At 48.0% G+C, this 132295-nt stretch overlaps 4 protein-coding genes, 1 long non-coding RNA gene and 1 other non-coding gene across 13 annotated transcripts; 2 read left to right on the top strand and 4 right to left on the bottom strand.

Moving 5' to 3' along the window:
* Positions 1-1373: 1373 nt before the first annotated feature.
* Positions 1374-21403, bottom strand: Dp (transcription factor Dp). Of its 4 annotated transcripts, none has more exons than XM_077700546.1 (7): positions 21256-21403; positions 17676-17753; positions 12089-12192; positions 6611-7183; positions 5312-5478; positions 3604-3646; positions 1374-1756 (listed from the first exon to the last, which is right to left on the bottom strand). In XM_077700546.1, exons 2-7 carry the CDS (start codon positions 17748-17750, stop codon positions 1657-1659), a joined length of 1062 nt encoding a protein of 353 aa, XP_077556672.1. In that variant the 5' UTR covers positions 17751-17753; positions 21256-21403; the 3' UTR covers positions 1374-1656. The 4 variants fall into 4 exon arrangements, with proteins under 4 accessions (XP_077556672.1, XP_077556669.1, XP_077556671.1 ...); XM_077700543.1 differs by lacking the exon at positions 21256-21403 and adding an exon at positions 21019-21160; XM_077700545.1 differs by lacking the exon at positions 21256-21403 and adding an exon at positions 20939-21069.
* Positions 21404-30290: 8887 nt separating this feature from the next.
* LOC144170631 (uncharacterized) lies at positions 30291-32788 on the top strand. The gene has a single exon (XM_077700548.1). It carries the CDS (start codon positions 30505-30507, stop codon positions 32170-32172), a length of 1668 nt encoding a protein of 555 aa, XP_077556674.1. The 5' UTR covers positions 30291-30504; the 3' UTR covers positions 32173-32788.
* A 4227-nt stretch (positions 32789-37015) lies between these two features.
* On the top strand, positions 37016-97010 carry LOC144170633 (single-pass membrane and coiled-coil domain-containing protein 4 homolog). 4 transcript variants are annotated; one of them, XM_077700551.1, is made up of 3 exons: positions 37016-37292; positions 37407-37592; positions 96784-97010. In XM_077700551.1, the coding sequence occupies exons 2-3, from the start codon at positions 37544-37546 to the stop codon at positions 96963-96965; spliced, it is 231 nt and encodes a 76-aa protein (XP_077556677.1). In that variant the 5' UTR covers positions 37016-37292; positions 37407-37543; the 3' UTR covers positions 96966-97010. The 4 variants fall into 4 exon arrangements, with proteins under 4 accessions (XP_077556677.1, XP_077556679.1, XP_077556678.1 ...); XM_077700553.1 differs by lacking the exons at positions 37016-37292; positions 37407-37592 and adding exons at positions 72310-72639; positions 96507-96669; XM_077700552.1 differs by lacking the exons at positions 37016-37292; positions 37407-37592 and adding an exon at positions 72321-72639.
* Positions 42478-54505, bottom strand: LOC144170632 (B-cell linker protein). 2 transcript variants are annotated; one of them, XM_077700549.1, is made up of 5 exons: positions 54483-54505; positions 49915-49963; positions 49011-49141; positions 48122-48165; positions 42478-44074 (listed from the first exon to the last, which is right to left on the bottom strand). In XM_077700549.1, the coding sequence occupies exons 2-5, from the start codon at positions 49935-49937 to the stop codon at positions 43688-43690; spliced, it is 585 nt and encodes a 194-aa protein (XP_077556675.1). In that variant the 5' UTR covers positions 49938-49963; positions 54483-54505; the 3' UTR covers positions 42478-43687. The 2 variants fall into 2 exon arrangements, with proteins under 2 accessions (XP_077556675.1, XP_077556676.1); XM_077700550.1 differs by lacking the exon at positions 54483-54505 and adding an exon at positions 52867-53087.
* On the bottom strand, positions 93404-93476 carry Trnak-uuu (transfer RNA lysine (anticodon UUU)). Its single transcript has one exon. It is a non-coding gene; the product is annotated as a tRNA-Lys (tRNA).
* A 10738-nt stretch (positions 97011-107748) lies between the features above and the next one.
* Positions 107749-121346, bottom strand: LOC144170634 (uncharacterized). The gene is made up of 4 exons (XR_013322647.1): positions 120625-121346; positions 113621-113693; positions 109269-109341; positions 107749-108797 (listed from the first exon to the last, which is right to left on the bottom strand). It is a non-coding gene; the product is annotated as an uncharacterized LOC144170634 (long non-coding RNA).
* Positions 121347-132295: the final 10949 nt, after the last annotated feature.

Raw genomic sequence — 132295 nt, forward strand, 5'->3', positions numbered from 1 at the left:
CGCAGCTGCTTTTTAAGTGACCTAAACGGACTCTTCGCCCATAGACGTCACCATAACAAGTTTTTTTAGGGCGCGGAAAGGCGAAAAGAAGCGAAACAGAACCAAAACACTGCACGAGCCCCTATCAGCCAGGCAGTGCAAATCCCGTCAACGCCGCGGAGAAGTGGCGTGATCGCGAAGCTCGAGGCGTATATCGGCCACTCAAACGACCTCGGTTTCACGGCTGCACTCACAACCTACGTAAACCAAGTAGTAACACAGAAGGCCACAGCACTTTCGACACAATCATTTTGGATCACTCAACTAACAAGCAGCGTGGGAAGTGAAAGAGGAAGGATGACGCTTAACCTTTTCCTAGGGGTTTGCTGCGCGTGAAAGGATATGTGCGTGCTACGGGGCCCAGGAGTTCCTCATTTTTCCACACGTCTATATGTGAAAAGCTTCATTGACATCACGTGCCCTTCCTAAAAGCAGGCCCTGCTAGTCTCTGGCGTGAACTACAGGCATACCACCATGCAGACACAGCAGTTGCTGCTGGCTAGCACTATACAACGTTATTGTGTTTAAAACCACGATTTTTCAAGCTTTATTCTTGAAAACTTGTGTTTTCCAAGTCACAAACTACGAATAGTGAAATGAGCAAGGGACATTTGTGAAGCCTGGAGGTTGCATCATCGTCACTTTATGAAACCATATTCAAATAATTCGTCCGCATAAAGTAATTGCAAGGCACTGCAAAATGCAAAAGAGAGGTCACTAGCTGTGCAAACTAATGCTAACAAGCCTTTGGTGAGAGATGGCACATCCTCTGCATGTTTCAAGCCCACAAGCCCGCAGCATGCTGCAAAAGCTTTACGAAAACAGTGCATCGCTGGAGACAGTGCAAAGGCAGAATAATATATCTGTTCATTACAAGGCGATTGTATACCTTTAAAAATGGTTGCTTCTTTGCCTCCAGTGCGTATTTAGCTAAAACTGGCCTGCAGCACCTCTCCTATTACACAAGCTATACCACCACAAATAGCTAGTAGTACAGAAAATAATGACTTAAGAATCACAATCATACGTGATAAGTAACGTGTCTAACAAGTACTTTAAATGTTGCTGCGTTTGCTTAGCAACATTCTAAGAAAGCACGAAGTGATTTTTAAGAGGAAAGAAAATTTACACAACTCAAAACTGCCTATCTGCATCAAAGGCACGTCATTACGACACTGTGTTCACAAGGAAAGCAGAACGGCAGGAAAAGCATACAGACATGTGAATGTCATTCTGTAGCACTACATTTGTACAAAGGTATGTGTTTTCAAAATATTCTCAAGCTTTTCCTAAATTCTCATGTTCAAAACAGTCTGCAAACACGAAACAATGCCTTCAGTATGCATCATTTCTCAGTCTTTATTCTCCCAGCAAGTCCACTGGCCACAGTGATCCCGTCTTGAGCGCTCCCACCGCGACAGTACAGGGACGCTTCAGTAAGGCAAGGATACAGCATACATCTAACCTTAAAAGATATCTCGGATCAGCCGTTATTAAAAAAATAAGAAGGTACGCAGGGCACAAAACGTCTGCCGTCGAGGGCAGCGGGACCAGGAGCGAGATGGTGGCCACAAGGCCACAGTGAGCCATCAATCCACCACACTGAATAAAAAGCGGTCAGTCAGAATCCGAAAAGTCCTCTTCATCCTCCGACGATCCTGGTTGGCCGTCGGAGAGCGATGCCACACTCGAATGCCGAGACGAATCACGCTGGGGCCTGCATGGAAGGGTAGTAGCGCTTCAACACTTTTGCGACCAACTTTGACAAATATCATTCTAGTTAGCAGTAGTGGGCCTCGCTGACAAAGAGCAAAAAAGGTGAAAAAGCAGAAACTGAAAGTAGCCAGGGATAGCCGTGAATATCTCGCTGCTTGGTGGACAACTGCAGCTTGTGTTGGGCTTTGTCAACTTTAGCTCGAGCCGAACATTTGCCTGCCACGGAAAACGCACACTGAAGCATGAAAGAAAAAAAAAAAAAACCCTCAGCAGGCACAGGAACAATGCAAACTATACTTGCGTTGCGTGGAACAGCAAGCAGTTATCTAAAGAAATGACAGGCATAATGTTTTGTGTAAAGCCCTCACGTGCATCTCCAGCCTATAACTCGTGAACAAAGCTACCCAGAGCAACGAATATATTACTGTATGGTAGAAAAAATTACCTAGTGCTGTCAACTCAATCACAAAACATTGTCGGGCAGAAATGGCAGCTTCGGGGGTTCTTAGAGAAATAAGGGGAAAAAAAAAAAAAAAACATGCAAGCACACCACAGGCACTACTCCCAAATGCAGTACTCTCCTCCTCAAGAATGCATATACTAGAGGCATAGGCGAGCAAATTAAATCGTGCATCAGCATAACTCTACAACAATTTTCAATGCCTTTTGCCCTTGGCTGCTACGACTTAGCATACTGAATGGGATAGGATTGTGGTGTTGGGACTTGTGATGCTTGTACATATGAATGGACTGAACAAGTGAACTGAGGCAGGCTAGTTGGCAGACTTAGAAAAGCAGCGCCAAAAACGATACAACAGGAAGAAACGACAAAAATGATACTACAGGAAGAAACGACAAACATCAGTGCAGTTTGCTTCAGGGCAGTGTCTGTCGTTTCTTCCTGTCATATCATTTTTAGCGCTGTTTTCTAGGTATGAATGGGCATTTTTTTTCTGAAGCATGGAAATGAAGGGAAAAAATTAGGTGCAGCCCTGGCAGCTCAAGCCGAGAAACAAGGCTGCAGTTGCTTTCAGGCAGAAGGAAATGGGACAACTGTATGAGAAAAACTGAATTTAAGGACTTCCAACGGAGTATGGTACTCATCAGTAGTCAGCATTTGGACTAGTTGGTTCATTTCACCAAATCAAAAACCACACAGGGACAGCCAGGAAGCAGTTGCTGGTACATCACAGGCAGTGCAGACTGGATTTGGTAACACGGTTAGGGTGCCATATGCACAGAACTGATGTGGATGCCCCCTGCACATCACCCTCCTCACTGAGACGTGTGTTCTTGCTATGAATATTGACATAAACTTAGTGTTCATTTACAGACCTATTGAAACAAGGATGACACGTGCGGTTAAAGGTATGGGAAGCGAGCATCATAGACTAGGGAACAAACTCGTGCAGAGGACACCTTGGCTAAAGAGGGCAAGCAGAGTTGGGCTCGATCTGCGAACAGGTGGATCACCCCAGAAGGAGAGCGGATTTAAATGGACAGGGCATGAGTTAGCGGTAGACCAAGAACTCTACGGCGAGTTGAGATGAGAATATTTGAGGGCAAAGAACAGATTCAGTTACCAGTCTATGGCAGAGGCTATCCTCCTGACGCACATATCAAGAGGTCGATGAAGATGATGAACTGCCACGACGGTTGTACAAATTTAGCAGCTTCTCATTGCTTGATAAAGCAGACACAAAGCTGTTATGCAAAATATCACCCGAGAAAAATTTTCTGTGACTGGCTCCCCAGTTGCACATTTCAAAGCATAGCTGGCAGCATAATTAGTACTGAAATTGAACTGAACAATTCCTGCTCAGTGAATTGCAGCATATAAAAACTTACTCGCTTGGTTTGGCAACCACCTCCGAGCCAGCCTGGGCCATCTCTGCATTTCGGAAAATAAAAGGCACCAGTTTTTGTTCAGCGAACACTCACACGGGCACGACATGAGCACCTGCTTGAGGCGCCACTCAAACAGTACTTACGTCACCGGGCAAGCCTGGTGGGCCCTGTGACAAACAGCACATGTAGCAAGTGGTGGGCTCCACTGGTCGATTAAGAGTGGCAACTAAACTTCAAAAAGTTTAGCACAATTCAACCAGAGTGAGGGACTTCAAATAGACTAGCGAAACTACCGGTCTCGGCTGAATCAAAGGCTTCGCACCAGAGCAAAGCGCACAGCTGGATAGCAAAGCACTTTTATCTGAGGCGACCAGTGAAACAGTGAGAACCCGCAGCAGATATAAAAATATTTGTACACGCTATAAAAGCTAAAGGCTGACCATACATTTTCGCTAATTAGTACAGACCATGCCAGGCTTGTCTAAACCGCTCAAGTACTCTTCATTGCGTAAAGCATCATTTGCCAGCAAACACTTAACTGTATACTAATTTGTAGGGCTGTGCAAATACGTGGCAACCTTTGCTTCTGAAGCAAATAGCTTGCGACAAATTCTTCAGTATGTTTTAGTGGGTAGCTCACAAAAAGGCTCATGATATATTTTATGCGGAAACAACTTTCACCTCGTGTGGGGATTTCAACCACTCGAGTTCCCTTATAAGCGTAATGAGGGTGTGACTATTCTGACAACCTATGATTATCCCAATTTCCTTGAGCAAATAAACCAAATGGCAGTTGTATGATTGTTCCTGCAACCTCTAAGAAGGCAACTTGGCATGCAGGGCAGCACAAAGCATGCAAAATTAAATTGACTTATAAAACTTCACAGGCATTCCCAAGGCATGGCCTTATGATCCTCGCTTTCGAACCGTCTTGTTGCGAGTACTTGTCTCAGTGCTAAGAACAATGCCTTAATTCTATTTTAAACACCTGCGCTGCAAATGCCGTGAAAGCACAAAAATCGTAACTATGAGCGCCGCTACGGACATTTCACACCTGATATAAATGTACAAAAAGCAATAAGACGTAAACAGGTGCAACTACCGGGTAAGAAATGTGCGTAGTTAACAAACTAGTTTTGAAAGTGCTGCGGTGTCAACACCTTTTTGTCGGGAGGACTTAACCTGGGTGTTAAAATATGAAGAAAGACAAGTTTGTTGTTATTCCCTATGTTGTAGATAAAAAAAGAATAAGAGAAAAAAAAAAAAGTATTGCACATCATTTGACCTGAAAACCAGGGCTTGTGGCAGTGCACAGCTAGGCCTTCTTATCCAAAGCATGTTGACTGGGGCTGCATGGGCACAACCACATCATTGTGATGCGAAATGAGGTGCAGGTGGGCAGAGTTCACCCAATGCCAAGGAGACAAGGAGACTCCAAAAGCACCTTCCTCTGGCGCTCCAGCCCCAACCAACCCATGCGCTGTGCGTTAGCCTGGCGCCGCCTTCAAAGTGGCACTCAAAGCGGGATACTTACGGAACCTGACTCATTTAAACGCGCTGCAAAGAATAGACTTTAAATCATTTCTCATTTCCAACAAAGCCCACATGCTTGTATCATTGTAACAAATGCATTGCATTTCCATGCTTCAAAACACTTCAAAAATATTAATTGCTCAGGCTGCAAAGTGTGAAAGGAGTGGACACTCACGGAGCACGTAGGGCTCGAGGCTGCGGGGCACCATGCGCCGTGCCCTCTCAAGGTCATCTTGGGAGCAGGAGCCCTTGTCAAGGCCCAGAGCCAACCCCATGCGCTTGAGGACCTCGATGTCGTCGTGGATCTCAAACGTGTTGTCGAAGTGGAATAGGTACTCCGACCTGCACCGCAACAGCGGGGAGGAAGGGGGAAACCCTTTTTTTTTTCAATCTCTGGAAGAAAATACCACGCAGCAAGCACACGCACGATCCTTGTGTTTTCTCTTCCCTTTGTAAGGGCTGGTCTTTTAAAATGTGAAATGCCCTAGGGCCACCAAATTACATAAACGGCCGCATGGCTACACTGATTGCTCCGTAAGTTCATAAACGACATGGTAACAGCCTGTAATTTGATAGCACGTGTTAAAACAGGAAAACTATGCTTGAGTGGAAAGGCAGACCCACCTACAGCCCCTGCCGCTGTTGAAGGGACCACGAGAGAAGACACAAGTTTGGTTCATGCAAAGGTCTGCCTTGTGCCAACAACAATGACACTGATTTTAATAAAAGATTCAAACAATTAACCTAGGCAAAACGAAAAACGGTGGAAATTGTGGCGATTCACCAGTGCCCTTCTCGCCAAGCCTTTATGACGTCACAGGAACTTCTTCATGTGACTCGCAGCAGCAGAATTGCAATGGTGCAGCCAGTTCTTGCTGAAGCCACTCATGCTTACAACTGGTGCAGCTGGCCCCTTCTTTGCTAGCCTCGTTTTATGTGCAAGTATTTTTTGGTCACTTCCCCAGACTGCTGTCTGCCCCTCCGTAACACACGACGCAAGATCTAATAAAGGGGCCTCTATCTAATAAGTAGTCTCAGGGCTAGGGCTACTCATGCAAAAGTACACAGAGGTATATGTGCAAAGATCCCCCCCCCCCCTAAAAAGAATACAATGCCGCACAGGGCTTTCTGTACATTTTTAAGTAAATCTTTCCTTTCTTTAGTAGGGTGGCCATTCCACTGCACAAAGGGCCCAGCACCTCAACTCAACCACACTGCCTTTAAGCAGACGTGGGAGTGGAGACCAGTGATAGTTATACAGTTAAACCTCGCTACAAGAGACTGTTACAAGAGACACTTGGTTATAAGAGACACTTGAATGAACGCGGTTTGGTTGGTTTTCCTATGTTCCCCATGTTAGTGACATTGCATACAAGAGACCTTGGTTACAAGAGACACGTAAGTGTCTCTTGTAACGAGGTGTTACTGTAGTTACAGTCCAGCTCCTCGGCCTCATCCAGAAGCCCGTACGTACTTGTCGCTGGAGATGCTGCAGTCGATGACGGTCTGCTTGTTGGTGTTGATGATGATGAAGGGCAGCGGGATGGTGGAGGCTGGGGCGGGGCCCTGGCGGTTGCGCTCCAGGGCCCGGTTGCGCTCCACCAGGTTCTTGTATGCGATCTGCTGCAGCAGCAGGTCGTAGAGCTGCTGCCGCTTGGCGGCAATCTGCTCCAGCCGCCGCTGCTTCTCCTTCTCCAGCCGCTGGCACTCCTGCGCCGAGTTCGTGGGCAGCCCCAGCCAGCGGATCTCCTTCTTCTCCTTCGAGATGATGTTCATGGCCATGAGCACGTTGAGCGCGTCGTACACCCGCCTCCGGATGTTCTTCTGGTCGTACGCCTGGTCGGCGGGTCCGCCACTGCCGCCCCCACCGCCTCCGCGAGGGGGCGGCACGCCGGCCGCCTCGGGCGTCGCAAACTCGGCCACCAGCTCGTCGGCCACCTCATTGTACGAGGTGGTGCCCTTCCGCTGCACCTTCTCGCATACCTTCATGGAGAAGTGGCGCAGCCCCTTGCTGCCCTTCTCCCCACCGCCCTTGCAGCGCCGCTTGCTGCACAGACAGGAAACGACAGTGCTGTCTCCACAGGCACTTTCAAACGAGTGGGGAAAAAAAAGCCAATAATAAAGCATGTCGTGAAGGTGTTTTAAAATGTTGTGTTCGTGACTACACTGCAAATAAGGATGAGATTCTTTTTTTTTTTTTGCCTAAACTTGCTTTTGTCAAACCGATTCAAACCAAGGGAATAACTGTGCAGAGAAATGCAATTCCACAACCACAGAAAAACTGAGCGGACACTAAAGGTTGAACTACTTTTGTTACTTTTGCCTTTCACTGAAACAGCCAACCTTCCTACGATGAAACAGGAAAAGATTTAAGGGGATAAGTGGATGAGCAGCTCAATGGCCTTTCAGATTTTGTGATGTAAAAAGATGTTTCGTTTGTTTGCAAATAAAAAGGCAGGCATTTCTGTCTCATTTCCCTCCCACTTGCCAATGATACAGGGAAGCTGGCCAGACATTGTGAAGAGGGGCCACTTATAAAGTCATTCAAGCAAGGGCGGTGCTGCTACCTTAGAGGAGTAGTTGTAAATGCCCGTGCGATTCCCCAGCATGGTGGCTGACGGCCGGACAGGTCGCATACCGGATAGCTCCAGTACTCCCACCCACTTGCCGCTAGTTGTATATTAACAGACAGCGACAGTAAAAAAAGGCGATAGGTCTCTGCTAACCCACATAAATCTTCTGACTGTACTTCTACGACGTTGAAGCAGACAATGTTTCTGCCACTTTGCTGTGCAATGTTTTTGCAATTTTGCTACAGTCACCTTGCTGCTATTGAGAACCGCACAGGCAGCTCATCTGCTTATCCCTTAATTAAGTCTTTCCCCAATTCATTGTGAGAAAATGGACGATGCTCTTTTTAAGTTTATGTCGTAAGTTTAACTTAAGCATGGCAATGTACAACGCCCATACTCTGTCTATACCGAGGGAAGCTTAGCTTTATTGTTGGAGCAGCTCTCGGACATTAAGTGGGACACCATAGAGTTAAGTGAAGATAGAAGAAAAGGGAAGGCTTCATGGAGGCATATTGTGTATTGTAGCAGGCATATTGTGTGCTATTAAGGACGTCAAGAATGGAAGGAGCACAAAGTGGGATTCTTGATTTACACAGAAAAAGCAGGGAACATGGAGTAGTTCTTCAGAATTAAAGGCCAACTGCACTCAAAATTTCGACCGCGCGAAATCACTGTTCCTGTATAGTATGACTAAAAAGACCGCGATGTACGAAGTATGAAAAATTTCGACCGCGCGAAATCACTGTTCCTGTATAGTATGACTAAAAAGACCGCGATGTACGAAGTATGACGCCTAAAATGTGCGTAATTACGCCGCCAGCGACCAGCAAAAATCGACGATTTTGAAAACGAAACTGGGCAAAACGCGGCCATTATGCGCAGGCGGAAGTGACGTATCAGCCGTCGGCGCGAGCGGCCAGACGGTTCTGTGGCCTGGCCTGACGGCGCGAGCTGTGCGGACCGGTCGATGCGGCCGGCTCGGCCAGCCAGGAGGAGAGTGTGAGCGCGCGCGTGCGCGGGTGTGGGAGGCGCGCGGACAAGCGAGCGCTTGTCCCGCAAGCACGTGCGCTCTGGCAGCAGCACACCGACACTCGAAAAGGAGAGAACCGTACGGTCAACGAAGCCTCTTCGGAGTCATGAAAGCCAGGCGTACCGGCACGAAATACGAGTTTCCTGGATTCTCCCGCTGCGAGGCAGGCCGATCGGCCAAGACGGCTGGCATGTCACTTTCGCTAAATGGCTGTTTGCGCGACACGCCGGCAGGTGCTTTGTCGTCTGCAAGGGCGCTATTTTGAGTGCCTGAAACTGAATAACCACGGATTGCACAGAGCTACCGGTCGCGTCGCAGTAGTTCTTATGGTACCTACTACACATTTCGAAGGCATTTAGCGAGGGTGAAATTTGAGTGCAGTTGGCCTTTAATGAAAGAGTCTCAGTCGTAGTGATCAAGCTAAAAAGAGATACAGGTTAAAGATAGTACAAGCTTATGTGGTAACAGCTAGCTACGATGATGAGGCCACAGACAGTTTCTATGAGAACATTGAATTGGCAATGAAGAAAGGAAAAACACAGTTCATGATTGCGATGGGAGACTTTAATGCAAAAGTAGGTGAGAAGCAAGCAGGAGAAAGGTCAGTGGGAAAATTTGGAATTGGCAGTACCAACTGTCGAGGAGATACACTGGTGGGATTTGCAGAGAAAAATAACTTGAGGTTAATGAACACATTCTTCTACAAACAAAACAATAGGAAATTGACATAGAAAAGTCCCAACAGTACGAAAAAAATTAATATGAAATTTACTGAATTTGAAGTGGCAACCCAGGTATTGTGCAAGATGTAGAGTTGCTAAACAAGATTTGGAACAGCGATCATAGGATGGTTAGGTGCGAAATCTCAAAAACGAAAGGAAACTCTTAGAAAGTAAGAATCATAAAGCTTGGCCATGGGACTACAAATAAATCTGAATGAGTCCAAAGTAATGATACGTAAGCATGCTGAAAGTTCCCTCTTCAGCTTAGGTAACTCAATGCTAGAACAAGCGGAAGAGTATAGGCTACGGAAAAGTCGCTGGAGGGCGCTGCAGTCTCCCTCTCCAGGTGTATGCGGGAGCTGCCGCCGCTTTAGTGCGTGCGTTTTTTTGCTGCGTGTGTGCTGCATTTCTCGCGCTAGGTGAGGTCTCGGTAAAATTTTTTTCGACTTATGAAACCATAATCATTAGCATGTGTCCAGCAAGTTTGGTTTAAACTTAGAGTAGCTACAGAGTTCATTTTGCCAGCGCTTGTCTTGCCACCTGCTAGAGACGCGTCATCTGCTACGCGCCGCTCGACCGGCCGAGTGCCAAGGAGATTTCATGAAATGAAACGTGTTGTTGGATGGTCATTGGCTGCCGTCTTTTCGCCAGCAAGGCGACAGCTGTTCAATTTGTCACAGCGTATTTTTCTCTCTTGTTTGTTACTTCCTTCACATGTTCGCGCTCCGGGCATCGGAATTTTATGGACTGCACAAGCACTGAGGTTTGCAAGAAATGCGAGATAAACATGAATGATTATGGGTTATATGTTATTTGTGACTCTTGAAACAATCAGCTGCCTCATATGAAAGACGCGTTAAAAAGGCACTTGCTATTAAAGGGGTGCGCTGACTATTTTGTTCGTCATTGAAGGAATTTTCGCTCGCAACGTTTGTCACACATTGGCCCGCTTGGAGTACAAACTATGGGTTAGGGTGACAATGCGGCGGGAACAACAGTACAGCTTGTCAGGAGTCAGGACTCCAATGACGTTCAATTCCTGTTTTCTACTATTTATGTGTTTTTTCATGACCCTGTAGACACTTCTGCGACAAAACGTGATTGCCTTGTTGTGCTATAAAGCGAGACTTCTAAGACTGAGGCGGCTTCAGATGTATTAAGGCAGGCTGAGAAACAGTGAAGAGAACGGAAGAAAGCAAGGCCGTCGAACTCGGAAGTTTTCAATGCTAAGGCGCAACAGGGAAAGTTTTCGCCTATTTTTTATCCTCACCGCCTACAAAAAAGAAAAAGAAAAAAAGAAAATAGAAGAAAGAGAGAAAAAAAAAGGCAGCGGGATTAGCCTCCACTTTTAGTTTTACCATCTTAGACATCGTAAAACGACTATACGGAACACCTGCCGAACCTGTTTACAGAGCTCCCAAACCAAAGAAGATGCCCGTGGCCCGACCAACCACACCTGATAACCGTGCGTGCTCGCGATTTGCACGTGCTAGCAGTTGCCAAGTCCCCTCCGTCGCCCTGCATCGCCCGCAGCACTGATCTCCCCAACTCGCGAATGCGAACAATGGGGCTGCCTGGCTGCATGTGCGCTTAACGTAGCATGCCCTAAGCACAGCAAGCACCCCTCGTACGCCCGGGAAAAGACAAGGCCGCCACTTCGCGAGAAAAACAGCGCTGCGCCCTCTGGACAAACTTGAGCTTTGCCTCCCTATAACTACCTTGGACAGTCGTGAGTGCTGATCCAAACCACGGGAAAGAAATCCGGCACAGAATAGATACGGGCTGGAGTGCACTAGGCAACCACTCCCTAATAACGAAAAGTAAGCTACCTCTGTCGCTGAAAAGAATAGCATACAACCAATGCACGCTGCCCGTGACGACATATGGGGCACAAACTTGCTAAACAACTGGAGAGAAAATTAAAAACAAAGGATGATAGCAGCAACACTCAGAGATAAGAAACACACTTTTTGGTTTAGGAAACGAACTCGAGTAGAAAATATCCTAGCCCAAATTAAGAAAAAGTAATGGCCTTGGGCTGGCCATGCAGTGAGAGGAAATGACTACCAGTGGGCCACCAGAATAACGGAGTGGCTGCCGAGAGAGGTCTAAAAGAAGGGGGAAGGCCGTAAACTCGATGAAGGAATGGAATAAGAAAATTTGGACGCAAAGATTGGACTCGGGCCGCGCAGGATAGGAGCGGTTGGAGGTCACGCATCTCTTTTATAGGCACTGCAACTGGCACAACAAGAAAGGGCCTGCCGTTTGTCCCTTAATGGCATGCCAGTTACAATGCTTCACATATTTCTTTGCAGTGCAAAAATGTTTTCATCCTTCCATTACAGTCGCAGGCAAATTTCGAGGATTCGTTTTCTGGACTGCTCCAGTATTCCCACCATTTTCCAGCCCACACCAAGTGTAAAAAAGACACTGGCAACCGTACCATTGCCAGTGACCAGTACCTTATTAAAAATAAAGTTGGGATTTGCTACACTTCGCCACTGCAGTCCTAGAGACATAAAAACTCGTTCCATATCAGGCACAATTTGATACATCCAAGTTTTACATGATGTACTGAAGTTTGGCTGCACAGACGTGTGTGGACATCTTACAAAAAGCCCACTCACAGGTCGGGAAAGTCTGCATCGTCTTGTGCTCGCTTAGCATTCCAGTGAGCTGCGTCAGGTGCTTGGGCTCCCGGTAGCCGGCAGAGCGAACGCTGGCTTAAAATCTGCATGAGGATTGAATTCAGCATCACACAAAACACCAGCAATAAACAGATTGTAATTGGCTGGGCCAACTAAAAATCTTGATCTCTGCCATTGATGGTTTAAAATTGGTGACTTAAGTCAAACAAATACCTGTTCATGACAGGCTTATCCAATTGTGAACCCAAAAGTACTTTGTTATGAGGTGAGCTTTTTGGAGAGAGGTTCCAGTTGTATCTAGTGAGAAGATGGGCCTATAAGAAAACTCCATGATTAACCATCATTTCTGTTTTTTTTATATTTCAAGGGTGTTTTGCTTGTTGAAAAGAAAAGATGCACATTTTGAGAAGTTGAGTGGTCTATGCAGAAGCTGTTAGCATTTCTGAAACACTGCAAAGTTACGCGAGAAACTGCGAGTTGCAGTTAGATGATGCAGATGTTATGAAAGGTGGCCCTTTGACATCATTGTTGTGCATGTCAGGCAGTGGCAAAACAACCATTACAATACAGCTACAGTGGATGCTTGTAACTCAAATTTGGATTGCAAGCCAGCAATGTAACAATGTTACCAAAACTTGCCAGCTGTCCAACTTCAGTTGAGCAGATTTTCATTTTTTTTTTGTTCATTAGTAGGACTGCACACCCAGCTTTTAATACAAAGTTCAGCACTCATAGCAATTTTCTTTATAGCAGACGTTACTTATTACTTTGTTGGGTCAACATCTGCAATTCTAAAGGAAAAGTATGGGCAAAATTTTGCTGAACACCATAATCTTAGTGAGCCTTTTGATGCCTTGCACAACATGACTGGGTCTCTGCCAATATTGTCGGCCTGTCCTATGTCAGCAACCTAACCTTTGCCCACAGCCTGAATTTTGTTGCACCTCTGCTTGCCCCTACTACACAGTTTGTGGACTGTGACTTCCATGATAGCCCTCTTGTTGGCCGCTTGCATCATAATTTGTCCCCTAGTCCGTGACACCCACACCAAAGGATTACACACCTATCCACAATTAGCCCGTTACTATTCCAAATTATCTTCCAAGGCACCCAGTAGTACAGAGTTTCTACTCCATAAGCTACTAGAAAATGCACTTGGTTGTACACCATCCTAATAAAAGTGATGCCGTTAATCTGCTCTTCCCTACTTTGCAGCATTTCCTATAGTTCATCTCATAAGCTACATGCAGCACTGTGGAGGCTACATTGTTATCAATAGTGCGCCCACTGAGGGCGCCTAATCCGCCGTGAAGGGGGTCCTGAAAGGACACTCCCTTCTCCCCTCTCGGCAAGTGGCACCGCACGGCCCCGCGCCTTTTGTCGCTTCCTTCGCGGTGAGTTAGGCGGCCTGAGGGGGACAACAATGTAGCCTCCACAGTGCTGCATGTAGCTTGTGAGATGAACTATAGATTCTGCATTCATTGGTCAAACATTGGCAACACACTTTAAAAGAATTATACTTCTTCCTCTCATTTACAATTTTAATCTCAACCCCCTGGCCTCTTCAGAATGCTTCCATGACTGCTGCTGTTCCCACTGATTTTTTAAAGTTATATTGCACAACCTATAACAGCCTATGGAGGGATTTGTTTCTTCTGTTTCTGTTACATTGCATTATTCTGCCAATTTCTTGACTACCCAGTTGGTAGCATGAACGTAACTCACAGTTCAGTAATCATTCCTATGCACTCACTGTTCTCTAGGCCAACGAAATATAGATTGCCACTTATACTGTTACTTTAGTATACAGCTTGAACATGTAGTATGATGGCTCTTATACTTCTATAGCCCATTCATGCGGATTAAAATATTAGAATTACTATGCAGAAAATTTTTCCAGACTTCCGGTACCTTTTGAGGCCAGGGCAACCAAATTTTATGAACAATGTCACCATTTAACAGGTAGACTGATTCCATAATCTCCTGCCGATTCCGTTCCCTGCTGCTTTCTTCTCCCCTTTTTCAGTTACATGTCAGCACTGCAAAAGGTTGCCAGATTTTGGCATTAATTGCACACAGGTGCACATAGAAGCTCCCCGTTACAGTCACTCTCCCACCCGTGTTGCTGGTTACACCCCAATTTTTGTCTCATCTGCCAATATGAAGTCTCTCTTTTGTCGCTGTTAAACGTTTCCTCCTCTTCAGTGTTTGCTAAATCTTTGCAGACACGGCTAGTGTTATTGGCCAAGCTTGCCACCATGTGACTCTCGATACAGTGATAGGACTGAGGAGGAGGAATAAACATTTAATTGAGCAGTCAATGTTGTTGGGTTGACCGCCAGGTGGGGGCCCTCCTTAGTCCAGGAAGCCCTGGGTCTTGGCGGCCTGTCTCGCCCGGTCTACCAGATGTTGTTGGTGATCCGGGTTGGAGCTGGTCAACCGACCCTCCCACTGCTCAAGTGAGGGATTTGGGTTTGGGGCAAGGGATGGTGTGTGGCGGCACTCCCATACCATGTGGTAGAGAGTGCATGGCTCCACGCAGAATTTACAAATGTATGTGTGCAGTGTCGGATGCATTGAGTGTAGTAATGTACCATGTGGAAATGTGTTAGTCTGTAGCTGTCTGTAGATGACCGTGTCTTCGCGAGACATGTTGAGATGTGGAGGCGGAAAGGTTCTTCGTCCCAAGCGGTAGTGGGCCAGGATGTCACTGTACCTTCTGGGGATTATTTCTCTCGTTGGGCTAATGGAAGGACTGGCTGACATCACAGAAGGAGACGCCCGGTGAGTGTGGGCTCGGGCTGCGGCATGAGCCGCCTCATTCCCTTCCAGTGATGAATGAGCCGGTGTCCATATGATGACAATTTCGGGTAAATCAGGGTGGGCCGATAAAATTTTTGCTGATGTTGATGAAATGTGTCCAATTTGAAAGTTTCGACACGCCGTCTGGGAGTCTGATAGGATGATGACATGTTCTTTGCCAGTGGTAGCTGCAAGGGCAATGGCTGCTTCTTCGGCGGTGTCGATGTCCTTGGTAGGTATAGAAGCTGAAGCTAGCTCCAGTCCCTGGTTATTGGCTATGCTGATGGCGTGGGCTGATCTACTGGGGTATAGTGATGCGTCCACGTACCTAACGTCAGGCCGTTTCCCGTATGCAGTTCGAAGAGCTTGAACTCTTGCCTTGCGTCGTGCTTTGTTGTGGATCGGATGCATATTTCTTGGTATTTGGGCGACAGTGATTTTCTCTCTAACATGTAGAGGAATGCGTTGTTTAGCGTTATTTTCTTTCGGGACTTCGTAACCCAGTTTTCGTAGGGTGTGTCTTCCCGTCTTGGTGAGTTTTAGGCGTTCCAATTGGCTAGTTTTGTGGGCTTCAGCCAATTCCTCCCAAGTGTTGTGCAGGCCTAATTGCAATAATTTGTCTGTAGAAGCAGTGAGGGGTAAACCAAGAGAAAATTTGTAGGCTTTTCGGATCAAGATATTGAGTTTTTCTTTTTCGTTATTTTTCAGGGCTAGATACGGCGTTCCATACGTAATTCTGCTCGTTATTAATGCTTGCACAATTTTAATTGTGTCCTGTTCTTTGAGGCCATGTCGGCGATTTGTGATACGGCGTATGAGATGTAGAACTTGATGAATTGTAGTTTGCAGTTTATGGAGCATTGCCATGCCAGCTCCGGAGCGTCTTGCTGTAGCGTAAGTCCTAGCAGGCGGAGAGTTTTGACCTGGGGGATTGGAGCGTTGTTGATTCGAAGTTCGATATCAGGAATTGGCGCCGGGGGTCGACCTCTGGTTCGCTTTTTAAGGAGCAGTAATTCGGATTTATCTGGAGTGCAGTACAGGCCACGTCGGCGAAGGTACTGTTCGGTGGTTTGAATTGCTTCTTGCAAGGCGTCTTGCTGTGTGCCGGCAGAGCCCGTGCATGTCCATATTGTAATATCATCGGCGTAGATACCGTGACTGATGCCTGGGATATTATCCAATTGTGCTGGAAGGTCTTTCATTGCCAAATTGAAAAGTAGAGGGGATATGACAGAGCCCTGGGGTGTCCCTTTCGGTGGTGTCGGTAGTTTGTCTGTTCTAAGGTTTCCGATGCCAATTGTCGCTGTGCGGTCTGTCAAGAAATTTTGTACAAAGTTGTATGCCCGCTCGCCGCAGTGGGTTGACTGTAGGCCTTCTAATATAGCATGGTGTGTGACATTGTCGAAGGCCCCTTTGACGTCAAGGGCCAAGATGGCGCTTTTGTGTTGGCTGCTTAGATTGTCCAGGATGTCTTCTTTGATTTGCAGGAGTATATCTTGTGTAGAAAGGTGCGAGCGGAAGCCGTACATGCTGTGAGGCCAGTGATCCTTGTCTTCGAGGTAAGGGGCAAGCCTATTATGCACCATATGTTCATATAACTTGCCTACGCACGATGTCAGGGAAATTGGACGTAGGTTTGCGAAGTTTATGGGTTTTCCAGGTTTGGGAATTAAGCTGATGTCAGCATGTTTCCAGAAAGCAGGTACTTGACCCTTTTCCCATTGCTCGTTGATGTAGTGCAGCAACCATTCTATGGCATGAGAGTCCAGGTTCCTAAGTGTCTTGTTGTTGACTTTGTTGTGACCTGGCGTTGTGTTTCTTGTCAGGGTCTGAAGAGCTGCGGTTATTTCCGCCTCCGTAAAGGGTCTGTCAAGGTCTGGGTTGGGATTACCAGCGTAAGCGGACAGCCGACGATGGGTGGCGGGGATGGGACCTATGTAACGGTCAGCCAGGTCTCTGAGTAATTGTTGGTTGTCCCCTTGGTATTGGTGAATGAGACGGCGTATATGGTGTGTTGTGGCTGCCCTCGTTTCTGTATTGCCGATAAGCTTTTTCAGAATGTGCCATGTTCGGCAGTTGCTCAGCGTGCCTTGTAGTTGGTCGCAAAACTGGTCCCAGTTTTGTCTACTGAGATGATGTGCATATTCCGTGGCCTCTGCAGTAATTTGAGCTATGCGTAGTTTGAGGGCACGGTTGGTTTTCCTTTTTTTCCACCGCTTGATCATGCTTCTGCGAGCCTCCCATAGGTGTAGGAGGTGTGGATCAGTGTCAGGGTTATCGGTGGTAAGCTGAATTGTTTTGGTGTGTTTGGAAACCGATTGGATAATTCCTTCTGACCATTGCTCGATGGAATCGAAGTTGGAGGACTGAGTATTACTTATTCAACAGAGATTTAAAGAGCTGGTGTAAAAAAGAGAAGACAGCAAGAAAATGCACTTCCCTTTTACTGCTTTCACGCTGCCGCACAGCAAGCCTGATAAACACCCGAGATCTTTGCCATGCAGACTGTTCAGCCAAAGTCCTCCGGTGCATATATCTGTGCGGCTATAACCGTAGCTAGCTTTGAATAACGTCTGAATGCAAGCTGTAGGACACAGTCCTTGGCAAGCACACTTGATAGCCAATCAATGTCGATGAGCAACACCCCTATCACGCTGCGTGAAACGTTGTAGTATGCTTCCATTCTGGGATGCTTGCGGGATTTGACTGCCCCTACTAATGATGCACCAGCCTCAATGAATAATGACAAGGGCAGCGTACGTACCACAGGCGATCCTTTGGGGAGCACGTCCATGCGCAAGCCGCCACCACCGACCACCATCAGTTGCTGGCCGCTCATGTCCTGTGCACACAGAAACACAGCGCCGGACTCAGTGGGGGCCCCCCGACATGCACTGCGTCTTCACAATAAATCACCGTTTGCTGGCACCCTCTCTGGCCCTTCGTTGCACCCAGTGCTGTTTGTAACCCTTACAACCATTGCAAGTTTGCCACCTCCATTGCAACGACAAGACTGGCTCATTCAGCAATGTCAACTAATTTCCTAATGATTTTAAAATGGGGTGGTTAATTTTTGTGCCAATTAATCAGCAAAATCAATGAAAGTGCCATGTTTGACTGGTCTAGGCCAAAAATGTCCCAATGCAAAAAAAAAAAAAAAAAAGAGAGAGAGAGGAAAGAATGAATAAATACATCAGCTTTCCATTAATTAAAGCACAGAGGTGGCAGCTGTCCCCATGCTCCCATTACAGACATGCATGTCAAAATGAGCGCTGTAGCACGCAGGCAAGACTTCCTCAAATCTCAAAGCTACTGACAGATGTAGTAGCAAGAAAGATCATCAGTAAAACCCCACCCCCGTTTCTTTGAGATAAACCCCTAGGCACTGAAATTGTGAACCTACACAAAGGATTTCGGCTCTAAAGAAGCTACAATAGGAGGACGAGAGACATACAAATATTGAAGCGGTCAACATGGGTGACCTTGTGGCCACCTGTGCCAACACAGCAATTTTCCTGGAATTTAAGCCTGCGCCCGCTGCAGCTCAACTTTTCATGGGAAGGAAGATTAGGCTAAAATGCATGCTGTACATTTGCTATTTTGGCTAACATCTGGAATTTTAGTAGGCTATAACAATGCAGTTCTAATGCCAAGAATAAGTAGATATATTTTTATACGTGTATAGAACCCAATCACAGGGCTTGGTTTCCTTTGAATTCAAACTTATCCCAGTGAAATACTCGCTCCCAATCCCCCCCCCCCCCCCATCCCCTCGAGATTTCTACGTAGGTTTGGAATGTGCAACTGTAAATGAGACTAAGTCCTTGCCTGTCATTTTATCTGCTGCATGTAAAAAGTAAGAAAAAAAAGCAATGCCAAACTGAGTACCATACAGTGAATTGTGACACAGCAAACGTGGCACACTATTCAGCAATGGCAGCGTTTCTTGGAAGGCAGCCAAGGAAAATGACCTTTCCTCATCTTGTAGATACGTTCTCCCAGGCCAGAAATGCAGCAGCATGCTATTCATGTAACAGAATTATGGCCTCGGCTATTTTGGTTGTGGCACGGTCATCTAATCACAGGCATTTTTTCTAGTGGACGGATACACGGCGCACAAGCTCTGCCAGAAGGGAAATTGCAAAACTGCAGAGTTACGGTACATTTTACAATCATTTACTCCATAAACACGAGTGAAACGTTACATACCAATCTAAATTAACTCCATCACATTCTTTGTCAAGAGCTCTCGTCATAATGCCATGAGGTTACATCTCTTTGCAGAACAAAGCATTCCCAGTTTGTACCTACACAGGTAATTAAGAAGCAACGACAGTAAGCTGTTGAAAAAAGCTAGCTAGTTACAGTAAACCTCACTAGAAGAGCATCAGACCACAAAATGTGAAGGGATTTTTCCTGCACTATTGGTGGGATACTGATCAAAAGGGTTTGTTAAATCAAATGTGTGTTGAAAAAAGTAGTCAGAGCAAGTTCATTTCTGAAGCACTACTGGTAGGCTACTGGTTTACCAATTAAGCAAAATTGGAAGGAAGCTTTGTTGGTGCCCCAAAGTTAGGCCTTTGCATGTCCTAAGCACCAACTGTTTCCAATGCCTCATTTGAACCATAAATGGCAGCTGCAAGAGGCGAAGAATAATACAATGTAAAGTCCCTGAATAATTTAGACTGAAACCATAATTTGGTGTAACCATTATCACTTCTGAGCTCTCGTAACCATTAAAGCTTTTTTTTTTTTTTTGGCGGAATACCAGTAATTTTATCGAACTGCCGTTTCATATAATACACAATACAGAGCCCAAAGTGTTCTGCTACTTAAATTTCAAGGGGTGAGTTAACACAACAAAGGCCAGACAAGTCAGCACACAGGGCAGAGAAACCTTTAGGTGTGTTCATTTGAATTTGGAGGGCCTGATCAAATTTGCACCGCAATAGATTTACCACAGCTAGAATGAGTGCTGGTAGAACAGGGCTTGCAGCGGTGCATAACAGTAAGATTTACACTAAGTTCTGAGTATTCTTAAGAATGCAAAGGGTATTTATTCTAGGACAAGATTTTAATGCGGTCAGGTCTTTTTCCCGCTTGAGACTTAATCAGAACACGTATCAAACGCTTGCAACGCATGAGTTTTCCACTGCACCACCTCAACTCTCGCAACTTAGTCCATTCACAGTTGCACATCACGCTCACAGTTTTGGCAAAATGCCGACCTCAACAGCAACACACGAGATACGAATTAGGAAATCGGAGGGCGTAAATCCAAGGCAAAATCGTCACTCATTGCACCCGAAACAACACAGATGAAGTACCACAATCATTTCACAGGGCGATGACATGCTTCGTCAGCTAGACCATAAAAAGAGTGCTTGCAAAACGACACGTCGCTGGCTACGGCGTCAGTTTACGTAAAACCGCACGGCACAGGTCAGCAAAATTGACTTCTAGGGATGCTTTAAGATATTCCCACACTCTAGGCGTGACTGGGCTTGCGCAGCAGAAATAAGAAGTTTATTTTAACTTCTCAGAAAACGCCTTCCACGTAAACCGTGCAACACTTCTGGCTTCAACGTAGCAGCGAGCTACGGCAGTCAAGGCCTCAAGTGAATGGGCAGTTCGACGTTTCTATCCCGTCCATTTGTCTGCCTGTGATCGCTCGGATCCACTGTAGGTCACTCGTCACGTTGCGTGTCTTGCGCGGACAGCCACCCTGCTGGCATCAGCCTAAGGGCATTCTTGCCACCCACGTAGCCTAGCACTTCGCGGCCAGGCTGCGCGCGGCCCGAGCACCGCGCTAAATCGCTAGTTCTTTTCCCTGCTTTTCCAGAGCAATCAGACGAGCACAGAGCCAGCAAAGGGCTCCAGTTCGCGCTTTGTGCCGCAGCCACCGTGACGGGTCCGGCAGGAAGGCGAAGAGTCGGGCAGCCCCAGCCGCGATTTGGCGCGAACTCGTGGCGACCCAAGACGCACTGGAACGGGCGTACGAGCAACAAAAGCGTCCCAGCACTCAACTATGAGATTTCTTGGCAAGTCGCACGGGCGATTGCTTCACGGTGATCGCATTTTTCACCGCAACAGCGAAGCGAGCTCACCTCAACGGCCGGCAAATGGCGCTTTTTTTGGCGCCAACAGGCGAAGCGCACTCGGCTCAGGTGTCGCCACCATCTCGCCAACTTCAAGCGGTGCTTCATCTGTTTTGACCCTTTCGCGCGGGAGATACAAATCTCTTAAAAATGATGCCCACGCCCACCCACATCTGCGCAATGTCCACCACAATTGAACAAAACAAGCTATAGAAAAAAAAAATTCGGGGGACGCTTATAACTTGCCTAGAATGTGAAGGGGAAAGCCTAGTTGGGCCTTCTCCAACTCTGCGGCCGCTCTTGTCACCACTTCACCAGCCCAGCAGCTCCTTCCTAAGTTCGTGCCGCCCGCTCGCCATCAGCAGGGGCCTCATGTTCGCCCCGCGTTCGCTCATGCTCACCTCCACCTTTCAAGTCGGCTCGTATTGCACGTTCAACAGCGTCCTACCCTTCTTCGGCGCTGCTGCTTCCCTCTCTCGGCGCGCGCTCCGCCTCCCTTTCTCAGAATTCGCCTCTCCTGCAATTTCCCTGCACCTCCCGGCTCACGATCCTATTTTCGCGGTTAACACATTGCTGTGCAAGGCGTACGAAATGTTCCGCACAAAAGTACAGGTTTTGGCAAAAAAAAAAATAGCGAACAATTGCAACAATCAAAATGAAACTACACACAGACTGTGCGCGTCATATTGCGGTCGTTCCGGCCCTCCTCCTGGCCCAAAAACGGTGGATGCGCTGCGTAACTTCCACAGTTTCTCGGCCAGCTGCAGGACTCCCAAACCGAGCGTTTGCTCGCCAATACCGCGTCATTTCGAAATGTCTGCCGTCGCTTTAGAGAATCTGGCCCCATCGTGCCTCATGGTCTCTTAAGCTTGCGATCATCCAAACGTTTTCTCATATGTAATTGCTCATTAATGAGCAACATCTGAGAAAACGTTTGGATGATGTGGTCTTTCACCGTCAAGGTCATCAAGTCATCGCTTCGGGGCCGTTAGGTACATATCCCTCGACTAGTGCGGCCAGCGAGCCTCACTGAAGCAGCTAGCCGCCGAAAACGTGTGCATCTATGTGGAGTTCAGGTCGGGCACGCGGTCAGGGCAAAGACAAGCAAGTACCGCCCATAATTACAACATAATGATGATTAGACTCCCCCTTTCAGGTAACAAGGGTGTGCATGCTGCCGCCAAGGCACACACTAGACCGAGGGGCTATCACCCTGAAAATGAGATGTTTGCCACTCCCAATTCAAAACGCGGCATCCAAAACTATATGCTGTGAGAGACAGCTCAAGAGGCACTAAAGCAAACCTGCTCTCTCTGGCACTCGCATCAACGAAGACAGAACGGCCGGGGGTCAGCGACTCGCGTATACAACAGTCTTCACAGATGCTGCGGACTACGTGCGTACAAATGCCGAAACAGCAGGGGTAACAACCACACTGCACTCATTACAAGTGTCACCCTTTGTAAGTCCACCATCCTCCAAGTGGACTTTTAAGTGGCGGGTCGAATGATAGAATAATTTCTAAAATAGTCACCTAACTCATAGACCAAAACCCCCTGAAAAGAACAATCAAGATCATCTGGATGACTGCCCACTGATCCCTTTGCGGCAATCCAGTGGCTCACGCTCACGCTTGCTCACCGGGCACTGCAAGAGGAAAACGAGAGGACAAGGCACTCGCTCGTCACATACGACATCACCCAACACTACATGCTCACATGACGCACCTTCCCGCCGCCAGCCGACCAGCGAACAACAGAAAAAGAAGTAGCCCTTCGACAGCTTCAAACTAACACATATACACACCCCACCCAGCTACACACCATCCATCCCACAATATATATGCTACCCCCTGTGCAGGTGCTCTGGCCACCCATGCATGGCTACACTCATACGGCCTGGGCATGCCAAAACCAGACCTTGATCCAATCCCTAGTCCAACTCAAGAGCAGTGGGACAGTGAGATTGCCAGCTCAGACCTGAGTAAGCAGCTTCGGCTTGCTGAAAGGGCGAAGACGCTGGGCTGCGCCAATGGCGTCCTGGGCTAAGAATCCTGCCCACTAATCAGTTCAATTTCACTGTTAGAGAGTTTTGCTTCTAATCCTCCACTCCGAAAAACTCTGCTGCTGTAATGCAATACGAACGGACTTGATTTAGAACATTGCAAGATGACTATTTATTTCAATTACCACTACTTGCCTGGTTGAACCAGTGTGTACTTCAAAGTCCCAAGCAGCCTTCAGAGGGGGGCACTGACTTTTGCACTAAACAGAAATTTTATTTCTGTCTCTGAGGTGTGTGGTGTGCATTTGCCTAGTGCACGTGTAGCGCGTCCTTTCACTGCAAATAACATTCAAGTTTATAGGGTGCGGTGGGCAGCAAAAGAATTGAAGGAAATTTAAATTACACAATGGCTATGTGAATTTCAGTTTGTGCTAAATTCCAACATTTTTCACATGGAACCTTTATTGCCTCACTACGATGGATATTTCTTCATTGAAGGTTTTTATTTTTCAAGATGCTGGTGAGGCAACACAGACTCAGTAACAATGCCCTTTCAAAGAACGAGCCCCATTTCATGGTCCCTGTTCACTGCTGCCTGTGATATCTGCAGCTACCACAGACTGTGATTAACAGGAATTACAATAGGACCACTAGCGTGACATTTCCTGTACTCGGAAATGACGTTATAAAGGCAGTGCTGGCAGAGGCAAGAAACTCTTCGCTTGTTGGCAAGCTTTACCCACTTGCTTGGGCAGTGTTCCATTGATCCGGTGGCTCTTATCCGGCTGTCACGCACCACACACATCACTCACACTCACCACTGCACATGACGGTGCACCACTTGCACTTCCACAAGACACGACACACCCACCCGGGGTACTCCTACACTGGGTCACTTGTTGGCTGGAGCAGCAGGTGGTCTCCTGGCTTGTGTTAGATACTGTGTGCTTGGTGTAGTCTATAGCTACCAGGTGTCACCAGCTTGGTCGGGCTAAATTCCAAGCACATAGTGGCTCTACTGGTATAGCAAGCGGAAAAACGAACAAAAACTCTCCATACACAAAGCAAACACTGCAACACTGAGAACATAGTCATGCATACTTAGATATACAAAGTGATCTTTTCCACAAAGCCATCATGAAAGGACTCGAGAAACTAGACTGTGGCAAGCCTTTTTAGGAAGACAATAACTTCTCCTTTTATAAAAATGTTTCTCCCCTCCGTGCTTGCAATAGACGCGTGATATTCCAAGGAATCTCGTGAGCTTAAGTGTAGGGCAAGATCATCTCTGCATAGAATTGTAGCGATAATATGATACAACCATTTATTTGAACATTTATTTCTAGAGCGATTCACGTTTTGTGTTGCGAATGACTCTGATAGTTTCTTCACCACTACTTCTCTTTTCAAATTTGCTGATATTCACCCCCGTTCACCCATGCCCTTTACTTGGACCAATGAGACTTGGACTCTCCTGTTCCTGATTAAATGTGCTACGTCTTATATGATTCATCAGCTTGTTTTTGCTCGGTTCTTTATGTTTTGCACAATTTGAGTTCTCGTTCTGCATTAAAGTATTCCCTGACCCGTCTTTTAAGTCTAGGCTGACAACGTTTATGTAAAGTTCGCTTTTTTACAAAGCACATGCCTATTTCTGGTTTCTTGACACTGTGTTACCGCCAAGCGACAAAGTTGGAGATGCATATAACTTTCAGTGAACAAGCACACTAGTTGATACTCTGACCAAGAAGTAAAAAAGTATGTTTTCGTTTAGGCTTTTAAAACCTGCAGTTTGCCTTAGTAGAAGATTGCTGCAAGAAGTCCCCATAGCTCTTCCTTAATAAGCATCGATGAATTTGCTGATGTACTTTCAAGTATGGGTCGCAAAAAGTGGGTATAAGAGGCGTGTTTTACCCTTACACCGGTTCAGTGAGTTAGCAAAGCTTTGTACCGCCAAAAAGAGTAGCTAAAGGCATTGTGTTAGCTTCTCCTTTCCACCTACATACACGCCTTGTTTCAGTCAGTGTCATAGTTGTCCGGATCACTTGAAATTACTCAACCTTTTTCATGTTCTTGAAGTCTTGATCATCTCACCACGTCGACATAAATCACAATCGGCGAAGGAAACAACGCAATAAGGGACCTTTAAGAACTTTTCCTTGGAAGCATGTGTTTTGTGTTGACTAATGTGTGTAACAACAATTCACTTGGTGTGTATGCTACCTGGACACATAGTGCAGAGGATGAACTTTGCTTGCACCCTTGCTTTATTTTGATGGATATACACAATTGCAGTTCTTTTTGTGGCAGGTGCTACAGTAGAGAACTACAATCGGGCCATTTGCTAATGCTCTAACTCATGTGTATGTGAGAAGCATACGAGCACCACACAAGATACTTTTGTTAAAGTGCCTGTGACTTTATTGATGTACTGCAGTAAAAAATAAAAGCAACATGAAAGCAAAGCTTGTTTTAGCGTACTGGCTTTTTGCGTGCATTGTAAACGGCAACCTGTTTGGTGGTGCACTGGCTGTCTGTGTAGGTTGCCATAAAATGTAGCACTGCGTAAATGTGTAAAGTGCACAAGAAATGGAACTGGATAGGTTATGGACAACAAAATTTTCAAACCATGAACTAATTTTTGACACCTGCCTTTGCAGAAAATCGCTGCAAGAGATTCTCACATGAGAAATCGCTGTAGCTGTTTTTGAATCCTGCTTCTTTTTAAAACGTCGATAATGCATGTGTGACGTTTCCAAAAGCTGGAAGGCTACACCTCTTTAGAAATTGCCTCGCACACATGCAGACTTAGAGCTCTACTTCTTGCTTTGTTGCCAGTGTCTTCCAAAGCCAACACACAATCCAATTGAAACCAGTTAGGGCATTGAAATTTTAACTAAAAATGCATGAGAGATGTTTGCATTTATACCACTGGCTTGGCTGAGAGTGCTGCATTAACAGCACTGCCAATACTGTCGATAGGTCGCCGTTTCAAACTGGTTGTCTTGTAAATTAAGCTGCACTTAGTAGAAAGATTTCCTAGAAGCAGGGGAAGTATGCAAACAAACATCTTTGCGAGCACTGTTTCAATGTCAGTTTCTTTTTTTCTGGGAATTTTTGGAAGCAATGTGCTTGATATACACAAGCACATTTTCTTGCATGCAAGACCGACCATTTTGATGCAATGTGCATGTTCTCAGATGCAGGTTTTAGACTGTACTATTAATTGCATGAAGTGCACATTTTGTGACAGCACAAGGATATGTTTTTATGTTGTTGAGCCAAGATTACTGACAGCCCAAGACAAACAAAAGAGGCATTCAGTTTAAAGCACCATTTATTAATTTAAGCTCCTCAAAACATATGTATTAGGAGATCAGGAAAGAGCAGTCCAGTCATAGATGTGCATATAGATGGCATGAAAACAAAGATGTGAAAACTAAAACTTTATACAAGCACAGCCAGTGACACACAATGTTCACACAAACAAAGGCAAATAAAAAATTATGATCAACAAGAAAAGCGACACGTCAGTGTAATCATAATAGTGCTCACACAAATTTTAAGCCAACTTAGCCTTACCATACTGTTTCTGGTGGTGTTACAATGTACGTTGCATAGTTATTGTTTCTTTTTCCGCAACATAATTCTTCCGGCTCTTGCTTGCAGGCAAGCCTCCTTATTCGCAATCAACCCACCTGGCCTTCAAAAAGCAATTGATGCACTCCCTTTAATATTATCACAGAACTTTTACCCAGCTGTAATCTTGTGCCTCCCAATTCTGTAGATGCATGAGGATTTCTTTGTTTCCATCATTTTTTTCCAGTTAGTTGTCTTTGATTCCCATAATTTTGTTTGTTCAAAATACAATTAAAGCACTAGCCTCTGGCAACTCACTCAGCTCCATTCTAGCCATGAAAGGTTTTTTTTTAATGCAACGGCTCTAGCACTAAAAACGCAGTTATCAGTGTGTAACTGCACTTTAGCATTCAAGCGACATGACCAAACAGATCTGTATGTCCCACTCACGGAGCAAGAATATTGTATTCTTGCTCCGTGGTCCCACTACAGTAAAGGGTGGCTTACATCACGGGTCACCATTGCACAAACCGTATTCTATGACGCCACAGAGAAATCCGTGCAAAGTGGATGGGGAGTCGCCACTGCTTCATGTTATCTTGAATATATCGACAGCGTTCTCCCCAGAAATTATCGAGAGATGGCCATATTGAGAACGTGGCGGGGTGGGGATTTAAGAATTTCAAATTTTCATCACAAAAATTGAACACCTCTGTTGAAATACCGAATATTGTGGTGCAGCAGCGCGGTAAAAAAATAAGAAAGCGGCATCGACTCAAAGATTTGCTTGCAATGTGAGACTTCAAAGCCACTTGGTCAGACTCCTTTTCATGTAGCCAGGTGGAGGGAGGTGTGGCCCGCTGCCACTGGCGCTGCTTTCGCACAGTGGCCGTTCCAAGATCCTCAGGCCCACATTTCAGATGGGGGGTCAGTGGGAGTGGTGGGCGGCCTACCAAAGGCAGTGGGCAGTGAAGCAGAGGAGTGGGAGGAATTTCTACAGCCGCCCACTGGGGGGAGAACCCTGTATATCGATTATTTGAAGCTTGTGATAAAACTGTTATCACTGTTATTGGGACAAAGCAGTCTTTTTAAAGAACCAAACCTGTACTTTGTCTTCATGATTCCTTCAAGTGTTCTTATTTCGCTTCCAGGTTTCATACGCTTTGTCCACACTTTTCACAGAAAGATGCAATAACACTTTTGCCACCCATTCTTGATCATCCATGTTTCTAAGCCGTTCTTCAAATCGTATTTTGCTCCGCATTTCTCTACGACTTAAAATAGGCCCCATTTCATGTCTCCCTGCACTGCTTCATTTGTTGTTTTACTATGAGCTGTTAACACCAATTGACCTAGCTACCATACCCTACGAGAGAAAACATTTTATTAAAAGAGATAACAGAAATGCTAGAATGTCAACATCGACATGCTACTCGGTGGTTTACAAAAGAGAGAAAAGGCCCTGCGGACAATCGGGCGGAAGAAGAGAGACGAGAAAATGAGATAGGAAAGAAAAGGTTCCAACATTCACTTTTTGAAGGTAGCTCGATTATTAAGCAGTAAGTAGATCATGGTGTAATTCTAAATCATGGCAGTAACGTCAATGTCTTCCAGATTAACAAACAATTAACTCCACTAGTGTTTTACATTGAGGCGGTTGGGAAGGCCATGTACCAAGAAGTACTTTTAAGAACAGTGGTCCCGGGTTGAGGCACTCAATTCTCTGCACAAGGCAGCACGCTAGCAGCAGGTGTTCCGCAGTTTCCAGCGGCCCTCACTTACTTCAGTAAGCATTCGTGGTCTCGTCAGGTCAAGAGAGGAATTATGAGCAATGCATTGAGACATAGCCGGTGGTGTAACGACTCTAGCGTGAAAGTAGCTCTGACATCGTTATCCTGAGCTCGGGGTATATATAAAGCAAGAAGGCATCATGGAGTCCCCGAGACGGTCCCGTTCCGATACGAGTGCCTTCGTCATAGCTAAGGCACGGCCGCTCGATGCTAGTTTCCATCGAGCGGCCGTGGCTAAGGCACGGCCGCTCGATGGACTAAGGCATCACACTGACCACTGCACGTTCAGCGCTGCACATGCTGGTACGGAGACAACTTCAAATGAATATACCTACCCGAACCCAATAGCCTATAGCCACTTCCACCCAGAAATGTTCTCGGATAAGTGCAAACACTGCATCTGCGCATGCAGTGCAGACCTCGTGCACATTATGTGGAAATGCCAAAAGAAACCACGGAACAAGACCCCCCTGCCCTCCATAAATATCAAACATCTAGCTAGATAGAGCACTGGGAAATCCTGCTGTGCAGCTCCGATCCCTTAACGTAGCTGCGCCTCGTCCAGTAGGCCAAAGAAGCCACCAGGAACCAAGAACTCCTGGCTCACTAATGCGGCAGAGAGAGCCCAAGCTCTTTACTTCTGGGCGAATAATGTTCTTCATATCTCTCTCTCTCTCCCTCGAAGAAAATTTCCTGCACATTATGCATTTGTAGGCCCTTGCAAGCAGGTTCATCCACCTATAGTTTCCCAGAACTCTAGGAAGCCATTGCAATGTTAACGGCCGGGGGACCAGTATTGTTGGCGACATGGTGCAACTGGATGAAAGGCATGTTTGTAAATGCTGGAGCGGGCGTTTCGCTGCAGGCCTAGCCTGGAAGGCTGCCTTCAGTGGCTGGGGGAGAATGTAATGGGTAGCTTCCTTGTTGGTGTGAAGCTAAGTTACGAATAATGCTGCCCATTTCGGGCGCTATGAGAATGCACGGACAGTGGACTTGAACCATCTTGTGCCTCCCAATTCTGTAGATGAATGAGGATTTATTTCTTTCCATCATTTTTTTCCAGTTACTTGTATTTGATTCCCCAATTTTCTTTGTTCAAAATACAACTTCGTTCCATTTGAAAGCACTAGCCTCTGGCAATCCACTCAGCTCCATTATAGCCCACTTTTATTTGCTGCCACGAGCAGTTTTGGGCAGTAGTCCTTTGTCTGCCTAAAGCTGTTCCCACCATAAGCATATGAGAAAATTATATATGGAGCTACTTTGGAGCAGTTCAAAAATGACAAATAAATGAGGTTTTAATATTATGGGAGAACTGCCCTCAGCTGCGGATGAACCGTCTGTGAAAATGTGGTTTGTAGTGCAGAACAGCCATTTGCAACATGGTCGCCGACGGCGGCGAAGCACTGCGAGATAACAGCAAGTAGCGCACACCGCCATGCGTTCGCTGATCACGCGATCACTTTCTGAGATGCAGCAGATATGCGCCGTGACGAAAAGATGCAGTTCGTGCTGCGCCCAAATTTTGCATTGGGGAGTGCATTTTTTCATTTCATTCTGAAATACTGTTCGCGCATTTTCGGAAATGCCTAGCCCTATTTACCGTGCCGTCGGATGGTCGCTCTCGAAATATTTGAAAACATGCGCAACATGGTTTTTGAGCAGCGCGCGCTACCCGGAGGGAAGTCAGTTGGCCCCGCACCCGACTCGACATGGCTCGGAACGGATAGCAAAACCAGTGACCGGGCAAAAAAAAGCTATAAACTGTTAAATCCCTCGGCACTAACCAGCCTGCCCCGCATAAAAAAGAGTACAAATTCTTACTTTCTTTTGCTTTGTTTTACCTTAGTTAACCTATTTTACTGGTTAGGCCGACGTTGGCCACTGTCTTCTGGCAGTGCAAGATGGTGCAAGCTGTAAAAGAAGGTGCACCACCATGCGGTCATGTCAGTGCACTATTTTTGACTGCTATAGAAGACGGAAAGCCATGGTGTGTTTAGGCTCGTCGCACGTGCGTTCCAATGGTTAATTGTGAGCATTGCCGCTTCACTTGCGGCGTGTAAAAGTCTACAGCAAGGCGTATCTCGTTCTTTAGCACTGTTTCTGTGCGCTCGTCGTAGTCATGGCACATGTGGCGAGGGGAACGACAGAGCTCAACGACGTCAAGTGCGTGATCCGAGCGTTGCTTCTTGTCAACAATGGTCCCACCGCGTACCTGTCTTTGCTCAGGGATTACCGTGCCCAAGTGGGTCAGGCTATACCATACCGCAAGTTCGATTTTTCTGATTGCCTTAGCTTCCTCGAGAGCCTTACGGACACTGTTGACGTGAGTCGCAGCGGGAACGATGTGTTTCTCAGTGCTAAGGTGGAAGATAATGTGCGCCACGTGCAGACGCTCGTTAAGGCGCAGAAAGTGCGCGAACATTTCCCCCTCAAGACTTCGCCCAAGCCAGCAACGCCCGTGCGGCGTAGCGCCCCACAACTGCCAGAATTTGTGGAAAACAATCTCCTCCAGCTGATCGGAGAAGGAGGTGTGCAGGCGCACCTGCTGTGTGACGTCTACAGTCGCCGCTTTGGAGTGTCGCTGGACGTGGAGCGCTACGGCTTCGCCTCTCTGGAAGACTGTCTGGAGAGTCTGCGCAGCCAAGCAGCCGCTGAAGCTGGCCTGCGAGAAGGCGTCGTTGCAGTGCTGGAGCACTACCCCGAGGGAGTGTTCATGTCGCGCTTTGCCGAGGTGTACGCGCGGCAGCATGGCCGTGCTCCGGCTCTGGCGACTATTCGTTTGGTGCGCCGTTGGCCAGAACTGTTCCGCGTGGAGCGGCCGCATGAATCCGGAGACCTGGTCCTCTTGCCAGCCACGGAAACTCCCCGCCGCCGGATCTCTGTGCCGCCGTCCGCAGCGCTGCCGACCGAGTCGTCCGTGCGGCTCACCCACGTGCGCAGCCCCGCCGAAGTGGCCGTGCAGGCGAACAAGAGCGACGCGCTGGACGCCCTCACGGTGGCCATGAGCCGCTTCTACGGGCCAGCACCAAGCGGACCTTTTCACCCGACCACGGGGCGCTTCTGTGCGGTCTTCTGCACCTATTGGTGGCGGCGCGCGCGCGTTGCCGAAGACTGTTTGCCGGGGGACGATTTGGTGCAGGTGGACTTGCTAGACGTGGGCGGCCGCCAGACGGTCAACCTGCGGCATGTGCGGCCGCTGCTGCCGCGCTTCGCCGAGCTGCCCGTGCAGTGCGTGCGAGCCGCTCTCGCCCTCCCGCCGGGAGCAGTCGCCTGGAAGAAGCTGGCCGGAGAACGGCTGCGCGAGCTGACTGCGGATCGCACACTCACGTGCCGCGTTGTCGACGGGGAGGCGACCCCGGCCTGCATACACCTGGAAGACGAGCAGGGTCAGTCCCTGGCCGAGCTTCTTGCCTCTGAGGGACTGTGCGAGTCGGTCGTGCGGCGTGTGGAGCTTTCCACTGGCACCAGTTTCGACATAGTGCGCTTGGGCACACGGTGGTACATCCTCTCAGAGGACCTGTCACGGCTGCTTGGCTGGCCGGGCGATCTGGCCGTGCAGGAGCTCGAGCGTCGCGGAATTCTTTTTGAGATGCTACACCTCCAGCGTGAGCGCGATTGGCAGGCCTGGCAGGCTGTGGTGCTGCTCGTTGGTGAAGGCGTGGACACCGTGCGTCTCTTTCCGGCTGACAATGTTGTAGATGCACTTAATGTGCTCTGTTACCCTAGAAAAGATTTGACCACCGAAGTCCGACTCAGGCTTTCAAAGCTTAGTGTTGATAAGCCCTAACAATGCACTGACTGTTTGCGTGTCCTCAAGCACTTGTTTGTGATGTCCATTGTTTCTGTCATGAAACACAGTTGCAGTAGTTCTCATGAGCAGAACCAGGGTGAACAAGGTTTTGGCAATCTCAGCTTAGTCTGAATTCCTGCACAAGAGTAAAAGCTAGAAAGCCAAAACCAGTCTTTCTTAATTACACTTGTATAGTTAAGTTTAATGCTTGGTTATGTATCAAGTTGAACAACATCAATAATAAAAGCTATCTGTATAATGAAAAAATAATAAGCTCTATAACATTTGTCGAGAGTTGAAGTGCAATATTTTCTGGTCTTTCTATCTTCTTTGACCCTATCTCTCAGGTACCTCACTTAGACAAACAAGCTTAGGCAAACTTTTGAGAAGACTAACCGACTACTTGGTTGAAAACGTATTCTATTCATTTTATTCGGGCTCAAAGTTGTGGAAATCGGATGCATCTTTCATTTTTCTTCTTCCCATGTACCAAACGTGCTCATTACTTCTCTAAGGCCAACCAAGTACAGTGGTGAAACCGGCAAAAGGATAATTTGTGGCACATCTTGTTGCAAAAGTAAAAGGAAATAAAGTAATTTTCATAGCGAGCCAATACACTGACTGATGCAGGCTGTTTGTACCTTTTACTGTGTTCACTCCAATGCAAATACGCATGGATACTGGTATTAATGGGCACCGCACACACTTGCATGCAACACTCACACACACAAAAATGGCTCGGATTTAACACTTGTAAACGTAGTTGAGTGAAAGCTCAACTAGGGCGAAAGCAAAGACCAGAGTGTTTTGTGAAAGTTTGCTTTTGCTTGGGATTTCTCGTCCTGCCAGCTAGCTATTTCTACTGGAGGATTGGATTCATCCTTCACTTGCTTTGAAGGCCACACACAGACTGCCTAGCCGGCGGCGCATCAATGCCGGGACTCGGGAACCAAGCGCTCGCAAAGCAGCAATTTTGTGTGTGTGCATTGTGAGTTTCTCTCAAGTTTTGTTCCTGTAAACTCCGTCACCGCGGTGTTTTTGTATATCATTCGTTACACACTAGCCAAGTCGGATAGTTGTTTTCTTGCACTGAACCGCACGCAAAGATGGCCCAGCTGCTGCTGGGTGGTAAAATGCAGGTGATTGACCCGTTTCACTCTCGCCTAGTCATGTGGGTGTAGCAGCGTAGAAGGTCGGAGCAAGCGCAGCAATGGACCTTTTTCCAGTAGCGCTTTGCGCATGCTCTACTCTAGCTCCCAGCGACCGATCCGCCATTCTTGGGGGGCAAAATGTAAACAAGATGCCATATTGGATTAGCCAGTTGCGAACGCTGAGCCAGCTAAGTGCTGCTACGTTTTCTGAGCCCTGAAAGGGGATGACAGGTGGGCACTACGTCTGCCATCCAAAAATGTCTGTGCCACCAAAACCATGTCTGGCACCTAGCACCTCAGTTGTGCAGGGCAGGCGGAAAAAAAGGGAGGCATTCTTCTATAATCCCTCGTGTGGTTCGGGTGGCCACCGCAAGAGGGTTACGCTACTGGAAAAAGGTCCATTAGAAAGGCGCTACTTGCACCCTGGCAGCTAAAGGTCATTGTGATGTGATGAATGACCTTGAAAGATGTAGCTAAAGGTCATTGTGTCGTGATGTGATGAATGACCTTGAAAGATGTAGCGTAGTAGAACTTTCGCTCTAAAAGGCACGCCTTTTACCAAATACAAAGTATTTTCATTTTTTTTTACAAAGCCATACGGTGGTGCCAAAACACTTGCCATTATTGCCATTGTAGCCTTCAGTAATGCAAGGAATTGGGCATGGAGCTAAATACCAATTGTCATGATAGTCATCTCTGCCATGGAAGCAGTACTGCGCAATGCTTGAAGGTGCCAGGTTTACCACTGAGCAAGCTAGCACCACATGGTCTGCTTTTACTGTATTTCTCTTGTAGCTGCAAAAAGGATACATCAGCTTTTAGACAGCCATCAGTAGTTTATTATGGGGAGCACTTCTGTCTTGGCATCGCCACTACATTTGTGTGCGCACCATCAATGTAAGGCGAGTACTGGCCTTCGCAAATCCTACTGATGCTTCCTTGCAGTACGTCTGTGCTTGCCGAGGTGCAGCCTTTCCAGGTGGCCAGGCTTTTTGTATTTCTTTGTATTTGGCATTGTAAGATGAACAAATTTTGATGGGTCCCTGAAAAGAGGTGCAATGAGTCAGCAGAAAGAATCCTCAAAAACTTCGAAACAAGTTTCCGAAATCCTGTACAATGGGCTTTGCAACAGCTATCTAGGTGCTAATGCAATGTGGCCCCTCAAGTATCTTTTTGACATTCTGAAATGTGACCAGCAACTGTACAACTGGCATGTCAAAGAGAAAGTTATTTAGTTTAAAGTTTTTTGTCAAAAAAAGGAAAAGGAAAACTGGCCAGTACCTCATGTGATGACTGAAAACAATCTCACTTTTGTACCATACTTGGCCCTTTTCGATTTCTTGTGCCCTCTACCTGGAACATCTTGTGTATACACACACACACACATATATGCTATAAAGACCTAAAATTTTGCTCCTGTTTTAGACGGGTACAATTTGGACTATTCATGCAATCCACATAAACTTTGTCACAATGTTATCCGCCTGTTTTGGTCCACACACATGTACTGCGAAATCCGTCCACAACAGCTCAATTCTGCCCCGACCACCCACAGCTGTGGCGCAGTGGTCAAGGCATGCTGCTAAACACGAGCTAGGTCGCAAGCACACCCCCAGTAGAGCATACATCTTGGATTGGTGCCACATTTTCACGTGGCCAAATTTTGGCACAGGTGGCCTAGGTTAACTTTCCACAGTAGCATTTCTAATGGGCCAAATCTAGCTTCAGTGTGCTTCACCTCAGCCACACCCTTGCTCGATGTCACGAAATCAGGAATGAAGTGCGGCAGGAGCAGAAATGAGTCCACCTTACTCAAGCCGCTGCCGTTGTCCGTGTCAGGCCTGCAGACAACAAACCACTACTGCGCGAGACTGATGCTACTTGCACAGTCTACTTGTACTACTTGCTACTTGCACTTGCAGAGTTCCGTTGCGCACAGCTGCCACAGTGCTCGAGGAAAAAAAAAACTTGGCCCAATGCAAGAAGGACAGCACAACTGCAAAAGGATAGTGGGCTGAAGCTACGTGGGAACGCTGTGCCTGACCAGAGTGGTTTCATGAAGACTGCATGTTGCGTGCAGCAAGGATAGGCCATTGCATGCAGCAGAACTGATGATGCGCACATTGCCGAGCAGACTGGCCTGCACTGTGCATACTTATCGAAGATCAATAGGGAGGACTACCTGCAACCAGTACAGCCTCGAGCAGCGACCCATCACGATACTTTGCGATTCACCACTGACATTATGCTAAGGCCAGACATGGGTAGGGTGCCCATGGCTAACTTCGTAGCTCCAAAAGAGAATCGTTGGGTTTCATTTGGTGGTGGATGTGCAAAGTGTTTCAGAGGCAGGGTAATGTGTAGTGTCTTTCTGGAATCAACAGCTTCACATATCCACCACTGCCAAAAGGCAAACAGGAGCAGGGTATCCAGTAACAATTTTGTTTACGCGTGCAAGATCGTTGCTGTGTAGAGGTGGATGGTTTGGCGTCCAGGGAAAACCAACATGCCAGTCGACATTCGTGGTAGTATCTTAGTCACCGAGTCAGAATGGTGACAACTATGCAATGAATGTTTACATTGCGCACTGAATGACGAGTAGGACTACTTGCCTCGAGGCCATGTAAAAAAGTGCTGATGGTTTGACTGCTCCAAACATAAAGTAGGCTGATAGTTTTAAAATACTATGTACATCAGGTTCAGGGAAAAAAAATGGAGGTTGGCATACCACAATGGATGCCATCCCGCCTGCAAAAGTCCAGCGCAGCTGTTGTAAACCACTGCACATGCCGATGGGGGAGGGTTGAAATGGGTAGCATTTCGGCTGGCATACCCGCAAATTTCCATGCCTCCCCATAGAGAAGGCGTGGGGATGGCAGACTAGCAAATATTTCTAGGGACCATACACACACACAGCTTCGGTCGCTGGCTTGGCTCAGCTGCAAGCTTCGTTCGGACAGTCAGCGTTGTTACAATATATATCTGCGTGAGGGCGACGTGCTAACCACTCGGCGTATTTAAAAACACAGGGCCAAAGAACTTGGTTCATCGGAAGCAATTTTACTGTCCACAGAAGAGCGCAACCGCGGATGGTTGTCGCGCTACTTGTGGCCATGTTGGAAACGCAAGGGGCCTAACGTACGCAGGCTATTTTGCTGAAATAGCGTCTGCTAAACAAAGAAGCGGCTTAACGTACGGCGCATGCACAGGGCGAACGATGCAAAATATAGCGCTCACTAACTGTTCGCGTAGTACGTTATTCTAAAAACTCTGGATTACTACCGTTCACGAGATATGGGTGCAGCTTGTCAGAACACGGGCGCATGCTGCTCGAGTGCGGCGCTGGTTTGTTCTGTGCTTTCCCGTTCATCGCCACTGATAAAGCGATCCGAACCGGCACGTTTTGTGCACAGGTTCTGCATCGGTTTAAAATGTTTTAGATGCAAAACATCTCTTAGCCAACCCTCCGTCGTCCCTCGGCGTCCGGCGTCCGCACCTCTCCTCCTCGTACCCCTCTCCACGCCAGCTGTGATAACGCAACGCCACCTAGAGCAAGGCCGGGTTTCTGGTGGGCCTACGTCACCACTTGTCGGAGGTAGTGGGCTGACGCTTCCCGCCGAACGACCTTGAGCAGCCGTGGAGTTTGACCGCGGCACGTCCGGACATGCCCTGTTCGCGTCGGTGGCTGGCAGAGACACCGATCGTCTTTCCTCATTTCAGGACGCGTTCGAGCCAAATTTTCCAGCGAAAATTCAGTGTGCTGTGTGTACTGTGCTGTAGTGTGTGTTTCGTGATGTGAAGTGCACCGGGAAAATGCCCGGCAAATGTTGTGTGCCCCGCTGCAATGGGAACTACGATTCCGGTCCAAGAGTGCACGTGTTTGCATTCCCCAAAGATGAGCTAGCGCGACAGCGATGGATACGAGCCATACTGAAAGATAACTTATCCGTATCGAAACACTCCAAGGTAAGCACATTTTGCCTTTGCGGCTTATTTCACTTGTAGTGAGCGTTATAATGTTGCATTAATTAATTTGTAGTAGAGGTAACTCGTATTTACGTAGCGTACATACTGTTTCAGGTATGCGAGCGCCATTTCAAGCCGGACGACATTCTCTGTGAAGGCAGTCATGTGGACAAAGTTACTGGACGCACAGTTGCAGCGCCACTTTCCGGAGTACGACTGTACCCAGACGCAGTGCCGACGATTTTCCCGTCATGCCCGAGCTACATGAGCAAACAAGAAACGAGACGAGAGGACCCAGAGGCAAAACGAACACGGTTAGATGCTGCGTCCTTGCAAAAAGCGCTCGCTCAGTCCGTTCTTACTGCCCGCAATGAGGAGGAAGCGGACAAGATTCATTGCGTACAGGATTTAATTGTGTGTGTCAGTAGCATGCACTCCAAATTCTGGCATGCTATCGAAACCAACGGGAACCTAATTTTGCTGCACATAACTGACGAAGCGCCCAGCATCAAGTACTCTGTTGTCGTAAAGCAAGACCTTACGATTACACTACACGTTGCAAAGACAGCGGTCAGGCGACTGGGGTGCAACCTGCTTGTCCCAGCGGTGGCAAACAGCAAACGGGTGGTGCTAGAGTTTCTTGATGGCGTCGAGCAGTATGACAGTGGCCTGAACGCCTCCTCTGAAGATTCAGACAATGATGCCCGGGCAACGATAATTTCTCTTCTGGAAAAATTATCACAACAAGAAGAAAAAGCGCCAGGGATGAAGCTACTGATTGAACAAGTAAACCTACACTTCGTGAAAAAGGAACGAAGGCGCTATTCAGTAGACTTCATGGTGTTTTGCTGCCTGCTGTTTACTGTTTCGGCCCATGCATACAGATTCCTGCGTAGCCATGGAAGCCTCATCCTACCCCACCCACGGACAATTCGTTCCGTCTGCTCATCGTTTGGAATGAGTCCCCAAAATGAGTAGCAGGATGCATCGTTCCTTAGCTACATTGCTAAAAGAATTGGCGACTTAAGCTAAGATCAACGTCACGTCACCTTAATGGTCGATGAGATTCATATCAAGCCATTCTTTGATTACAAAGGCGGAAACATTTCCGGCGTTGCAGCGAACTCCGGACAAGCAGCGAACAGCGCGTTCGTCTTCATGGTGCACATCGTTCCCGTCCACAAGCCAAACGCCGCGTTTCTGCACAAGTTGTTGAGAGAAGTAATCTGTGGGCTGGAAAAAATTGGCTTCAAGGTGATCTGCGTTGTGACAGAGAATAACGCAATTAACAGAAAAGCGATGCTCCCATTTAAACCCACCGTTGTCCCGGCCATTCCAACGTCCTCTCCAAAGTCCCCCACAAATGATTTTGTGTTTCCACATCCATGCGACGCGCAAAGGCCACTGTTTTTTGTGATAGACCCTGTCCACATACTCAAATGTGTGCGCAATAACTGGCTGAAAACCAGCGACCAATGCTTCTGGTTTCCGGCGTTCAAACCGGATGAGACAGGGCAGCGGCAAATGCTATACGCATATTTCAAAACAATTAAAGCCGCTTATGAATTGGAATGTGACCAGCTGCTGCGATACGGGTACACTGTGTCCAGGAAAGCTGTGTCCCCATCGGACATTGAAAAACAAAATGTCCAGCTTGCTCTGCAAGTGTTCACCGAGTCTGGGCCAAACGCACTTCGCGCAATCGGGGCAAAGCACCAGCTGAAACACTACAAGGAGACAGCGAACTTCATGGAAACCATTGTCAAATGGTAGAAAATTGTCAACGTGAAAACGCCCTTCAAAGGAGCTCGCTTTCGTGACGACTTCAAAAAGCCCGTGTTTCCTTCGGAAAGGGACCCCAAGCTGTCGTTTCTGTACGACTTCCTTGACTGGCTGGAGTACTGGAAAGAGAAACAGGCCGACACTTGCACGCTGACAAAGGAGACACATGGTGCTCTACACCAGACCACCCAAGCTCTGATAGAGATCTGCAGATACTGCTTTGATGAGCTGCACATGTCGTTCGTCCTGCTCGGCAAATTCCAAACGGACTTCCTAGAAGATCGCTTTGGAAGGTACAGGCGGCTGGCTGGCTTTCAATATCACGTATCCATAAGGCAGCTGTACGAAGGGGAAACCAAGCTGCGGCTTCAAAACACACTGCCCCAAATATGGACGTCATCCGAAAGGACTGGAAGTGAAGCCGACGAAGATCAACATGGGAAGACTTTCATAAATGAGCAGACGTACCGCGGCCAAGCTGCAATGTCGTTGTCACCGTGCAAGCGCTGTCGAAACTCACAGACATCGTCCCTGTCCTGGCTTATGTCGCCGGGTACGCAGTGCACATAGCCCTGAAGCGGCTGAAATGTGAAAGTTGCAAAGACGCCCTGACTGGGGATAAGAGCATCGTGGTTTCAGCGACCGATCCAATGTACAACCTTGTCAAGGATATTGACAGGGGAGGACTTGTTTACCCTGCAATGGCAGCGGTGAACGCTGTGGCCCACAACTATGTTGTCATTGAGGAGCTCTCTAAACGAGCAGAGTTCTTAAATGTTCCCAACCAGCGACAGCTCGTCACTGAGCTAACGTCACAGCTGCTGAACGACGACGACTCTTCGGACTTCGACGACTGCGAACAAGGACACAAAAGTGAAGTTGTTTTAAAGCATGTGCTGTGGTGCAGTACAACATCCTACTCAAGAATTTTTGCCGAGTGCTCAATGACAAAGTGCAGGATGAAAACAACAAGTCCAGAAAAAGGAAACTGCAGACACTGACAAATAAATGAGCCAACGTTTCATTGCTCTCGAAAAAAAACTCATTTGTGCGACTTTTCCCTTTTTTGTTTAGTATATCATAAAGCGGGAAGCAGGCGGCTGCGGCAAAAACTCGTGCAATTGCTTGTCCACCGCGCTCGCGTGCGGCCGGAGCAAGCCCCCCGGCCTTGAAACCTTCTCTAGGTGGCGTTGGATAACGCTGCTCTCCTCCTCGCCGCTCGGCTCATCTCGTGCCGGCTCAGGAAGACACCGGCAACATTGTCGCTCCAGGAGCCCTTAAAGGGGAAGCGTGCTCGTCTCGTGCCGGCCTAGGAAGACACCGGCGTCACTGTTGCTCCAGGAGCCATCTCATGGTCGGGGCTATGTCCCTCCCTTGTTGTTGCACCGTCCACATTCCAATGCGCATGCGCGTGTCTCCTCCATTCTCTTCTCCTCCAGCTGTATAAAAGCAGGTTGCTGTGTAGAGGTGGATGGTTTGGCATTAAGGGAAAACCACCATGCCAGTCAACATTAGTGGTAGTGTCTTCGTCACCGAGTCGGACTGGCGATGATGAGTAAGACTACTTGCCTCAAGGCCATGTAAAAAAAATGCATGCCAATCCACCCTGTGAAGGTGGTTGGAAAGTGAAGCTGTAAACGACACCCAGAACGATTACCGAGGCGACGTCACTTGAATTCACGCACGTGTCCCTACAAAGAGCGAAACCAGAGACAAGATAAATGCACTTAATTTCACCCTTTATTACTTCAGAGAGATATTCTGTGCTAATGTTAAATCATTGCATGATCTACAAATAGTGGTTGGTTGAGTTTTATTGGTGAAACACGAGTAGAAACTCTTTTTTTTTTACAAAATTAAAGGAAGCTCAAACCTGGTGTTGTCTCACTTCTCCTCCGTCTCTGCCGCCGCCAATGGAGGCGAAGATTGATTGATTGATTGTAGGGTTTAACGCACTGACGCAACGCAGGCGATGAGGCGTGCCGTAGTGGAGGGCTCCGCATTAATTTTGACCATCTGGGTACCTTTAATGTGCGCCGAAATCTCGGACACAGGGGCGTTTTTGCTTTTCGCCTCCATCAGAAAAGCGGCCGCCGCGGCCGGGAATCGAACCCGCGACCTCGTGCTCAGCAGCACAATGCCTTAGCCACTGAGCCACCGCGGCAAGTTGGGAGTCGAAGAGATCGGCGGAAGAGGCGAGGGAGAAGTGAGATGCCATGCATTGGTGTGAGCTGCCTTTAATTTTAATCAACTCCTAGCACACGCGCAAGGTGTGCACACGGCCGTTACACGTGCCATGGGACCTCTCGCACCACTGTGTGAGAGGTCATGCGACGCTATCACATGGCATTCAGCGAGAACGTAAGGGGTAAACCTGAAGATGTGCTTGGTGAGTGCGCCGTCTGTCTCCCTCGTCTCTGCGTGGGCTCGTAGCTCAATTGGTAAGACAACGGGCTCTTGCTCCGTTTGTCTCTTCGTTCCAGGTTCGATTCGTGGTGGTGCCAGTAACTGTTTGTTTGTTTGCGGGAGTTTTCTGTTGACACCAACAGTTGCAACAGAACCCTTGGGGGGTAGAGGTAAAAAGTTTCGCTTTAAAAAAGTGCTGATGGTTTGGAAGCTCCAAAAAAAGTAGGCTGACAGTTTTCTTAATACTATGTATGGCAGGCCCAGGGAAGAAAAACAAAAATGGACGCCATCCGGCCCTGCACAAGTGGATGTCCAGCGCAGCTGTTGTGAACCACTGCACATGCTGACGGGGGAGGGTATGACATGTTCCTCGTTGTCTCGGCGGGCTTGTCGCTTGCACTCGGCTTCTCTGGTGGCAAATGCTGGGTCAAGCCTAACACATGCGCCAGCCCTGCAATGACGTCAATCCCCCTCCCCTTTCAAAAGCAGCTGCAACTTTTACCAGAACACATGGGGGTGGGGTTCCCATTGTTCACTGGCACCTTATCATCCACCATGTGGTTTCGATGCTTGTTTTGTGTTTTTTTTTTCTTTACATGAATATTGAGCTCCATGCTACGTGCCTGATTAGCCCAACGCATGCACTCAGCGTCTTAGGCGAGAATTGCTGGTTCCTGCTTGGGTTTTTTGTTTGCGACACGAAATTTTCCCACCAACGAGAGGCTAACAGCTGCACTCTAAAAATTATCAGTATGTAAATGCATTGCACTACACCGTCACTATGACTGAACAGCGGAATTCATGTGAGACAGTGGGAGGTCATATCCACTCCTCATGACTGGACAGCGATGTGCCACCAAAAGGAAAAAGGAATAAGGAGTGCAATGACAACGTTACAGGAGAGGGCATATTCAGGAAGAGTGCGTGGGTGTTTGTGTAGGTATGAATAAACCACCTGCTGTTCTATGTTTCAACCTATTTCTTCAAAAGAGGAAGCGACCATGAGCTTTCTTTTTATTCGCTTTACCTTCTGTAATCCAACATTCAGAATTGAGACAATTCTTATTCAGCCCTCCGTGAAACTGAGCTTTATCGAAACTGAGCTTTACCTAAACGGAGCTTCACTGTGATACACGAAACCGACATGCTATTATTACACATCAAGTTTGCTCCCATGAGAGAACAGACTGCCATTTTCCTTTGTACATTTACAAACAAAAAATGCACCAGGTATAAAGTTTAAAGTCCCTGAAATTTAAGGCACCTTTCCTGCATTTTCCATGCATAAGAAGTTCATAACATGCCTTAGCAATGTAAATTCATGCAATAAATTTCCGAGCTTTCAGTTAGGCTAGCATTCACTGAATGTACATACTTGGTTAAAAAGAGAAGAATGTGATGCTTCTACTTTTTAAGAGTAAGTAAGCAGCACTGAGAAGCACTAAAATTATTCATTTGTTCTAAAGGCCCGAATAAACATCTCAACATGGTTGCCCACAACTGCAATCAGTAACGTAGATCAAACTTAATTTAAGAAAATGCTAACTTTTTACAGCTCACTCTTGGAACACTCTTCTGAATGAACGGCTTGCCAATTTTTTCCAGGTGTCGTGTCCACACTAACGTAGACTCATGGTAAGGATTTGTGCACCAGGCACTATTTTAGTGGCACTGTACAGGGGCAATAAATATTCTGGAAAGTGCAGCCAGACATGTGCCCACTGCAGGGAGGCAACATCAAACACATTCGCTACCCAACACTGGCGCCTGTAATATGTGCAAAATAGCCACCCCTACTGCTAGCATGTACTGGACATTACAGTACGACGCAACAATGCACACCAGAATGGAGAGTTGCAGCATTATTAAGAAGAGTATTGTAAGCTTCCATTTCCGATGATGCAACATTATAGGCAGCAATAACCATTGCTCCAACAGCTGGAGTTATTAGAACAGATCCTAGAGCACCACCACAAGATAGCAGATTCGACGGCAGTGGCAAACTTGGCACATAGATACATCTGCAATGCGCAGCCATTAACTTTGTTCGCAATAACTTACGCTGTGATGCCGCACATCACAATCGTTCCTGGAGTGCATAAAGGAGGACCACCGACATTGTTTTTCAATGGCTCCCCAAACGTATCCGCATTCCCAATGCTTTGTGGGGAGGAACACTTCGCACCAGAGGCACATGGCAGCGTGTGTCAAACCAGCATCAAGTCCCGCTTGGCCGGGATGCCCGGTGGCTGGGCCAGGGTGGTGCGTCCCGCGGGGCGTCCCTTGGAGGTGAGCAGGATGGGCTCTCGGCGGTGGTGTGCCACGAGCTGGGCGAGTGTGGCGAAGGAGTGCTCGCGGGGCTTCTCACTGCCCAGGGCCAGGCGGCCGTCGGCACGGCGCCGCACCCGCAGGTGGAAGTCCCTGCCGCCAAAGCGCAGGCTCAGGGCAAAGGGGGCGCCCCCGCGGCTGGGCCGCACCACAAAGGTGCCGTCGGGCGTGCCCGACAGCAGCCGCTCCGCCTCGTCGCGCTCTATGTGCAGCAGCCAGGGAAGCTCCCCTACACCGCCTCCACTGCCGTCCTCCTGCTGGGGACGCTGCGTGCCAGGACACACACTTGGAATAGGCTCACGGCACAGGATGCACTGGTCCACGTGGACTGATCGAGACTACATGTACGCTGCCCTTTTAAGGTGGCAACAGTCTGTATTTCTATTACTATAACCTAAAAAATGATACACTCAAACCTCGTTATAACGAAGTTGAACAGGCGCTGTAAATATTTCGTTATATCCATTATTTTGTTGCATCAATTATAACAGTTTATGGCCCACTGTACTGCTTTGAGACCACGCATGCAACGGAAATTGAATAGAAGACAAGTATTGTGCTGGATGCACGCACTGCCCATTTTATCGCCCGCTAGACATAGCTGAAAGAGTCTGTGATGGTCCTGTGTTTCAGAAATCGCATGCGAAAGACTTCCTTATCAGCGATGGCCACCGCGTTCATGCTGTTTTCGCCGTCTCCGTGGGCACTTAAGAAATGACGTTGAAAGATGAATCATATCGAGTGCCCGAGACAGCGCAGGCACGTCGAACGTGTGTGCACAGTCTTCGTTGTTGCTGTGTCAGTTCGTCCGGTGATATCTGCGGCAACTGCATTGTCCGGTTGGGTTCTCCGTAATCGCCATGCCGGCATAAGCATTTACATTAATCGCAAAAAAGTCATCTAGGGGACGCCGTCCTCTTGCTCCGACCCGCTGGCTAAGCTAGGGACGGTAGCTTAGCGAGGAGGATCCGTCAATCGGCCACGCATGGCGTGGCTCTGCATGGCCATGAGGTCGATGAGGAATTTTAAAACAGCTGCGCCAAAAGAGTGTCGAAATCTCCGGAATACTTCATGCACCATGGTCAGGTTTTTTTTGTTTTTTTTTTTGGGGGGGGGGGGAGTCTAATATGGTTCTTTGGATCCATTGACGGGTCCATTTTGCTTCGTTACAATGTTGTTTCAAATGCACACTTCTCTAGGGAGATTTCAAGGGGAATTCGATTCACTTTGTTATATCCATTATTTTGTTATTTCCCGTTACATTATAACGAGGTTCCAGTGTAAATGCGAAAAGACATATGACTGCTTCAGACTACTATTTTCTGAACTGCAATTGCTGATTACCTCAGATTTACTAGATGTTTCGGCACTGCCCTCTTCAAGTGGATGAGTGGAGTTTCACAAGTAAGCTTCGTCTGTCATCTGTACATAGAGCACACGCGTAGATGCACAAGCAGGCTATGCAGACTTGTGCCTTCAAAGCAAAATAAAAGATTGTCTGTGTACACCCTTTATTAAACAACTTGCAAACTGGACCAGAAATGAAACAGTACCACTTTAGAAATACTACATGTCAATATTTGTTTGTGAATGAGTGGTACACATGCAGGCAGAGATAAGATCATGCTTTTAATGAGACTACCTATTGCAGCCAACCAATTTCTGTTCTGAGCTGTTCATGCCACACGTGACATGAACAGCTCGTGAGTGGCATAATCCTATGACCCAGATCAGTACTCTGTGTTCTCTTCCTTCTTGCAACCATGATGGCTGGCTGGGAATTCACCACTGCTTTTAAGAAACTGTAAGGACAGAATACAACTCTGCTTAAGATGAAAGATTGCCTTGTTGGGCTAACACTCGTAGCAGTTTTAATGCAAACTTCTATCAAAGAAGTGACTGGGAAAAACAGACCAAAGGGTGGCAACAAGACAGCTACTTACAATGGGTTACATATAACTTGCGCAATTGGCCAAGGCCAACCAAACTACCAATTATTGAAATACTTTTGTGAGGTTGCAGCTGGAGCTTGCAGTATACAAGATGGTGTTATTTTGTGGCAATAAGGCAATTAACAAATGGCTAATCAACAAGAACCAGAGGGAAATGCTAGTGATGGCTCTACGAGCTTCTGCGACACTACTAAGTGGTTCTCACAACAATGTGACAGCTTCTGAAGCTGAAAAATTAATGAACAGATTGAGCCACTGTTTTCTCATGAGCTGCTAAATGTATAGCCATGTGAGCTCAAGTGCACTTCTATCCACTTTCATCGTCCAAAGCCCAAAGTCTATGGCTACGGTGTACTATACGGTAAAACACCGTGCTGTGTTTTACTAGTTTTGACCAGGGATTACAAACTTCAGTTCTTTTTTTAATGGAGCCGGGTCCTTGTAGTGACCGCCCTTTTTTGCCTGTTACCTTAAGTACACCATGGGGAGTTTGCCATGAGTGTTTGAAATTACCTCTTTGAACTAAGGTAACTAGCTGAGGTAACTATGGTAACCTCTTTGAACTAGGTAAATCTGTGTGTCGCCTTCATGGTTCCTTTAATGTATCCTCATCAAAATGTCCCAGCATGTCAATGCTACACTACAGCAATTAAAACAGCACTGCAGGTCATTGATAATTCATGCAAGCATGCGTTGGCTCTCCTCTCTTCATGCTATTTCTTATTACAAAAATGTTTTCCAAAGTTGCAAGCCAATTTGTAATTGTTCCCAACAAATGGCTGTGGCTCAGCTCAGCTAATTTTGGTTATGCAAAGCAAAAGCTTGGCTTAGTCTGGTTGAGTCATGCTTTTGCTTGGTTAACCTTTGATGTAGCTGTTCTGCCTCAAAGCCATTCGGTCCCATGCATCGCTCACAGAAGGAGGCCCGTGGAACGCGGCGTTCGCTGGGGCGAACCGCTGTTCTTTTTCGCCAGGCGCGAGGTGAGTCACGTAGCCTGAGACGACCCAGCGGCGCATACATGGGAAGCGGCGGGGGTGGTTGGCTGCTGATCAACCAATCGGCCGCAACCGCTCGTGCTGAGCAGAACGACTGAAAACAGGGCCTTGTGCGCAGCGCCAAAAGCAGGCTGCCGAATCTGTCGCCAGGAGTGTGTCTTCGGTCAAGAGGTGAAATTGCGCATCCGCCACGAAACCGCTGGACGGAAGTGGTAAAGCTTTGCTTTAAAAAAGGAAACATTTTTCTTTTGTGATTTACTTTCAAAACAATTTGCCCTATGCAGCTTGAGAACTCCTCACACATATTCAAATACTGCATTAAAATGGGCAAAGTATTTGAGATACCCGCCCGTTTCCAACAAACTGTAAAGTTGTAAAGTGCCAAATGCACACATCAAGGAAACGAAGCAAAAGGATACCTGGGTGGACTGTCTCATAGGGCGACATTTTTTAAAGTTCACATTATAGTTTCAAAAAATTTCACATTTGCAGTTCACCTAACCACTGCAAGGGGCGCAACATTCTTGGGTCCAATTTAATAAGATGTGCCAGAGAGGAGTTACAAGCAGACCTTTTCAGGGTCCCCTTCAGGCACGCAAATGCTAGTGCTGCTCATGGCATTTTAAAGGCAGGTGCACATGTACATCTGCATGCAGTGACTGAAGTTTCTCCGATGCAGCAATTTCCTTCTTTTTCACTAATCACATGTGAATTTATGTGCAATCACTTCTTTAATGTACAATAGATTACAACACTACGGGGCAGCTCAAGCTTGTAATTGAATACAGCAAATTTAATTTTACTCGAGATAAAATAAGTTTTTGCGGTCGAAATTGTTTTTCAACTAAATTCTGCACTGACGAGTCAAAAAATAAAAGAGGGTGGCCAGGCCTAGTTTAGGCAACCCTATCTATTTAGTCAGTGAGTGGGGGATTTGCAACATTATTAAGAAGCGAGCTGTGTCCTGGGCATATTTTTCACAGACGTTCTAAGCGCTTAGCATTTCTAGGGTCTCCAAGAGTGTCACCTGTAAGAGAAATCATAAAAACATGGCAACATGTACAGCCCTGTAACCATGACTGCCTCATGGGTCACTACAATTTTTTTTCCAAACCTTCCATGGCAGTCTGCTGATGAACCCTTCCTTCTAGTTGCTGCCTCTATCCATCCACGGGGTTTATTAGTTACCTACCCATCGCTGCTTGGCTGCAATGCATGGCACTGATGTCACCAGAAGAGTTGCCACAGCTGGAAGCGACGTTACTTCTAGCACAACACAATTCTTTACCTAGACTACATTGGGCATCCATTAGAAAAACAAGTGCTGACAGCTAGCACTAAAGGGGCAAAGCATTTATTAGCTCACCTGGTTGGATGGAACTGGAGGCAATGGACGGCTTACAGCACCACCTGTCAGGGCAAACACGTACAACCAAGGTTCATAGTGCAACGAAAGGAAAAGAAAGTTTCGACACTTCCAGGATATTTTCTGAGTAATTAGGCCAATGTGTCCTCAGATTGCACACTTACATGCCTAAGCTACACATAATTCCCATGCAACAAGGCGATGAAACAACCTCGGCCCGTATTTTGTGGGGGCACGAGAAGCTATCGGCACCCTGCAGAATTTGGCTCCTGGGCACCTTACTGCGAAGCTAAGTGAATGTTAATTTTGTTTAGAAGTGCCTCAAAATTATGTAGAATTCTTGATTTTAATCTTTAGATTTTCAAAGATAGTAGTTTTGTCCCGATGCCTTGCCTGGATTTTCAAGGTACAGTTTGTGCTCACTCAGAAAAACGACTGTGTTTCCAACCTCATTCACGCAACATTTCTCGCGTATTAGGAATCACTTTATTCATCAACAGTTCTGCCAGCCGAAGACAGCTTCGTCAGCTAGTCTTGCAATGACCAATCAACCATCCAGGATTATGTACCGACTTTCATTGTAGTAAATAAAAAGACACACTAATTCCAACTATGAAGCAGTGTAAGCACAAGACACAGGCAAAATGTTCTTGTGTTCCTGTGTTTGAGACATTATGTGGAGTGCACAAATCATACTGGGCTAAGAAAAAGAGAGACGAGTAACAATTATTACACTGAAATAACCCAACTCCAATGTCCCTGATCAAAAGAATAGATGTTTGTAACATCCCCTGAAAGAAAGCACAACTTGTAAATGCACCCCAAGGTACTGTCAAACAATGCAGATGGAAGAAAGGAAAGCCACAGAGAACAGGCAAACCCAGCCTACCAGGCACATAGGGCTTTGTGCAGTGTTGTGGAGGACATCCCACGGGCTCATAGTCCCCAGCCTGCAAGGGGACCTCGTAACCGGAGTCGTCCTCAAAGTCAGTGTCCCAGCTCCAGCTGTCATCGTCCGTCCTGCAGGCAGAAAATAGTGAAGGAAGCTACCTACTGCAATCTTGTGGAATCTAATCAAGTTTGTTCACAGGCTTGCCTTCCAGTGAGCCAGCCTAAGCTTTTTCAATGCTTAGTACCCTTTTTCACACCGAGTATGGCTCTGTCTGCTGGTAAATGTTATTGTAGAACTGTGCACCAACCATGCAGCGCAACATACATTACAAGTTCAAGAAGGCTGGGTTTGGCATGTCACAGACAAATTTAAAATTGACTTGAGACACACTGGCCATTGTACAATACATTGTAATCAATGATAGGGATCTGTAGTGCTTCTGTTTTTTACAGTAAAAACCTCATTACAAGAGACACTTGGTTATAAGAGACATTTGGATGAGAACGGTTTGGCTGGTTCTCCTATGCTTGCCATGTTAGCAACACCGCATACAAGAGACCTTGGTTACAGAAGACAAGATTCCTGGGTCCCTTAAGTGCCCCTTGTAACGAAGTTTTACTGTAGCAGAAAAAAATTTTCAAGGCCTTTGTCTCCAGTATTGTTGCATAAGAGGGATTATAAGCACAGCACATTTCTCATATCTTGTGTTGTAACAACAGCTCAGGATTGGTATTAAAGCTTGAAAAATAAAATAAAACACTGTAGCTCAAGAATTTCTGCTTCTCTCAATGCTGCGTTTGACAACGTCGCCTCCTTTTTCATTTGGTAACAGGATGTCCAGCTTTCAGTGGCACTGAACCGTGCCACCTAACTAAAGAACCAAAAGCAGCCATATGCTTACCCACTGACTGCTCTGCAATCCATGATGCATGGGTAAGGCCAGTCAGGTCCTGCAAGCAAGTCAATGGAGGCCTGTGAGGCGTCTGACCAGCATGGCTCGCTTTTATTACAGGATATGAGGTGTGTCCGTCTCCAAGCAAAAGCGGTGTCCTCTGGGACCTTTCAGCAATTCTTTTAGGTTCCTGAATATTCGCGAAAATGCTTTCCTCTAGCAAGGCAATGATGAAAATAAATTTCAGCAACAACACTGTAGCAGCTGGGCTACATTTTATTATCAGTAGCTGGAACGAAAACCATGCTGACAAAGCCAGGTGTCACATTTGTTGCTAAACAATTTCAGCTTAGAATGTTTCACGTTACCTTTCTTGCCCATGTTATTCAAACTAAACACTCATCCTTGGCTACATGGTTATGCATAATGTTTAGCAGTTAGGAAGTCTACAATCTTATCAACGACCGTTCATTTCACCTAATGTTGAAAAACAGTTGCCGTGGCAAGGTGACAGGCATTTCATGTAGCACTCCTTTTTCTTTATCCTCTGTAATCAGTTTGCATTTGCAGCAAAGATAGGCACAGCCAACACTGATTTACGTGTGCTTTGGTCAAAGGTGTATGGTTAACCTTGCCTGGCTGCTGCGAGTGCTTATCAGATTAAATCAGCCTGCAGGCACGCTATGGCTTTGACAAATGAGTGGCGATTCCGTGACTGGTTATCTTCGAGCAAGTCACATGCTATGCCAATGTTAGCGGGGCCCTCACTAATGGGTCTCCTTGTAAGACGAGTTTCTTGTTTATTTAAAACTTTACTTGGTTGGCTACAAAATCGGCCACTGAGGTCTTGAGTTTTCACCACTTAAACTATCACGGCTTTTGTTCCATAGCCCTAGATGACCCCTTTTTGTGTAGGTCAATGGATTGATGCCTGATAAAAGTGGCTCTTGATAACTTAAAGGAGCCATGAAGACAAAATACAAGTTTGGTTTATTAGAAAGGCTGCTTTGTCCTGATAAAAATGATACCGATTTCATCGCAAACTTCCAAAAACTAACGGAGGTATTAAAGAAAACGTGTGGAGCTGTGGCGACTCGCTAGCAAGTTTCCAGAAACTTTTCTATGACGTCACAGAATCTTGTTTGGGCGATTGACGGCGGTCGAACTAATCAATCGCCAGGACACATGACTTGAAGATTGCAGTGGGGCTGCTAGTTCCGTTTGATCGAATCACTTGAATGCTAACGTGCACCTAACCCACTGAAAATTATGTTTTTAGTGTTGGCCCTTATGACGTCACTCGCGCCGATAACACGTCACTGTGGTGCGAAATTTGAAAGTTCTTCAGTATTTCTTGCGTTGTTATCGGTTAAAAAAAGTCTTTCGTGGCCGGAAAAGAGCTGAGTGGGGTAATGAAGCCGAACTCTTTAAAGTGAAACAAAGTTGTATTTTCTCTTCTTGGACCCTTTAAGCATGGTGGTGATGCTTACACAGATCGAATTTTCTGAACCGTGCACACAACGTTTTCTACGAAAAATGACACCCCGCACCACCATGTGAAAAATGGTGCTGCTGCACGTCGGTGCTACATGCTTATGTTCACGTGTGAAATTTAACGTTGAAGGCACTTAACACACACAAATCCAAAACATGGCCATGAAGGTATAATGCACCTTGTATGGGCACACCGGCAAAATAAACACCGATAAAATAAAATTCCAACTTTCAATAATGCTGTACGAGCTCTTATATAGTGAATTATTGACTACAGCAAACTAAAAACAAAATTTGGTTCGTCACGCTTTATTTGCAAAAATTATTCGTCACGCTTTTGTGTGTCTGTGTGTATGTGTGCATACACACACACACAGATTATATATACATATATATATTGAGTGTGGAAGCAAAAAAACCTCTCAAAGAGCGCAAGAAAGTAAGGTAAGCAAAGGCAGAGACAAACGAGAAAAACGTTAGAAAATAAAAGTTCACTGATGTGTCAGGAAGAGGACTTCCTTTACAAAAAAAAGTTTACTGACGTTTCAGGGAGAGGACTTCCTTTCAAAGGAAGTCCTTTTCCTGAAACGTCAATAAACTTTTATTTTATTGTTTTAATGTTTTTCTCGTTTGCCTGACTTTACTTACCTACCTTATATATATATATATATATATATATATATATATATATATATATATATATATATATATATATATATATATATATATATATATATATATATATATATATATATATATATATATATAACTAAAACTAATTTTGATAAATCTCCCAGGGGCAGGAAACTAAAAACACTCCCCCATCCCAAGGCTAAAATCGAAAATTACAAGTCAGAAAATAGGCAACCTGTCTCTTTTTTTGCCGTATGTTAACTGTCATCGGCCCAAATTGATTGAGGGTTTCTCTAATCATTATTTATTTAGGTCTAATGTTGTAACTTTGAGCCACTTATTTGAGACACAGTCTGTTTGAGCACTACCCAGATCAAATTCTAATTACGATACCGTACTTAGGCGACCACAATCAGCCCACGCGACATGCTCAGCTACTCAGCCCCGCCCATAATTACCTGCCTCTCTGCTACACCGGACAAAATGGAATCGGTAAACACGGGCCCTGAATAAAGCGGTGCCTACATTTTCCTTCCTCCTCCACATCCTTTATCAGGTACGATGGACAAAATTAATACGCTTGGAAACCCAGGCGGCTTGAACGCGCATTAATACGGTACCAACAATTCATCGGCCCACTGTCATTCAGTCGTGAGCTAAACAATGCAGTGCCTGAAACCGGCCATTCGCCCTGCGTTTGTTCATTTCCCACGCCGAAAAAGCTTGCGCTGAAGCAACAACGCGCCCAGTTTGACGCGCATACATTTTTGACCTGCCCGGTACTTTTGTATGACACCTGTTGGACGCGCGCCCATCAAGTGGTCGACTCCTCACCAAACAGCTGTCAGTACGACGAGGCCCACGGCAGCGCTGCACAAGGAGAGGTGGTAATGTCCATGTTTCAGCGGCTTAGGGTGGCGGTCACAAACTTGCCCTTCAGTTGCAGCTCCACCCGAGAGTACGAGGGCGTAAACAAGCCGCCCAGCGCAGTCCGGCGTACCAAGACCGGCCGCTTGTAAACTAGAGCACGCTGGGGCACTAGAATAACAACTTTGTCCAGTCATAGAAGTTATAGAGGAGGCTATGGTCCAGTAGTGCGAGTGGAATGGCGAAGCGGCTTTTAGGCCACAGCGCCGTCCATTACCGTAAGTGGCGCTGCCATCGGCTTATTGCCGTCGGCGCTGCCGTCGGATAACCACACAGTAGGACAGTAGTAGCTCCATTCGATTCAGACGCGATTCCCTGCAACGCCTGCACCGTTGCACGGTGCGCTGCACCAAAGCGCTCGATTCGCCGCTGCAGGAATGCTGCCGTGCACCGCGTCGCTCGATTGCTTATGGTGCTGCAGCGGTGCCGCCGCGGTGCAGAGAACCGCTGCACCTGCTACGGAGGAGGTGCAGCGATTCGCTGCCGTGAGCGTTCGGGCGTTGCGGGTTGGCAGGCGGCTACCGGCAGTTGCGGCGACCGCGTGAAAATGTCCGTCGAGCTCGAAGATGCGTGGGACAAACTTTGCGTCGCCGCTGATGCGTACGACGCAACCCAGATGGCCGTAAATATCCAGTTGTAAAGGACGACAGGCGAGGATGATTAGCAGACGACTATGCCTGCACCTCGCTCGATTGTAAGCACGCAGGGGCGCTACTGACGGTGCAACCGTGATGCACGGCACCGCGGAACCACGCTGCTGCACTGCACCGGCACCACAGAACTTCCTCTGCAACGTTGCCGTGCACCCCTTCTGAATCGAATGGAGCTAGTATTAACTCTATGAACGTGTGGGGTGGGGGGCAACAGGGCGGCAGGAGAGAGGAAAGATGGGGGGCGTGGGCATGTTGATTAGGCGAGGAGGAAATTGGCAAAGGGAGAATAAGGGCTGTAAGGATCACTTACGGGTTTGTGGAACGGTGGGTGGAAAAAAGACACGGCTGGGAGTGGCCTATCGGTGGACAGGGAATTACGCCAGAGAACAAAGTAATGAGTGGGTGTACTGCTCCGAAAGGAAATAAACAAATTCAAAGAATCCGGCGAGGTGATATTAGTAGGAGACTTAAATGCCCACATTGAGGATCCAGGTGGATATACGGACTATAACGGCGCCCAAGTTCTAGATATGTGTGAAGAACAGCAGCTGGTGATAGTTAACCGGGAGCATAAATGCAACGGGCAGATAACGTAGCATTAGTCTTTCATAGACAACGGCCTGGTCTCAGAGCACACGTACGAGCGGTTGAACCAAATGACGATAGATGAAGAAGGGGAAAGCAGCCTGCAATCCTGAAATTTGACAGTGGAGCGGCTAGGCAGGAAACACCAGCGGTTGGGCTCCCGAAATTTAGCGAGAAACAGATAGCAGACATCGTCAGTAGCGTCGAAAGATAATTACAGGCCCAGCCCATGAAAGTCTTGGAATATGACGAGGTTGTTAGTTGTATTCACCCCGAGATCCTTACCCGAGATCGAACACGGTCGGACTCTGGCGGCGGAGGGACGAACCGCTCCTAGTGTGGATGGCGCTTTCACGTCGTCTGCTCTTTCACGTCGCGCGCGGCGCAAGACTCGTGTTGCACGCGATAAAACAACCAATATCATGTGCACTTGTTTGGCAGTAAGCAATGCCATAGTTACCTCGGCTTCCGCATTCCCTCTAGGGATGCGATAATCAGCTGCTGTTGCGGGTTAATGCGCTGGTTTACTTTCACGAAACATCTCCGCCGTGGTGAAACGTGTTATACGTGTGAAACATGTTATAAACATTGCTTCGACACATTGTACTTTTCTAATTGATGAGTGCAGTCGTCTGCCGTTTCGGAAAAGGCAAAGGGTGTTTTTCGAAGGTGGCGTGGGGGTTATTTAAAGGATAAACGTTTATACATGAAACGGGTAAGAAGCGACAAGGCCTGTGCATACCCGTAGATTTTCCGCACCCCTGTAAAATTGCGCTGTGTAACAAACAAAAACAATTACACTACACTATCGCCAATACATTAGCGGGGACGTATTTTACACTCGGAAGCGCTTGTGTGATCGAATTCTTTCCGTACCTTTTCGAAACTAAATACCATTTTTGGACAGTCGTTGCTTATACTGTGTTGATAATTTTACGTATTATTTAAAATACATTTCTGGGGATGCGCAAGAGTATTTCGGGGGGATTTCTCGGTAAAATTAAGCAGTTGTGAGTTTGCGCCTGTCGTGTGGCATTTCTTGTGCCATTTTCATATATCCCATTTTCAAATCCCGATATGAATCAGCTTGTCCAGAAATGTTTCACTGAGCATAACCAAATGCCTAATATGGTCACGTCTTAACCTCTTAAGGTGGACCTAGGTTTAAAGAGGGAGGAAAAATTCCGTAATATAATGTACGTTGTTGCCCACATCTGTGGAGGGTGTGTCCCGTGATTCGCTGGATTTTTTTTCCCCCACAATGCTTGCTTTCAATATAATTCTGAAAAAGGGCAGCCACGATTCCTGGAAAATCTCGGGCAAAAATGGGGTTAATCAGTTTTGAAAATACCGGCGTCTACTCGTTGAAGTACTGCTTTTTCATCGCTACGGAACACGACGCCGAGCGAGCGTATTTTCAATTGAAAGTAATAATGACAACCAACGTTTGGCTTTTCGCGTTACATGCGTTCTCTTCTCGCTGCGCTTGAAACATTGGCAGAACCCCCCCCCCCCTTCCCCACACAGCACACGCGCACACACACACACACACACACACACACACAAACGAAATGCACAGGAAACTTTTTTCCGTGCCTTTTTTAGCCAATCCTCAAGAATCAAATGACAAGACAAAAGCGAGGTTCAGTTTACAACACAAATTAGTTACCGGGAACCCGTGGCGCGGTTTCGTAACGAGAAATAAAAAGGGAACGTTTAACTACATCTGCAACACGGCAACTTCATTTGTCATCTTTAAGGTTTGTAAGCGACATTACGCAAGAATGCCAACACATCTCGCTGTTATAGGCACCTGTTAGATTTTAAAAGGAACGGAAATGGTCAACAGTGGCACTTCGTAACAGAAAATCTCGTGGTCACTGTGAGGTCCCAAAAGCTTGGTTAACACACTGTAAACCTGCCTGTCACTTTGCAAGTCTAGAACATGAGATGTTGATTGTACTGCGCGCGTTAGCAATTTAATTGTAAAGTTCACTTGCTATGCAAGCCTTAAATAAGCGCTCCGATTCCGTTATGCACCAAACCTGCCTTCAGAGTCGCTAAAATTTCATTTCGCTAAAGCTGCACGCAAAATACCTGTTAGAACGGTTGCATTTATATCTCTGCGCTAGTTGGAATTCAGTAATTTTATGTTGCCCTTCGAGCACACAAAAAATATTGTAAGCTCTTAGAAAAGATGTCGGGGCAGTTCAGTGGTGTTACCATTTTAGGGCATCCCACAAATGCAAGGCCCTTATGAAAATTTCAATGTATACTGGAATTTGGCCACCGACTTTGTGTCCTCCAAGCGTCATGCTACCAGTGAAAGCGATTGAAACTGCTGTTGTAAACTGAATTCCGGCGATCGAGGCTTCCTAATTTGTTTCTATGTACGATTTTATTGAAGTCCCAAAGCCATAATTTGGAAAGATAGACCTTGCTACGAGCCACGGCGTACAAGTTCATTGTCATTATTGCGGCCGTTCTGAGGTTCCCGATGAATCGCCGCTTTTTTGGCGTAGTAATGAAAGCTTATTGCCGCTTACATGTTACACATTGAACTTTGAGGAACCGAACTACAGCATATCACTCTTGTCTGCGCCTTTTGTGCGCACATACGGCGCGAGAAAAGCACGAAGCGCGCCCATTTTCCCGGGCCGCTCAGCGGAGCATCCACACTAGCGGCGCGACGCTGTCGCCACCTATATGTCGATCTCGGGGCGAAATAAAGTAAGGAAAAAAAAACAACAACCGCTGGAGGGGTAAAAGAAAACCACGAAGCTGCTGGGACAAGGGAATTAAACTGGCGATTGAAGAGCGACAACGGGCTTATATATTGCACAGGAAGGCAAAACAAATGGGATATCAGGATGAAGAGGTGCAGTTACGGTGCAGCCGGTACCGAGAAAAGAAATCAGAGGTGCAAAAACTAGTACAAGCGAAGAATAAAAGTGCAAGTGAAAGATGGGTATCAAGTATACGTAAGAAGGATAAGAGCTCCCCCCAAAAATTCTGGAATCATTTAAAATCAGTGGGAACGAAAGAGGTTCATACTCTGATACAGGACGGTGACGGTAACGTTCTCCTATATATAGGGGACAGCGCATTCAGTTACCTACATGGAGTCATTGCAAATACTTCTGGCCAAACAAGCGAGATATCTGCTAACCGGACACAGGTGGCCATTAGGAGCGCGACAGATGAAAAATTTAATACCGAATTTTTGGACTGAAAAAAGGCAGAACACAATGTTCTCAAAAATACGGCAACAGGACCGGATGGAATCCCAATAGAGATTAATCAACCAGTTGAGACCAGCGGGAAAGGCGCACTTGTATACAGCCATCGAGCGCGCTATAAAATCTAAGAGGATTCCAACACAATGGCGCGAAAGCAGAATGGGTTTGATCTATAAAGGCAAGGGAGAGAAGGATAAGGCGAGCCCATACAAGCCAATTACAGACACGTCAGTGCTCTATAGATTAGCTATACAAGCCATAAAATCCGAGTCGTTGAAGTGGATGGAAAGTAACGGTATTTTAGGGGAACTGCAAAATGGATTTCGGCCGGGTCGGCGCTTAGAAGACCATATTTTCGTATTAACCCAGACCATCGAAATTTCGGCAGCACAGGGCAGACCAACATGGCTAATGTTTGTGGACATAAAGGGAGCCTATGACAACTGTTGCGACGTTGTCATCCCACCGCTGACAACCCGTTGCTTCGAATACGGGCAGGCGTACCCGAGCCGAGCTCCGTCGCCTCCGATATGCGTGTGGTAGCGTGGTGAAGCGAGGGGCCAGCCAAAGTTGCAGCCTTGAAGAAGACCAGAAGCCGAAGGCAAACTTAACTTGCTTACTGCATGGCGAGAGATGGGCCGAAGCCAGACAAGATCTGCCCCGAAGGGGCGAGGTTATAGTACAGGACTCGAGCAGAGTGACAGCTAGCATTGAATCACTGCTCAAACTGAATGAACTGCAGCGCTTCGTGGGGTCTTATTTATACACGAAGCGCTAACGGTCAAACAAGCGTTCCCTCTAGATTGTGCACACGACGCGAACGGCACAGACACACACAACACTCTTTCCAGAGTTCGTTAGCGGTCAGTACTAGCGGCGCACGCTGAGTCCGAGAAAGGGGAGAGAGGAGGTCTCCGCAGCGGCTTTCGCGTCCTTCGGACAAGTTGAAGCATGCCTCGTCTGCCACCGTCGAAGTTTGAATCACGCCGATAGCGAGGCGCCAACGATCCAGACATGTAGCAGCTTGTGTGAGTCCGTCGACTGCAAGCGTGAGTCACCGACAGGGAGGCCTGCTCGAAAGGCGCACGTAGTGGAGGCTTCGCCACACAGCCGAGGAGTGTTGCACAAAGCCCAAAGCATTGCGGCCCGCTGATTCGTAACACAACGTAGATAGGGGATTGTTGTGGCATATACTAGAAGAAGAGGGGATTGGGTCAGAATTTGCAGGGCTGCTCAGGGGAGTATACGAGGATAACAGGGTGCATATTGCATATGGGAAGGCCGTACTGGCACAGAGCCCGTGTGCATTCGAAGAGGTTTAAAACAGGGGTCCCCCCTTTCGCCATCGCAGTTCACACTTTACTTTAAGAGGACTGGAAAGACGATTGGAGGAAAGTGGATTAGGCTTTGACTTGTCGTACCGAAGCAGTTGGTGGAGCAACGGATCCCGGGATTGATGTACACGGACGATATAGTGTTGCTGGCAGATAATGCGAAAGACCTACAAAAACTGGCCGACGTTTGTGGTGATGAGGCAAGGCACCTAGGCCTACATTTTAACCCACAGAAATCTGGAGTCATGGTGTTTAACGAGGAAGCTCATACAGCGCCACTACTAAGGATTCAACAGCAAGCCATATACCATTAGTAAATAAGTACAAATACTTGGGGATCTGGCTGAATGAAGGAAAAGACTACGCCCATGAAGAACACCTCAAACTGAAAGGGAGACGAAACGCAGCAGTAATGAAACATAAAGCACTTTGGGGACGCAATAAGTACGAGGTAGTACGAGTCATCTGGAAAGTGGTAATGGTGCCGGCGCTCACGTTCTCTAATGCCGTATTATGCTTAAAGTCAGATATCCTGTCGGCACTGGAGGTTAACCAAAAGGCAGTCGGCAGATTAATACTGGGAGCTCGCCGTAAGACTACGAATGAGGCGGTACAAGGCGATACGTTGGACTTCGTTTGAGGCGAGGGAAGAGCAAAGTAAAATACGTTTTGAGGAGGGGTTTAGACATTTAGATGAGAAGAACCGGACAGCCAGAGTGCACATGTACCTGTACCTTAAAAGTGTGGACACCCAATGGCGGAAGAGCACGCGAAAGCTGGCGACTACATATAACTTGACCGCGGCAAATAAACAATGTGGGGCAGTTAAGAAGCAATGAAGGAAACAGAGACGCTCATGTGGTCGGAGAGCTAGGATGGAAAAGAAGGGATCACTGTGAATCTATAAAGCAAGCAAACAACAGATCCCGAAAGAGAACTTTTATGACAACAATAAAAGTAGCGCGTTGCTCTTTGAGGCCCGGGCTGGCTGCTTGAGAACTCGAACTTACATGAGCAAATATTTGTCCCAGGATGATACATGTGTGGGATGTGGCAGGGATAAAGAAACAATCGACCACGCAGTAATAGAATGCCAAGAGATTCAGTCAGCTAGAATTGGGGGGAAAGTCCCACTTTCTGTGGCACTGGGCTTCGAAGTTGATGGAAGCATTAACTGGTCAGCAGTAGGTATTACTAAGCAGGGGCTAGAGTATTGGTGGGAAAAAAGGAGGGAAAAAGTCGATAAAGTGTCATGCCAGTCGTGGGTAGCGGCAGGGCAGAATTAAAAAGAAATACGAGTTGAGGGTTAACTGAAGTTAAATTACCAAGATAGGCTAGATGGCGCATGCCGTCACCCCGATTCAAAGGGGAGGCCTTTAATCATCATCATCATCGTGCCACGGCAGCGCCACTTAGTGGTGGTGGTGGTGAAGTGGCAGAGTGGTGGTGGAAGAAAAGTAGGGAAGAAAGTGGGACGTAGGATGAGTAATACACCAAATTAGAATTAGAATACACCAAATTAGAATTTGTGGTCTTTACAAGCTGGTGTAATAACCTGGACCGACACCTATAAAAATCGTCGCCCCTATCTCTTCACGGTTTTTGCGAACTATATGTTCACGGACTTTAAAAATGCTATCCACCATTTCAGGTGATTGAACCTTGAACATTGTTCTTTTTTCGATTATTACCTCCCTTCCTTCATGTCCCTTTCCTTCCCCAACAGGGCATTCATGCCCCCTCTGATAATAAAGGCATTCCTCCTCGCTCCTCGTGATTTTTTGCCAGTTTTCTTTTTTTCTCTCGCTAAAGCCACTGCGCGTGCCGAGGACGCTTGGCTGTTACCGCGAGGCACGCGCAAACGAGAGCTCGGCATTTTCTTGGTGCAGTGGAACCCCGCTGGTACGTCCCCCGGACTTACGACCCGACGATATGACACGCGGGTGCAGCGGTTCGCTTCATACGACGGACCCTGGCGCGGATAAACTGACGTTTCTCCAATATTTTACACCGCCTCGCCGTCTCGTCCCGACCTTTCTTTATTCTGAACTCCCGATTGGCGCTGCTTGATGTGCAAAGTTCCGCATGCGAACCAGACAACTTGTCGAACAGACGCAAGCGGGAATTAACCTTCGACGGCCCCACTTAACCTTCCACGCCAACGCGCCAAATGCGAGAAATTGAAGTTCAGCTGGCAGGCGCACCGTGAATTTGAAGCTCCCATCGAGCCGCCGACGAATGCGAAAACACATACGACGCAACCCCACGGCGATGACCGAACACCCGCTTTCCCCGCCGGCTCGATTCAAGTTTCTTGCCTTCACGACGCTCTCTCCCCCTATACGCCTCGAGTGCGGCCTGTAGGGGCGAGGGACCTTAGTAGGGGCTAAGATCCCTGAAATTAGGGACCTTAGCCCCTACAGGCCGCGCTCGAGGCGTATAGCAAGACCGCGCTATAATTTTCGTTGCAACACGGTTTGCTCGTTCATCTATTATCGTCTTACTCGCTTATCATCTTATCACGCTTATCACGGTTCACTCGCTTATCATCTAATCTATTTCGTCTTGCTGGGTTTTGTGCGAAACGAAAACAGCTATGTGTTGAGCACTTTGACCCAATAGCGACGGCACGGGACCATTCAAAGGGTGTCTCCACCCTGTACGGGAAAACCGTTTTTATCTCCGCCTTGTACTATTGCTAGTTTCCCTTAGCCTTAGCAGTTTCACACTCACTTTTTTCCCTCTCAATTTGCTCAACCAGGTCGGCCTTATCTCGACCGCGCCAGGCGCGGGGATGTCGGGCTATGCCGGACGTGGCACGGGTGTCGCGTAGCGCGCGGCGCTTGGCTGGCGCGCTAGCTCGGACGAGGGGAGGGGGGCCCAACATAGGCGTTTCTTTTTTTTTAACTTGGGATTTCAGCTAAAGGTTTAGAAATGACGCGATAACGCTCTAAATATAGTAGTTTAAATAAGTTCCCAGCAGCTTTCGCATGAGACCGTCTACTACGCTGGAATTGACCCGCACCCCAGTCGTACGACACCCCGGTCATCCGACGCTTTCTCCCAGTCTCTTGAAAGTCGTATTATCGGGGTTCCACAGTATGTTTTCCTGCAACGGCGAACTTACGGCCAGTAACAACAGCTCCGCTGTTAAAATAGAAACGGGCGCAGCGGGCGTGACACACCGTTTATTTTGTTTATAGATCACGATATGGCTTTTGCGTCGGTAGTCTGAACATAGCCTCAGATTTATTCAAAGTGGCAAGCCGCGCCAACGGCGGCCGCGGGCAGTGTATTTTGTAGCACGTGCTACAAAATACACTGCCCGCGGCCACCAGGGATAGCAGAAGGACGGCGATGGTCACGCGGCGCCACCGCGACTGCCGCGAATATCGAAAGCATGTCGCGGGCAAGGGAGTGATCAGAGATGCCCGGTAACAAATAAAGGTCAGGCATGCGCAAAGCTCGCCTAGCACGCCAGTTCTTTGAACCTCGACCCGGCGCTCGCTGGCTGCAGATGGCGTACCAATGCAGTTTTGCGCCGCTCGGCCACGCGCTGCACACTAACTTTTGCTGGCTTCTGTACATATTAAAACAACGCTGTTGTACTGATGCCGTCACCACCAACCTAAGTCAAGGAGAAGACGTCCAGGAGGGCGCGGGCCTTCAGACTGCCACCACCATTAAGACTTCGATTTTCCTCGAGACACTCCATCACAATAAAGTCTCTCTCTCTCTCTGATGGATTTGTACGCCAACACATTCTGCAGGAAAGCCAACTTTTTCTCACGATGATGATGAATGACATGGGTGAAGTGGAAGAAAAAAAAAACGCTTCCCGTGGTGGGGATCGAATCTGCGCCCACACTAGGCTGGGCCCCTCGCGTTATGAAGGCGGCGTCAATCCGACTGCTCCATTTCGACTTTTTTTTTTTTGTAACGCAACGTTTATTTACACAGATGTACATATATACATGATACACTGACAAGCACGAGGCGTTGACGACGACAGACGTAAATACTAGTGCGGCGGAACGTTCAGTCACGCTTCCAGCGAGTCTTCAGTCACAAAATACACGACGCATATAAGTCAGTACGTACAACGAAAGGTTATAACAGGAAACTCTGACGGCGCAAAACACTAAAATCAAAAGTGCTGAACAGAAAAAGTTGGGAAAGTACTGTGTTGACATGTACATGTGTACTTTGGGTTGATGTAAAGGACGCATGATCAGTGTAAAACGGCGTTGTGGAAAACGCAGTTAGGACCACCCGCGAGTCAGAGTCGCTGCCAGCGATGCATTTCTTTTTCTTTGAAGAGCTGCAGGGCTTGGCACCCCCTTTGCAGTGAGTCGCGCAGCTCAGAGTCGGCGTCTGGATCCCCCAGCGCGCTCACGGTCCATTCAACCTTTACCACAAAGTGCCGCCAGGCAGGCTTCGGGTTCCTAGCGCACTCCACTGCGTCCACTTTAGCCCTCCACAGAGAGTGGAGACCAATGACGAGCACGCAGTCTCGAAGTACCTTGTTTCCTGTGGGTGTGCTGAGGCGGCGGAGATCTGAACCACGACAGGTCCCATCGCTTAGCGAAAGCAGTCTGCAGCTCGTCCCAGAAGACTGCTGTGGTGTTGCACTCCATGAGGATGTGTTCCGCCGTTTCCCGCCTCCCGCAAATGAGGCACCCAGCGCCGCCGTGGAGGAAGAATCCCCCCTCTCTTCCAAACGTGTCTTCGCGGGCGGGGCGGGCAGCACTCCCATGTGAAGGCGGAAGAAGTTCTTTGTACCAGTGGGCACAAGGAGTTTTCTTATTCTCTTAAAGACGTCGTCAGATGTTGGGGGTGTCGGTAGAGAGGGGGCGGCAAGACCTTCGCCACGAGGTCCCAGTACAGTTTCCTGGGCTTTGTTTTGAGTAAATACTCCCAAGAAAAATGCTGCTCAAGCAGGGCTAGAGCTACAGCGACTTATCTGTAGAACTTGGCTGCTCGCGTTTCAAAGCAGAGAGATGCTGTCGTGGCGAGATGAGGTGGCACCTAAGCACTGCGTGGCTGCTATACTCGGTTACAACTCAAGAACGGCACCACCTCATGTGGTGTATCACTCCGCCAAAGCGCCAGACCCGTGACGTCAGTGCGCGCGCGTTTTGAAAGGGGTTTGCTATGAATGCGTGATATCGTCTGCCTTGTCTCACGCAGTTTGTTTGTCGTCACTGGAGTCGTTTATAAGCATATTAAGTCCAAAAAATCACGGGAACGGCTCACGTCATGCTCAAAATATTCCCAGTAACGCCCTACTTGCGCCGCGCGGAGAAACATCCGGCTACGGTGATAAGGCACAGCGGCAACTTCCGGTGCCGTTCTTAAGTTGTCACCGAGTATACAAGAAACGGATCGTGTAAGTCGATGAAGTACAGGAACCGCTGAACTGTCAGTTTGAGGTCCACATTGACGAGACCCAAGAGGTTTGAGCGGCGCATTAGTTCTTACGTGGAACGCCAGAAGAATACCGCCCAGGAGCGGTGGAGCTTATTCAGGGAGTCTGCGTCGATGGTGGTTACGCGGGCCCCGTACAGGACAGCGGGGTATGCTATCGTATTGCAGACATGGGCCCTAGTGAACAGAGCGATGTGTCTGTTTCTCCATGGATGAAGCTTTCTTTCTGCCGCTGTCACCTTCGGTTTCCATCGATTCGTAATTGGGGTGCTTTGGTTGAGGTTGACGCCCAGGTAGCTAGACATCTCCTCTTCCCGGGCCATTCCAAATAGGCAACTTGGTTTAGAGGCCCATTGACCTACCCAGGCTCCCCTCGACTTGAGGAGGTTAAGTTCTGCACCTGAAAAGCGGCAGAACTGATGTGATTTCGACATGGTCGAAGCGAACGCCAAGCAGCAGGTAGCGATACCCGCCGCATACACCCCGAACCTACGGAGTGCACATCCGAGAGTTGCTGTGGATATACTAGAAAAGTGTACGTGTGCCTCCAGAGTGCACATACTCGCAGCGTGAGATTGGCCAACCAAAGATTCTATCACGAGAAAGATTCGTGTTCAACCATAGTCGTTGTTAGACGGAGGGATGCATGATTTTTTTATGTAGGCCCTGGTTTCAACAAAACAATGTGGGAAGTTAGCGCCCGAGCCGTCTTGTCTGACGGTCCCTTGAAATTTTCGCGCTATTCGATTTTCAACAATTTGCTTAGTTATCGTTAAGAGATCTTGCGTGGCCTTTTGCTGGTCAGAGGCGCGTACTCCAGTGTTTTAGGGCGTACGTTCGCAAATAGCACCGCTCCGAGTTCATGCTGATGATACATCAGCTTAGCACTTTTCGAAAGTGGCTTGTCTAAACGTACACTCCCAGCCTTATTGCAGGTGCTGACATCAATGCCTTTAAAGCGCTAGACACATGTACGACGGGAGCACGCGATTCGCATGCGACTGATCGTTACGACTTATTGTTAGGACCGGTTTTGGCGGATCCTAACAATACGTCGTAACGGTCAACGGCATGCTAATGGCGTGCGCCCGTCGTACATGTGTGTTGCGCTTAAATAAAAAAAAAATCGTCACGTTTGTCCTAAGATGTGAACGACGACGTTTTTTTTACTTGGTCGATTACTTGGCGCAGGTAGGGTGCGCGCACCGATGTAACAGCGTGAAATGGACTCACCTGGCAAGTCGTCTTCATTGCCCACCGTACTTCCATCACTGTCAAATACCATGTTCATTTCACAATATTCTTCCTCAACGGGAGGCTCATTTGCCCTTATTATGGCTGCAAGCTGATCGCACTGATATTTCAGGATGGCATTTTCTGCGCACAACTGCTCATTCCGTTCAATCACCGACTCCAGGTCGCTCCTTATTTCATCGTATTTGCTGCCAATACAAAGCAGGTTGGATTTTTTGTCTGACAATTCAGCACGGTATTCATGGTCAATAGATTCTTGAGATTCCCGTACGTCTGCTTTAACCTCACTTTTGAGCTGATCAAGTTCCCTTTTTCCTACTTTCGCCATGACGGCTTGCTCACGTAAGAATGCCAATCCAACTACGCGTGATAAATTAGCACACGGCTGCGTCAATGACCAAGCATACGCGACATATGAACCTCGCTGTGAGGGAAATTTGCAGTACAATGGCGCAGCCGTCCACTGCCGCCGAGTGGAGGGACCTTTGCGATGATTCAGTTTTTGTGTGAGAGTTTTGATGACGTCAGTCAGGCCCAGCTGATTATGGGCCGGAAGTTACCATGCACAAGACCGACGCTTGCTGCTCCGCGTGCAGAACACGCCGTCGACAGTTTCACTCTCTCGCCGACGGCAAACAGTTCTGGCGCCATGGAAAGCTTTCACGAAGCGAATAATACACAGTCAAGATGGCGCAGTCGTTTGTCTACCCATGTCAATTTTGCAAGACCTTCTGACTTTCGCGAGAACCAATTGGAATTTTGAGACAGCCGCTCACTTGGTTCGCAGCTCTCTCTCCATGGACCACGCGACGGTAAGTCACAGCTACATGGTGATTAATACCCCCTCCCCCCATTACATCACCCAAATCAGGGCTTCAAACGATGTTTTGTTGACCGAAGGCATACACTGACATATACTGAACGCCTCCATTGTGTTTGTTGGAGAAAAAAAATTGCCTTTTTCTACAAACAGTAGTTTTTATCGCTGATTATACAAATCCATAATACGAACTGATTGTCCCCGATAAGGGTGCGTATAATTCTCCTGTGAGTCACCACGCCCGTGTTATTGTTCTAAACAAATCATTGTTGTGCTGTTTTTTACGTTTTTGATTCTAGTTAATCGTGCATTGACCACGTACGCGTCAGACTGTTTTTCCGTTGATTAAACTTTCATTTGTGAGTCAGTATTCGTGCCACATTTTTTACGTTTCTTCCTCGACATGGTGATTTCTTCTTAGATTCCAACAAACGAGTTGATCACCTTGTGTTAAGTTTACAAACGATCTATCTTCGGATAACTAATCCTAAGCGTTATTGCAATCACTCTTGTTTACATGGCTCACTGGGCGACTTCAGCCTTATTCCGCGGTGCTCGCTAAGTCCACAAGTTTCGTTCCCGTCAGTCATCACCAAGAGTAGCTAGCCACACCACTCTTGTGAATGGCAGAGGTGTACCGTGTGGTTGCAGACCCCCATTTTAACAACGGAGTTGTAGTAGGTCGAACTTTTTCGTCCGCCTGCAGTATATAGGTCGTGCGTCACGCAGAGTTAGGAGCACGTTCCAAGATTCACCGATAGATGGCGCAGAGGTCTCGCAGGGGCGGCTTCCTCTCCCTACCGCTAAAAAAGAGAAAGGGGAGGGGACCTCCCGCCGAATCACACAATTTCCGCGGCGACGGCGCTGCCGTTATCGGGCGAGCCTTCGTTTACGTTCGAGCCGATATAAAAGAACCACACTCTCCGCTGTTTCAGCAGATTACACACTGCATGGGTGGAGATTGGTTTAATTTTTTTCTGCTCCTGACTTTCTTTTTATTGTTTAGATCGGAACTGACAACATGTTAAGTGTAATAACATTATTCCCCTTCTTCAAGTATTTCATTACTTAAGCCGGGGGATGCTTCCTGCAGGTCTATTAAGGCTTCTGAGTGCAGTTCCTGTTTGCTTTCTCTTGATATATCTTCTCCAGATTCATTGAAAAGGAGGATGTCATCCGTAAACCTCGAGCCGCCCAGATATTCTTCCCTTCCTGGTATCCCTGACTTCTACCGAAACCAGGCTTTCTAACTACGGTGCACTACTTAAACATAATTCAAGGTGGTGTAAAAGTAATCTTCGCACGACTATTTTACTGCGAAGCTGTCATGGCTAGGAATCGGGATAATATGGCGTCCGGCCGGGAGTACACAATGTGGGAAACCCAGCTTCCAAAGACCAAACTTACACTGAGATGGTACTATGCTGATTTAAGGCGGCTTGCCACTATAAAAACAACTTCTATGCAATGCATTTGTGCTTAGAAAAAAAAAACTGTGGCTCATTTCTCTCTCATAGGAATCGGTAAAACACGAAAGTGAAATGTGCAGCGAAATCTGCAGCTGAGCATGATTTGCGGGTCGGCGGCTGTCTTGTGGGTGTGGTTAGCGAGAGACGTCCTGCTGGCGCGTAGCTTCGGCAAAGGTGTAGTGGCGTCATTTCCGTGATGGATATGACGTCAGTGAAATCTTCGTGTACCCCGGAATAAAACACTTTCGTGTGAAAAAGGCAGGTTTGAGGAAATAGGCGTAAAGTGGTTTTTGTAAGCCGGCTTTCCCATACTGCGTGTTGCGCAGTGAAACCTACTTACAAAGAAAAATCCGACGCTAACGGGGCTCGATAACGGTGACGCTATAGTGTAATTGTAGACGGAGTGCCGGCATGTGCCGGCGTCCGACGAGTTTGCCTGCTAGACGGCACGTAAGCGACCAGCGAGAACCGATGATGCATATCGTCAGTCAGGGATTGCCGCCAAGCGGCTACGTTGTCAACGTCCAACTATACTCGGTTACAACTCAAGAACGGCACCACCTCATGTAGTGTATCACTCCGCCAAAGCGCCGGATCCGTGACGTCAGTGCGCGCGCGTTTTGAAAGGGGTTTGCTATGAATGCGTGATATCGTCTGCCTTGTCTCACGCAGTTTGTTTGTCGTCACTGGAGTCGTTTATAAGCATATTAAGTCCAAAAAATCACGGGAACGGCTCACGCCATGTTCAAAATATTCCCAGTAATGCCCTACTTGCGCCGCGCGGAGAAACATCCGGATACGGTGATAAGGCACAGCGGCAACTTACGGTGCCGTTCTTAAATTTTCACCGAGTATAGGAAGCGCTCAAGGGCGCGTACTTCAGTTTCCAAAGAGAGTCTCCGACGAAATGACGGCGTCATTTCGACTCGATCTGCACGGTGAGCGACAGACTGTGGTACGATAACGGCCTGACCGCTAACACGAAATACCGACACACTCGCTGGAAAAGCACCGCGTTAACACTGCCCAACACATGCAGCTCCTCTGTGCAATTAATTACCTTCACCGAGGGGAATAGCCGGCGAATTTTTTCAGACTGCTTCTTCATCACCTGCTCCATGTCAGTTGATCTTGGGGCGCACGTTCGCTTAGTTAAATTATATTCATCGGTGAAACTGAAATGTGTCGTCTTTGTGACAACCACCTGCATTTAAACCAAATTTCTTCCCCAGACAAATTATATGTCAATGCAGCCGATTAAGCACACTGACATCTTCTAACGGAGAATTTCGAATACTTCAACAGTTCCCATCGAAACCAGAAATACAAGCATCAAAATAAGATTTATAGGTGACATTTGTATTAAAACATCTATATGCAACTGTGCTAAAATACTTCGGGGAAAACATGAGGCAGGCTGTGTATTATACTCTGTCGCGGTAACAAAACTAGGTGCATTTCAATCAAACCGGGAGGCAGTTATGCAGTAGCGCACGCCAGCAAAGTATACTGTGTCTCGCTTTGTCCCTGCCTTTAACAATTCTGGTTTTCATTCTATTGTCATTGTTGTCATCTACTATAACTTTCACGCTTCTTTATTGTATAGCAGCACTCTACATTTTATGCTGATGCCACCCCTAGGCTGCTGTGAAATCGACGATCCGTTAACCTCGAATGAATGAATGAATGAATGAATGAATGAATGAATGAATGAATGAATGAATGAATGAATGAATGAATGAATGAATTGGAGCAAGCAAGCTAAACCCGCTGCCGTACTGCAGGCAAATGTGAGGAAAGTGTGTACAGGGCAAAATGCGAGAGGTTTGTAAAAGGTGCCATTCCCCACCCCCTGCCCCTCCATTTCTCGTTGGAGGAATGAGACTTTGTAAGTGACAGAAGCAGCATTTCTCTTGGAAGCAGACAGGACGATTCGACCCTTCCTCCGACCTTTGCTAATGAAAAACGCGAACAGTGTCGGAAAGTCGGCCGGTGACAGGTAAAAATAAAATTTAACATATCTTTTCCCGCCCCCTTCCCTTGCCTCAATAAAATGTTCCCCACATACTTTTTTTTTTATTTCTCGATCACCCGTAATAGCCACTCACGTTTCACATGACTTCATGCTAAAAAATGACATATAAACCTTTTTATTAATTTTTTATGATGTCATTTGACCTCGCGTTTAATTAAACTTATACCTGTAGCAAAAAAATTAGCAGTGGCTTAGCTCGGCTATATATGCCAGGATATACGTAGCGTGAGCTAAGGTTCAGCTGGTTATTCTTTGCTTTTCTGGTTGTCTAGGATTAGATTGATTATCATGCTTACTGCTGCTTCAGTGACACACACACGGTATACGCATTAAGTGACACATGTATATTCATCAAGCGGCTCCGGCACAGCGTCACCAATCGCCCCAGAGCTAAGCTGGTTCCACAGGCGCACGCCGGTGTTGTTGCGACGCATGAGCCATCCATGGGTTCCACACCCGGCCACCCCTCGCATGATCATCAAGTGGACCGGGCCGCCACATGCGGAACGGAGGTCGGCGAAGACGCTGGGCGCGTGGGGTGTGTGAGAGACGTCGGGCAGCGAGCAACGTTCTGTGCGCCGTGTGATGAGACTGCTCCTCGCGCATGCGCAGCACGGCTCTTTAGGAGCCACGCGAAACTGCTCAACTTCGGCTAGTGTAGCTCAGGCTACAAAAGTGAAACGGGCAGAGGCAAGGCCGCCCGCTCGTCACCTGCTCGTTCAGCTGCCCAAAGAGAAAGAATCCCGGGCCATCTCCACTAACGTGAAACCTGGGGAGGGGCGACGCGTGCAGTCTATAAGGGTATTCTTGGCTCCTTGGCGTTTTTGCCCACGGAGATGAAACCGTTGGGGGTAGAGGTATACAGCTTTACTGTTAGTCTCATGTCTTCGAAGCACGAAGCGTATTAGCGCGAGGCGTTGAAAAATGAGTGCCCCGTATGTTCTTTTAGCCACATAGATACCTGGACAGTCACCAGAGCGACGGAGTGTTGCAATTTTAAGCTACAGGTATTGGTGATTAAATCATGATACTTGATATCTTGAATTACCCCGTAAATTTTCATCGTGACGACTTCCCTTCCCACACCGACGCCCACTTCCCTTTCAAAAAGCCCCCTTTGGGCTACCTTCAATGAGCGATCTGACCCTACACCAAAATTTAATCGCCGTGCAAGGCAAAGCGAACCCGTTGTTTTCCAGATATGGATCCGATTGGTCAACCTGTGATGATCACTTTGTATGTGTATGGGCTCTGGTTCGTCGGTGACCGTGTGGTTCTGCACGTCTATGAATTTCCCTTTGGAATGGCGCCTTAGTCGGTTGGTTTTGGGGTGCATAGCGTAGTCTGTGATTCTAGCGGAAATAGACATCGTTTAGGGGCTATGAGGTCTTTTTGAGGGGCTATGAGGTCGTTTAGGGGCTATGAGGCTATAAGGCATTTTCGCTCACGTAAATGAAACGTTCCAGCGCGAGGTGTTGGAAAACGAGTATCTCTGTGTGTTTTTTAGTACGCGTTACGTTCTAGCACGAGGCGTTGGAAAACGAGTGTCCCGGTGTTTTAGTACTATGACTACATGAAACGACGGCGACGACAGGAGACGCCGACAACCCGAGCCCGTGTGGGACTTCGCCCCTATAACGGAAGGCCGGCGATCGGATTCCCACGTTCAAGGGCTACCACATGCGGTGCCACAGAAACGACGATAAAGGGTAACCCCACAATCCAAGTCCACACGCACGAGCGAAAGCCGAAACAGCCTCTGGCTGACGACGTTGTGACAAGCAGCGAGAACAAAGGGAGAGCAAAGAACTGCGACGCTTCGCTATTTTTTATCTCTCGCTACTCGTGTTCTTCGAAAGAGGCTGTTACAGCGGCTGCAAATGTTCGGACGCCCTTCCAGGCAGAAAAGAGTGCAGCACTATGGAACACGTCGGCAGAACTTCAGTCGTGAGGCGAGAACAGCGCACACGTCAAAGTGCGGACAAGTTCAGAGCGCAGGAATGCGGCGGCCTGCGTCCCCTGTCGTCGACAGGGGCTCGCGTGACAGCCGGTGTATCGCGGAAGTCAGCTGTCGCTCGCCGCTGCTGCGCAGAGTCGATCTTGGTCCCGTTGCCGCAGCTGCGCCGCACAGCTACGTCAAACCCTTTCCATCAAACGAGTCGGCGTCGGCTCCATTTTCGATCTCTAATATCTCGCGGGTCTCGTTACTTTCACCTTCGCCCGTACCTGCCGATCGCATACGCTCGGAGAGAGAATGGTGTGATCGCGCGCGAACTTCACCCACTGCCAAATTTATTCAAATTTCTTGTTACACAGTACTTATCTCTTTGGAGAGCGAGCCGGAGACAGTGGGAGTTTAATAGTGGAAGGAGCTTCAGTCGTTCTACGACTAAGAAGTGAGAGTGTACAAGCGAACGGCTACGCTGCGCAGGAGTTTGCGCCCCTTCGCTTACAAACAGGCGTCAAGCTGACGTATGACGAAATAAAAGAACCCAGCTGTTACACGTCGGCGCCGGCTGACACAACGCCTTTTCGGCGAGAAAAAAATAACAGCGAAGAAAGAACAAAGGTTTGAGCCACAAAATTAGGCTCGCATCGCCGCATTGTCACACTATATACACCGGCGCACATTCACCAACGGATTTGGTCGTCGGGGAGAGCCTGAATCCGGAACCAGATCGTGTTCTCCCGAGCCCGCTTCGCACCTGCGCGGCGTTTCCGCGTCTGTGCCACGCGTACCTATATTCCGATCGCGCGGGAGCGCGTCTGCCCTTTCGCCGGCGCGTGAGCACGAACTGCGACGTGCGCGAGAGAACGTCGCAGCGTTCGGGGCACCGTCAACGTTGGATGCGTTTTTGAGCGCGGTAAGTGGGCGCTCACGAACTTTGTCGAACTGCTTCGTCTGTCTGTGTGACCTATTTAAGCCCCCACTAATGACTTGACGCTGCTATCAAACAGCTCTCAGCACTGAGACCGCCTTGTTTCGTAGACATTGCTGAAAGTCGTCGCGTTAAAACAAAAATTCTCTCACGTTCTCAGAGAGAATATTCAAACCGAGCTTTTGGGGTTCGAGCGAGTATCACGAAGTGATATGGTTGGTGAGCACGCTCGAACTGCAATTCTAGGATCTTATAAGATCAAGATTTTAAGAACCTGTACGATACAAATCCCTCTTTGAGAATGGCTGCGCAGATTAAAATAGTAACATACCTGTCTTCCCGTAACACCGTTTTGATGCACCGATCTACTCGCATGGCAAAATAAATCTATATAGACGATACAATTAAGCAGATCGATCGCGAAGCGGTTGCATTGAAAACGCATGCTCGTACACGCCGATATGATTCCAGTTGCCAAATAAAGCTTCCACCACAAATGAAGCAAGCATGTGTATATCAGCTTATATAGGTACAGAGCCACCATGTCGGTGGTTCATATAATTTTGGTCATATATGTCACAGAATTTTTTCCAAGTATATGGCTGCAAAACTACGGAAAATCCAAGAAAATCCAGAATTTCGCGATTTTTGTCGTACAAAAATAAAACCAACATTATCCTAGATTAGTTTCTAAAATGTCACCACGTTTTACGAACGCAAGACCTAGAGATGCAATGCAGTGACTGAAAATTTATAATCTCGCAGATTATGATATATATTCAGAAAAAAAAAATGATACGTAGCGTAAATCTCACGTAAGTCCAAGTAAATCCAGTGTACCACAGGGCACTATTATTTACCGGTAGTAGCAAGTGAAGGACGCGTTGACAAAAACCTTAAAATTTGTAATGCTACGCCAGTGACTGCAGTGAGTCTTTCCAGGAACTGTAAACGGACACCCGACAAGCATTTTTTGCTAGCGCCTCCAACGGTGGTCGAACAAGAATAACACCTCACTGCACAAAAAAAAAAAAAAAAAGCCAAATGCGCCTTTCGTGCTTCAGACATTCCCGCTAGTCGTATGTTCAATTAAATCTGCACAAAATTCATAAAAAACGAGAACAGTTAAAGTCGTCTTATCAGAATCTTTGCCATATGGAAGAAACCGTCTTTGTTGGGCTAAAGACACATGCGAAGTCCAAGTAAAAATCGCCACTTCTTTCAAACAGGCATGAATATGAATTGTATTATGCTCTCCTTCACAATGATCTGATTTAGACGAATACAACCTTCTAATACACAACAACTAGCAATTCGAGCAAAGGAAATGTTTGGTAAAGCTTTTAGCGGAAGGCATACACAGCAAGAGCTCGAAAACTCGAACCACAAGGGGGAGCCATGGTGCACCTGCGTTCGAAATAGTGAAGTTTAGAACTGATGAAAGTGAAGATTAACAACAGTGCACTGCTGGGATTCAGTATCGAATCACCATCCTCCTCCTCATCCTCCTCCTCCTCATCATCATCATCCTCCTCATCATCATCACCACCACCGTCACCACCACAGCCACCACCACCAGCCTATCTACGCCCACTGCAGGGCAAAGGACACTTTCTTCTTCAGGGACAATGGCAGGCTGCCATTCATTATCTGCCGAATGCACTCCACCCCATTCTTATCCTTCTAATTTTCTCTGCCTCATGGTTGGGATCCGGGGTCACAACTTGGCCTAAGTAGATATATATTCGCTTACCACTTTCACTGCCTCGCCACCTATCTCAAACCACTGCGCTGACCCGAGGTTATTGATCACTACTTTAGTTTTCTGTATATTAATTTTCAGGCTCACGGTTATACTCTGCATGTCAGCAGTTTAATCCTTGAAAAAGTACGTAACTGCAGCCTGCCTTTCGTCCTTGAAGTCTAACGAACAAAGGAGGCGAGAGGCCTCTTTTTCGCCATTAAAAAGTACTGAAGAGATCGGCGGCATTAAATTCAGTCATGAATAACTGGGGTCATCGCCCTCCTCTTCGTCGTCACTGGCAGCGACAAGTTCTGCGCTTCTGATGTCCTCATCTGTCAGCGCATACCACACCACTGCTGCACGCACTCGCGTCCACACCGAAGTAGTCCCCAGAGAATACGCCTTCCAAAAGGTCGGAGATGGGGATTTTAAATTGGCTTTACCCGATCTTACCCTCTCTCTTCGTTCTCCTCTCCGCTCTCAAGGCGTCGCAGCCTCGAGTGTAGGCAGCGGGTGCGTTTCTCTGGCCGTGTACCAGGCACCATAGGTCGGCGTACTCACTCGTGAGTACACTCATTTGTACTCATTTGTACTCAAACTCACGAGTGAGTACGATGATGAGTGATCACACACCCAGAAAAAAACAGTGAGTACGATGACGAGTGAGTACAGGGGTAAGTCCACTACTCGTGAGTACAGTACTCATGAGTACACTACTCATGAGTGTGAGTACTCATGAGTACAGTATTCATGAGTATGAGTACTCACGAGTTTGAGTACTAATGAGTATGAGTACTCATGAGTACAGAGTACTCATGAGTACACAGTATTCATGAATACACAGTACTCATGAGTACACAGTACTCATGAGTATACAGTACTCATGAGTACACAGCACTCATGAGTACAATACTCATGATTACTGTGTACTCATGAGTACTGTGTATTCATGAGTATATGCACTCCTGAGTACAGTAGTGCAAACAAGTTTTATCACAAGCTCGAGTCTGGACGCGCGTGTACGAGTCGCAAACATTTAGCGGTGCCGCTGTGCACCTTAACTGTCAAGCATGGTAAAATTACACAACGAAAACTGCACCTCCCTCCTTTCCCGGTCCCTGTTTGGCGCTGTAAGCGTTTTTCGGTGGTCGCTCGCAAAGGGGTCACGGTGAAGAGGGAAAAAGGAGGGTGTGAGGGCCCGGCGGGAAACGCGGCCTCAGTTGCTCTTCTCTGATGGGACTTGTTGGCTGCCGCAGTTATTTTTGTTGACGCGGCCTCTGAACGCGTGGCGGCTTCATTGCGCTTGCTCCCTTCCAATTGTTTTAGGGGAGAGTCGGTGGAGGCTGCTAACAACGCACGAACTAGGCGTACTGATGTCTCTCTTTTTCGGTCTTCAGAAGTTTCCGTAGACGCATGTCACGCTGTGTAGTCGTTTCGTGAGCCGAACCGCTCATTTCAACAGTCGCAGTTAATTTACGTAACTCGCGTCAAACCGACTGTGTGGTTTGTAACGTTAGCTGTGCGCATTCAAGCGACAGTTTGGATGATGTACGTGCGCCCATATGGTTTTATTAGGTTCCCGTTTTGAAACATTTTGCTCAGGTTCGCTAGTAATATGGTCTCGTGTAGTGCCATTTACAAGTTGACATATAGCCCCACCGTGCACTACGGCATGCAGGCGCGGCGGTGGAATTTGCCCCAGCAATGGAAATAAAATATCCGAGTACACCTAAGCACGTTTGTGAGTTGTGAATCGGACATCATAATATCCAGTTCAACGCGTGCGGCGCCTTGTTTAGCCTCGCATATTTTGTCGAAGAGCTCTGTCATCTTGCCGCTCGAGGAGCGTTTTGCTTTCGAATGGCTTTACTTTCGAGTGAAAACCCGATTCGCCGCTTCTCGTTTATGCCACCGTGTAATGAGGGCGCTGACGATGATGGTGAATTTCGGTGGTTGTTATTCCCCTACCTTCACTACTGTTTACAGGCGGGGCGACCACCCCTCGCTAGCAACTACACCGCGGAGTTTAAGCTCGCACTGTGAGTGGCCTCGTGAAGAAATTGTTTTGAATTGATGAACGCCAACGCCAGACGCCGGGATTGTCGCTTAAGCTCCTATCTTGGAACGTCTCGTAAAACATGTGGATTGCACATAACGACGTCACCGCACTTTTTGATCGATCGCTGTCAGCTTCATCCGCGTTGCTCGAGATAAGAGCTGCAGATTTCCACTGTGCAACCAACCCACCAACACGGCAATACAGTGACGTCAGTGCAAGCTATCGCGCCTCCGAAAAACGCGTCTACAAACTTTGTTCTCGAGTACACAAAGCACGGCAGAGCAGTTCTACGCTACTGTAACGGCTGCCAAGTACCGGCAGCAACTGGGTGCACTGCGGCCCTCGACTGCGACCGATACCCTCTCCACGCCCCCCCCCCCGAACACACACACACACACTGTTGGGACTGGGCCATTCTAGCTCAGTCACCACTGTTCGATTCACTTCACTTTATTTCCTTAAAGACCCCACAGGGGGTGTTACATAAGGGGCGCGTTGTACAACATAGATACAAAAGCCACTGGTTAACAATACAGATGCATAGATGTTGCGACGTTGCCCTGCTCAGTCCGCCATCGACGCGGCGCAGAGGAGAGCGATGAAGTTGTCGAGCCGACGGTGATTTTAAGCTGCATTCATATACAATATATACAAAGGTAGCAAGAGCGTTACATGGCTCGCACAAAGGCACTTCTCAACTCAGTGCCTCCGATGAAATGCCGCCGCACAACCGCTGCTTCAGGGCTAATTTTATACCCCTGGGGTTCCGCCGGAGCCGCGTGCAGTTCGAATCTTTCCAATCAGGACTATCACTGGCAGCAGTTTGAATCCGGCGAATGCAGGCGAAGTGATTGCGTCAGCCGAGCCACGAATGGGGAAAGGGGAGGCGACTCAGCGGCGCCGTCTCCAGAGTCTACTCGTCGCTGCGTGTCTTTTGCGGGCCGGTCGTCCCAAGCATGATTTGGTGCGGCCGTCTCGATGGGAAAAGGAGAGTAGACGCGGCGGCGCCGTGTGCCGCCAGTTGCGGCACGTCTGCCGCGGGCTGGCTGACCGAGGCGCGAATCGGGCCCACCGTTGGCGCGTCGCCAGGTGCAGCAAATTTGTGTCGGGCGCCCTGGTTAACCGCACACACACGCATAGAAAAATTAGTAAGATCAGACCCGTGTGGGTTTTGGCTTAGCTGTTAACGGAAATAGACACAACGACGCGTAGTGCCCGTCCTGTCCCTTTTTCGCGACGGGACCTCCCTCTTTGGCTTTTCACGCGCTAGCCGGTTTTCGTCTTTCTGTTTATCTCTTACTTTGCGGGCTGATAGCGGTTGCGAGGGGTACGGTTGCGCAATGTTCGAAGAATTCGGAACAGCGGCGGCAGCGTCTCTTTCCAAATTGTTTTAAAGACGATAGTCTTTCTTTGGCCACTTGAGCGCGACAATGTTGGCCTGTCAGTCTGTCTGTCTGTGTCCGTCATAAAGATAATTCATTATTGCAACTTAATATCACGCCCCGCTGTACACATGGGAGCTACTGGGGTCGCCGATAAGTAGCTTCACGTACATAATGCACCCTCTCTACAACTGGCCAACTGCCCCGCGATTCAGCCGCGATTCAGCCCGCGATTCAAAACGCGAGTGCGTACGTCCCGTTTCGCTCTCTCCCGTGTACGTGCCTTCGCGCAATGGGAAGCCCTACGACAATGCACCGTGTAAGACGTTTTCTTCTCGGGCTCCTCTGTCCTGATGTATATGTAATCTCAGTACAGTAATACCTCGTTAACTCGAAGTAGTAAAAACCGGGAAATATTTCGAGATAAGCGGATGTTCGAGATAAGCAAAGTTGCGTGAATTGCCATGAAATATCGAGTTCTTTGCACAAAAGGCACTACTACTTAGCAGCTCTTAAACACCAGCTTTCAATCTTGCTTTTCATAAAGGTTTTAAAGAGAAAAACAACATACAGGAGACGCTCACAGGCTGGGTTTTGTAGCACTGCAATTTTACTTACCAGAAAAGAACTGCGTAACGCTGGTCTGCTTTGCGGCCGCACTCGGGCCTATAGTAAGAAATCCTCTAGCTGCTTGACGGAGTTGACGCATTGCATTAGCCGATCTTCCCCGCCGCTGCACTCAACCTTATTTCGCAGCAAGCGCAGCAAATTCCCCGTTTCGGCATATGTCGGCACCTCTCAAGGATGTTCGTCATCATCGCCCCCGTCTTCGCCGTCCTTTTGTGGCTATTTCAACGATTTCGGCGTCTGTAAGTTCTCCTGTGACGCGCAGATCCTGCGGTACCTCTGCGCATGTCTCTACCGTCACATGACGCAACACGAAGTCGATATGCCTCTAGGCTCAGACTTCACGTTTAAGGAAAACATCGGCTTTGTGATAGTCGCGGCTAAACGTGAAAGAACTCGAGGGGCTTATGCGCGGCAGCATCTTGTGAATCTTGTGAAACGGTACGCGGCGGCAAAATTTTCGTTCCCCTCTTTCAAGATTTCGAGATATCCGCAGTTTGACCCAAAAATACTTCGAAATAAAGGGCACCAAATACATAGGACGTATAGGAAATGGTTCGGTGCCGCGGAAAATTTCGACTTAGCCGATTTTTCGAGATATCCGAGTTCGACTTAACGAGGTATTACTGTATTTCTAATTAGTTAAACATTTTATTATTTTCTTTTTAGCCTTTCACTCGAGCTACGACCTAGCTAAGATGTTGCAGTCGACAGGATCATGATTTATGGCCACGGGAGGACGAACGGACGAACAACCTGGACGGACCGCACCACGACTACGAGAGTGCAGCACGCAGAAATGGGGCACCGACGCACTCCACGCCAGCGGTGGTCGACACAGTGCTGACTTCTACGGAACGCTACGTCCTATGCTCTACGAAGAAACAGCAGTTCGTGAGCGCACTACGATTACGAGGGCTACCCTGCTCTGGCCGTAAGGACGACATCATCTTGCGTCTTCTAGAGGACAACGAAGAACGTCGCCATCTCTCCAAACGAACGAATGTGCCAACGCTACTTCAGGCTGCCTCCGACAACAAACGGCAGATGACCCTGCAAGCGGCGCTGTTTGAGAGCAGAAGGCTGCGTGATGAACGAGAAAGTTTTCTGAGACAACTGGCGAGAGTCGGCCGCACGTTTTCCCCGGTACCTGGACTGCACGAGATCAGAGCACAGGTAGAATGCACGACGGCACGCACATGAACGAGACGACGCATGCAAAATTGTGATTGCGTGCTCACCGGACCTTTCCCAGGTAATCGCCACGATTACGGAGACGCATCGAAGGTCAGTGCATTTCTGGCGAGATCACGAACACACGTTGCTCTGCTACATCGCCCACGAGCTACATCGCCCACGCGCAGGTCATTCCAGCAACGAGCAACGAGACGCGCAACGTACGCAGCGCGCACGAGCCAGAAGGCACCACGTTCCTGGCACCCGCTCTTCCGCTACAGTCGTACACGAACGGAACGCTGAGAGCACGGAACGCAACGGAGCCGGTACGTACATTTTCCGCACGTGCTGTCCCGGCGCGGGTGCACGCAACCAACGACATCGCATCCGGATTGGTGGATATGGCCACGACAAGCGAGCAAGACGCGCGGCGCCCGAAATGCACCATACGTGGCGAACGACCGCACCCCAATTATAGGGGAGTTTCATAGATAAAACGAGACGCACAGCGCACGCAACGCACCAGAAGTGACGAACGACATCCAACTTGAACCAGTGGAGCTGACCACGGAGAACGAAATGCACAACGCACGGAACGCCACGAAGCCGCAGCACACACGGAGGCAACTGCTGTTCGCGACATCCTCCGCTCCCACTGCAGGTGCTATCCGGACTTGGCCAGCGAATGTTACAACCGCAGAAATCACCTGGCCACAAGCAACAAAAGACCCAGCGCACGCGGTTCAACCCTACCGGAAAGTACGAGCTCTCCGACACCCGCTGCTCCCGCCCGAGACCAGCGGACGAACGACATGACACTCGTGCAAGTAGGTCCGTCAACGAGCAAAGACACGGCCAGCGCACGCGGCATATCCGAGCCAGAATTAACAAGATCACCGGCACCCGCGCTCCGATCGAGACTCACACGACAAACACCATTTCGTACAACAGGACGCAACCGCGAGCAAGCGGACTCGCGATACATGGATCCTGCTTGTATGGGAGAGATAGCGACTATAGCATTCTCGAAACAACGGGCAAAAGACGAGGTCTTGAGTGACGACACGGACACGGCAAGAACGGCAACGAATGAACCCGATCCAGACGAAGCGTCGAATGCCCTGACGATGAAGTCACGCTTGCGACGCCGAGGAATGTGGGACCGAACGGACGGCACGAACTACGCCCGCTTCCCCACCACAACGGTTTCACTTCCGAAACAACCACGGCGACTGCGAGCACGGAGCCGCAACGACTTTGACCGATCAGCCATGCCACCCTACGAAAACGCCCCGCTACCGCACACTAAACGAAAAGCCAAACGGCTCCCGCACCATACGCAACGCACGCGTCAATTCAAGCAACGTCCTCAACGCGCCGAACTATGCCATCTCTACACAGCGCAGCTCGCCACTGGACAAACCAGACGACTACGCCCCCACATGCATCAAGCACGCGACGAGCTACACGAACACAATCGCCGACGGAAGCGGCGCAACCAACGCAACGCCGTAAACACTGTCAAGTTCAGGTCTGACGAAGTGAATCCCACGGCACACACACAATAAAATCAAGCAGATTTGAAATTCACCGAAACTCAACGAGACGAACACCCTCTTAACGAAGTCTCTAGTATCTGGAACAACAAAAAACAAACGCCAGCATCGAGCATCTGTGAACAAGCGGACAGTGATCTGGATACGAACGGACGTCAATCTACGCGAACGCTTCATTGTGCCTGGGGGCAGGCGCATTTCGGATTCAGAGCACGATTAGGATACGTATCAGCACGCCCGGAAACGAAAACGGACGACAAAAGCTGCCACCCGAAGACACGCAGAAAAACGCAGTTTACGGTCACGGCCGCACCGACAAGCCCCGAGCTCCCCTGAGCCCGACCCGGCCTGAGAACAAGGCGAGACGCCAGGCGCAACGCGAGTGCTTACGTTCCGTTTCGCTTTCTCACATGTACAGTGTACTAGCCTTCGCACAGTAAGTCGCCCAACGACAGTGCACCGCGTCAGACGTTTTCTTCCTCTGTGCTGATTTATGTGTAACGTGTGTTTTTCAAATCAATTAAACAATTTATTTTTTCTACTTTGTCTTTCATTCGAGCTACGACCTAGCAAACAGTGCATATAAGTTGATTATTCGCGAGTAATACAAATTGAGTACTCATGAGTACTGATTGAGTACTCATGATTGCAGAATGAGTAGTACTCATGAGTGCAGAATGAGTAGTACTCGTGAGTGCAGAATGAGTAGTACTCGCGAGTGCAGAATGAGTAGTACTCATGAGTAGTACTCATGAGCAGTAGTACTCATTGAGTACTCATGAGTACAGAGTGAGTACTCATGAGTACAGATTCAGTACTCATGAGTACAGATTGAGTACGAATACTCGTGAGGACAAATGAGTTTGAGTACAAGTGAGTACGATTACAAATGAGTATTTGATGAGTGAGTACGAGTGATTTTGTGAACAGATAAACTTTTTGAGTCTGAGTTTGATTGAGTACAGCGTAAATAAAAAAAAATGTGATTGAGTTTGAGTGAGTTCTTTCTGTTTTGCCGACCTATGCCAGGCACCAGCTGCCGGCGCGGTGGCGCGTAGTTCGAATTATCCGCGGCGGAACCTACTCCCAGCCAAATTAACGAGATTTTTGATACATTGGCTTCTATGGAGCTTGACTGAAAAAAAAAAAATCGTACCGTTCGAATTATGCACAAACTATTGAAGTTGGAATTAACAAAGCTTTGTGCGCACGCTCGCTGATCATTAATGAAAAAGACAAAAGAAAAAAAAAACGTGGGCGGTGGGTGGGGGGGGGGGGGTGGGGGGGGGGGGAGATTCGTTGCGGAATAGCTATGGTGCGTTAGCACAGATTCGCTTCTAAAGTTCTGTTGAAACACCTCGATTTGATTGTTGTGCTTGTCTGTGTTCTGCTGAGACACCTTCGTGTGCTTAAGAGGACTAACGCTTCCGTCTCAAATGCGCCAACCACAACGCTAATAGGGGGATTCAATGTTTTGTCTCCCGCGCGACGTCATACTTTTTCCCACGGCGCACATCCATTCCGAGGCCCACGCGCCGACGCTCGGCCTCTAAAGTCATGCTCTCCCACAGCGCAGTCATGGCACCACAGGAAGCCTATTCAGACAAACAGATCCGGTGGGATTGAGCCTCGGGTGACCACCCGTCCCGCGACTCGCGGGTCTGTCCCGCATTGACGGCCATTGTCCAGCGTCCCGCAAGAGATATCAAAATCTTCCAGAATGTCCCGCATAACACTGAAATCCCTCGCGGGGTCAGCAAGTACAATCCAATGTTTTGCGCGTGAACGGGGAGGTGTCAACGTTGTGTCTTGGGGAGCGCACATTGCCAGAGCGACGCGTTCGATCAGGCATGGCATGCGGAGACACCCGCAAATGCAGGAAGAAGCTCAGTGAGCGAATGGCCCCACCATTGTGGCCCGCGTCCTGACACGAGTTTAGGAACACGCGGGGGCGTGCTGCAAAGGGGTTTAGTAGCTGCACATCGAAAGCCACCTGGTGCCGATGATTGAGCGGGCAGTCACAGGCCAACATTTATCGTTGGCGGCATTTCCAGGGGGTAGATATTCACTTGCGGGGATGCATGCATTGTGCCGCGTGCACGGCCGCTTGAAAAGGGGGGAGATTGAGTGGCCGTGGTGTCGCAGACCCTCCATGTTGCAAAACCCTGATCCACCTCCGGACGAAAGCTCACCTACACAAACGCTACGAAGACATACCGCAACACTACCGCCTAGCACGCCGCTTCTACGTGCACCCCATTCCTGCACTATGCAAGGAACAGTAGCTAGCCTGGCGTCACCTATAAACCAATACTTTTCCCCATACGCTACTTGATAAATAAGACCCATACCAAGACTGCCGTTTTTGTCCTATACCCCCTGCACCTTATACCATATGGTGTGCAAATGCAGCAGCACACCAGCCATCTCCTCCCCTCACTCCCAAACCCAGAGCAGTGGGAAAGCCTGCTGAACAGCCCGAACCTAGCTTGAAGACCACAAGAGTCTGGTCGCCAGGGAGGGCGCGTCTGGCAGCTAGAGCGCCGGGATTCTGGGAAGGGAGACTTCCCACCGGGGAGCGGCCATAACACCTTCAGCTCTTCACAATAGCACAATAAAAGATTTCGTCATCATAGTCACCTTCAAAAGTTATACTAATATGATTTTCTATTGTGATGTGTCAGTGTCCCCCCGTCATTGTGTCCCACATTTTGGTAGGTAAAAGGTGGTCACCCTAATTGCGCCTCCTGTATACCCATAAAAGTTAAAATGAAGGTTTTACGCACCGAAACTATATGTATACCGTGACAATAATTAATAGACGTTTTACTCCTCTTGTTTATAACCAGCGTGGTCGAATGATGGAGTGAATGCCGGCAATAACGTCACCATCACCGATGAGAAACCCTCGCATCCGCGATCCTCTCGCCATTTGGTTGGCTTCTTTTTTTCCCCGCGTGCATTATTACACTCCAATAGCCTCGCCTTGCCCAGTGCGCTTCACGCAGGCGCAAGAACTCGAGCAGCGGCATCGGGCCAGAGGCACCTGCATTGTATATACATACATCAACTGGTCGACTCGCGAATCCCACGCGCAGCGACGCTGAAATCGCGTTCTGTTTTTAACATCGCGACGCATCCGGTGGTCGCATATGCACGCTGCCTGCTGATAGGAAGTTGGCACGCACAAAACAGAAGGCGGCCCTCTCGTCATTCTTTTTTCCACGCCGCTCGTATCCGCGTTGTCTCGCCACGTGGCTGGCAACCTTGTTTGTATTTTTGCTACAGCTGCATACGGGTGGTCCGTGGGGCTTCACAACGCGTGCGCTAGGCGAAATATAAAACTGATGTTTCGCACGGTGTACCAAGGACATGAACAGACCGGTTTCCGAAGCGGAGATCATAACCCCCGAACGACACGATTTTCTGTTTGTTTTAAGTAATGAAGTACTGCGGCTTTCCAGTACACGTGCTGGCTTTATATACACAATTAAAAGGGCAGTAGAATATAAAGAATAAAAGTAACAAAGTTGCCCACTACTGCGGTCGAACACCCAGGCTGTACTGTTTTTGAAGGGCGAATGATCGCACTGGTGATTTTTAAGCTTAAGCGGAGGATTTTACGGAGCGACAAAATATTTCTAAAAAAGCGATAGCAATACGTATACCCCGCTTCGCATTTTCCTTGGCAGCGAATCCCACGGGCCATCCCCCTGCAGGGTAGCTTCCCATCAGTGAACGCCCCGTTTCATGTACGTACACGCGGCTGCCGCCCAGTGCATGCAACAGCAGGATTTTGCACAACGCGGGACGAAGCATGCATTTCTTTCGTATCGTGGCCCGTTATCAGCGGGACTACGATGACGTAAATGTCCTCAATGTCTCGAGATGCCCTCTAATCGGAGGCAGGGGCGGAGAATTATCGTTCGCAATTAAGGTCTTGACTATCGGCTGCGTTCCTTGAAGCGTGTACAGGTTATGCACAAAAGTGTCAAGCGTTTTTGAATGCGCTCGGAAAGCGTGCCCGCGTATAGGTTGCCGCATAACCATGCATACTGGCGCAAGAGCAGCGTACTGAAAGCGGATGTAGGGTAAACGCGGAATGAGCGAGTGGGCGGTATTTGCTATAAATGAGGGCCCATTTTTTTCTTCTTCCTGACATTATAAATAATGACCCAGAGGCATCTGCACAAACTCCGGCTAGTCCATCGTAGCTCTCCCGACACTGCGGAGAAAGAAGCCCATGCACACTGCATTTCCAACGTTATTTTTCAGGGCTGCGTAATCGGCGGGCTGTGTTAACAGCACACATCCGGCAGCATAATTCCATTCATGCATACGCCGGTCCAATTTATCGGTCATCTGTGTTGATGTATATATCCGCAAATGCTACTAATTGGCACACAGCTGCGAGGGGGTTGCTCTTTTCGAATGGGCCGTGCAGAAGGACGGCACTATAGCGGGTGCTCTCGACCTGTGCCGCGTAAAAGACAGCGGAAAGCAGGCATAGTCGGAAGTTAAATGCCCGTAGTCTGCATGCGTCATCGAGGGAGAATGTGAGCAACATAAAAACGCGTTGACAGTATACACAGCGCTGCGTACAGTGTCCTTTCTCTAACGTGCCCCTGTCTGTGCCCTGTTACCCACGTGAGCCTCCCCACGTTGCATCAGGTGGTATAGATTAAGCTGTAGCGTTCAGCAACATCACGCCTAACAGTTTTAAAGGAAAGAGTGAATGGGCACAGACATGCAGACAGAACAAGATGGGGGGAAGCGATGGGGGGGGGGGGTATATCCGACTCACGTCTATTAGTTTGCTAAAAGCAACTTGACTGGCAAATACAGCTCATCCAATAAAACGTGCTGCTGTTACAAGCAAGCTTGCTATAAGTAAGCTCACTACCGTTCGCCAACGATTGCAGGCTCCCTCTACCACCTTTAAACCCGGTCGATTATTTCCTCAGGACTCCCAGGCGGTCCAGTTGTCCAGACAACAACAACAACAACAACAACAACAACAACAACAACAACAACAACAACAACAACAACAACAGTAATAATAATAATAATAATAATAATAATAATAATAATAATAATAATAATAATAATAATAATAATAATAATCTTTATTGCCACAAAAGGAGAAATACAATGATTAACAGGGCTGTCAAAGCCTACGAGGCTTGTGGGACATGGCCCGGCAATTGGTACGGCAATACAACAAGTTGAGGTAACGATAAAAGGATTTCAGCATTGCTGTTTAAAGAAAACACACGCACGTTACACTTAACGGCAAAACGTAATACCATCCGCAAATAGAACAAACACAATAGAAGAGGAGAAATAAAGAAAAGAAACTGCAAACAGAAACCAATGCATACTAACGTCCCATCAGAAGCTGTGAAAAGGGAGACATTGAACTAACTCCACTGATCGCACTCAATTGCAGTAAGCCTATTCTTCAGCATTTTATCGATGAAGATAACAGCACATCTTCAGGTAATTTGTTAAACAATCTCGGAATGTACACTGAGCGCCGTGCTTCGCCGTATCTCGTTGAGGAACGAGGCACAACGAAGCGCGCGCGAGAACGGAGCATGCGTGAAGGTTTATTTTCAACTTTAAATTCGGTGCTCCAGAAGTACTTCAACACCACTGCTCGAGCAAACAACGAGCGGAAAGAAGGAAAGCCTAGTGCGGCGAACACATTTTCAGACGAAAGTCGAGGAAAGTTGTAGCCCACGCTTTTAAGTATATTTTTTAACAAAGCATCAATACGGGCCTCCCAGCGTGCGGAACAGAAAGCAAAAACCGTTATGCCATACCTCAATACCCCGTAAGCGAGAGCATGTACAATAGTTTTTTTGACCGGAAATGGGACAATGCTTTTGATATGATACATCAACCATGCAACACTCCTAAGCTTGCCGCATAGGTGTGCCAAATGAGTATCCCACGACATGTTAGAATAAAAAAATATTCCCATGTACTTTATCGATTGCACATACTCTACTGGAACACAAATGCATGGTGCACAGGACTTAGAATGCAGATAAATTTGTTGGTCTATTACTGTCATCTTCAACGGATTGCTAAAGCAAACAAGTTTGGTTTTTGAGACGTTGACAGCAAGAAGATTTTTAGAAAACCAGTCAACTGCGTTATGGACATCATTTTGGAGCATTTTGATCGCCGATTGATAGCATACATGTTTAGCCAACAATACGGTATCATCGGCATATTGGTAGACTGTGCACCTTGAGATCGCAGAGGAAAAGTCATTGATAAAGATGTTAAAAAGTAAGGGAGACAAAATTGAACCCTGGGGAACTCCAGCTCCAATAGGCGACTTAGAGCTAACGTGACTGTCTACTGCTACTATTTGGAAACGATTACAGAGATAACTTTTAAGAATGTCATGAAAGGGTCCCCGAAAACCAAGCAAATGTAATTTGTCCAACAAAATGCCGTGATTAACCGTATCGAAGGCTTTGCTGATATCCAGGAATAAAGCAATACTAAATGAATTCTGCTCGAAAGTCGAAAATATTTAATCCGAAAAAGATTCCAAAAGTAATGTAGTACCTTTGCCCGCGACAAAACCAAATTGGTTGGGGGACAGAATCGAAAACTTTTCAATGAATGAAACCATAACTTCAAGAAGAAATTTTTCTAATACTTGTGACAGTATTGGTAAAATCGATATAGGCCTGTAATTTTCAATGACATCTCTTCGGCCTCCTTTATGAAACGGCTTAACAATCGCAATTTTTAATTGTTCAGGAATGGAACTACTATCCAAAAACCCATTCAGCATAAAAACAAGAATGCCTGCAAGCACATCAAAGTTGCGTTGTAGCATGTGAGCTGACAGTCCGTCAAGGCCGGGTGGTTTGTTTCGTCGGAAACTGAATACAATCCTACGCAAGTCGTGTTCCGATAGCCTCGGCAGGAAGGCAGATGCCGAGACAGTTTTTTTTTTAGTGTGCACGGGGGCTCGAATTCCTGGGAAGCTTTATCAGAGGAGCGTGCGAAATGACATTTGAAGTTTTCAGCAAGTGATGTTGGGCTTATCGAAAAACAATCGGTAACAGAACTGAGATCCCTTTTTCCTCTGAGGTCATTTATTAGCGACCATGTTTTCGCCGGATTTCCCGCCGATTGGTTAAACTGCTTCAAAAAATACTGTCGCTTCGCTACTCTGATAAGGGCAACTACCTTGTTTCTTGCCGTCCTATATTCTGCGCGCAAGATTTGATTTCGAGGGGAACGCTTAGAGCGTTTCCATAATATATCTCTTTCTGCAAGTGCGTGCATTACAGTAGCATTTATCCACACGTAATTTTTTCTGCGCTTCTTTATCACTAATTTTTTGGACATGTTCTCAAACGTTTTTATTTGCGCACAGAAACAATCGTAAGCTTCTAATGCAGTCTTTGACTCGATTAATGTAGACCACTCGAACGCCCTAATGAGATCATCTAGCTCCCGCTGGTCTGTGACTAGAATTCTAAGCTCACTTTCTGACAAGTTACTACACGAAACTTGGGCAGATAGGGGCAAGGTCGCGATCATGTGACAGGCTACAAAATAATGATCGGCCAATCGCTGTGCGATCACATAAGCTGCTAAAGAGTAATTTGATGCACGAATCGAGATGTGATCTAAGCATGATCTAACTAATTTGCCATTAACGGGCTCTTCTCTGGTTGGAGTAGTTATTGTATTTTCGAACCCATGCGAAGCTAGAAGAGATAAGTAATCCGCTACAACACCCTTTGTCAGGCATAATGTGTTGAGGTTGAAGTCTCCTGCTAGACATAAGTCATCGACAGGGTTACAGTGCTGCAACAGGGCCTCTAATTCTATCAGAAAACGAGTACTGCTGTTTGCTGGAGGGCGGTAAAAAGCAAATACTGATAAGCGGCACTGCCCCTGAGCCACTTTAATAGCAAGGCACTCAGCAAAAGTGAATGACGTATCAATGCGTGATACGTCATACTCATCTTTGACGAAAATAACGATCCCTCCCCCGCGTCGAAATGGGCGAGTCGCGAAGTGTGATTGATAGCCAGGCAAGAAAAACGTATCGACGCCAGATTGTGGGACGTTAATTTCCGTAAGGACGAACACGTCCACAAAACTCATAGATGAGATCGCAAGCGTTTTAAATTCCTCCCAGTATTTTCGCAGGCTTCTGATGTTCAGACTGAGTATCGTAAAATCATCCTTGGAATTGTGACGACAGCTATTTTTGAAAGAGTGAAAATCAGGTAGCTCTTGGCAGGTGCTCGACATTGAGTTAGATAATCTTATCAAGGTCTGCTAGTGTGCCGATTCGAATTCGGGACGAGGATTCGTTTTTCTTCACGAAGATCTTTCCTGTTTTAGCCCAGGTAAACTCGTACCCCTTAGCCTTGGCTGCTGTACGCGCTTGCCAGTACAAGTCTCGGTTTTGCTTAGTTAGATTTTCGTTGAAGAACAACTTCGGGAGCCTATCCGCGTGATGAAGCTCCCGGAGCTTATCACGGGCGTCGAACCATTTTTCCTCGCAGGCAACAGACACGAAGCGCACCAAGACTGTCGGGGTTGAGCCACCTTTACCTTGCAAGCGATGCACCGCAACTACCTCTTCCAAAGAAAAGTCTGCTATTTCCAGTTTAACAGCCAGCTGACACAGCGTTTGCTTCAAATCCTCTTTTTTGTCAAGGGGGAGGCCATGTATTTCTAAATTTGCATTGCGGCTGTACTGCTCACTGTCATTCTGAGCATTACGCAAAACTTCCAGCTGCTGTGCCTGTGTCTGGACTGTGGTTGTCAGCACGTCGACTTCAGACTTCAGCTTAGCGTTTTCACTTTTACACTCCTTTAGTTGTGCAGCAACCGAGTCGTATTGATCAGACATAAATTTCACTGACCTCTCAAGTTGGTCGACAGATTCGGCAAGATTAGAGAATTCATCTCTAAGGCTGAGTAGTGCGTCTACTTTTTGCGTCAACACAGGCAAGCAACGAAGACTATCTTTGATTTCCTTGAGGTCGGCTGCTAATGAGGTGTTTGCAACCGCAGCTTCCGCTGTTTCGGTGGCCTCGGGATGCAAAACAGATTGCGAAGCAGTACCGGTACGCCCTTTAGCGGATCTACACGTTTTGCAGATCCAAGCTTCTCGCTTAGCAAGACCCATTGCGGTGAACGTAGTTTGGGCGATACCGGAGCACGCTTGACCGAGGTGATAACCGTGGTTGCAGCATGCACAAGTCATAAACACGCCATCAGTGGGCAGCTGCAAATGGCACGCAATACAAACGTCGTCGTCCGACATTGTACAAAGCAGCAGACAAAACAACCACAATTGCAGTAGGCGGCGATACACTTAAGAAAGAGAGTTTCGAACTGCCAAAATCATAATAACACGCTACTTGTCGAAAAAGACGGTGTCAGCGTTGGGCGAAAGTATCGCCGCCAACTGCAGGGAATCCCGGGAGGGTGGCCACGTTATGTAGGCGCTCCGTTGCCGCTGTTGCCAGATGCGTCCACGGTTCTTGATAAAGCCAGTTTGACTGGCCTACTTGCAGCTTAGCGAGCACCGTCCCGTCGTGAACAGCCTCCGCTGCAACACCGGAATCGAAGAGCAGGTGCAGGGGCGTAATCTTGATGGTTCACCGAGACAAAAGCAGTCCTCGCTCGCACGGGTTCAGGCAGCACTCGTTCCACGATCCTGTCGAAAAAGACGGTGTCAGCGTTGGGCGAAAGTATCGCCGCCAACTGCGAAAGCGAAAGTATCGCCGCCAAATAATAATAATAATAATAATATACTGCAGAAAGTTGAGCTAGGCGGTTTTTACATTCATTATGCAACAAAATGTGCTCGATAAAAAATGACAGATTTATATTTTCTATTTGGTTAAGGGTAGGGAAATCACATCCCTCGTAAGCGTGACGACGGGCTAGTAAGACGGTCTCCTGGTCAATACACAAACTTTGGGCTAAACACGCCAAAGCTATGAATTGGGCTACCTACCCATGGAGCGTGTGAAGCGGAACGACGTTACGAAATAGTCTACACAATCCGCAAATGACCTTGATGCATGGGTGTCGGCAGGGTGGAAAAAAGAGGTACTTGCCCCCCACCCCCCATCCTTCCCCAGCCACGCCAGAACCACATCGCCCCTTCCCCACGCCCTCTCTCCCCGCAATGCAACGGGTCCGTTCCCCTCTAGACAAAAAATATGCCGACGCTCATGCCTTGACGTGCGCCGAAGTTACAAACACCGCGCCTCCGGTGCTGGGAGAACCGGTACCGTGCAGCGTTTATGACAGACACCTTGTAAAAAAAAAAAAAAATGGGCATCGCACCACTCGATTGGTACACACACCTGCTGGACAAATCGAAATGTTTAACAAAATTTAATTTTAATTACCTCTCAGCATCTGGCGCTACACGTATTATAAACTGTGGTCATCGCCGGTTTCTATGCGTTATTCTGAGACAAGTCTTATACAGTACGATTCCTCCTAAACTTGTATGTGTTGCTTAAAAAATCAACCACTGGTAGAGCTTTTGAGCCAGGAAAGCCGTGTGACTTTGTTCTTAGTGATTATCGTACGCAATTCAATGAATTTTATGTCAGTGTGTAATATTAACACCATGGTTACTGAAACCATTCTGCTATTACACATTATTATTGTGCGTGTATTGCTATGCTTTTAGTACTGACTATCACATTCTGTGATGCACTTGGGATCGATGAAAGATAACGGCGCGTAATGACGTGATACGTCATCCCAGGCTGCACGCTGCATGTTCCATGCCACGCTGGATGCAAGTATAGATGCATCTTTCTTGGAGAATGGTATAGCTATTGCCGATGCACGATGATTATGCGCAACGGATGCAGCAATGTCCGCCTTCACATTGCCAGTTATCCCACAATGGGCTGGAATCCACTGAAGTGCAATGTGATGGTGCGCTTGTAGAGCTTGGAGATGTAAAAGATGTATGTCACACACAAGCTGGTCTTTTGGAAAAGATGCTAGACATTGAAGGGCAGTCCTTGAGTCTGTGAAGATGGCCCACTCTCGAGCGGGTTGCTTGACGATATGAGCGAAAGCCACCCTCAGAGCTGCAAGTTCGGTAGCCGTAGTTGACGTTCTGTGACTGAGCATGACACTGATGGTAGTACGAGATGACGGTATCCACACCCCGATAGTGGATGATGTTGATGACACCGACCCATCAGTGTACACATGAGTGTGGTCTCTGTATATCCGCGACATGTAGTCCAGGGCGAGGAACTTTAGTGCGGGAGCCGGAATATACTCCTTCCTCGTGATACCAGGCACAGTAGTCGTGATTGGTATGGGCAGGAACATCCAGGGCGGGTGCTCAGGAGGAGAAGGCTCTTGATACACCTTCGGCAGAAATTCACTCACTTCTTTAGCCCAGCTTGTCGCTAGAGGATGGCCCCACCAGGACTCTCCAAGCGGGTAGAAGCAATTCTACATCGTATGCGATTGAATGTCGCATACACGCGCAACTTCCTCTTCAAGATAAAACAGGCTACGTCGCCACTCTGCCCACACTGTGATGTGCGAGAAACCCTGCAGCACCTGCTCTGTGAATGTGCTCGATTCAGTGCACAAAGAGTATCCCTCGCAGTGACTTTGGGACTGCCGCTTTCCGTGGACATGCAGCTAAAGGACGTTTTAGGACAATGGGCTTGTCCGAAACGTGCTTTACGGGCTACCAAAGCTCTGATAGAGTACCTGCAACACACAGGTCTAGATCAGTCGCTGTGAATAGCTCGCCGTATATGTACGCATATCCATCATCTTCATCACGTCATCAACTGGCGCAGCAAGTTAGGCATTTTAGCCCAGCTAACATCGCCAGACTTCATTAAAGATCTCTCTCTCTCTCTCTCTCTCTCTCTCTCTCTCTCTCTCTCTCTCTCTCTCTCTCTCTCTCTCTCTCTCTCTCTCTCTCTCTCTCTCTCTCTTTTTTTACACTTCAATGTACTTTTTTGCCCATCTGCTATTATCTCTCACGAGGTTGGCAGTATTTCTAAATAAAATAAAAATAAATAATAAAAAGCTTGCGCTTACACAGGAACGCACTCAACGGGCATATGCCCGCTGGCTGCACAGTTACGTCCACTCCACGGTTTCCAGCAGTCAAAAAAAAAAAAAAAAAAAAAAAAAACGACGCCCGAGCAGGGGCTCGAACCCTGGACCGTTAGGTTAAAAGCCTAACGCTCTACCGACTGAGCTACCCGGGCGGACGAGAGAGGGCGTCCTAACACTACAGCTCTGGAGGACCTAATGGGCAATGAAACGCAGCTTTTGGTGGAGGCTGGATTGAAATCATCCAGTGGCGTAAATAAAAAAAAAATCACGAGGGGGACACACATCTTGCCATGGCGGCCATTTTGTTTCTATAAATATAGGTTTTAATTATTATTCCATGCAATGGGGGTACCCCCTTGACTTACGTCGCTGTTTGAAATACTTAGTCGAACATAAAGAAAAATAATTCTGGAACTAAGCACAAAGTAGGAGAAGGAGTATAGTTTTCCGACTCAAGAGCCAGTGGTGATAAAGAGGGTAAAGTTTACCCGAACCTTCCCCGGAGTTTAAGCCCAGGCTGTTGCGTTTTTTTTTTTTTTTTTCACGCGCAAGCTCAAGTTGCCTATATGTATACTCGTGAAATTGGTGTGACCGTGCATGAAGCTTCCCGTCTTTTCAAGCTTACAACCCACTTGCGCAAGGGTTGATGCGCAGTAGAAGGTGAGGAGGGCGCGGGCACCCGACGACCCGACGCTAAGCCTAACGCCGTCAACCAGTACCCGCAGCTCGACGCACAAATAGTGTGATGTTACTTGGCATGTAGTAAGGTTCAACTTGAAGCTTACCTAACGTTAGGCCTAAAGAAAGCTCGTTATAGGTCCAACGTCACGCTTCGTGGTCTATACGCTGCTTACCGGTATACCTATGCAAAAAGTACTCAAGTGTACTTTACTCCAAGCTCCGGAAGCGGTTGACGTCGTAAGTCGACACAGACAATTACAAACAAGACGATGAGCGATTCATCATCTTAGCGTCAGCTTAGCGCCAGCAATGCTTGCAATAAATTTAAGAACCAACTATAGCCCCCTTGGAAGCACGGGCATCAAAAGCACACAACTGCCTACGCTCCTATTTCCTTCCAACTACATATAGTCGCCGCATTTTGCGATATTTCACCCCTTACAATTCTTTCTGGCTTGTCCATGTGAATCAAGTCACTGTGACGTTTTTCGTTCTAATACGGACGCGAATATGGTCAAGTTTGCAGCAGCTAGTCGACAGGGGAATCAGACAGAGGATATCCGTGTATAAGCTGCAGTTTGTTACCTTACAATGGCCAGCGACATGCCAAGCAACGTCTAACTCATTGTAAATCAGCTTCAGGAAGCGGTTGGCGACGTCAGACCGACCGGTAATCGAAAGACCCATTTGTCAGCTTTCTGCTGTGTGTGGGTGCCTTTGTTGTGTGGCGCCAGCGAGGTGTAGCCGCCTTGCAGGCACGACCACAGCGTGCCATGTATCCCCTGTTGTGGCGTGTTCGAAAAATGGCCATAGAGCATCTGCAGCATGAGCTGGCGGCGCTGGGTGAAGAATCTTTTCTCATGCGTTGGTCTACTCGCTTCATCAAGGTTGCCAATAACACCGTGCAATGGTGTGTCGTGCCTTATTAATAAGGTGAAACTTGCGTGCTGAAAGGAGTTGTATGTTTGAGGCCAAGGCGCAGTTTAGGCAGCCTGGCTGCGCATGCATCTCTGTACGGACATAGAACGGATGTGTGTGAACTGCTGTTGTTTTTATGTTCACTCCCACGCGTGAACTATGGTGTATGAGTCTCGTGCCTCGGACACTATTGTAAAGGACCTTCGGTGCGGTGGACTAGTTGTTTTGTGAACTTCCGTGATCTTCACTTCCTTTTCCTCTGTGGCACATTACGTAAATCCTGTGCTCTGTCGACCCGTGTAGTAGCTAACTACAGCGGGTCCTAGCTGTAACCTGTGTTTAATAAATTCTCTTTATGTGTGAGACCGACCGGTTCCACGGTTGGTCTGACGTGCGACGTAGTGCCGTCGCATGTATACCCAATGGGGACTTCAGTACACGCCGCACATGAGAATAGTCGAGATCTTCTGACAGCTACTGTCATCGTCAGTGGCCAATCCACCCAAGTGGATAGGTTGTCAGTCCGTCGCCGCCAATGGGAATTTCGGTGACAGGCTTTTTGGGCAAACTGAGCCGAATGACGCATGAATACGTAGGAATCCTTGGCATACTCGTTTTGCAGTAAACTTGGGGCTGTTTCGGAAGGGGAACTACACGTCCGATTAGCCAGTAACAGTCCTAGCGACATATATTGCCTTGCCCACGAGGGAAGAAGACATTAAGGAGCAGACCCTAACTGATTGCTCTTATCCGGCCCCAGAAAGAGTTGGGGCGGCTTGTCGGACCATCCCCAACAAAAAACCGCTCGAGAGCAAAAAATTTGCACGCGGCGAATTGGCATGGCCGACAACTTTTCTTCACTAAGTACTATCGTGATAAATTGAAATACGAACAACGGAGCGCGTGGCTTCCACCCTGGCGACGGGCTGCCTATGCGCAGTGCCAACAAGTTACGAGAGTTCGTGACCAACCGTGATATCGAAAGACCGTCGTATTTCTATCGTGCGTTGGGCGCTCAGCACGAAATAAAAAATAAAGGCCGGAATATAGCTGTGTGCGCCGTTTTCACTCATCGCAGTAACAAAGTTAGATAACGCTTGCGTGAGCGGGCGCCCAACGCGTTGGGAGGACAAACCGTAACGCTCACACGCCGAACGACGGTGTTTCCATATCAACGTTGGACACTAACTCTCGTAACTTGTTCGCACTGCGCATGCGCGGCCCGTCGCCCGGCTGCGCGGCATGTACTGAAAGCCACGTGCTCCGCTGGTCGTATTTCAATTTATCACGACAGTACATGGCCAACAATCCCTGAAATTTAGAAGAAGACGATGCAGAAGAACAGTAAGAATGAAAGCCTAATATGGCCCGAAACTTCGCATTTGAGGGGCAAAATCGCTTCGTAATCTACATCGCAGCTGCCGGTCATAAACGGACAGTGTCGACCGTCGCATATTGTATACGCGCTGTGCGAGTACAGCACACGAAATTTCCGCTCGCGCCTTCTTCTTCTGCCCACGCGGGTCCACGCGGGACAGTTATTCGGCTCTGGGCGATTCCGGCGAGAGGACGCTGTCGCGCAGGGACCTCGGTGCCCAGCCTGTCTTCTGCAGCAGGGCGCAAAGGCAGTTCCCTCTTCCGAGCGCGCACACTTCGAGCGGCGCGGCGAGTGAGGCAGCAGCGCAGGGCGCCCCATCTGCGTGGGGCCGTGGTATGCCAGAAGCGGCTGTGCCAGCACCGACGTGGGTAAGAACGGCCCCGCCGCCGAGCTCGCCACGCCGTATACCGGGCAGGCAGGGGGTGACGTCTCAGGTCCTCATACCGTCCCCATACTAATCCCGCGGTGTCTGTTGTACGCAGGAATGGCGAGCCGAAACAAGAACAAGCCCCGGCTGTCGCAGAAGGAAAAGCAAGAGCGGCGCAAGGACATAAACGAGATCCAGGAGAAGATGTTCTCCCTGGTGGTTCCCGTGATCATCACCTTCGCCGTGGTCATCGTGCTCATCGTCTACGTCAAGACGCGGCCCCGCACCGAGATGTGACTGCGCACCAATAAAGCCACGCTGCACGCGCCGCACTCAAGTGCACCCTCCTTGCAGACGGACTCCTTTCTTCCCCGGGCACCACAGGGACGGCCGCAGGTACAGATACCCTCGCAATAATGGAATCGCTATATTTAGTGTTTCGTTGTCCTCACTGCAAGGCAAAGAGAGAAAATCACCCCTGATTTTAACGAAGTCCCACTTAAGACGGAGTGGGTGCACGGCCTGTCGAGGGTTTACTGTTACATGTGGCCGCGTCTGTTGCGCGGCAGCGTGCGCTTAGTCGCTGCCGCGAAAAGCGCAATTCATCGCCCTCTCCCCGTGGCGAACCCTGCACGCTTGTCGCGCAGCAAGAGGCTGAATATGCAACGGCAGGAAATCGGTACCGCCTAGCTTACCTGTCTACATCAGCAAAAGGGTCGCTGGGTTACGGAATCACAGGCTGGTCTTCCCTTCATTAATCGCTTTAGCCATTTTTCAGGTTTACATTTATCAAGAGCCCACTCTATAGCTAATTGTGGATCACTCGCCCATCTGCTGTGTTATGCAGAACAAATTTTAAAGATACCTAACTGGTACTAGGTTTGTGAAGGCAGCGGTACCCGCCACGGAGGCTTAGCCACTGCAGTGGCTAAGGCGTTGCGCTTCTGAGCACCAGGTCGCGGGTTCAAATCCCGGCCGCGGTGGCCGCTTTTCTGATGGTGGCGAAAAGCAAAAAACGCCCGTGTGTCCGAAAATTCGGCGCACGTTAAAGGTATACCCAGGTGGTCAAAATTAATCCGGAGCCCTCCACTACGGCGCGCCTCATCGACTGCGTTGTGTCGGCGCGTTAAACACTACAATCAATCAGATTAGTGCGGTATAAATATACATTGCTAGAAGCGAATCCGGAGCACGGGGTAGGTGCTCCGGAGTGACCTGTCAGGTGGGATATATGGGCAAGGCGTGGCTGGCCACAGTAATCAGTGCTAGTTCAGGCGGCTCCCAGGGTGCACATATGGAAGGCTGCGCAATTTCCAACGCCGCCCCACCTTTGGGTATACGCAACTGGATCTTAAGATAGAAACTCTTCGGTAAATCGGAATTTTTCTTGTCCGCAGTTAAAAAAGAAATTGCCGAGAGCGCCCACGTGAGCGCGGGTATCGCGGAGATCGCCCGGCAGTTAACAAAACCAAGAAAATGTCTAGAGCTCGTATGTGCGTGCATCGCGGCGACCGGCAAGCATCCCCTGCGCAAGTTTGTCAAGCCAAGCATACCCGCTTATATATATATATATAGATTGGCCAACGTTGCGGCGACCACCCAGCAGTTAAAAAAAAAAAATGCCGAGTGCTCGTGTGTGCATGCCTCGCGACGACTGCCCAGCGTCAATGGCGCACGATTGCAAGCCAAGCATATCACCACTTTGAAAATTGGCCAAGAGTGTCAAAAAAAAAAAGAAAAAAAAAAGAAAGGAAAACACCTCCAGCGTCCGCCGTAATCGTCGCAACAATTGCTCGGAACGGGAGAGACACGTCATATAAAGTGTACGCGCCTCCAAGGTGATGTCATTATCACTTCCAAAAAACGAAGAAAGCTCACAGCAGCAATGATGGAGTAAAGGTCGTTGCGCCGGCTGCGAAGAGGAAGCAAATAGGCTGCAACCGTGGACTTAAACCTTTATGATGGTCGTGAAAGTTGTGTACAGCTTCGCTATGTATACCTTCAAGTCTTACGCGTTGGTGTGAGCTTCCTGCACTTTTTCCCCTGAAGCCTCGAGTGCGCGTACATCTCCATTGAGTAAATGATACAGTATGAAAAATGTTTATGTGCGAAGCGCATCTTGGTAAACTAAACATCGATGAGCTTTGACACCTTTGAAGCCCCATTCATGAGCTCGTGGGTTTAAGTGCTACCTGTATAGCTGCAGTTTTCGCCGTGACATACATGGCAGCTTTTTTAATTGCACAAGAAACCTTGGCACATTCAAGGTTTTCAAGGCGCTCTACACGTGTGCAAAAATGTGAGCTCTTAAGCAGTTTACTTTTCTCGCGTTAGCAATATTAAAGGGATGTAGGTAACAGGTCACGTGGACGCAAGACGGAGAGGGCTTGTGGAGCGTGTGTTCTTCCTTCTGTCTTCCTGTCTGTCGCGCCGGTTCCACTCAAAACGGAACATCAGCCGCGTGCGGAGGCGTCAAGATGAGGCCTCTAGCGCAGCTGGGGTGGCTCGGGTACGTTGGACGGGTCGCGTTGTAATGGTCGAACAAGCGGAAAAATGGTATGTAATGGAAACGACGGCGACGGAATGCCGAAACTGCTGAACAACGAAAAAGCGACATGCAGTTATTACTTTCGCCGGTGCTTCACTTTCCCGCCAGTCTAGTGAAAGCTCAGCCCCATATCTCGAAGTTTCCTCTCTGCGCTTTCTAGTGGAATGCACGGGTGTAAAATAAGGGGAGAGACCACGGACCGCAACGTCCCGGTGATATGGCGGCGTTCTATTTGCAAAATGGCGATTGTGAAAAAGGCGAAGCAGCTCCCTTGAGCAGCTCGCGCTATCAAACCGCCGACGTGACGACGGGCACCGATAAGGATGACGATGACCCCATGACTCTGGGCCGGGGGCTCCCAAAAGAGGCTGTCACGTCCCTGTGGATTTTGTAACTACTACCACGGGGATACACAAAGAATGCAGACGCTCTCAAAGCACCATCCCCTGCCCTGACTAATCCTTGAGTGACCCTCTATAAATAAATAAGAATCATTCATAAACTTTATAGAGAGGGTTTCAATATACAATTGAAACAATTGCATATTGAAACAAACTCTACAACGCTTTCTACTATTCTATATACTGCACCGCCCTCGCTGTACATCACTCCCCGTGCAGAACGTGTTCCATGCTTGGCATATCTACATGGTTTTGAAACATTTATTTCCATTTGTTCTCGGCATGGGCCGTGTTGTGGACAGGGTTCTGGGAAGGAGGAGGGTTAGGATGGCCCGGATGGGATTGGCCATGGAGGAAAGAAAAGGTTTTGGGATTGGCTGTGGGCCAGGGATGATGATGTTCGGTCCGTCGGGTAGGAAAACAAACGCAACGAATGCGCGCTGTGTCTCCTCTGCCTCGCGACGCGTGTGTATGGTATAGCGTGTGCGACCAGTGGACTGAAACCATTCTCCGTTCTGTCGAGGCCAGAGTCGCCCAAGAGAAACAAAAATTTCTCGAACATTTCAGTAAATTATCGAGGCACATCCAGATGATATGTCCTGCTGTCACCGATGTATTACACTTAGTGAAGTTTTCTTGATTGGGGTCATTCTCGTATAATTCTTGGTGCAGGTTATAATGCCAACCTGCGCATGGCACGCGATTACTTCCCTGCGGGAGAAGCTATAGGCGGGTTTCGGTGTTTCAAAGGTGGAATCTCTTGTTGATATGAACATATTTCGATTGATTTGATTGATTGGGCTTAATGCGCCGACGCTACACAAGCGATGAGGAGCGCCGTAGTGGAGGGCTCCGGATTAATTTTGACCAACTGGAAATCTTCCGAATCTCGAACACCCGGGCGTTTTCGCTTTTCGCCTCCATCAGAAAAGCGGCCGCCGCGGCCGGGAATCGAACCCGCGTCCTTGGGCAATAATTTCACTGCTTCATGACACAATTGTGCTTCTTTAATAACAGGAATAATGGCACACGAACCCACCAGCGGGGTGCCACCGTATTTTGTGACAATGTCCAACCTCACTGAGTATGGCAAGTATACGACCGCCGTACTTTTTTTTTGTGAAGGTGACTGCAAGATCACGTGCCGAGCACAACACTACACACAATGTACTTTAGGAGCTGAAATGCAGAGGCGATGCGAGCCTGCCGTCACTCCTGGCCTCCCAATGAAGTGATCCGAACATGATCGCCATCTGCAACTGGCGGCGGGCAAGGTGACAGCGGAACACGTGTGTCGGCTTGTGGGGCCCAACTAAACGATCGAGTTTCGTGGAGCGTCCAAGGCAGCAGGCATGTCGTTAATCATTGTATGCGTGGGCGTAATAACGCAGAATTTTCATACAAAGGTGAGGCGCATGGTCAGGACCCGCAAGGACACTGGTGCACCACACGGAACAAAACGGAAGTGGGACAATCGGCGATACTTTTTTTTATGGGTGGAATTCACTGAAAAGTTTAGTCGTCAACTTCTTCGCTTGGCAACACTGGAAATGGTCACGGACATGACGCGGCTTGTGCCACGGCACCCGCACACCGCAGAAAAAAAAAAAAACTCCGGCGTGCGTCGTTTATGTTTCAACCTGATTCTCAGCGGTGGTGTCAACAGATAGGTTATTAATCGCACTCACATTGGATTCGAGGCATTACATTGCGTTCGGTGGGGTACAGTTTGGAAAGCCCAACACACATCATGTGCTTAGCACGGACAAGTACCGCCATTCCGCGAAGCCCGACGTAACCAGTAACGGCGCACTCACATGGTTGCCTGCATGCGTGCCTCTCCAGAAATACAAACTATAGCAGGAGCACTCCCACCGGCGACACGCACCAGGCGAGGTGCAGCTGACATTAGGACTTTGTAAGATCTTGTCTTTTAAACGTTTACAAAAAAGAAAAAAAGAAAGAAAAAGAAAAACAACGGTACCTTGCCAATGCATCAGCGAGATTCCGTTTCTTTGTGGGTACAAGCCCGGCACTTCCTGTGCGCACACAGTGCCATCTCCTGCTCCTCTAGGAACACTCATCTTTTATGCAACTGCTAAAGCTACCCCTCCGAGCTGCCTGAGTAGCCTAAGGGTGCAATTGTGGGTTTTGGAACGAACGGCCCGGGTTCTGGCCCCAGTAATGGCAATGTTTTTCCCCACCCCAAGACCCATGATTTTTTATTGTAATTGTTTTCAGCTCAACTCTGCTCATTCATTTCCTGAATAGAAGAGGTGTTGTTGGTTTAGAGGTGGGGGCGCAGCATAGAAACACGTTTAATTAACATTTTGCATTGCACCGAAAGCGCAAATATTGTTGCAATACATCAGGGGCAACCACAAGCTATGGGGGTGGGAAATAGCAGGGGAAAAATAGTGGGTTGCGATACAAAATGCAGGAAAGAGTTCCCGACTGCTTTGGCTAATTTTAGTGGTTATAATGGATTCAAGGAATTTGGTCTAAAGTTTGCAGGAAGGTAATTGTTTTGAAATTGAGGGCATGTCCAAGGAAAATGTTTAGTAGTGTCCACAATATCACAGCTGATGCATATGACTTGATTAGGAGAATGGAAAAGCTTTTGTCGTTTAGCAGAAGAAAAGTTTGTGCCAGTCATAAGTTGTCCGACGTGGACTTGTTGGAAATGAGAGTAGGACGAGGGAATTGGTGTGCAACTAACTAGGGAGGCCAGAGAGCCTTTCTGGTGCTGTGTGATGGCGGCCCAGTGTTCTTCTGGGCCATGTTCACAGCTTGAAGGCATCCAGCTGGCTTGGACACAGTTGAAAGCTATGCACGTGTCGTCAAGTTTGATGCTCCATGGATTCCGACATGGCCAGGCACCCACGAGATGGTTATGTCGATTTTTGCAAAGTTTAGCCCCCACAACAGATTGTGCAGATCTGTTTTGATTATTGTTTGTACAGGGCCACATAAACTTTTACATTTATAAAGTTGTGCTGAGCACGGTCAGTAGACAGAGGACTTGAGGGCGGGGTCACCCATGTGGTGTTACCTCCTGGTGCTGCAATACTTACCCTAGTATTCTGAGACCTTTGTCCACTCGAGCCTTCAGTGAAGGAGATCCTTGAAATCGATTTCCCCATGCATAAGCATTGCGGAATCCTCCCCTCAGCCGAGTGGAGGGAGCAGATGGAGTGGTGGAGGGACTCAGAATACTGCCCTTAGTCATCTAATGATGGACATATGAAATAGGCTGTAGAAGTTTGGTGGCGAGGTTGAAGTGACGGCGACTGGTGACATTAAGGGAAAGGTAAAGTGGCTAGGTTGAAACGTGGAAGCATCAGTGCTGAAGGAAGTGGTCTGGAGCTTGGTGAGGCAGGACTCAGTGAATTGCAGATACAAGACAGCGGAAAGTAGTAAAAGCGAGGCAAACAGTTTGGCGGTTTTGAGCGCACAGAATCAGACGACCACACACACTGCTCTTAATTTCAGTGTCTCCTGAAACTATAATTTGCTGATTGAAATTGACTGACTGATTGAAATTCATTTTATTGGCCCTGTTATTGAGCCTTGGCAATCTTGCTGCGTGGTTATGTCCGAGGTATAACCAAACAGGTGCTGCGAATTTCAGCACCTTAGGTTACTGACTGAACTTATGACTTGACTAAAACTGGCTGGTTGTAATTGGATGATATAGACTCTTCTGAAAATGCAATAATGTATTACGAGCACAGTAGCACCAATAAAGCATTTGCCAGTATTTAGGGCAAACATGCTCTCCCTGCTTCGATGAAAATCGATTACTTTTAAGCTGAAAGAAAGCCGACCTCAGATACTTCAGCATCACTGCCAATCTGAGCACACAAGCAGAATCACGGAAACAATGTCACTTTTTACAATGTATTTATTGACTAGAAGGCCCTATCATGCAACAGGCGAATGTAACACGCAACACTTGCAGTGGCATCCCATTGTGATTCCTTGTAAAGAGGTCCGTACAAGTTTCCCAAGCTAAAAGAATTCCCACTGTGCATCTTGACCAGCAAGTACGGTGGTGTACACACTTAAGGTGGATGTGGGGATGCGTGCCAAACGGTACTACCAGAGATGCTTGCCGACACTGCCATGAAGCTCTCACAGATTGGCAGTGCACCTGCAGCAAGGCTATCTTGCTATCCCATGCACCATGTCATCAGAGTGCGCCTTCATCACCTACCATGTTGCGCGTTGATTGCTGGCGTTTGGTTGATTGCTGTATCAGCAAGTGGCACTCAACTCAGCGCAAACTCTGTCCATAAACAGCCGTTTCAATCTTGATGCAGTTTCTGCATCAAGATGAATCAAGCTAGCCTACCGGCAGTGACAAATCAACACCACCCTTTCCCCACATTATGCCTAAGCTCCTGTATATTTCACACGCACTCGATAATGCTTTGTACTGTCTGCGTACAACCTTCAACAAACATGGGCATGGCAATGTTAATAAAAGCATATGCTCACACTTAGAATATGGCTGTAGGTGCTGGAACGAGAGCATAAGGGTTCATATGACTTGCACTAGGACAAAAACACACAAAAAAATCGAGGTTTCATCAAAATGCAACCTTCCCTATTAGTTCTGAGATTGAAGCCAACTTCAGTGTTCAAAATGTGGCACTGCAAAATAATTCAATTCCAAATTTTGTCGTTTTACACGCCGGAGCTACACCTGGTCTATAAAGTGCGCTGCAGTGGAGGTCTCCATGTTAATTTTGACCATGTCTGGATTGCAAACATGTGCCTCAATCTCGACACACAGGCATCTTCAAATTGAATGTGAATTGAATGTGAGAATTGAATGTGGGTCGTTGGGTTCCCCAGCCCAACACCTCAGCCACTCAGCCACTACGGCAGACTCGATTGTCAGGTGTGCAATAGTGGAAACCGTCACTGCAGCGAAAACACGAGTAACAGACGATGCGGAACATTGCAGATAACAAAAACGCTTCGGTGATACGGTGCACACGATCGCAAAACAGCCTCACAACACATGTAGTGCACATGATCAATAGCCTAGCGGCAATGCCGGGAAGTGTTGCGATGAATACAAACTGGTACGTGCTCCCATGTTCACCTTGAGCGTGGTCACCCCTATGCTGTCCCACATGCAGGCACACAGAAAAAAATAATAAAATGGCCATTTGCTCAAGTTTAGCGTGACAATACCACCTCCATCTCTAACAGTGCTGGAATGTGTCTGACTGCAAACGATGCATTTTCAGTCAGTTGTGGTCATTCCCCGAAACAACCTACGTATACAGCACAAATTTTATGGATTATTTACTGTGGCATTTCCCATTCATTAGTGTGTGGGGGAATGTTTTGAATCACAGGGCACTAATACCTGAGCAAATTCAATATACAGTCTACGCTCGTCACAGCGGATCCGGCAACAGTGGACTTCCGGTTACAACAGGCCATTTCTGTTGGTTTGTTTGGTCCCCATGCATTTTAAATGGAGTCCACTCCAATCATAACACACCCGGCTACAACAGACTAAATTTCAGGCCCAAATTGTTTCGACTAAATGTTTATAGCGGACGTCTGCGGGGCCGGCACCCGATATGCTTTTCTTTTGTTTAGTTTGGCAAGAAAACTTTTGTCTGGCAACATTGTTCGCAACTGGGTTGTTGGCGCAGCCAGGCCAAGCCAGTGCCAGTGGCCTTCGTTATTTTTTGTGTGACCAGCGGCATGAGCGGCGAGGTAGTAATTAAGCATAATTAACGCTGTCGAACGTGGGGAAAAACGGGCCGACATCAGCAGAAGTACATGCCTGTCTAGGCACACGGTCCGCTCGACCGTAAAAAACAAGGCCGCTGCCGATAAATGCGACTCCGGTGAGACAGAACAACAGTACTATCGATCGAATACTCAAAGTGGTCCACTTGGAGTCGAGTCTGCACTCGTCTATTCTTTTTCTTATGTAATAAAGAACTTGGGTTCAGTGAAGTTCGGTCTTTATTATACCCGCGCATGCATCGTTCCTGTTTCGTTCGGTGAAAAAGGTGAGAAATGCTTCAAGTAGGGGGTGGTTCCCGTACATTGTGTAATATCTGCCGGTGGCCATGCGCAGTCCAACTGGTCAAACTTTCGATTTCACAGCTGCCAATCAGGTTATTTCATATCAGCTGTTTTAAAGACCAGACTAAAATCGTAAAAAATGTGGCAGCTGCCTTGGGGGAACGTCAGGCAGCGATCCAATTCGTTTGACGAACGGTTTCAGGAAATTCTGCCACGTCACAAAGAGATTTAAAAGAGCTTAGCTAATTCTGATTTTTGTAGCTGGTTAATAAATGCTCCTAGTTATATTCTTGCATTATTTTCTCAGCTTATTACGTGCTTTTACATACTTGACCACATGCGCTAGGCCTTTTCCAAGTGCCGGTGCTAAGCTTTGGAAACCGTCTTTAGGCGAGCCTTTGCCCTCGTGCGAACACTGTGTAGAGGTGCTGCAGGTGCGCAGAAAGAACAAAGTGTCCATGTATATGCAATACCGGCCAAAGTACCCACTTTTGTGCCCCGGTCGGATACTGCTTGCTTTAACTGCAGCGGACGTTTTTTTCTGGATTAAGAGGGTCCGTTGTAACGGGCGTAGACTGTACTACTAAACATACCACAACAGGTGAATAAAAGTAAAAATAATATCGATCAACTTATTCAGCAACTTTGGTGGACTAAAACTACCACCACTGTAATAGACTAGCACAGCCAGCATTCAATTATATTCAAGAATTTGCCATGAGCAAACTTTTATATCTACCTAAGAAACAACACAACGAATATGCACTATGCGCCTAGCTTCCGACCGTGCCACCTGGGCCTACACGTCTCGTTTCGACCAGAACGCAGAGTCCCTTTGACTAACATGCCCCCGTGGCAACTTCTATATATGCGTACGCTGCACTGGCACTAGCTGCATACTTGCCCAAGCTGCCACTATCGTGCAAAGGGCCGCTGTGAGCGAGTGCCTTTCTTCAACAGATGGCACATAATAGCGGTGGTGCAGTAGTTGAGTATGACAGGCCGCCTATAAGGAAGTTTATCGTCTGAGTAGTCGATGCGTCATCTTGAGTAAGTGGCCTGGCTAAGGGAGTACCCTCCTTTCTTGCTCTATTTTTCCCCTTCAGCGGGAAAGCAGACGGACAGTGCCAGGTCAGCTCAAGCCGAACCTTGCTGCCGCCAGCGCCAGGGGAGGGCTTGCCGCTGGCCACACTCCCAAGACTAGCTAGTGATCGCAGACTCGCTGACAGCATGCTCCTGCGAAACAGCCACAAGGTTGGCAGACACAAGGTTAGTAGGCACTTGGCAGGAGGCCACCGTGTCACCAGGAAAATGTCATTTCTGATAGCGTGGAATCCTGTTTGACAAGACATGCAGGACACATTAAAATAATTTGATGCTGGAGTGACCTGCTTGGCGGTAACCAGGAAAACATCATGCAACTTTACTTCAGTCAAAAGGTTGCCGTGGCGAAATGGCATACGCCAAGCTGAGCACAAACTGCATTTAGGTGAGCCAGCTCGATCCTAACCTTTTCTTTCCTCCATGGGTATGAGGCTCACCCCTGGAGCACCCCGGGAAAAAGAAAAGGCAACGGCTGCTGCGGCCCGGGGGAAAGGATCCCCGAGGCGCAGCAGCCGTTGCCGTTTCTTTCTCTTCTGGGTTAGAATAGAATTATGGCTGCTAGAATATTCGGCGAGTATATTATGCCTAGAAATAGCTAAAAAACAGGACTCAACAAAGTGTGGGCACATACACTGGAGTGCTCCAATTGTTTCTGGACCAGGCTTACATTTATTCGTTTTAGCAGCAGAAAGTTGAGATGTAGTTGTCCTAGCTGGCTTCTGCTAATGATTTGCTGGTTCCAGTAGGTCCTTATAGCAGAGACCATCTGGGTACCAAATAAGTCCTGGGAGCAGCTGTTGGTCCCAACTGCAGCCCTGCTGGTCCCAACTGCAGCCTTGCTGGTCCCAACTGAAGCCCTGTTAAGACCAGCAGTGGCCTAGCTAGGACCAGCAGAAACCAATTCAAATAACCAGTAGAATAACCAGCAGAAACCAGTTCAAACCAGTTTAAAGAAGGGACACATGCAAATGGCCACACAAAATAATTTAATGGTTTAAGTCATGCAGGGTTGATTACTATCAAACTGCATGCATGTTCAGCCGTTCAGCACTGCAACACCAAAAAACAACAAAATCACACAAAAAACACAAATCTTTACTTGAAGGGGGGGGGGGGAATCAGAGGTAAAAAAAATCACAAAGGAAAGAGATGAAAGCTAGCACAACTGTTCACACACTGTCACTTTGTTCACACGTCGACGTTGCCGAAGGTGGCGCCAACGACCCCCCGATGAAGACGACGCCAGGGCTTCGTTCGACGGCCTGAGCTAAACGTCTCGTTGGAGCGCACGACCGCAGAGGCGGCGGGAGTGTCCCACAACACTTCGGTGACCCGGGGACCAAAGGCGTCGCCTGGCGACGCTCTGTTATCGTCACGGCCCCGGTTTCCAATCATAGAGAATTTCTTCTCTTTAGTCCCTGAACTTCAGCGACCCCAAACGTGCGAGTCTTGGCCAGTAAGAGAAGACACAGCCAGGTGTACCGCCTTTTGACAGGCCCTGACGTAGGCGTTTCATCGGTTTGTTTCTGCTCGTGCTTCACTTCATCACCGGCCTGTTCCAACGGAACTACACGTGTATCACTCCTATGTGTTCCAGCGCGCTCCTGAACATGTAATAATACTTTTCGAGGATGCCGGTCAGCTCTTCGATGGCAATGCTCAGGTCCCTCAAAACGTCCAGACACTCTGTCATCGAGCGTGGTCTAGTTCCACAAGGATTTTCCTGAGGGCATTGGTCGGCTACTATGATGGCCTTGCAGTCACTTTTCTCCGGACACGTTGCCAATGCAATCGTTACACAGCAGAACACGCAGACTACCATGCGCGCCTTTACTGGCATTCCCGATGCTCCCCATTCCTGAAGTACTGCAAAAATAACTGGTGGTGCAGCATCTCCTACGAATGCTTCTTGGTATAGCCAGGCGAGAGAAAACTTCAGAAGTCCGAACGGTCCGAATCCGCACATCAGCAAAATTAGTTGAGGAATTACAAAGAAACCAAGTGCTCCACCTATCCCTGGAAGAATCACAGAGAAAGCATGACGTTAGTGTGGATTCACGGAGACAATAACACTCAAGTCTATATCCAGCGCAAGTTCGTATAAATCATAGAGTTTCATACAAATACTTGTAAGAAACTCTATGGTATAAATTACAAATGGAAAAAGACTCTCCACCTACGCTGATTGCAGTGATTGGCCAACCGAGTGATGACGATATTGATGAATTGCCCCCCTTTTAATTGGGGTGACGGCATGCGCCATCTCACCCACCCTAGTCATTTAATTAGTTAACCCACAACTCAAGTGCACTGCATCGAAGCGCCCCCGGGGTATTTTTTCACTATTTTGGCATTGACCGGTTGATTATTGGGACGTTCAGTTTGGGTTGATTTCACGCAAGGAAATGTATGAGCTACAAACTGGTGCAAATAAGTAGAAACCCACAGGAAGCTTAAATCCATTAAAAATGCTGAATCGAATCTTACCGATGTATACGACCCTGGGAGCAGCCAGCCACAATAAAATGACTGCTGCCAACAATGCTGCAGCGACTTTCATCTGCAAGTATAAAAATGAAATGGCGGATTAAAAAAGGTGCACTGAAGTTGTAAAGATTAGGCATACCTCCGAGCTTGAACCGTAGCTTCACAGAAAAATTTAAATTTTGTCTACTACTGCACCAAGTGCAGCTAACAAACAGTAAACTTTTATTTCTCCATCTTGTGGCGCCAACTAGCCCCTGCGCCGCATCAAAAGGGACTAGGGAACCTATTCTCGACTGCACAAATTCCCGGGGAATTGGGCAATTTGCCGAAAGTCTTTTCTGATTGGCTTTCAATTTTGGTCGCGTGCTTTCGGTTTACTAAGTGGTTGTGTGCGGTTTCGTCATTCTGACGTTTCATGACGTTTACTGTCAACAGTTGTAAAGTTTCCTTATTTCTATTTACTGAAAGCGTATAATTCTTGGCCGGCAATGAAAAACTAGACCAACTGCACCGGACATGACAACGTAGGCCTGTAATACACGCTGTCTCTGAGATTGGCTGAGAAGGCGTGACGTAATTTAAACAGTTGGCGGGAACGATTACGTCACACATTGGCAACTTCAGCCTGCGTAAAAGTGACGTAATGTTACGCAACAGCTTGAAAAGGATGGTTGCTTTTTGCGCGAAATAGGGAAAAAAAAAATTTCGCCGACCTTCAGCGCCGCGAAATGTCCGACAATTTGCAGCAGGCGCAGTTTCGCATGACGCGCGGTTTAAAACATGTTTTCTACCAAAAGAAATAATAGTTTCGACTATTTCCAAGTTAGCGATCACGGAGCATACAAATGACATGCAGTATTTTGCTTTTATGTTTGGCAATAAAATAAAAATCATTTGTTTTGCGTAACGCTGCAACATAAGAGGGCAGTACAGGCTTCTGAATGACAAAAAAGAGGACCCAATGCATGGCATTTGTCCACACTTCTAGTAAGCTGCTGAATCGCATTATCGAACTCAAGAGAAAAATAACAAAGGAAATTGACTATTTAGTTCATTACAGCACTGATTGAAGTTGAGCTTGACGAATGACTTCCAGTAAGCATGTCGCCTCTATCAAAAAGGATGCATCAAACCTCAAATAGACTACGACGCATAGAAAAGCTAGCGATCATCGACCTCATCTGGACATCACGCCCTATTAAACTACAAGGGCATGAGGCGGCATTCACTGCTGCCCACAAATTTACTAGAAAGCAAAAAACCCACCACTTTCTCTCATCGACCTCTTAAGTCCGAAGCCGTTGTACAGATGCCTACGAACCGACACATACTACAACACATGCCCTTATGAATGCCCATCCTGTAAAGGAGATAGTACAGGGAAGACAGGGAGGCTAACCATCCAATCAACTGCACCCAACGCTTATCAATGATTTCAAATAAAAGCGTCAAACTTACATAATGAACACCTTACAGCATTTTCAACTTTCATTAATGAAATTATTTCTATAAATTTATTACACACTCACACTTACGTGACCAGGCAGTATATTTGAAGGTGTGTGAACATTCACAACTTAGAATACTTTCCGAATAGTTTTTGGTATTCGAGTTGCAGCAGTTTCAAATATTGAAATTTACAAATAGCAGAGCAATGAATGTTTGCTCTTCAACGAGACTTGCAAACTTTCAAGCTTCACTACATGGCAAGACCTTACGGGTTGGTTTTTTCACACGACACCGAAGTCGTGCCAAAAGCCCGACGTGGATGTCTTGCACCAAACAAGTGTTCGCTAACTGTGGTGGATGTTAGGTCAAGTGCAACACTACGAGGGCAAAATTTACAATCTTAGGTTTCCTGTGAATTTTACAGCACGAGTAAGAAATCAAACATCATTGTTGTCTTGGTAACGTCTTAACCGCAATTAGCATGCCCAGGCTCCTTTCAATGATTGAGGGGGGGAGTACTGCTGCCGATCATATTACATATAGTTTAATATGCTTACTTAGATGAAATACGAACAGGAGGCGTTGCGCTGCTGAGCACGAGGTCGCGGGTTCGATTCCCGGCCGCGGCGGCCGCTTTTCTGATGGAGGCGAAAAGCAAAAACGCCCGTGTGTTCGAGATTTCGGCGCACGTTAAAGATCCCCAGGTAGTCAAAATTAATCCGGAGCCCTCCACTACGGCGCGCCTCATCGCCTGCGTTGCGTCGGCGCGTTAAACCCCACAATCAATCAATCAATCGAAATGCGAACAGGCACTCGCCATGTCAAAAAACATAAGCAAATCGCGGCCCCTACGGATCTCTTGTTCACAATGAAGAGGGGTATTGAAAAGTCGAGACTATACGTTCGGTGGCGCAGAGTGCGCATGTATATCTCGGGGAGCTTGCTGTGTTCACAGTATTTTGAGGAACCCATATTTCTCCATGGCAATGTATGCAAAATTCTTATTTCACTGCTTTGCACATCTTTTTTATTTTTTCTGTTACATTATTTTTTTTTGCATATCAAGCACAAGTACCTGAACAGAGATGTGTCTAGTTCTGACTGCCTAAGATGTCTTTTTTTTATGTAGTTACGCTTTATACGCTATAAAAACACAAAAACAAAGATAGTGTGGTTTGAAAATTTTCAATTTGCAGCCCGCTTTTACTATTCGTATTCAAAAATATTTTATTCAATTCACAGCCACGTTTAACTTCTTGTATTCAATTCACAGATGCAAAGCTGATAATCACACACCTCTAAATATATATGCCAAAGGTAAGTTGTCCTTGCACCGACACAACACACTCAGCTGCCATTGCCATCACTGCTGGAGAGAGAAAACTGACAAGCAAGACCTCATCTCTGACTAATTTCAGTTTTAAGTTGTAGTGGTACTTTTGTGCTGTTTGACAAGCAATAACTTATTAGCTGTAAGATTGCTGCAGAAAAGTTCTGTCATGCTAAACACAGAAGAAATGGGCTTCAAAGCATTGCACATCATAAGATCTGTTGCAAAAAGTACCAACTGAAATGCAATATTGTTCTGCGGCATGTGACAGCACACATCAAGGACTGCTTAGAATTTGTTGAATGCATGGCATTATACCAGCTTGAACGTGCCCCTAGAAAGGATTATTTTAAAAACGGTAACTTGACAGGGACCACATAAAAAATGCTTGGCACCAGGGCTAAGCGCAACTAGTTACCATTTTCTCATTCACTATTGAGGCCTGGATTTAAAGCTTGGTTCCTACAGCTGGTAACAACGAAAAAAAACCTTTGTCCCGTGTGCAGCTCTACCTCCCACCTGGCTGCACGTCCTATTATCAGCTGGCTTAAGGTTTCAGACCAACGAAGTGATTAGCAGACATTATTCAGCATGGTGGTTACTACACCTTGGCAATGGTGAACATTACCTGCCTGCCTCACGACTCCGAACACACAATGATACCTTACGTTCCGCAGGTTAACTCCGTTATAATGGGACAAAAACGCAGCCCTGAGGTCTACGTTGCAGTGCGGTGTGAAATAAGTTATGCGCGGAGAATCGCTTGCAGTGGCTAGCTTGGTTACGATGGGAGTGGTCATGCGCCGTCCAACTGCCTTCGTGTGACCGGCGCTGCTGCCTCTCGCCACTGCACGTAGGCGACGAAACCAATGAAACGCCCAGCGGCCTCAACACGGCGTTTTAATAAAAAGCAGCGCTGACGTTCGTCGGGAGCGCACTCATCACTCTCGCAAATCGAGGCGGCAGAACTGATGCAGTACGCCCGTGGTCACCGTCGTAACGTACTACGCGCACACACTCAGCGTCCCAATAACACGCTGCACACCACCGTAAGTGCTCTCCAGAAGTCTTCGAGAGCGCCCTCACCACAATCGCAAGCCTAACACACCCATGCACCACTGCAACGGCAGACAAAAATCACGACGAGAAGAGCGCAGCGAGAGCTCGTAAACGTGTTAATGCATAGTGAAGAAAGTAAATTCTAAAAACCGCTAGAGAATCCAACTGTCATGCCAATTGGCCCAAGCCAAAAAGGGGGGTCTTCCCATGAACCCCCACGACGACATGGCTTACGAGGCGCAGTTTCCTCTCTAGTATATTTACTAAGAAACTCTATGGAATTTGGGTGACGGCATGCGCAATCTCACCCACCCTAGTCATTTAATTAGTTAACCCACAACTCGGGTGCACTGCATCGAAGTGCCCCTGAGGTATTTTTCACTATTTTGGCATTGACCGGTTGATTGGGACGTTCAGTTTGGGTTGATTTCACGCGAAGAAATGTATGAGCTTGCAAACAAGTAGAAAGCCACAGGAAGCTTAAATCCATTAAAAATGCTGGATAAAATCTTACTGATGTACACCAGTCTTGGAGCTGTTATCCACAAAAAGTTGACGACCGTGGCAGCGATGTATGCCGCCTTCATCTGTAAGTATAAAAATTAAACGGCGGATTAAAAAAGGTGCACTGATTTCCTTTGGGACTGCTCCTGTTTTAATTGTTGTACAGCGGGAGGAAGTCTGTGGCAATGGAGCGAAAGCTACTGAGGTAGGGGGAGGGGGAAGCTAACTGCTCTGTTACTGCGCGAAGTAGTTCCCAATAAACTGGTTTCAGTTTCAGTTTCGGCGTGACCGATACGCATTTGATGCAGTTCATTTCTTCACGAGTATGCAGGCATATTGGCGTCTCCTCTCACACGCTTCATTTGTTTGCAAACACAGGCCAACGCTTTGACTGGACACGGCCCGAGCGACCGTGAAGTGGAGAACTCAGACCAACTGTGGACTCTGTATCGTTCAGAAAAGAAGTGAATTTTGCAAGCGCTGCAGTTTTGATGGAATGCACCGATCTGTAAACTCTCCTACTGGGCAGCACCACCGGCATGTGCGGCGTACTTACCTAGCGCGGTCGCGGTATACCGAAAGAGCAGCATGCATTAATTAATATGGCGGTGCGCAGTCTATCGCTCCCGCATCTGGCCGCGCGCGCCCACACGCGCGCAGCGGCTGGTTTCGGTATCGTCCTCCGGGTGCTTCCGCCTTTTTGCGCCTGCGAAACTGATGTCTGTCTGATTTTGATTCACTCAAAAGGTGCCGGCTTGTTACTCTCGTTTTTATTTAGAATGTTTCTTGTGCTACTCATGAATAAACCACATGTATGTAACAACACCAACGATTTTTTTTTGTCACTTTATGGTCACCCTAAAAAAATTACGATAATGTTTTCTCGAAATAGATTCACCCGAAGAATTTAAATCAGCAATAAAAAAATTGACCCTGGGGGGCCGCATTTGGCAAAAAAATTTGACCCTCAAAGGGTTAAACTACACGGGCACTCCCTGCTGCCCACAAATTCACTGCCCAGGGATTCGTAGAAAGCAGAAAAAACCCACCAGATCCCCTCATCGACCTCTTAAAGTCCAAAGCCGTTGTACAGATGCCTACGAACCTACACATACTACAACACATCACCCAACACGTGCCCTTATGAATGCCCATCCTGTAAAGGAGATAGTACAGGGAAGACAGGGAGGAGGTTAACCACCCAATCAACTGCACCCAACGCTTATCAATGATTTCAAATATATGCGTCAAACTTACATAATGAACCCCGAACAGCACTTGGAACTTTCATTAATGAAATTTGTATAATTAAGTGACCAGTCAGTATATTTGAAGGTGTGAACATTCGCAACTTAGAATACTTTGTGAATAGTTTTTGGTATTCGAGTTGCAGCACTGTTTCAAATATTTGAAATTTATAAATGGTAGAGCAATGAATGTTTGCTCTTCAACAAGACTTGCAAACTTTCAAGCTTCACTACATGGCAAGACCTTACGGGTTGGTTTTTTCACCCGACACCGAAGCCGTGCCAAAAGTCCGATGTGGAAGTCTTGCACCAAACAAGTGATCGCTAACTGTGGTGGATGTTAGATCAAGTGCAACACTACGAGGGCAAAATTTACAATCTGTTGATTGATTGTAGGGTTTAATGCACCGACGCAACGCAGACGATGAGGCGCGCCGTAGTGAAGGGCTCCGGATTAATTTTGTCCACCTGGGGATCTTTAATGTGCACCGAAATCTCGTACACATGGGCGTTTTTGCTTTTCGCCTCCATCAGAAAAGTGGCCGCCGCGGCCGGGAATCGAACCCGCGACCTCGTGCTCAGCAGCGCTACGCCTTAGCCACTGAACCACCACGGCGGGTAAAATGTACAATTTAAAAATAGGTTTCCTGTGAATTTTACGGCACGAGTAAGAAATCAAGCATCATTGTTGTCTTGTTGGTAACGTCTTACCAGCAACTAGCATGCCCAGGCTCCTTTCAATGATTGAAGGGGGGAGGACTGCTGCTGATCATATTACATATACTTTAATATGCTTACTTAGACGAAATACAAACAGGCACTCGCCATGTCAAAAAACAAATAAGCAAACCGGGGCCCCTACGGGTCCCTTGTTCACAATGAAGAGGGGTGTTGAAAGGTCGCGACTATTTATATGTTCGGTGGCGCAGAGTGCGCATGTATATCTCGAGGAGCTTACTGTGTTCACAGTATTTTGAGGAACCCATATTTCTCCATGGCAATGTATGAAAAATTCTTATTTCACTGCTTTGCACATCTTTTTTATTTTTTCTGTTACATTAAATTTTTTGCATATCAAGCACAAGTACCTGAACAGAGATGTGTCTAGTTCTGACTGCCTAAGCTGTCTTTTTTTATGTAGTCACGCTTTATACACTATAAAAACACAAAAACAAAGATAGTGTGGTTTGAAAATTTTCAATTTGCAGCCCACTTTTACTATTCGTATTCAAAAATATTTTATTCAATTCACAGCCACGTTTAAAGGCCGACCTCCATGCAGCGAAATGTCGACGAAAAGGCGGCGAACGTCGCCCGGCGGCGGCCGCTCCACCGCCGGCGTCGAAAATACGGCTGTTCGCCGGCGATCTACGCGAGCTAGATGCCGAACGCGCGGCGGCGAACGCGACCGGAAGCGGCAAACTGCATTTTGAAGATGCAGCCAATCACAGCCTTGAACTTCCTTGTACTTCCTGTCCCGTCTTCCATCGGCGGCGTTCGCCGCATCACGTTGCATGGAGGTTGGGGCGGACGAAAACTGAGCGGCGCGTCAAACCGCGGCGTCCGCCGCGCCAAGTTCGCCGAGCAACTTCGCTGCATGGAGGTCGGCCTTAACTTTTTGTATTCAATTCACAGATGCAAAGTTGATAATCACACACCTCTAAATATATATGCGAAAGGTAAGTTGTCCTTGCACCGACACAACACACTCAGCTGCCATTGCCATCACTGCTGGAGAGAGAAAACTGACAAGCAAGACCTCATCCCTGACTAATTTCAGTTTTAAGTTGTAGTGGTACTTTTGTGCTGTTTGACAAGCAATAACTTATTATCTGTAAGATTGCTGCAGAAAAGTTCTCAGTCATGCTAAACACAGAAGAAATGGGCTTCAAAGCATTGCACATCATAAGATCTGTTGCAAAAAGTACCAACTGAAATGCAATATTGTTCTGCGGCATGTGACAGCACACATCAAGGACTGTTCAGAATCTGTTGAATGCATGGCATTATACCAGCTTGAACGTGCCCCTAGAAAGGATTATTTTAAAAACGGTAACTTGACAGGGATCACATAAAAAATGCTTGGCACCAGGGCTAAGCGCAACTAGTTACCATTTTCTCATTCACTATTGAGGCCTGGATTTAAAGCTTGGTTCCTACAGCTGGTAACAACGAAAAAAAACCTTTGTCCCGTGTGCAGCTCTACCTCCCACCTGGCTGCACGTCCTATTATCAGCTGGCTTAAAGGGGTCCTGAAATACCTTCCGCCGATGCGTGGATGTACATTTAACCAAATAAAGCAATGTATTAGCAATCTCCTCCCGCAAGAATTTTGTTGAAGCGATGAGTATTAGCTGAGAAATCGTAAATCAAAAACCGCGCATTATCGTCGCGCCGCGTTTCCTCCTCGTTTCAACTTACTCTCCGCTGTTGACGGCGAGCGAGCCTTCCCTCCCATGATGCTGCGCTCCTCGGCGGTGACGTACTTCCGCTATTGCGCTGCTCACACAGCCGTCTGCTACGGACAAGATTTGTTGACACCATGAATCCCGCACTACGCTCAAGGATGGAAACGCAAACGAAAAATGTGGCCCCATGTGTGCGGCGGCCTGGCCTTGCCCTTTCGCGGTGGTGTACGTTGCTGGAGAACTTTGCTATCGGCGGCACGCGACTTTTTATCGGCGGCGAACTCGCAGCCGCACGGGGAGGATCCTGCGCTCGCTCCCTTGGATGCACAGCGCACTGTTTATCCAAAAAGCGCCGTATCAGATGTGGCCCCGCTGGTGCCGGGTCTTATTTTGTGGCGGTGGTAATTCCTGCCGGCGGCATGTGAAAAAGACATTTTAAACCGAACAGAACCCGTGCACAAAACGCCAGTTCAGCTTGGGGCGACGCGTGGTGGTGAGCGGCAACGTTGGCAAAACACGCTCCGCCGCGGCTCTGAGCTTTCTAGCGCTGGAGCGAGCACCATTTATTTGACAATATCAAACATTGGTTGCCCTGGCAACAAGGCACAAACCGCTCTAGAAGTCAGTTACGGTTGCGTGATCCCGGTTCAGCTTGGGGCCCCACCTCGCGGCATATGGGCACTGCAGGCATAATACTCACTCCGATTTGGAAGTGCGAGATGCGTTTGGCATTACAGGAGGCGATGGTGTGTGTGTTGTGGACGCCTTTGTTTCGCGATGGAATGCGACGTTGTGCTTCTGCGGGTGGATAGTGCTTCCTATGGTCTGGATTATCTTTCTCAAGCGGCGTACGACTCAACCTCGCATGGGGTATGTGCAGTGTGCGTGGCTAAAAGCCATCTCGGCTTGTGCGCCAAAGTTAAGTGACTTGCTTTTCGTCCCCGCAAACCGCGCGCGAGGTGAGTGCCGAATTTACGAGGGGCAGGAGGAGGCAACCCATCGTCTGTCCATCGCGGTTCGGACTTGCAACGCATGTTGTGACGTTGTGTTCGTTCGAAACGCATCTCTGGATTGTTTGGAAGTTGAATAAAATGTATGCGTCAAACTTGGGCATTCGGCTCAGGGCGTTCTCTGCGATTGCAAGAAAGAAGTGCCACGGGGCTTCAACGCTTTCTTTATGGAACATACTCAAGTAAGAGAATATTCATGTCGTGTTATGGCCCTGTTGCATTCAATACAAACGGTTAAGCGTTTGTTTACACTTGTTTCGTTTGTCGTAAAATGTCCAAGCACTCCGGCACTCCGCTGGCAGATCAGCCGGCGAGCCGACACTGAGCAGACGACTCATCTCTTTGCCGGAAGTGCGTGAAAAAGCCGCCCAATGGCAGGATGTCTAGCTCATGACGAACATCTGGGAATCGATGATGTAGACATGTGAAGATGGCGGCGTCCAAAAACACGAAGGAAAGGGTGAGAAAAAAGCGACAAACTTTGCAACAAAAGTGTGAGCTTTCCGCTGCGCGTAAAAGAGTAATACTTGGCACAGATGATGTTGACGACTCAATCTAACGATTGCGCTAGTCAATTTAGTGTGCTCAAAACGCCTTTCAGGGCCCCTTTAAGGTTTCAGACCAACGAAGTGATTAGCAGACATTATTCAGCATGGTGGTTACTACACCTTGGCAATGGTGAACATTACCTGCCTGCTTCACGACTCCGAACACACAATGATACCTTACGTTGCGCAGGTTAACTCCGTTATAATGGGACAAAAACACAGCCCTGTGGTCTACGTTGCAGTGCGGTGTGAAATAAGTTATGCGCGGAGAATCGCTTGCAGTGGCTAGCTTGGTTACGATGGGAGTGGTAATGCGCCGTCCAACTGCCTTCGTGTGACCGGCGTTGCTGCCTCTCGCCACTGCACGTAGGCGACGAAACGCCCAGCGGCCTCAACACGGCGTTTTAATAAAAAGCAGCGCTGACGTTCGTCGGGAGCTCACTCATCACTCTCGCAAATCGAGGCGGCAGAACTGATGCAGTACGCCCGTGGTCACCGTCGTAACGTACTACGCGCACACACTCAGCGTCCCAATAACACGCTGCACACCACCGTAAGTGCTCTCCAGAAGTCTTCGAGAGCACCCTCACCACAATCGCAAGCCTAACACACCCATGCACCACTGCAACGGCAGACAAAAATCACGACGAGAAGAGCGCAGCGAGAGCTCGTAAACGTGTTAATGCATAGTGAAGAAAGCAAATCCCAAAAACCGCTTAAGAATCCAACTGTCATGCCAAGCCCAAGCCAAAAAGGGGGTCTTCCCATGAACCCTACGACGACATGGCTTACGAGGCGCAGTTTCCTCTCTAGTATACTTACTAAGAAATTCTATGATCTGCGTTGGCGACCGCTGCGCCGTTCCTATTCGTTTCACCTGCACCACGTGAACCAGTTCAGGCGGTGCAGCACTTCACCGTTCGTTCCAGTGGTGCAGCTCGCGGCACCTGAACCGCGCCGTTCATTACACCGGTGGTGCCGACGGGTGCAGGGCGTCTTCACGGCTTTGCCTGCACTCCCTGCCGAGGCCGAGGAGGTGCAGAAGCGGACGAAAAAAATGCAGCACTGGTTCCGCCGATGGCGGAACCCACTTTGCACCGCTGTGAACAGGTTCAAGAGATGCAGGCTGAATCGAATAGACCCCTTATTTGACTGCTTCATAAGCTGTCTATCAAGCTGTCCGCGAATGGGAACGCAGCCGTGGCCTGCATTTCTTCCTCCATGGTAGCATGCATGGTAGCCTGTCTCCTCGAAGCACTCTTCGTTGACTGCTTCGCGAAGACGGTAACGAAGCCGTCTAAAGGGTAAATTGCATGGTAAATTGGAACGCACCCGAAGCCTTCTAAAGGGGAAGTTGCCGCATGCGCACAAAACACTGGCTGCGGCGGCCGTCGTATGCTAGGGTCTTCGTGGAGCTGAGCTCAGCCCCGAATCATTTCACTCTTCATACTAGCCGTCTTCGTCCACGAGAAGACCCGTTCACTAGAAAAAATGCACATCCCGAGATTTTCCCGTGGAATTCTTTAGGCTGCGGTCATTAGTTTCCCTTGCCCTTTTTGTGCCGTTAGCAGGCAGTGTGATAAGCGAAGGAAAAAATCGGGGGCAGCGTTGTGCTCTTGTAACAGCCCAGCAGACGACGGCTGCTGCGACCATTGCTGTCGCAGAGTTTGCCATGTCGCTCCGTCGATCAACAGAACGGTCGGTTGACGCTCCCGTGACATTGATAAAGCTTGGGCGGGTGTACAATCATTATCCGCTCTCATCGTCTCATTTCTGCCATAGGTAACAATCTAAGACCTACCTTGCGGTACGAGCTCGTGGAATCCGACCGGGTGAGTTGCTTGGTAGTAGTGGTGGCCGCGAAGTGATGTTCGATACCTTCGTCGTCTTTCTCTTCACCTTCGTTTTTCTCGTGTCCGGCTCTAATTGGTCGGTTGGTGCCAGAAGAACGCTAATACCCACTCAGGGAATTGCCCAGGAAATGGGCGTTAACCGAGAGGAAGAAGCTGTGCTCGGGATAAAAGAAATATATATGGGCATTTGGGGAAAAAAGTGAATATAAACGGGAATAAAAAAGATAATGAGTAGACTGCCCGAACATGAGGTACGAGAAAGAGTAAACCATAAAATCACGGTGGCATCAAACGAGGACGCGGGTTCGATTCTCTGTCGCGGCGGCCTAGCTCTTTTCTGATGGAGGCGAAAAGCAAAAAATGCCCGTGTGTACAAGATTTTGGCTAAAAATCCCCAGGTGGTCAAAATTAATCCGGAGCCCTCCACTACGGCGCGCCTCATCGCCTGCGTTGCGTCGGCGCGTTAAACCCTACAATCAATCAATCAATCACTCAATCAATTCTATAAATCAAAGCTAATGAATAGGGAAAGGATAGCAAGGAGGAGAACCGTGAAAAGAACGTAAAGAAATAGGCAAAGACTGCTGCGTCCCGGGGGGCGTATTCGGGTTTCGGCCAACGCCGCCTGTATAAACATTAATGTCATGCGCTTTTCAATGAGAAGGGCAGGGATTTATACACCCCCCCCCCCAGAAGGACTTCGACACCCCCCCAAAAAGATTCCACAACCACAAGAAGCACCCTGCCTAGGGATTTATGCAAACCCCCTAAACATCCCACTGACACCCCCCCAATATCGAAATTCTGCATAAACCCCTGGGGAAGGGTAGGGACGCTTAGTTGAGGCACTCATCCACTATGTGGCGCGCGCCGGCGGGTCACTGCTCGCGACTCGCGAACGCTGCACCCAATCTACGGCGTGTGTCTGTCAGCTTGCCTGCTGGGTTTCAAGAGCCGTTTCGCTCACATCTTAGCCGCGACGGGGCGATAGTTCTGGGGCGCACTGGGGATCTCGTTCAACGTGTCGCTCGCTTCATACTTGCTGCATTTTTCCAAAGATAACTGACGGAGGCGGAACTTAAACAGTGTAAGAACATACAATTGTCGGGTAGACAAATAGCGAACTGAAAAACGATATTTTCGGATGGTGCAGCCATTATTTTACTGATGTTTTTTTTTGTCTGGACGATTTAGGGAATAAAAAATTGCGTGCACATTTTTTGTCCAGGCGCTCACTTCTATCATTACTTTCCAAAAATATCACATGGTTGTAAATTTCAGAAGATTATAGAAAACAAAAGGATAAGCAGCTGAGGGTCCCGCCACGCAGTCCGGGCGCTTGTACAGTACAGTCCTCAATTTTAAAAGTGCGTACCGATGCCGAGTGCGAACAGCGGGGACAAAACAAGACCGAAATGCGGAGGGGACAGAGGGGGGATGCCCCACTCAGAGAATTTCGGGGCCCGTGATCCAAGTAGATAAGCGCGCAAAGACGGCATCAGCCTGCGGCAGCAGACGTGATTTTGCTCCGAGGCAAAGGCGGTTTTATCAGCGACAGACCAAGACAGGCCGGCATGGTGAAAAAGAAGAAGGCGTAGGAGCGCCGACTGGGGAACGCTAAACTTTCAACTATTTTGCATAGTTTCCGAGAAGCGGCGCTGGCCGGCGGACATGAAAGCACGCAGGAAGGCTACGGAGCGGGGAAGGGTAGGGAAGAGAAACAGGAGAGTGGCTGTTGGGCCATTTTTCGTTCACGCGTTGGGCACGCCTCGAGCGCGGCCTGTAGGGGCACCACTGAAATCCCCCTAGCGGCCCGTTTCGAAAGTAGGCGCGGGAGTACCCGGCCCGCTCCCCCCTGTCGCCGTTGCTTTTGGGGCTCGTTCAAGACATCGATTTACCGTTTGTCCGCGTTCGAAATACCGAATAACGTGGAGCAGGCACTCTGTTTGCAAGCCTGGTGTGTTCACGAGAGTATAAACGTTTATGACACGATCTTAGAAAGATCTATATATGAGCGCCGGGCGTGTGTCACAGGCCGGCGTCCCGAAGCCAGCATTTGCATGCAGCTGATTGCAATTCCGCTGCCCTGAAATTTAGTGGCAGTGTCTCCGTAAGCAGTGTTTCCTCCGATGGTCATGTTGCGGCCATACACACTATGATGTAAATCGACTTTGTGCACTACGAAATCCAGCGGAGCACTCATACCTGACAGCACGCAAGTTACGCCTGCCAATATCACATATCAGATATTGGTCAGTACCCTGAACAAGACAATGCGGCGTAAATTTCGCAAACATTGTACCAAAGAAGTACGATGGATAATGCAAAATTACACTCCGGAGTCAGCACACGACGGCAAATTTAATGCTGGGTCGTCTTGTCCCGAGGTGAGCGCTCGCTAAGATTCATCTGTTACATTTATCCCCCACGAGAAGCGCGAAGATGGGCTTATAGAGTAATCCGCGTCCACGACCAAACTCTTCTTCGAAACATCGTCGTATGACACTGGGAGACTAGAATCTAGCATAAACCGAAATCAGAGACCCATATCAGATACGACACTCTTCCAACGAGCCCGTGTGTACGAGATTTCGGCGCACGTTAAGGATCTCCAGGTCGTCAAAATTAATCCGGAGCCCTCCACTACGGCGTGCCTCATCGTCTCCGTTGCGTCGGCGCGTTAAACCCTGCAATCAATCAATCAACTCTTTCAACGACACCTCGTATTTCTTGTGAACTGCTTATTCTGATTCTTCAAAAAATGCGTCCGCCGAATGATCAGCCGTTCGTTGAAGGCGAAAAACAAACGAAAAGTGAACACGCAGCTTGTGTGTGTGATTAATAAAGCGTTCATTTGTTGATTACGCTCCGCATTTGTAAACAACGACAGTTGAGCGTCCTCCTCGTCACCCCCCATGTCTAGCGAAATATCAGTGCATTTCGCATCTAGTTGGTCTGGTGAATACTACCTTGCTCAAACAAACGTCTTTAGCATTTCAGAAGCTGCACTCGGTTTTTTTTTATTCCCGTACGACTATTCTATTTATTCCTCCTGACTTGCAGACCATTCATTTTCCCGTGGTCATTAACATATACCTTGGTTCTTACCATAAGGCATGAGTGGGCACATATCTGACAATGCGCAGCCTTTGAGTGTACTTAACATTTTCGCGTGGATTATATTCCCTTAAAAGGTACAAGTCTTTGTACGCTGTTGGGTTATCACATCCCCGAAACATATTTTTTACGACGTACATATTCGAAGCAAAGCCGCATTTGTTGTCTGCGCTGCAAAACGAACCAACCTCTTACGGTGCCAATATCAGGTCTAAACGAGGTGACAATAAATAGAACTCACTTGTGCTGACGTGTTCGAAGGTGACAGCGGTGATATGCCGCTGCCGTTGCCGACGCCCGCAAGAGCGGCCAAGAAGCGCGCAGAACCGCCTCCCCGGGTAGCTCTTGTTAGCGTTCGAGCGCTCTACCAAGACGCCGCTGTTTTTTTTAAGCGCCCTAAACGTGCAGTTAGCTTACAGACGTCACCTTAACAAGTTGTTTAGTGCGCGGAAAGGCAAAGAGAAGCGAAAGAGAACCAAAACACTGCATGACCACCTATCAGCCACGCAGCGCTAATCCCGCAAACGCCGCGGAGAAGCGGCGGCAGGCGGCGCAGCGATCGCGAATCTCGAGGCGTTGCGGCGTTGGTTTCGGCGATGAATCGCCCACGAAAGGGAGAAAAGGAGTGCGAGAGGGAAAGGCGAAGGGGCGCGTGGCTCTTCCGCGCTACACTCCTTATACACTCCCTGTGTGACCCCATGCTAGCACCTTGAGGCTGTTGCGAGAAAAAAAAAAGTTGCGGCTAGGTAAAACAATTTAAGGCCAGCTAATATAAGTTACCGCGCCGTTGACGTATGTTTGATTCGCAATTTCTGTTATCGCTTTGTTAAATTCACGCACGTTTGAATGGGCACTTGAAATGCATATATCCTGCACTTTTTCCCCGGAAGCCTCGAGTGCGCGTATATCTCCATTGAGTAAATGATACAGCATGGAAAATGTTTATGTGCGAAGCGCATCTTGGTAAACTAAACATCGATGAGCTTTGACACCTTTGAAGCCCCATTCATGAGCTCGTGGGTTTAAGGGGGCACACGGGTCTTTGGGGCCGAAAAATTGCCCAAAAAAAGCATTTTTTTTAGATATCATTTTTGAAATCTACAGGTATTTTTCTATTAGTTTGCTCAGTTTTTCCTCCGAAAAGTTGGTACTTGAACAGTAACAGCTACTTATAAAAGCCGTACGGGCCCGATTTGACGAGATTCTGACGCCAAAATAACAATTTTTCAATAATTCCACGCAGCTGCGCCACGTTCATTTTAAGCGCAGTATTGCAGTGATCTCGGTCTCATTTGAAAGCGCGGACTTCGGTCTTCACTTTCGCGCCACTGCGGTTCCTGTCCACTCATTGGTAGAGTAGAAAACACGCGCCTGCTTCGCGCCGTCGGCGGCGCAGTCAGGCGCCATATAGTCCTTCAATGCTTTGAAGGACTCTGGTACAACACACGCAGAATGTGTTCCATGCTTGGCATATCTGTATGGGTTTCAGACATTTATTTCCATTGGTTCTCGGCATATGCCGTGTTGTGGAAGGGGTTTGAGGAAGGAGGAGGGTTAGGATAGCCCGGATGGGATTGGCTGTGGGCCAGGGATGATGATGTTCGGTCCATCGGGTAGGAAAACAAAAGCAACGAATGCGCGCAGTGTCTCCTCTGCCTCGCGACGCGTGTGCGACCAGTGGATTGAAACCACTCTCCGTTCTGTCGAGGCCAGAGTCACCCAAGAGAAACAAAAAATTCTCGAATATTTCGGTAAATGATCGAGGCACATCCAGATGATATGTCCTGCTGTCGCCGATGTACAGCACTTAGTGCAGTTTTCTTGATTGGGGTCATTCTGGCATAATTTTTGGCGCATGTAAACGTAGTTATAATGCCAACCTGTGCATGGCGCACGATTACTACTTCCCTGCGTGAGGAGCTATAAAGGTGGGTTTCGGTGTTTCAAGGGTAGAATATCTCTTGTTGGTATGAACAGATTTCGATTGATTTCATTGATTGGGCTTAATGCGCCGACGCTACACAGGCGATGAGGAGCGCCGTAGTGGAGGGCTCCGGATTAATTTTGACCAGCTGGAAATGTTCCGAATCTTTACCATCCCACATTCCATACTCATGGGAAAACTGGGCCGCTCCTCCGCCTGATCTTCGCCCCATCCTTTGGCCTCGCCTCGCCCGGCACATTGCCCACGTGCGGGGCCCTGACACCTGCGGAATTCCCACCTGAACGTCTTCCAGGCCCACCGGAACCACATTTACGGCAGCCCGAACATGGGCCGCTTTAAATAAAGTTTGATCTCTCTCTCTCTCTCTCTCTCTCTCTCTCTCTCTCTCTCTCTCTCTCTCTCTCTCTCTCTCTCTCTCTCTCTCTCGAACACAGGGGCGTTTTCGCTTTCGCCTCCATCAGAAAAGCGGCCGCCACGGCCCGGAATCGAACCCGCGTCCTTGGGCAATAATTTCATTGCTTCATGACACAACTGTGCTTTTTTAATAACAGGCATAACGACACACGAACCCACCAGCGGGGTGCCACCATATTTTGTGACAATGTCCAACCTCACTCAGTATGGCAAGTATACGACTGCCGTACTTTTTTTTTTTTCTGAAGGTGACTGCAAGATCACGTGCCGAGCACAACACTACACACAATGTACTTTAGGAGCTGAAATGCAGAGGCGATGCGGGCCTGCCATCACTCCTAGCCCCCCAGTGAAGCGATCCGAACATGATCGCCATCTGCAACTGGCAGCGGGCAAGGTGACAGCGGTACACGTGTGTCGGCTTGTGGAGCCAACCAAACGTTGCGTGGAGCGACCAAGGCAGCAGAGCATGTCGTTAATCATTCTAGGCGTGGGTGTAATAACGTAGAATTTTCAAACAAAAGGTCAGGACCATGGTCAGGACCCGTGAGGACACTGGGGCACCTGACGGAACAAAACAGAAGTGGGACAATCCGCGATACAAAAAAAAAAAAAACACCCGGCGTGCGTTGTCTGCTATGTTTCAACCGATTCTCGGCAGTGGTATCAACAGATAGGTTAGTAATCACACTCACATTGGAGTCGAGGCATTACATTGCGTTTGGTGGGGTAGAGTTTGGAACATCCAACACACATCATGTGCTTAGCACGGACAAGTACCACAATCCCGCGGAGCCCAACGCAACCAGTGACGGCGCACTCACATGGTTGCCTGCATGCATGCCTCGCCAGTGAATACAACCTATAGCAGGAGCACTCCCACCAGCGACACGCACCAGGCGAGGTGCAGCTGACATTTGGACGTTATAAGATCGTGTTTTAGATGTTTACTAAAAAAAAAAGGAAACCGGGGGTACCTTGCCAATGCATCAGCGAGATTCCGGTTCCTTGTGGGTACAAGCCCGGCACTTCCTGTGTGCACCCAACACCATCGGCCGCTCCTCTAGGAACGCTCATCTTTTATGCAACTGCTAAAGCTGCTCCTCTGAGCTGCCTCAGTAATGCACGGCCCCAGCAGTGGCAATGTTTTAGGGGCGAAGCTCCTAAAGCCATGGGTCTGTCCATCACTTGTGTCTCGTGGTACGTGACCGCCGCATGCTTTCGGAGACGTCGCAAAGTGGGCCGCGTTGCACGCGCAAGAACCGGCTGCAACCGGCAGCGCAAACTCGGCACCGGGAGCGCGAGCTTGTCTGTGTTCGCCAACGGAGGCGCGAGCGCACGTGCACTGCGAGGGGGAGATCACACAAGAGATCACGCCACGAACGCAGGCAGTCGTTCTCGGAGATCGAACGAGACGAAAGGACCTTTGCTCGTTTCCTCTCGTCTTGTTCGGGCACAAGTTCGCGCTAAATGAAAGTTCTTTCTTCAAATACGCACTCAGATGTATCCATATGAACCCTACCACTATCCGAGGAACGTGTATAGGCTTAGTGTTTGCAAACTTCCCATTGCAGCCAGTACAAGAACCTCTCTCGCTTCATTTCACAGATCATAAAGCCGTCTAATGAAGGGACCTCGCAATCCAGTCATGACAACGACGAAATGAAAAGAACAAACGAAGAAACGAAACAACAAACGAACAAGAACAAAATAAAATTACAAAATAAAAGTTGATTTGTACAATGTACGCACACAGTCTTACGTCTTTCTTAATGATGTAATGGGCGAACTTTTACGGGAGAGTTACGGTTACCGATGATCTCCCCCTCTCGAGCTTCGCCCCACTTATCATCATTCATTCCATGGATATGGCGTGATTTTTTTTTGTCCTCAGTTCAATTCAGCTAATTCCTTTCATAAATAGAAGAGGTGTGGTTACTTTTAGGTTGGTTTCAAGGTGGGGGCACAATTTATAAACATGTTTAATTAACATTTTGCATTGCACCGAAAGTGCCGAGCTTGCACCCATCCTGGAACGAAATATTGCAATACCAGGGGTGAGACAGCTGAATCAGATTTGGGAGCAGTTTTTGGAGCAGCGAAATATCGATTTTGGAGCAGAAGAACCTTGATTTGGAGCAGAAGAACGACATTTATTATATCACCTTAGGAACCAAAAAAATCAAATTTTTGGCAACTCACGGGTGAAAAGTGCACTTTTTGTAATCCTATGCAGACTCGTCTTTATGCACAAGTGTAGAGCCACGGCCAAAGCGAGGTCACAGTCGTCGCACCCCACCAGCCCTCCCATTTCAATCCCCAAGGTGCATGTTCACTACAATCATAATCTCAGTAACGTTGGTATGTTTATCCACCTCCCTTCTTTTGGCAATAAATTTCACTTCAGATAAATTAACCATTATTACTAGTGTGCAGTAATAGCCCGTCCCGCTATCGAAGACTGCTTGAACATTTCGCGGCGATGTAGCCTGTGTCGCCACTTGTGCAGCGTCGATCGTCCCATTCCCGTCGCTCGCAAGTCCGCTAGGGAAGGCATCAATAACTCAGTGTTTTATAGCACCGCAATGAGTCCAAAATTTCACTTCAAGCACGTACTGGCCTCACACTCAAGGCCGAAACACGGCGAATTCACGGGCGCCATGTTGTTTTTGATGAGCTCCCGTCTCTTGAGTCGCGCCCCTTCCAGCAACCGATCAAATGACTAAATGTAAACCCAGCCACTCCCATAACTAAAACCAAGAGATTTGCGAAGAGCGCTATGCCTGAACCACAAGGAACTGCTCCACCCGGAGCCCATGTTTTCATATCTTCATCACACCAAGGTGGCGGTGCCCAGTAACGTCGTTCCGGAGATACGGCGCTCCAAAAATTGCCGTTTTTTCATGAACTTGCACAAGCGGTTTGACGCCTACGTACACCTAAGCGTTTTTTCTACAGGACTTTGCAATGGTTTTCAATGGTAAAAATTTAAAAACGCACAGAATATAACATGTGCAACCCGAAATTGTGACTTTAGAAAAAGCTACCTCGGGGACAATTTTAGGCAGGTTTTTCATGGAATGATCAATCAATGGACCTTTTTCCAGTACCGATCCTCCTAGCGGCCGCCACGCCGAACTAAAATTGGCAGCAATGCACGCCCACAAAACGTCGAGCTTTCGTAGAACTCGTCCACAAAAAATATCCTGGTACTGTAGCCCCTTCCGCACCAACCGGTCACCCGTGCCTTTCACGGGAATGTCACCGTAGCAGGCGTGGTTCCCGTGACTAATTCGCAGTGGTTGAAGCGCCCCTTTTTCTTTACTTTTTTTCATTTTTGTTACTCCCCCACTGGCTTGTATGTGCTTCCAGTGTCAGCCTCAAATGTATTTGCCCCTTTCCCTAGAAAGCCCTTTTTGTGTGCACTTACGAACCCACTTCAAGCTGTTGAAAGAGAAAAAATAAAAACGCGCAGCTCTGGACAGCATAGCCTCTCCCCAAACAGAAAGCTGGGGGGGCGCCCTTTTGTTTATTTTGCCGGAGGCTACTGCCAAGAATGGCGGACCAGCAGCCCGCGCATGCGCAGATCGCTACTGGAAAAAGGTCCATTGAAAATTTACGAACAGCATCACCTTGGGGGTGCTGGAAAATTATGCTGTCAGTAAGCATTTTTCCGCACTGGAACTGACGGGTGCGTTAAAATTCTTGGCTCTCAGACTGTTTTGGAGCAGTTTGGCGCAATTTTTGCGATTTTCAAGCTTTTGGAGCAGCCTGGCGCAGGAAAACAAATTTGTATCAAATCTGCGCAATATGCGCAGCTGTCTCACCCCTGCAATACATCAGGGGCAAACACAAGCTATGGTGCACAGTGGGTAGGGGTGGGAAATAGCAAGGGGAAAAAATAGTGTGTTGCGATACCAAATGCAGGAATGAGTTCCAGACTGCTTTGGCTAATTTTAGTGGTTATGGTGGATTCAAGGAATTTGGTCTAAAGTTTGCAGGAAGGTAATTCTTTTGAAATTGAGGGCATGTCCAAGGAAAATGTTTAGTAGTGTCCACAATATCACAGCTGATGCATATGACTTGATTAGGAGAAGAATGGAAAAACTTTTGCCATTTAGCTGAAGAAAAGTTTGTGCCAGTCATAAGTTGTCCGACGTGGACTTGTTGGAAATGAGAGTAGGACGAGGGAATCGGTGTGCAACTAACTAGGGAGGCCAGAGAGCCTTTTTGGTGCTGTGTGATGGCGGCCCAGTGTTCTTCTGGGCCACGTTCACAGCTTGAAGGCATCTAGCTGGCTTGGACACAGTTGTAAGCTATGCACGTGCCGTCAAGTTTGATGCTCCATGGATTTCGACGTGGCCAGGCACCCACAAGATGGTTATGTCGATTTTTTCAAAGTTTAGCCCCCACAACAGATTGTGCAGATCTGTTTTGATTACCGTTTTTACAGGGGCACATAAACTTTTACATTTATAAAATTGTGCTGGGCACAGTCAGTGGACAGAGGACTTGAGGGCGGGGTCACCCATGTGGTGCTACCTCCTGGTGCTGCAATACTTACCCTAGTATTCTGAGACCTTTGTCCACTCGAGCCTTCAGTGAAGGAGATCCTTGAAATCGATTTCCCCATGCATAAGCATTGCGGAATCCTCCCCTCAGCCGAGTGTAGGGACTCAGAATACTGCCCTTAGTCTTCTAATGATGGACATATGAAATAGGCTGGAGTAGTTTGGTGGCGAGGTTGAAGTGACGGCAACTGGTGACATTAAAGGGGTCCTGAAATACCTTCCGCCGATGCATGGATGTAGATGTACCCAAATAAAGCAATGTATTTGCAATCTCCTCCCGCAAGAATTTTGTTAAAGCGATGAGTATTAGCTGAGAAATCGTAAATCAAAAACCGCGCATTATCGTCGCTCCGCGTTTCCTCCTCCTTTCGACTTACTCTCCGCTGTTGACGGCGCGCGAGCTTTGCCTCCCATGATGCTGCGCTCCGCAGCGGTGACGTACTTCCGCTATTGCGCTGCTACGTCGTCTGCTACGGGCAAGCTTTGTTGACACCATGAATCCCGCACTTCGCTCAAGGCTGGAAAACCGAACGAAAAATCTGGCCGCATGTGTGCGGCGGCCTGGCCTTGCCCTTTCGCGGTGTTCGTTGGTGCAGTTGCTATCGGTGGCACGTGACTTTTTATCGGCGGCGAACTCGCAGCCGTACGGGGAAGATCGTGCGCTCGTTCCCTTTGATGCACCGACACTGTTTATCCAAAAAGTGCCGTATCAGATGTGGCCCCGCTGGTGCCGGGTCTTATTTTGCGGCGGTCGTAATTCCTGCCGGCGGCATGTGAAAAAGACATTTTAAATCGATACAGAACCCGTGCACAAAACCCTTCAATCATGTGACCAGTTCAGCTTGGGGCGACGCGTGGTGGAGAGCGGCAACGTTGGCAAAGCATGCTCCACCGCGGCTCTGAGCTTTCTAGCGCTGGAGCAAGCGCCGCTTCTTTGAGAATCTCAAACATCGGTTGCTTTGACAACAAGGCACAAACCACTGTAGAACTCAGTTACAGTTGCGTGTTCCCGGTTCAGCTCGGGGCCCCACCTCGCGACATGTGGGCACTGCAGGCGTACCACCCACTCCCATTGGGAAGTGCGAGATGCGTTTGACATTACAGGAGGCGATGGTGTGTGTGTGTTGTGGACGTCTTTGTTTCGCGATGCAATGCGACGTTGTGCTTCTGCGGGTGGATAGTGCTTCCCATGGTCTGGGTTATCTTTCTCGAGCGACGTACGACTCAACTTCGCATGGGGTATGTGCAGTGTGCGTGGCTAAAAGCCATCTCGGCTTGTGCGTTAAGTGAATTGCTGTTCGTCCCCGCAAACCGCGCGCGAGGTGAGTGCCGAAGTTACGACGGGCAGGAGGAGGCAACCCATCGTCTTTCAATCGCGGTTCAGACTTGCAACGCATGTTGTGACGTTGTGTTCGTTCGAAACCCATCCCTGGATTGTTTTGAAGTAGAATAAAATGTATGCGTCAAACCCGGGCATTCGGCTCAGGGCGTTCTCTGCGATTGCACGAAAGAAGTGCCACGGGGCTTCAACGCTTTCTTTACGGAACGTACTCAGGTAAGGGAATATCCATC

This window comes from Haemaphysalis longicornis, unplaced genomic scaffold, assembly GCF_048455015.1.
Source record: "Haemaphysalis longicornis isolate Haplotype H1 unplaced genomic scaffold, Haemaphysalis longicornis Haplotype H1 scaffold_2, whole genome shotgun sequence".
Classification (NCBI taxonomy): Eukaryota; Metazoa; Arthropoda; class Arachnida; order Ixodida; family Ixodidae; genus Haemaphysalis; species Haemaphysalis longicornis.

Excerpts from the sequence above, each read along its gene's own strand:
- LOC144170631 (XM_077700548.1), top strand. The coding sequence starts at position 30,505 with ATGGCACATGTGGCGAGGGGAACGACAGAGCTCAACGACGTCAAGTGC.
- LOC144170633 (XM_077700551.1), top strand. The coding sequence starts at position 37,544 with ATGCCCGAGCTACATGAGCAAACAAGAAACGAGACGAGAGGACCCAGA. Across the intron at positions 37,593-96,783 it reads CGAGACGAGAGGACCCAGAG|GAATGGCGAGCCGAAACAAG; the intron begins GCAAAACGAACA and ends TGTTGTACGCAG.
- Dp (XM_077700543.1), bottom strand. The coding sequence starts at position 21,117 with ATGAAGCACCGCTTGAAGTTGGCGAGATGGTGGCGACACCTGAGCCGA. Across the intron at positions 7,184-12,088 it reads GATGCAGACTTTCCCGACCT|CAAGCGGCGCTGCAAGGGCG; the intron begins GTGAGTGGGCTT and ends CTGTCTGTGCAG. Across the intron at positions 1,757-3,603 it reads GTGGTTGCCAAACCAAGCGA|GCCCCAGCGTGATTCGTCTC; the intron begins GTAAGTTTTTAT and ends CCTTCCATGCAG.
- LOC144170632 (XM_077700549.1), bottom strand. The coding sequence starts at position 49,937 with ATGGATTGCAGAGCAGTCAGTGG. Across the intron at positions 49,142-49,914 it reads GATTGCAGAGCAGTCAGTGG|GACGGACGATGACAGCTGGA; the intron begins GTAAGCATATGG and ends TTCTGCCTGCAG. Across the intron at positions 48,166-49,010 it reads CACAAAGCCCTATGTGCCTG|GTGGTGCTGTAAGCCGTCCA; the intron begins GTAGGCTGGGTT and ends TTGCCCTGACAG.